Source organism: Ahaetulla prasina, chromosome 4 (assembly GCF_028640845.1).
Source record: "Ahaetulla prasina isolate Xishuangbanna chromosome 4, ASM2864084v1, whole genome shotgun sequence".
Taxonomy (NCBI): Eukaryota; Metazoa; Chordata; class Lepidosauria; order Squamata; family Colubridae; genus Ahaetulla; species Ahaetulla prasina.
In genome coordinates, this window is record NC_080542.1 from 142844846 (window position 1) to 142971746 (window position 126901).

The 126901-nt window shown below is 41.6% G+C and overlaps 2 protein-coding genes across 2 annotated transcripts in view; both read right to left on the reverse strand.

Moving 5' to 3' along the window:
* The window catches only part of LOC131197664 (sodium channel protein type 5 subunit alpha-like), a 391694-nt gene extending 381285 nt beyond the window's left edge, over positions 1–10409 (reverse strand). The window contains exon 1 of the mRNA XM_058182005.1: positions 10301–10409. The gene's annotated coding sequence lies outside the window, so the exon portion shown is untranslated. The remainder of the gene's footprint in view (positions 1–10300) is intronic.
* Positions 10410–26011: 15602 nt separating this feature from the next.
* LOC131197803 (sodium channel protein type 5 subunit alpha-like) lies at positions 26012–103893 on the reverse strand. Its single transcript, XM_058182310.1, has 26 exons — positions 103660–103893; positions 100327–100445; positions 99476–99586; positions 98320–98448; positions 89527–89618; positions 88500–88709; positions 87499–87583; positions 84606–84747; positions 80503–80700; positions 78999–79154; positions 76780–77181; positions 72260–72386; positions 70197–70435; positions 66964–67176; positions 66006–66359; positions 64858–65277; positions 58528–58651; positions 55113–55267; positions 51144–51317; positions 48086–48208; positions 41040–41321; positions 38907–38960; positions 33626–33763; positions 32892–32993; positions 29696–29966; positions 26012–27261 (listed from the first exon to the last, which is right to left on the reverse strand). Exons 1-26 carry the CDS (start codon positions 103891–103893, stop codon positions 26012–26014), a joined length of 5904 nt encoding a protein of 1967 aa, XP_058038293.1.
* Between the last annotated feature and the right edge of the window lie 23008 nt (positions 103894–126901).

Below are 126901 nucleotides of genomic sequence, written 5' to 3' on the forward strand. Positions count from 1 at the left end.
GCAAATAAATTTGAAAAAATAAAATAATAAACTAAAAAGTAAACTGAATAGAATAGAACAGAAATAAAACAATAAATAAATGAAATAAAATAAAATAAAATAAAAATAAAAATAGGGCTGCAAAAATCCAGAGCTCACTAGAGGGCAGCTGAGAGATACAGGAAACTCTTTGGCTGCCATCTAGTGGTCATCAAGTTTTTTTCAACCCAGATTAGACTATATTCCCAAACTATGTTTTTTATACTATTAAGAGATAAAGACCTAATGGACATAAAATGCCATCTGTGGTTTGGTTTCAGTTTAGTTGCTTTCTAACCCTAGACTGTCATCCCTGCTCGACCATTGAATTGGATTGATTGTAGCTGAGTCAATAAACCAAGGTTAAACTAAAGTTAAGTGAGTCCAGCCAATAAGCTTCTAGATAGGTTCCAACCTCTTCATCCCATTCTTCCTTGGTCCCTGTTTTCTGCAAAAGTCAGTCATTGCACTACATCACATACCTCTATAGTAATTTTATTAGTCTTTCAGGGTTTCCCCCTTAACCCTAAGGAACATGGTTTTTATCTTTGTGTGTGCATATGGATTACCCTTTTCTCCATCCTCCTGACAAGGACCATCCACGGAAGAAGAAAAAATATCAAGATGGAGTCCACATGTTTAAAATCCCACCCTCTTTTTACAACTATTCTGCATGCAACACATTTATATAATTAATTAAATAATAATTAGGTAAAGGTTCCCCTCGCACATATGTGCTAGTCATTGCCGACTCTAGGGGGTGGTGCTCATCTCCATTTCAAAGCCGAAGAGCCAGCGCTGTCAGAAGATGTCTCCATAATCATGTGGCCGGCATGACTCAACGCCAAAGGCGCACAGAACACTGTTACCTTCCCACCAAAGGTGGTCCCTATTTTTTCTACTTGCATTTTTACGTGCTTTCGAAACTGCTAGGTTGGCAGAAGCTGGGACAAGTAACAGGAGCTCACCCCGTTACATGGCAGCACTAGGGATTCGAACCGCTGAGCTGCCGACCTTTCGATCGACAAGCTCAACGTCCTAGCCCCTGAGCCACCATGTCCCTAAATAATAATTAAGTACATTTAAATACAACTAACAACTTTTTTATTGCCCTTTTGAACACCAAAGAAAAGGTGATCCACCTATTCTCCAAAGCACCTGAAGGCAGGACAAGAAGCAGTGGGTGGAAACTAATCAAGGAGAGAAGCAACTTAGAACTAAGGAGAAATTTCCTGACAGTGAGAACAATTAATTCAGTGAAACAACTTGCCTCCATAAGTTAATGGACAGCTATCTATCTGGAATTGTATAAGGTTTCCTACTTGAGAAAGGGATTGGACTAGAAGACCTCTGAAATCCCTTCCAACATTGTCATTCTGTTATTCTGAAAATCCTTGCTTCTATTCTTCTAATTCCAATTCCATGAGGTTTTTTTTCCCCCCAATTAAAACACAACAGAAAATCTTAAAAGCCGTTGATTCTGGACCATCCTTGGACAAGGAACGTATATTCTTATGCTCAGGATGATTTTTGAACTTCTTCTGAACTAGTAACATCAGTTCCTTTGAAGGAATCAACATATTCATCCAGTAACAGCAGGAAATTCAAAATTGCCTGATTTCTATTCTGTTTAAAAACTGTCACTCAACAAGATAAGTAAAGGAAAAGACAAGGGACTCTGAATAAGTTTGGTTTTAAAACATACCATCTAACCAGGGGTCTCCATCCTTGGCAACTTTAAGCCAAGCCACACATGGCCAAGTGGCAGAGTTGGGGCAAAATCATTTCAAAGTGACATTTCATTGGAAATGTTTCTGGTTCTTATCTTGCACCCTCTTCTCCACGCCCACCGTGCTCTGCAGGCTTCAGGGTCCATCATGAAAATTAAGATCTCTCACCTGTCAGTCTAATTCGAGCTGGCTTTCTCCAGAAAAAAAATTCTCCAGGGAATGCCAGTGAAAGAACAGAGTGGAAAACTATATTCAGTTCGGGATCTATCAATTTGTGTGAGCTGCAAGGCACATGGAGGAGAAGGAAAAGAAGTAATCCAGTTCTGATCCAGAGTCCTATTAAACCTGGAGGGCCTTCATATATGTCACGATGTGGGTTTAATTACAGTAGTTTTGGCCTAATGTGTTGTCTGAAACACAGCTGTTGCAATGTGTAATCTTCATTCATGATGGTTTCACAGAGCCTATCTCAACTTTGGAGCACTCCAAATGTTTTGACTTCAAGTCCCAGGATTCTTAGCAGTGGACATCCTGGTTAAGGAATTCTGGAAAATGAATTGTATACAGAATAACAAGGTGGGAAGGGATCTCTTCTAGTCTAATATCTCTGCTCCAGCAGGAGACCCCATACCATTCTAAATTAATGGCTATCCAGTTTCTTCTTGAAAATCTCCAGTGATGGAGCACACAACTTCTGGAGGTCAGTCTTACTATTAATTAATTGTTCCCACTGACAGGAAATTTCTCCTTAGTTCTAGGTTGCTTCTCTCCTTGATTAGTTTCCATCAATTACTTCTTGTCCTGCCCTCAGGTGCTTTGGAGAATAGTTTGACTCCCTCTTCTTTGTGGCAACCCCTGAGATATTGGAACTCTGCTATCATGTCTCCCCTAGTTCTTCTCTTTGTTAGACTAGACATATCTTTTTCCTGCAACTGTTCTTCATATATTTTAGCCTCCGGTGCCCTAAATCATCTTTGTTGCTCTTCTCTGCATTTTTCCTAGGATCGAAATTTTTGGAAGACACCTGTTCCAGAACGCAGATGTGAGTTCAGCCAATTATGGTTTCTAGCATATGCGTACAAGTTTACAGTATGTATTAATCCAGCCATTTCATCATAAGAAACCTAGGTTTATTCCCAGAAAATAAGTCTCAGTCATCCACTAGGTGGCCAGGAACAAATAGCCACCTAGTGGCTGATGAAGACATGAAGCTAACATGGTTTTGGCTGAGTCTCTTCCTATCAGCCTAGCCTACCTAACCAGATTGCTGTCTGAATTTGTTAGTATTTTAGTAGCATTTTTCCCCATGATCTATTGCAAAGAATAATACAAAATATAGAATTGCAATGCTGTGTTGTGAAACCCTAGAAAAGCTCAGTTCAAGACCACCAAATCTAGGCTGTAGATACTCAGTTAGCCACTAGAGAGCAGCATAGAGATACAGGAAATTCATATTTTGTCTGAAAAAAGCCCCACTTTTGGGTGGCGGGTGGGGGCTTTTGGAAAAGCAATAGAGTGGGAGCCAACTGTACCTCAGGGAGAATGACATTCCATAAATAAGGGGCCACCATTGAGAAGGTCCCTTTTTGTGACCCCATCAGATGTACATCCAGTGGTGAGATTCAAATAATTTAACAACCGGTTCTCTGCCCTAACGATTTCTTCCAACAACCAGTTCATCAAACTGCTCAGAAAGTTAACAACCGGTTCTCCCGAAGTGGTGCGAACTGGCTGAATCCCACCACTGTGTACATCCCTAATCTATAAGGTAACAAGCCCTTCCTTTCCATCATGGTTGTTTGAGTGGATGTAATAGGGGAGAGGCAGTCCTTCAAATAGCCTGGCCCCAAGCCATGGAGGGCTTTAAGGGTGATAACAGCACCTTGACTTTCACCCAGAAGAAGAAGAGACTTGGATACCTACAGCCAAGATCTGATGGGCCTGCCTCAATAGTCACAAGTTCTGGCTGCGACAATATGAAACCATATAGTAGCTGAAAATAATCCAACCATTCATTCATTTAGTGACCATTCGAAGTTATAATAGCACTGAAAAAAAGTGACTTATGACTCGGTTTTCAAGCTTACGACTGTTGTAGCATCCCCATGGTCCCATGATCAAAATTCAAAAATTTGGTCTCTGTGATGGTTGCAGTGTCCCAGGGTCATGTGAACACTTTCCCAGCCAGCTTTGGACAAGCAGAGTCAATGCGGGAAGCCAGGTTCACTTAATGACCTCATGATTCGCTTAACAGCTTGCAGTAATTTGCTTAACAACTGTGGCAAAAAAAAGGCTATTAAAAGGGACAATAACAACTGCTTTGCTTAGCAGTGGAAATTTGGGGGTTGATTGTGGTCATAAGCCTTATCAAACTGCCACGTAAGAATGTAGAGGTACTCATAACTTTCCACTTTCTTTTCATAAAACTTCTCCTGAAGAACCTTCCCCCAACACCGTTGCACAACCCCCTCTAAAAAAAGGGGTGGGACTTTTAACATGATGATCATGTTTCTATGATGATTTTTCTGCATAGACACTCCCACTACATAGTGCTTAATCACCAATAGCCTCATTTTTAGTCCTGAGCAGCTATTCTACAGTCTGTATTCTACCAGGTTCCCTCTTTGCTCACCCAGCTTTTTCACTGTGGTTCTGCCAGGGAGATTGGATGAGGCTGGTCTTGGGTTCAGTTGCAACCAGCAAGTTCTGACTGAGTCTGAATTTAGACTTGAACCCACTTCTCTCTGGTTGATAAAAATTTGCAATCTCTTCCATCTGGCTTTGAAATCTGGCTGCTCAAAAAGCCACCATTAGCAAGGCACCCGAATAACAACTCAAAGAACCTTCTGATAGAATAGCAGAACATATTCAGATTCCTCTACTTATTACTGCTATTTTTTTAAGGTTCTTTTCCACCCCTGAATTCTACTCCTAAATCAGTCCTTGAGGACTACAACCTTTTCCTACTCTTTGCTTGGAAATAAACAAATATATCTTCTCATTTTTTTTATAGCCATCATTTGTTAAAATATATACACATCTCTCCCCGCCCCGCCCCCCAATTAATACTATTTCAGGAAGTATTAGTTACGTGGGTTGAAAAATCCAAAATGTGCTTTATTGCAGACAAAAATTAGTTCGCACATGAAGCAAAAGATGCCAGAAAATCAGAAGTTTTGCAAACGTTGAAACAAATGTTCCCCTCATTTCCTTTTCTGCACAATTATTGCTCATACTGGAATCTCTTATATACTTTATTCATCAGCTAAGTGGATTTCTAACACACAAACACATCAAACATATACACATATCAACATTTTTGTTCATGTCAAAGTTTGCTTTAAAACCATAGAGCCAGACCTGGGGAGAGCCAGACTGTGTAGATATGAGAAAATTAAAAATACTAACAAGAATAATGAATACATGAAATATTCAGAGGCTTCCTCAATGTACATCACATTATGTTAAATTATAAAAACATACATAACCTGCGGCTGAAAACTGATTTCTGGGTAATGCAAACATTATGCTTAGCATGTGTACCGATTAGGAGACAGGATCCATTCACTTCTATATCCAAAACTGAACTTAAGCAATATAAAGTTTTCAGGCAAACTGAATGATTAAAGCTGTTAACCAAGAGCAAACCATTTTGTTGTAGAAATTGTCAAAAGAACAATAATTTGCATGAGAAGTAATTTGCATGAGGAAACCAGATAAGGGGTTAAAGTCTCCTATTTAAATATATGAATAAATTCACAAGAAAGCAAAAACAGTAGCACTCCGACTGAGTTCCTGGCTTTCAGTTTGCTCAAACCCAGCATCACATTATTCAGTTTACTGGCATTCTCCAGACTGGGAGAATCTGGAGGGATAGCAACTCCCATAATCCCCAGCCAGCATCATCTTTGCTGCCTTCTGCTCTGTTTGAAGATCCCAACCAAGGCTTAGGTTAGATCAGCAGCATAATGCTGTTGATCTAACCTAAGCAGCAGATTTTGGGTTGGGGCTGGGGTGGGGGTTGCCTCTTCAGTATTCCCATCATTTTAAAGCTGGTTTTCAGACGAAAGGGATATCTAAAGCATTTTGTTGAAGAACACAAAGTCTGTTGGCTTTGAGACACTTTCAGGGATCAACTTTGCGATGCTGGGAGAGTTTAACAAAACTTCTAGAGGCAAGCTCTTCCACTGGTTAATGGTTCTCACCGATAGGAAATTTCTCCTTAGTTCTAGGTTGGTTGTCTCCTGGACAGGTTTCCATTTGTTATTTCTTCTCCTGCCCTTGGGGCTTTGCAGAATAGGTTGACCCCCTCTTCTCTCTGACAGCCCCTCAAATATTGGAATACTGGTATCAAATCACCCCTACCCCTTCTCTTTATTAGACCAGACATAGCCAGTTCCTGCAATTGTTCATTATATATGTTTTAGCTGCCAGCCCCTTAATCATCTTTGTTGCTCTTCTCTGCACTTCTTCTAGGGTCTCAAAATTTTTATTTTTTGTATTGTGATTACAACTGGATTCAGTATTCCAAGTATGGTTTTACCAAGGCAGCAAAAGACCACACTTTAAATACTGCGTCTAGTTTGCATCCTCAAACATATGGAATGTGCAGATTCTAAGTAGTTTATCCAGTTATGCAATTTTCAAGAAATCATGAACAAATACAGTGGCTGTTAGACCATAGATATCAGTATTGCTGTATTGCTCAGAGTAGGTTTAACCAACCTACATCTCAGCCACATCTTCAATATCAACAGAAAACTTACATTTCTTATTTTAGGAGCACCCCAAAATACCATATAAATTAGTCCTTCTTCAACCCTTAAAATGCATTCTTTCCCCCAAGAAGTTAATTCACACATTCAGTAACCAAGTTAGGGAGAAACAGCTTTTATATATTGTATCACAGGAAATGAGAGGAAGATAGGGAATTTTCCATAGCCCTTACAGATATAAATACTGTATTGAAAATGTATAAGCAAATCCAGAAGGATAACCCATAGTTGGGGCTGGGTGCCAGCCACCATTAAACAATCATGAGTTCACTTAAATTTCTCCATCACTTAAATATTCTCAGCTTTGCAAAGTGCATAAAAAGCTATTAGCCTAGAAGGATTGTTACTAATCTGCCTGGTTATATATATTCCCCATTAGCCAGTGATGGTACCAAAAACAGGGAGTAGCAGATTTCTTTCTACAGGCAGACCTTAACACTAATTCTATGGAGATCTGGGTTCAGTTCCTACCTCAGTCTCGGAGTTTTCAGGGCAATCTTGAGTCAAACAGCAATTTTCCTTATCCCCTCAACAAGAAATAAAAATAGGCAAAGTTATTGGGTTTATACTATATTGAGCAGCTGGAAGAAAAAAAGGATCAGCTAAATCGAATAAACCATAATAAAGATGCTTTGTTCCTTTTTACTGCTGTTGGGACTCCTCTGAAACGGGGATGAAAAATAAGGAGAAAATTAGTTGCCAATAACTACTCATCCTCCATGCACATTTAATAAGTGTATACGGTTACTTTTTCTAGCGTGTATCCCATCTGTCCTCATTTTATCATCCCAACCATCCTGTGAAGTACATTAATCGTGCATAATTGGTCCAGTGAAGTTTATAGCCTGTATGGGAATTTAATCTCATGTTCCTGTCTGGCCGACTAATCATTACATTGCCCTGGGAAGGGGGGTAAATGCTGAAGGGAGAGTCATATTCTAACAATGCCTGCTCTGTCCCTTTTGCGTATGCATTTTGATAACAATCAGACACTCAAAAGTAATGGAGTTTGTATCGTGACAACTTGACACAGCTTTTGTCAATCTGATAAAAGCTATTGATCTTGAGGATGTCACTGATTAGTTTCCTTTCCAGCTTTGTGGCTCCGAACAGCACAATAAACATAAACATGTGCAAAGAAGTGCAATCTCATTTTTGATTCTTTCTTGGGTGGCCCCAAATGTTTTGCTCAAGATAAAAGGCATCATGTTTGCTAATCATTTGCTGAACATTAAAAAAAAATAACAACCGAGGAATGGGTAAAGTGAGAGAGGGATAGAAAATAGTTTCCTTATAAAAGTGCACATGTAAATTATCTCTTCGATGTCATGTGAGTTAATATTATTCCTCGCATTAACTCTGACCTGCCAGGTTGAACCAATTCAGGCTCTTCATGCTGAAATCTTTTCATGCGCAGCTCTAAAAATATCTCAACTCCTACCCAGGCCAGTATTTCAGTGAGTAATAAAAATTGGTCGTCTAAATAAACAGGATGGGATTCAAACAAGGTTAGAAAAGGAGGAAGAACAAGAAATGACAACCATCTTTTTTCCCCAGAATCGGGGTGCAAAAAGTACAGCCAAGATCCAGAGTGGATCAGCCAAAATAAATGGTGTATTAGGTGGGCATTTGGAGAGACATTGGGGAGGTCTGACTCTCAAAATGGAGGCTTTAAAACCTAGAAAAGATTACGAGGCTCATTTCCACTCTTGAGGCTCCTTCCCCAAACAGTCCTGGCTTAACCCAATTCGGGATATGGCCTGGAAAATGCCACATAGTCCTGGGACCTCTGATTCCCAGGCAGGCAGGATTTTCCTTTCCCCTTTTGCTTTGCAGAGGACCTCCAGAGACCAAGCTTTTTTCTCTCCCAGGAGAGAACCTGGAGGTGCTTTGCTTTGACTTCCCCGGGAATTAAGAAATAACTTCTTAGTTCTGCAACATCAACCCAGGAACACTTTTGTTGATTCCTGATTCCTCCACACCTGGATTGGCCTGTGAGCTATTTACATGTGGCGTTTCGTTTTTTGAAGTGATGCTTTCTGTCCTGCCTTTATAAGTAACTCAAAGGGGTGAACATACCTGGTACTCCTTCTTCTCCTGTTTTCCCCCAAAATAACCGTGTGAGGTGAGTTAGGTGAGAATGACTGGCACAAAGTCACGCAGTGGCTGTCCCACCTAAGGAAGGACTAGAACTCACCATCTCCTGGTGATTGGTCCAAAGTCCCCCAGCCGGCTTTTCTGTCTAAGGCAGCAACCAGCATTTTTCCCCACTACATCAAACTGGCTCTGGACTGTAGCTCCATCTCTATCCGGGCCCAAACACGGATCAGTTTTTACGTGTTGAGAAATATTAGCCTTCTCCTCCTTCCCCCCTTCTTGCCCATACTTTCACTGTCAGCCAGGCCAGTTTAGGACGGGGTCGGACACAGGGGGAGATAGATATCTCTCTCTCTCTGTGGCTTCCGAAGAGACAGAGCGGGAGAGCGTATTTCAGCACCAAGGTCAGCGCTCGGGGTTTTAAAAATAAAAGAATAGAAGTGCCAGCGACTCACTCTGCCCGCATCATTCTTGAAATATCGTTGAAACTGGACATGTGCCTGTTGAAGACATTTGTGGGTCTGTTTATTTTTAGTGTTGACAAATCCTCTTTGGATGCTGCAGTGTTTATACCGCTAGAAGCCCTGTCTTTCGGGAGTTACTCATCAATCTTGCAGGGGAATCAAACTGGATCCTTCAGCCTTTTTAAAAACTCGACTCGAGGAGAGAGGGGAAAAAATCAACGGGGGGGCGGGAGGATGGGTTAAAAAGAAAGATTGAAAAGCTTAGGCCAAAATGCCCTAGATTTCTTCCATTAGACACTTCTGCTCAAATCATTAGGGGGAAGGGAGATTCTAAACCTGTTGCTCAGGTTTAACGGAAGGTCAGTTGCCTGTCTTCTAGTTTCCTCAGTTTCCATCTTCGAGAAAATAAAAATAAAACCGGAACTCTAGTTTGCTTTCATCTCCACGGTTCAACGCACTCCGATAGGCTTCGGCGCGGAAGGGAAAGGCTCTTCTATCTACATTCACCCCAAAATGGTGATTTTGACCTTTTTTTTAATGGTAAATTATTTTGGAGGAGCGGTAACCTTAACCAGCCTTAATCTTAGGAAGACGCATTTGCTCCCCGTGGCGGAGCTCTAGATTGTGAGTCTTTGGAAAAGGAAGAATATATGAATTAAACGTCTTTTGTGGAGGCGGCCCAGAAGGCTCAATTCCCTAAGCCGACCAGGAAGAGGGCAGGTATCGTTTAATTTATTTATTTATTCAAAAGTCGTCGATTGAAACCAATTTAAAATTCTCCCCTCCCCTCTCTTCTCTCATAGCAGGCAGCTTCGTCTTTGGAATCCGATGGACCGACGGGCGAGCGGTTCAAACTTGGCCGGCTTGCCATCCCTAAATTTCCTATCGGGTTTGGAGACCTGGCGGAGAAGGATCGACAGCGTTCCCTTTTTCCGCAGGTTACTCACGCTTGAACGCTGGTCTTAAATCAGCCCTAGAGGTTTCATTCCCTCTGGGCAAGTCAGAAAAATTCAGTGGCGGCGTTTCCTCCGAAGAGAACCGGCCAGATTAGGAGGCATTAACTTGCCAGCCGCCGGAGCAAACTTTTGAATCAGCCGGGAGACGATCGGGGAACGCCGCGGCGAAGCCCGCTTCTCGGGTCTTCCCCGCTCTCCAGGAACAACCCACTGGCCCCTCCAGGAAGGTCTCCCTTCCTGCGAACAAACCCCGCACTTACCGCTTTTCTCCGACTCCAAGACAGGCGGACTTCCAGTAGGCTGGGCGAGTTTCGCCAAGCCGGGCCAATAGTTCCACAGCGCTCTAAGCAGTCTGTCCGCTCACTGCTGCGCCTCTGGCCCTCGGCATGCTGGACAGCGGGTTGCCCTCCCTGGTGGGATGTCGAGAGACCAACCGGCTGGCCGTCGGACTGTCTGGCTGCTGGCTCGCCGGCTGGGTCCAAAAAGGGAAGAGAGAGGCGGGGATCTCCTCACGCGCCGCCTCTTTCGCGCCGCGCTCTTTCTGCGCCCTGCCTGTCTGCCCGCCCGCCCGCCGCCCCCTTCGCAGGGCGCCCCGAGCGCTCCGGCGGCGCTGCAGCTGGGAGGCAGCGGCCCCTGGCGGCCTCTTGCCGCTGGCGACCGCCCGGCCTGTTTCTCTGCCCCCACCCCGCCCCAGCTCGCCCTGGCACGGAGGAGAGGAGCAACCAGCGCCTGAGTAAAACTTTGGCGGCGGTGGGGAGGTGGACGCGCGCGCCCTTCGGAGTTCTGAATCTCGCCTTAGCGGAGAAAGGGGGAACGCCACCCTTGGGCAAAGCTGGGCAGCGGGATCGAGGCCGAACCTTGAAGAGGCGCAGGCTTGATCGCCTACGTTTGGCTTGATCGCCTACGTTTAACAGAAGCCTTTCCCCCCTTCCGCGGCTTCTTTCCAGCGCAGGAATCCGGGCTACAGAGCAAGGATGGCTGCTGGTCATTTGATCTTAACGTTGCGTTCCAATCGGCCTTACTGTAATTTAAATGCACCGATTCTGTGGCTTGCTGAATAGGAAGGTCAGCCAGTCCTGACCTTCTGAGTGGCGGCCTTTCAGTTACAGGTAATCCTTCATTTACAGCCGTTGGCTTAGCAGCTGTTCCGAGTTACAATGGCCTTGAGAAAAGTGACTTAGGACCAACTTACAAAAGTCGCAGCATTCCCACGGTCACATGATCATGACAGCGGCAGCTTTCTGGGGCATGTCATTGCCATTTAAACCTTCCCAGCTGGCCTCCAACAAGCAAAATCAACGGCGAAACTAGATTCACTTAACAACTGCAGTGATTCACTTAGCAACCCTGCCCAAAAAACAAAAAAAAAAGGTTGTAAAGTCAGGCACAACTCACCTAGCTCAGGAACAGAAATTCTGGTCCCAATTGTGGCCATAAGTCAAGGGCTTCCTGTACTTGTTATTCTCAATTCCTTGCTTTTTTTTCTCCACAAAATTGTTGTCTAAATTCCTTGAACTTCCTGATTAAGCTTCTCTGCACCTAGTCCAGTTTTCTGAATTACTCCCAGGATAATTCTGAGCAAAGGAGCCCGCAGGTCTTATCCAAGCAGTTTCTTTGTTTTATTTCTTGCACGCACTCATGCTTTCTACATAGTAGCCAAAGTCATTCACATTGACAGGCATATTTTATCAGGGTCTGGTAAAGGCAGTCTCTGTCCTGGTTAATACTTGAACAGCAAAGAGAATCACCAAGAAATGCCACCTATAGTTTGGTCTAGGGTTGGGCTGTCAAACTCCCGGCCCATGGGCCGGATGCATCACATTCTGGCCACGCCCACGACCAGTTTAGCGAAAGGGGGGAAAGTCCCGATATATCACATGACTCTGCTGTGACAATGTGAGTTTGACACCCCTGGTCTAGTGGTTAAGACTAGAAATTAGGGCACTAGGCTAGAAAGCGGGAGACTGTGAGTTCTAGTCCTGTCTTAGGCACGGATGCTGGCTGGGTGACTTTCAGCCAGTCCCTCTCTCAGTCAACCCACTTCACAGGGTGGTGGTTGTTGCTAACAACCAGATGACTGCGAGGAATATAAATCCTTCAATTCTCTATCATTCATTCAGAACTGAAGAAGCTTCTTGGATGAGAAGTGAAACATCTTCACGGAAAGGGGACAACCATGATCTGTGGACATATGTGTTGGATACGTTCTCCACCTTGAGTTATTTGTAAAAATAATAAATGTGGGATAAATATAAGTAAATAAATAAAATATACCTCCTTTTTGCTTATTAATCACTGGGGTGGGCTACATTAGCCCCTCCCCTCAAGCAATTAACCCACCTCACAGGGTTATTGTTGTAGGGAAAACAGGAGGGGAGGGGAGTATCAGCTATGCTTGCCTCCTTCAGTTCCTTATAAAAAAAAATAAAGGCAAAAAGCTAGCAAAAAACAAATACAATAAGAACTTGCCTGATCTTGAAAAGATAAGCAGACAATCTTTAGACAGAGGAGCACTAGGAAATTCCAGGACTAAAACCTCCCAGAGGTAGGTAATGATAAACGATTTTGCTTAAAAAACTCTAAAGTTGATAAGGGCATCAGAAGTGAAGGTGGGCTAACAGAGGTAGGACTGGAGGGTCTGGATGAATATTCTGGCTCCCATGCTAGATTTTTTAAAAAGTGAATTACATAAACCCTTATTTATAATCCCTCATGGGGAAAAATCTATGTGGTTGCCAACAGTCGACAACTTGATGGCATGTAATCAATCCATCAATCAGATGCAATCCTGAGCTGAGTTCAGCTTGCACAAGATTGCAGCCAAACGGACTTTTTTTTTCTAAAACTACCAGCTCGCTTTTCCTAGGGAAACTAGACTTAGTTCAGGCAGAAGATAATTTTTTTCATGCTTCTACACCATATCCGTGGGCAGAAAATTTGAACATACGATTTATCTGGAGGGGAAAAACCACATCCTAGATAGATGATTAGACAGACAGAAAGACAGATAGATAGGAGTCCTTTGAAGCATTGTTGGCAATATTACGATGGGAAACATCCCAGGTGCCATTGCCATAAATTAATTTTCTTATTAGTTTGTTTCCTTATTTGTTCACAAAGTCCCACCTTTAATTCAAGGGCTCAGGATGGCATATAGGCTCTTTCCACCACACGACAACCCCAGCTTGATTTGACCAAGAAAGTGGCTCTAACCCAAAGTCATCCCAGGAGATTTTTATGGCTTAGGGTGGGTGGACTTGAACCCAATGCCATCCCAATGCTTTCACTATCACACTGTTCTCCTCCTTTTTCTTCTTCTTTCCTCCTCCTCCTCCTCCCTCTCCCTTTCCCTCTCTTTTTCCTCCTCCCTCTCTCTCTCCTCCTCCTCCTCCCTCTCCCTCTCCCTCTCCTCCTCCCTCTCCCTCTCCCTCTCCTCCTCCTCCTCCCTCTCCCTCTCCTCCTCCTCCTCCCTCTCCTCTCTCTCCTCCTCCTCTCCTCCTCTCCTCCTCCTCCTCCCTCTCCCTCTCCTCCTCCTCCTCCCTCTCCCTCTCCCTCTCCTCCTCCTCCCTCTCCCTCTCCCTCTCCCTCTCCTCCTCCTCCTCCCTCTCCCTCTCCTCCTCCAGCTGGTGCAAAAATGTGACTGCATGGGTAATAAATGGTGCTGGCTACACAGCACATGTAACACCGCTAATCCGTGAGCTGTACTGGCTACTGGTGCCTTTCCAGGTGCAATGCAAGGGACTGGTGTGGTCACCTTTAAAGCCTTACATGGTTGAACCGGATTACATGAAGTACTGTCTTTTTCCAAGGGTATCTACCCATCCAGTTTGATCCCGCAGATTGGCAGGGCTGAAGATTCTGTCAGCCAAGGAATGAGAGGATGGGCCCCTGCCGGATGGAATAATTACCCCCCTCGGAGATCAGAAGGTCCCCAACCCTGCTGGCCTTTCACAAGGCCTTAAAATCTTGACTGTGTGAACCCAACCCTGGGGCTCAGAATTTGCTAAAGACACACACACACCCTGTTCCTTGGCTTTACTATTAGTTGATTAAGTATTACGTCGTTTGTTTTTATTTATTTTGTGAATGGGTTGTTTTTTTTCTATTCTTGTAAAAAAAAAATTAATTGTTTTAATTGCTTTATAATTTTAGAATTGTAAGCTGCCTAGAATCACTTGGCTGAGTTGAGCAGCTGTAGAAATGGAATGGGAATGGAATGGAATAAATAAATAAATAAATAAAAGTTTTTCATCAAATGCAAACCCGCGAGGCAGAGAGAAGCGAACGGTGCAGAGTGCCGAGTTTACTTTCACAGGGTGCTGATCAGAAAGCTGCCCCTCCCCCTCCCCCCTCCCCGATGAAAGTTTTGTTTCGTAGCAATGGAGGAGGGGGGGGGAAGGCAGAAATAAATCATTGGATAATAATAAATCATTTGTGGCACTTCTGGAACAGTTCTCGCCTCCTTCTTTCTGTTGCTACTTCAAATGCACCTTGTGCTTAAAAATGTGGAACCAAAAAAGGGAAACGAAAGATTTAGGCAAGGAAGGTGACCTCCTTTCTGGTTCGCGCGACGTGGTTCGCTTTCTGTTGTTGCGATAAGACGGATGGGGAAACTATAGCCTTCTTTCATGGCATCTCCAGGGAGATATGATACGGTTATTTAAGCCTTATTCTGTTAATTAAAACCCAGGAACAATCCCTCCTCAAGGGACGGTAATGAGCCATTTGTATCGGAGGAGCTAATAAGGAAGATCACCCACATTTCGGGCTGGAAGAGAGCCATCTCACAGCTCCCACAGTTTGACTTGAAGCCAGGGTAACAATCGCAACACGGCGTTTCATTTGTACACCGCCCAGGGTCCCTCTGTGAGGCAGCTGGGCAGTTTCTAAACGCGATGAATAAATAAGGATTAAATAAACTAGAGGAACTGAGAATAAGGCTGTCTTATCTTTGAACAAGTGCAAGGAGGAATACAGATAGTCCTCGATTTACGACCATAAACAGAGCCAAAATTTTCATTGCTAAGCAAGACAGTCTTACAACCTTTCTTGCCCACTGCAACTGCTAACTTAATAGCTGCATTGATTCACCTAACAACGATGGCAAGAAAATGGGGCAAAACTCATTTAACAACTGTCTTCCTTAGCGATGGAGATTTTGGGCTCAATTGGGGGTCGTACGTTGAGGACTCCCTTCAGCTAGTTGAAAATTTGTCATTCAAATCATCTTCCCATCTGCAAGATCACATAGGAGCCATTTACTGCCAATGGCAACTTTAAGATGGGTGGACTTCAACTCCCAGAATTCCCCAGCCAGCCATACTGACTGGGGAAATTCTGGATGTTGAAATCCACCCGTTGTAAAGTTGCCGTGTTTGGACTTTACTGATTTCTTGGGTACAGCTCTGCATAGCGGATCATAGTTCTGGGATCCTAACAGCCTTCTTGAGTATTGGGGTTAAGCTCAAAGGACACAACCATCTCCCAGCCGTTCTAAGGATTGACATGGGTCATAAAACAGCCACCTACCCCCTCCAACTTTCAATAATTTTTTCTTGCTATTTGCAGACTTGCACAGACTAGAATAGCTTTTGCCCTCTAGCAGGTATTCTCCAGATGTGTTGGATGCAACTGCACATCTGGAAATTAGTGTTGGCTTGATTTCCCAAAGCGGCCGCCCAATTTATGAAGACTGGCGGAAAAAAATGATAGCTGTATTAGCTCCACAGCTAAGGCAACAGCGCCCTCTGCTGGCCTCATTGAATATTACGCCTTCTAGTAGTTAATAATCTTGAATGCCTGGTACATGTATTAACTAATCCAGGCAAGAGTCAACTCTATTGTAGCACATGACGCATCAAGGGTCAATCAAACATTGCAACCCACGTGGTTAATTTAATTATCTTTTGTGCTCCTAGTTATTATTTCTCTTAATCCTTTCTTTTCCCCTTTATCTCTACACTGAAATCTTTTTCTAAATTCTCTTTTTTAATCCCCGCTTAAATTCCTGCTTTAATATTATTCTTTTGTTCCATAATACAAATACAAATGGATGTAATCTATTTATCTTTTTCTTACAGGCCACCCCTCTTTCTGTTCACTTGGGACTGTGTACATCTTTTTGCTTTTTCAATCCAGCAAGATTTTCCCAACAACCCAGTGATGTAGGCTAATTCGAAATGAAGTTTTTGTGACCTATGAATGATTTGACAGCCTAATATTTTGATAACATAGCAGTGATGGCAATCCAGATTAGATAAGGAGGTATCCTTAGTGGATCTGGGACAAACCCAGGTTTGTGGATTTCAAGTGAATTGTAGAAAGTCAGCACACACACACACCCCACCAGAAGAATGAAATATTTTGGGAAATATTAAAAAGGCAGAATATTATATTTACCTAATGGAGAGACATGTTGTTTTTAAGACAGAAAGCAGACTCAGTCTTTCTTAACAGCTCCCAGCAGATATTTTTTGCCCATTAAGAAATATTGGACCAACCTATCCAGAAAACAGCCCCAATTTCCTTGCCCCCAGCAGAAACTAAGGAGGCCAGCTTTTAGAAATGCAGATTTGGTAATCCATTTAGAAAGACTGGATCAAGACAGAAACTCCAGATAAGCAACAAACGAAAGGTTGACAAAATTGGCTCAGAGTAACACCTAGGATTTGCATTTCCTCTTTTGCCTATAGAGCCAACTATGACCCATACATAACCTGTACACGACCCCACTGAAACTGACAACAACCAATAGAATACTTGTTCTTGCACAGGAACAGGATACTCAAGTGCAAAGCCTAACCCACCCTCCCCACTCAACTCCATTTGGTCAGCTGTCCAGAACCACAAACTCATGTGGCTCTGCTTCATCAATAAACCATCTTTCCAATCAGCCTCCATATTTCCATTGTCTTTGTCCCAGCTTGGAACTGAACCAGATGGATATTTCATCCCACAGAATGACAGCTACGAATGATATAGGGTCTCCTGCTTGAGCAGGGGGGTGGACAAGAAGACCTTTAAGGTGCCTTCCAACTCTGTTATTCTGGGCTCTATATGTTTTATCAATAAGCAGGACACAACCATTTTCCTACCACTGTTCCCAAACCCAGACAAACAGCAAACAGCTTGCAAAACTATCTAGTGTTCCTTACATTAGGCAGTAGCCGGGACTGTCCATTAAGGTCAAAAAAGTCAAGATGTTGGCCATGCTTGTAGGGCTTTGCTCACACGGCTTTTTTATTTCACTCAGGTTTATGGTTTTTTGAACCACTTGATGGGAGGTGTGGCTCACATCTGCAGTACTTCTCATACAAATGACTATAGGTCAAGGACTACCTGTGCATTCATTTCTGATGTTCTTATTGTGCCTTTTTGTTTGCTAAGCATACTTGCAATGTTTCTCAAAGCTTTACACATCTCTGTGACTTAATTTTCCGAATAAACCTAGCCCTCAAGGGAGTGTAAATGCAGCCAAGTGGTTTCACAGGTTAATTATTGCTAATTATTGTGTATTCGAGAGTTCTGTACATCTCAGTACCACTCCAATTAACAACACAGAGAGCTATTCGGAAGAGAGAGAAAATTTTCCCCTGTCTTCCTCCAGCATATTTTCTTTCACTGTTCATCACTTAAAGTTGTGTCACACTGACCACTTCTTTCCTTTGTGCATTTTTTTTTTTTTTTGCCGAAAGTTTCATTCTAGCCGTTGAAGATAAAACCAAACTGCTTTATATCATGAACTCTATTAAATGTTCTTCGGAAAACAATTTGGTCTCTGACTGTAATCTGTCTGGATGTAAACCAGATCATAACCCAGTGTATAGAAAATGGAAATGTGCTTGACAGGAATAAACTGATATTTTAGTGCCAGGTCCTGAGGATGGAATAGATCTTATTCCAAAACCATCATACTCCAAGATACTGCAGACCAAGGTCCTCCAAACTTGATAACTTTAAGACTTTTTGACATCAACTCCCATGAGTTCGTGCATGGCTGGCTGTGGAATTCTGTGAGTTCAAATCCACAAGTCTTAAAAGTTGCCAGATTTGGAAACCCCTTACTGTAGATCAAACCAAACTTAGAAGTGATGTGCTCTGGCTGCCTCAGTACCAATTATCTTTTGACCACCTAAATACAAGTAGTTCTTGATTTGTTCTGTTCTGCAACCCAACAAGAAAGACACAGACTTCAGAGGATAATTAGAACTGCAGAAAAAATAACTAATACCAACCTGCCTTCCATTGAGGACCTTTATACTGCACGAATCAAGAAGAGGGCCGTGAAAATATTTACAGATCCCTCATATCCAGGACACAAACTGTTTCAACTCCTACCCTCAAAACAACGCTATAGAGCACTGCACACCAGAACAACTAGACACAAGAACAGTTTTTTCCCGAAGGCCATCACTCTGCTAAACAAATAATTCTCTCAACACTGTCAAACTATTTACTAAATCTGCACTACTATTAATCTTCTCATCGTTCCCATCACCAATCTCTTTCCACTTATGACTGTATGACTGTAACTTTGTTGCTGGCAATCCTTATGATTAATATTGATATATTGACCATCATTTGTGTTGTAAATGTTGTACCTTGATGAAGGTATATTTTCTTTTATGTACACTGAGAGCATCTGCACCAAGACAAATTCCTTGTGTGTCCAATCACACCTGGCCAATAAAAAATTCTATTCTTCTATTCTACAACTCTTTAACAACCATTCAAAGTGACAACAGGGCTTTCCAAATTTGGGGACATTAAGACTTGTGGACTTCAACTCTGGCTGCAGAATTCTGGGAGTTGAAGTCTGCAAGTCTTAAAGTTCCCAAGTTTGGAGAGCCCTGACTTACAACTTTCCTCGCCCTTTTGGCCATCACAGGCTCTGCGTGATCACATGATCAGACTACTGTCGCTTGTCAACTGATGGCTGCAACATCCTGGAATTATGAGATCCCCATTTGCGGCCTTCCCAGCTAGCTTCCAACAAGCAAAGTCAGTGAGAGAAGCCAGATTCGCTTAAGGACCGCATGGTTCACTTAATATCTGACAATGATTCACTTAACCAACTCACTTATCCTCTTGGTTTTTTCACTTTTAACTTTTCCATTCAAATGTTCTAATTTTGGGGGTTTTTTTAAAAGGACTTTTTAATTTTCTACTACTTGTGAGCCACTCAGACTCCTAGGTTAATAAATTTAAAAAACTGCAGTGATTCACTTAATAACCATGGCAAGAAAAAGGCCCTAAAATTGAGTCAAACTGCCTTGCCTAGCCATGAAAATTCTAGCCCATTTGTGGTCGTAAGTCGAGGACTACCTGTGCTTTTAATTATTTTGCTTGGAGTTCTATTAGCAAGTTCGAGAGTTGGAAATACAGGAACTGCAAATGGGTAGGATGTTCTCACTCGGGAACATTAACAGGAGGTTAAAAAATGTCAAGAGGATGTCCTTGACCATCTGAGTAAAAACCCATCATCTCCCATGTGTTATAATAGAAACTGGAGACCTTGCTCAGATAGTTGCAGCTGCTGTCTTTTTTTTTTTCCTTTTTGAAACACAGCAGACATCTGAAGAGTCATTTGATTTTAGCTAGTAGTAGAATATAGAATACAGAATAACAAAGCCGGAAGAGACCTTGGAGGTCTTCTAGTCCAACCCACACCTCAGGTAGGGAACCCTGTACCGTTTCAGACAAATGGCTGTCCACTCTCTTCTTCAAAGCATCCAGTGTTGGTGCAACCACAACTTCTGGAGGCAAGCTGTTCCACGGACGAATCGCTCTCACTGTTAGGAAGTTTCTCCTTAATTCCAGGTTGCTTCTCTCCTTGATTAGTTTCCATCCATTGTTCCTTGCCTTGCTTTCTGATGCTTTGGAAAAAAGGCTGACCCTCTCTTCTTTGTGGCAGCCCCTCAAATATTGGAAGACTGCTATCATGCTACCCTGGTTCTTCTTTTCTTTAAACTAGCCAAACCCAGTTCCTGCAGCCGTTCTTCATATGTTTTAGCCTTTAGCGCGCGCGCACCCCAGTCATCTTCGTCACTCTTTTCTGCACTCTTTCCAGAGGCTCAACAAGATGTTATGACCTTTTGAGAAGAAGTTGAGATTTGGCTAGGCAATATGTTGTCCATCTTAGTAAGTTGAAATGCAGCATAACCTCTAATGCCGTTTTAAGACCGTACAAGAAGACCGAAGTTGCATCTGATTGGATTCGTTGCCTAGTAACAAAATTTTGAAGATTGATTCTATTGCATGGAGAGAAAATACCACTTCCCCGTACTCATTTTTGGATCTCTGTACTGCTCGCTCCAATTTCTTATCAGAGAAGTTTACTCTAAAAAGCCTTGAGTTCTGCTTCAGAGCAATCTCATTTGCTTCAAACTTTTTATAAATATTGATGACTGATTTTAAATTGTCGCAACAATGAAAAGAACATCACTTTGTCTTTTCTATCAGATGACCTTCCTTGGTTGACGTGAGAAGGTTTGTCAAAAGTCCAACATGACAAAAGTTTCATCAGAGTTACCTAAGTAACTCTACTGTTGCTCTGGAGGAATCCCAGGGACTAATTTGCTTCTAATTAATTATTAATTGATTGATTAATTAAATATTAATAATTATGGTGGGCTGTCAAAGAATGTGGTCCAGAAACATTAGCAGGATATCATTAGGTTGAACCATAAATTAAAGAAATATTTGCATGAATTGCCAATAGCACTGATTTGCACATACATGGAAGGTTTTTGTGTAGTCGAAGAAAATAATTGTTTGGTTTTTCCCCCTCTACTCTGACTTCTGATTCATAGCGCAGGTGGTCCTCACAACTATTGGTTTAGCAACTATTTGAAGTTCCTATTTCTCTGAAAAAAATCACAAGACCAGTCCAGTGGTGGGTTTTAAAAATTTTTACTATCGGTTCTGTGGGCATGACTTAGTGGGTGTGGCGTGGCTTAGTGGGCATGGCAGGGGAAGGTTACTGCAAAATCCCCATTTCCTCCTAATCAGCTGAGACTTGGGAGGCAGAGAATAGATGGGGGCAGGGCGAGTCAGCATTTTTACTCTGAACTACTCAAAATTTCCACTATCAGTTCTCCAGAACTGGTCAGAAACGGCTGAAACCCACCTCTGGACCAGTCCTTTATGACCCTTGCAGCATTCCCACAGTCACGTGATCAAAATTCAGGCACCTGGCAACTGGCATGTATTTACAACAGTTGCAGCATCCCAGATGATCATCATTTACAACCTTCACAGCTGACAGCTGATAAGGAAACCTAATGGGGAAAGCCAGGTTCACTTACCAACTGAAGTGACTCGCTTAATAATCATGGCAAGAAAGGTCGTATATACAAAATACCTTATCCCACCAGACTTGAAATCCTAGGCTTAGAAAACTTGGAACTCTGTCGCCTTCGACAAGACCTAAGTTTAACTCACAGAATCATCTATTGTAATGTCCTTCCTGTTAAAGACTACTTCAGCTTTAATTGCAACAATACAAGAGCAACTAATAGATTTAAACTTAATGTCAACCGCTTTAATCTAGATTGCAGAAAATATGACTTCTGTAACAGAATCATCAGTGCTTGGAATACTTTACCTGACTCTGTGGTCTCTTCCCATAATCCCAAAAGCTTTAACCAAAAACTTTCTAAGAGGACCATAAGGGGCATGCATAAGCGCACAAACGTGCCTACCGTTCCTGTCCTATTGTTTTTTTCTTCTTCTTCCTATATATATGCTTATACCTCCTAATATTTACTCATATATATGTTTATATACTATATAATCTTTTTTGTATGATGTTGTGACAAAATAAATAAATAAATAAATAAAGTAAACTTGGTGAGACTCACTTGCTTAGCAATGGAAACTCGGGCCCCAACTGTGGTTTTTTTAGTTGAAGACTACCTGTAAAACTCCAAACGCTGGGTTATGAGCCAGCTATGTGTGGCAGCTGCTGAAAAAGCTAACATAGTCCTAGGTTGCATGAACAGAGGGATAGAATCAAGATCACGTGAAGCCTTGGTAAGATCAGACTTTGAACACTGCATTCAATTTTGGTTGTCAAGATATAAAAAAGATGTTGAGACTGTAGAAAGCGTGCAGAGAAGAGCAGCAAAAATGATAAAACATATGAAGAACAGTTGCTGGGATTGGGTATGTCTAATATTTAATGAAAAGAAGGACTAGGGGAGACATGATGGTAGCCTTCCAATATCTCAGGGGCTGCCCCAAAGAAGAGGGAGTCAAGCTGTTCTCCAAAGCACCTGAAGGCAAGACAAGAAGCAATGGGTGGAAACTAATCAAGGAGAGAAGCAACCTAGAACTAAGGAGAAATGTCTTGACAGCGAGGACAATTAATCAGTGGAACAACTTGCCTCCAGAAGTTGTGCATGCTTCAACACTGATTTTTTAAAGAAGAGATCAGACAAGCATTTGTCTGAAATGGTACACAGTTTCCTGCTTGAGCAGAGGGTTGGGCTACAAGATCTTCAAGGTCCCTTCCAGCTCTGTTATTCTGTGCCTACATATAAATCCATTAAACCGCACTATATAAAAAAGAAGAAAAGTCACTTTAGGAGTCATTTGCCAAGCATAGCATCTACTGAGAGTAAATCCATAACGGCAATCTTGCATTTTTAGACTTCTGCTGGTAATCATGCTCGAATTCTTGGAAAATGTATTTTAATGGTATATCAGATCTTTCTGCTGCATTGTGAATAATTATTTTCTTTGAAAACAAGTGCCAGACTAAACAAGGACCTTCCACATATGTGTAAATGCTTCATATTGCACTTGGTAATTCATGCAGACATTTCTTTAGCAAGGATTAGATATTCTATAGAACTACCATCTGCTGACGAAGGCCCTCGCTTTGTTTTCAATCACAGGTAATCCTTGACTTACAACCATTCATTTAGTGACCACCCAAAGTTACAACAGCGTTGAAAAAAATGACTCCACGACCATGTTTCACACTTACCAATGCTACCTCCCCATGGTCAAGTGAGTATAATTCAGACTCTTGGCAACTGACTCATATTTATGATGGACGCAGTGTCCCAGACTAGCAAAGTCCATAAAGAAGCCAGATTCATTTAACAATTACATTACTAACTTAACAACTGCAGCGATTCATTTAGCAACTGCAGCAAGGAAGGTTGTAAACTGGGGCAAAATTTACTTAACAACTGTCTCAGCACTGAAATGTTATGCTCAATTGCGGTTGTAAATTGAGGAGTACCTGTAAAACTTCCAGAATTTCTAATCAAGATAATCTCCTTTCTTAAAGGCATCTGTTCTATGGATACTTGCATGTAATGCAAATCTAGGATAGAAAAAAAAAGCTACTAGTCTCAAGCCTTTTATTTTTAAACAATAAGATGTTTGAGAAAGCAGAAAGTCTGCATCTTGGGAAAATAGCAAAGAAATTATACTGAACATTATTTGACCTGTTGTTGTGGGCAGAACAACAAATGAGAGGCACGCACACAGACACACACACACCCATAAACATTTCAAGGAATATGCTACAACACTAACAAGCACCGTCTCATACAGCATGCAATTATTCTGAAAAATCCTTCATGTTTCTCTTGATATTTACCTAGATAATTCAACTTTTTTGTGTGTGTGTGTGGCAGATGGGTGCATAAGACCTACATTGTTAATGAGGGAGACCCACCTGCTGATCAGTGAAACAGAAACCGGTTCTTAAGGCACAGAAAAACCAAAAGGGATATTAGAAAGAAGGCAGATGCCTAGGACGTCTGGTGCACAATTTCTGAACTGCTGCTGAACAGAAAAGCCAGCCAGGCTCCAGAGAGGAGAGATCAAAAAACTTTCCCTTCTATCAATCTATGAGTTATTCAACATATTTTTTTTTCTTTATCTCTCCATTTCCCAACTGTTCATGAATCGTATAAAATAACATAACTATGGAGTCTTTGGTGCTCCCACAGCTTGACTCTGCTTATACCCTTATCTGTTTCCTGATAATGCTACCTAGCTGGGTAATGAAATGTCTACAAACAGAACTGAGCTCAGAGAACACCAAGGATACCGAGCTACGGAAATTATTTTCTATTAAAAATAAACAATATGCATTGTCCTGGGGTCATGTGATCACCATTGGCAACCTTCCCAGGTGGCTTTCAACCCACAAAGTCAGTGTGGGAAGCCAGACTGCACGATTCATTTAAAAACCATGGCAAAATGACAATGGTGAAATGTAAAATTTGTTACTACTGGTTCTGTGGGCATGGCTTGGGGGGGTAATGTGACTGGGTGGGCGTGGCAAACTTTTTTTTTTTTACTTTTAAAAGCATTTTGTCTACAACCTCGGCCAAAGTCATTGTAAAAAAATGCTTTTAAAAACCTCTGACGATCCCAGCTGAGCCGTGCGATCATCAGAGGCTTTTTTTTTTACTTTTAAAAGCATTTTTTGGCCAAAGAAAAGATGCTTTTAAAAGTAAAAAAACTGATGATTGTGCGACTCAGCTGGGCATGGGGGGCGAGGGGGGCAGGGATTTTTGCTACCAATTCTCCGAACCACCCTCCACCATCGCTTACAGATTGGGCGATCCGGTCCAAACCGGGAACATTTCAACCCCTGCAAAACAGTCATAAAATCAGGTGTGACTCACTTAACAGCTGCCTTGTTTAGCAACATAAATTCTGGCCACAACTATTGTCATTCAATTGAAAACTATCAATACAAGATAAAATCTGCTTCATTATCAAAGATAGTTAAAATAATATTAAAATACTGAATTAAAAAATAAAAGCTATTGACTGCGACAAATACTTCTGGAGAATTAGTTTTGGCTACACAGGTTTGATTGTTGGTATGTTTATTGTTTCATAGCAATGGCAGTAACATGGTTACAATACTTGATATACATGCCATGATAATTTAAGCTACGTTTGCCATATTAGATTGTATATTAGTGCATTTCCAGTAGAAGTATCCCATCAGTAAAATCATGCAATCTATACTGGTCGTAAAAGGAGAACACTAAAATTAAAATGTGCCTGGGGAAGTTAATTATCATTGATTGATATTTGCTGTTCTGTAAAGAGCAGTTAACATTTTATTACCCATATAACATAAAATGAAAATGATCAGAGCAGCAATAATAGTAACAGCATTTTATGTATCATTTTAAATCAACAATTAGGTTGCAGCATTGCATAACCTGTAAATGACTGTCTGTAAATGAATGGCAAGTCAGTCTGTCCATTGCTGACTCCATTCAAAATTATTTCATTTCAGTTCAAAATACAACTTTTTTAGATTCATTATGAGACAAAAGTCTTCTAGGGCATCAATCTGGCCGACCCTAATTTTCTTCCTGGAAATTTCTCTTTCATAAGTGTCCTTTCCCCAAATGTATTTATTTATTTGCACAATTTATTAGCTCTCCATCTTACTACACAGTTTACCACAAATAAATGCAAGAGAAGGATCTGAGAATTGAGAAGCTTTCTTCTCAACTTCTTAATGTAGAGAAATCTGGATTTTATTTCACTGAAGACAAAAAGTATGGGAAATAACATTCAAACTGTATCCAAACTGTGGTTATGAGAGTCTTAGCTTCTGCCTTCCTGCATCAAAATTGTTCCTTGGTTAGGAGTTCCAGAGAATCATAACTATGAGTCAGAAGCTGATCAGAAATTGAAACATTTGAGAAAGTTCTACGATTGCCAGCTTGATCCATGCTGAACAAAGGAAGCTGGATTTTAGCTCAATGGTAGCCAGGAAATTATAACCAACAGATGCCCAATAGATCAATTAGAAACATGGTTTGTAACATCTTGCTGTCAAACTGCCAGAAACCTAATGTAGTCAAAAATATTAAATGTTAGATAAACAACTCTTAGATAACTAAGATAAGTAAGAGTTCTTCTCAGCATGTGTTGCAACTTATTTTTATTTTAATACTATGCTCTGAAGTCCTTGATTAAACATTAGATTTCTTGTCTTTGTTGGGAAAGAGTTGACCATCTCTAAGCTTGTCACTCTTAGAAGATTCTGCCTTTTTCTGGTCACGAACCCCCTTGTGGTCTTCAACATCACCATCCTGGTCTCCTGCAACACTGTGGTAGGAGGGAGGGATAGACTCCAAGGACGGTGTCTGCGTCTCTTCCAGATTTCGGATATAAGTTTCATTCATCAAAAGGGCAATGAGACCTTCCTTTTCTGGAGCATCTTCTTCCAGGATGTCGCCATCGCAGTTTTTGTGACGGTGTAAGAACGAGGCCTGCTTCATGGAACGTTGAAGCAAATGACTCCGAAAGGCTTTCTGAATGATCATAGCCGAAGTGTCCTCATACTTACGTCGGAGGGTAGTGGTGATTGGTTCGTGCGAAGCCCTGGATGGGTTAGCAGCCATGAACTTCTCCTCCATCTGCTGCTTCAGTATGTCCATCTCTCCAGAGTCTCCCAGAACCCTTTTGGTGAAAGCAAAGAGAATGTCCAAGCAGTGGATTCTGTCTTGGCTGACCATGGGAAGATCCATTGCGATCAACTCAAGTTTGTTTGGCTTAGGGATGCGCAAGGGATCCACTAAAGCGTGTGCAAAGTCAGACAGCTCAGAATATGAAATAAATTGGGTTGCCTTGGGGTCAAACTTCTCCCATACCTCATAAAATATTTCAAAGTCATCGTCCCCTAAAGGCTCGGTGCTTTCTTCAGTGGCCACGTTGAAGTTCTCCAAAATGATAGCGATATACATGTTCACAACAATGAGAAAAGATATAATGATATAAGTCACAAAGAAGATGATTCCCATTGCAGGGTTTCCACAATCTCCTTTAGAAGACGAAGGAACGTTGAGCTTTGGATTACAAAATGGGGGCCCAGTGTTCAAAATGGGGCTGAGGAGCCCATCCCAGCCAGCAGAAGTTGTGATCTGGAAGAGGCAGAGCATGCTGTTCCCAAAGGTCTCGAAGTTAAACATGTCGTCAATCCCAGCTTCCCTGACAACGTATGCGAAGTTGGCCATGCCAAAAATGGCATAAATGAACATCACCAGGAAAAGCAGGAGGCCAATGTTGAACAGAGCAGGGAGAGACATCATCAAGGCGAAAAGGAGAGTCCGGATTCCTCGGGCGGATCGAATGAGCCGAAGGATTCGTCCAATCCGTACTAAACGGATCACCCGGAAAAGTGTGGGAGAGAAAGAGACGACAATCCCAGAAAGCACATTACCTGAAAGGAAGACAAAAGAAATCAGATTCTTCCTCGATGGGTATAGACATAGCAATAGAAACAGCACTTACACTTATATACCACTTCACAGTGTTTTACAGCCCTCTCTAAGCAGTTTACAGAGTCAGCCCATTGCCCCCAACAATCTGGCTCCTCATTTTACCCACCTCGGAAGGATGGAAGGCTGAGTCAACCTTTGAGCCTGGTGAGATGTGAACCATCAAACTGCAGCAGCTGGCAGTCAGCAGAAGTAGCCTGAGCATTGCACTATAACCACTGCGCCACCATGGCTCATAGGCTAACACTAAAAAAAGAGGGAGGGAGGGAGGGAGGAGAGAGGGAAGGAAGGAACAAGCTCTTTGTGTTTCCATGGAAATGTTGGTAGAGCATCAATAATACCTGGATATTTTAGAAGTGCAACTTTTAAAACCAAAGCAATTTTCCTTAAAAGACATGCAATGTCTAATGAATCTGTACTGTTAAATTTGCACACTTTTAAAGTCCCTTGGTAAGATAATCATCCCTAGGCATCTCAAAGAATTTGCACACTTTTAAGCCGCCTCTGGTGGCTCAACGGACTAAAGCAGTCTGTTATTAACAGCAGCTGCTTGCAATTACTGCAGGTTCAAGTCCCACCAGGCCCAAGGTTGACTCAGCCTTCCATCCTTTATAAGGCAGGTAAAATGAGGACCCAGATTGTTGGGGGCAATTAAGTTGACTTTGTATATAATATACAAATGGATGAAGACTATTGCTTAACACAGTGTAAGCCGCCCTGAGTCTTCGGAGAAGGGTGGGATATAAATTCAAATTTAAAAAAAAACAACACACAAGCCCTGTGAGGTTACACAATGCAAGTGGTCTGAATGATATGTTCCCCCAGTGAAGGAGGATCATGATTCTCTACCTTCTTGGCTGCTCTCTTCCTTCCAGTGCCTTGGCCAAAATTTCTTGGCACCACTGGATCCCTGATCTGCTCCAAGCAATGTCTCCTTCAATCTTTCAATTCTCCCAAGCCTTCGGCCAGACTAGCTAAAGCTCCTGTCTTTAGAGGCTGCATTCGCTGATTGACCATTTTGTTCTGTATGTTTTACTTGTCCAATATTTAGCTTCTCTTTTTCTCTGCTTATTCATAATGTATTTTATTATCTTTATATTGCTGTGAGCCACCTATAGTCATTCCATGGTCCACCATGTAAACCTTATAAATTAAGTCAAGCTTGATTCCAGTCACTTCATGCACAAATCCATGTAGGTTCTTTGAAACAATAGAAATAGTTTGCTACTACTTTACTCCAAAATCTATCTCTCTATCTATCATCTCTCTCCCTCCCTCTCTCTCTCTCTCTCCTTCCAGTGTAACCTACAACATTGAGAGGCTTCTTGTGCAAATACCAACAGAACCAAACCAGCAGCTGATCCCATAGAAGGTAAACCGGGATCTACCACTAGCCTCGTCTGATTCCTTTGAACAAGTTTTGGGGACATCTTCAGAGAGATCTTTGCTGGGTTTGGACCATAGCACCAAGTGCTATTGCCTCCTGTCCCTTTGGAGAGAAGTAGACATCAAAGTGCCTCTGTAGGTATGGTGATCAGTCAGGCATAACAAAGAGCTGATGAGGGAGATGTTTCTTTTGTCAAGGTTCCAGAAAAACCTCTTCTGCATAAAAAAAACCTCAGAAGCCATTGTCTTTCAGAGTTCTTTACTAGCATGAGGAAACTGGCACACGATGAGTGAAATTCCAAAACTGAACTTCCGGATTCTTTTCCCAGTTATACAAACCCCAAGAGTCCCACCTCCCTAACCCTAACCCTAACCTTCCGCCGCGAGCTCAAGACGCATCTATTTATTTGCGCAGGACTGGACTAGATCTTTTAAAAAAATTTAAAATTTTAAATGTCTAAATTTTAGATTTGGTTTTAAATTGGGTTTTATTGTTTATATGTCTATTTTAAATTTTGGCCTATATAATAAGTTTTTTAGATGAATGTTTTACTTTGTATATTTATGTGTTTTTATATGGCTGTACACCGCCCTGAGTCCCTAGGGAGATAGGGCGGTATAAAAGTATGAATAAATAAATAAATAAATAAAATAAACCCCTTTGCTGGTCACATGGTCCCACGTTCTCCCAGTTCATTCGAATATCTCCTCGCCACTCCTCCTGCAGATGTGAACACCATCCGACCTTGACCACTTGAAGAATGTTACCATACCCCTCAACCCCCCTTCTTCCCCTCAGGGGAAAAATGTGGCAGCGTCTGGAACCCTAAAGTCTAGTATGGTTTCCAGGCCTGACATCTTTAACCCTTGACAACATTTATTTCAGTAGGCAAAATTTAACAGGGGACTTCAACTGATTTTGGTGCTTAATTCTAGCTGGCATGCCAAAACAAAACACACACACACAAAAACCCAGTAAGATGAACCTACCTACAATTGACATGATCACAACCACCAGATCAAAAATATTCCATCCATTGATAAAATAGTAATGTCTCAGGGCCACCAGCTTCATGACACACTCAGCTGTGAACAGAGTGATGAAGAGAACGTTGATCTTGTTCAGGACGTACAGCTTCTCCTCGGACTGATCATCCGCTTCCACCATCATTGTAACCATATTAAGACAGATGAGGCTCATGATGGCAATATCGAACACTTGGTGAGTCACAATATCAAAAAGGAATCCTTGGTACTTGTTCTAGAGGCAACAAGAAGAAGAAGAAGAAGATGAAGAAGAAGAAGCAAGCTTGTTCAGGATTTAATAGAAGATTAGTTATCGACAGAAGAGATTTATAGCTCAGGATTGAACTGTGAACCCTGTGGTGCTCTCTGAGTTTGGTTGTTTCTTGCGGTTGCTTCATGACCCAACTAGGTAATATCATCAGTGGTAGAAGGGAGAGGGGTTTGCTGAGAGGAGGAGGAGGAGGAGGAGATGAGGGGAGAAGGAAGGGAAAAGGGAGAAGAGGAGGAGGAGGAGAGAAGGAGAAGAGGAAGAGGAGGAGATGAGAAGGGGAGAAGGAAAGGAGAAGGGAGAAGAGGAGGAGGAGGAGAGAAGAAGAGGAGGAGGAGGAGATGAGCAGGGGAGAAGGAAAGGAGAAGATAAATGAGGAGGAGAAGAGGTGGAGGAGGTGATGACGAGGGAGAAAGAAAGGAGAAGAGGAGGAGGAGAGGAGAAGAGGAGGAGGAGAGAGGAGGAGAGAAGAGGAGGAGGAAAGGAGGAGGGAAGGAGGAGGAGGAGGAGGAGAGAAGAAGAGGAGGAGGAGGAGATGAGCAGGGAGAAGGAGGAGGAGGAAGAGGAGGAGGAGGAAGAAGAGGAGAGAGAGGAGGAGGAGGAGGAAGAGGAGGAGGAGGAGAGGAGGAGGAAAGGAGGAGGGGAGAAGGAAGGGAGGAGGGAGAAGAGGAGGAGGGAAGGAGGACAATGACGACTGTGGGGTCTTTCATGCTCCCTGAGCTCAGTTACCTTGCAGATGTTTAAGGATGTTACCTAGTTGGGTAATGTAATGTTTTTAAGCAAACAACCAAGCTCAGACAGCACCAAGGACATACTGTATATTTGGGGGGGGGGGTGTAGGGAAGTGCATTGTCATTTAACAAACCCAAATCATACAAAGCACCTTTCTACCTTTCATTAGAAATGTCTGTTATTTTTTTAGATTTGCATAATAAAAAATAGTTGCGACTACTTTAATGACTCTGCTCGTTAAAATTAATGCGACTTTTAAAGTAGCTGAAACTTATTTTTTGGCTCATGCTGAAACTGCTTCCATGACAGCAGAGGCCCTCTGTGGTCTCCACAAAACCCAAAAACACCTTTTCCAAATTCTTTCCAAAGCAAGCCCAGCCGCACTCATTGTTTTCCAAAACTGATCCCAATAATTTATGTTATACTCAAATGCAGGTATATAAACTCTTGGTGCCTCAGGGTTATTTTCTTATCTGTGCAACAAAGAACTGTTATCTATTATACTTAGAACTTCGACTTAGTCCTCAACTTATGGCCACAACTGAGCCTGAAATTTCTATTGTTAAGGGAGACAGTTGTGATGTGAATTTTATCCTGTTTTACAACCTTTCTTGCCGCCGTTGTTAAGTCAATCACTGCAGTTCTTAAATTAATAACGTGGTTGTTAGGTGAATCTGGCTTTTCCATTAACTTTGCTTGTCAAAAGGTCACAAAAGAGGATCATATGACCTCAAAACACTGCAACCATCTTTTTTTTTTAATTTGCATTTATATCCCGCCCTTCTCCGAAGACTCAGGGCGGCTTACACTATGTCAAGCAATAGTCTTCATCCATTTGTATATCATATACAAAGTCAACTTTATTGCCCCCAACAATCTGGGTCCTCATTTTACCTACCTTGTAAAGGATGGAAGGCTGAGTCAACCTTGGGCCTGGTGGGACTAGAACCTGCAGTAATTGCAGGCAGCTGCTGTTAATAACAGACTGTCTTAGTCTGTTGAGCCACCAGAGGCCCTCTCTCTATATAAATGAGCCAGTTGCCCCGCATCTGAATTTTGAACATCTGATCATGCGGATGCTGCAAAGGTCGTAAGTTTGAAATACGGCCATACAGTAAGTCACTTTTTTCACTGCCATTGTAACTTCAGACAGTCACTAAATGAGCTGTTGTAAGTTGAGGACTACCGGTATAAGAGGGGAAGTTATGGTGCAAAAGGGAAAAAAAAACCCGCTCTTCTTTAGGGCAGAAGATCATCTCTCTAATCCTGAAAAAAGGACTCCTGGATTGCTTGTTGCTGATAAATTTGATTATCCTGTCTGTAATGAAATTTCTGCCACTTCTAATGGATAATTTTAACCCTAAGATTCATTGCCTACCTCCCCATCTGGATTACTGCAATGAGCTCAACATGGGGCTTCCCTTGGAAGGCTACCCAGAGATTTCAATTTTCACAGCAGGGGCACCTAGGTTTGCCCATGTAACTATGTTGTGTGAGTTGCACTGATCTGAAGTTTCAAGGATTAGAATTTTATGGTTTATTTATTTATTTTATTTATAATCGAATTTGTATACCGCTCTTCTCCTGAAGGACTCAGAGCGGTTAACAGCCAGTTTAAAAAACACTATATGATACAAGTTAAAAACACTATAAAATAAATATAATTTATGGCCAAAATACTAAAAACTAACGATAACAATAAAACTAAAAACCCCATTAAAACTACACTTTTAGGCTAGCCTGATTTAATTCCTGATTAAAGAATTGGCTTCAAATTTTGTAAAAATGTAAAGCAAAAGGCTGAGGTTTTATTATCTTTGTGATCTACTACATCCCCCTCCTCCCCCCAAAAAAGTCAGGAATCATTTTCTCTCTCTCTCCTTGCCTCTTTCTCTTTCCTTTTCTTATTTTCCTTAATTTTTTTTCCCTATATTTTTATCTTACAATGAAACTTAATAAAAAACTATTTAAAAATGGATCTACACCAGTCCACTAAACGTGACTATTAAACATAATAGAATAGAATAACAGAATAATAGAGTTGGAAGGGACTTTAGCTCAAGCAGGAGACCCAATAACAGTTTAGATTGGTTTGAAGTTGGTAGCCCCATTCATTTTTGCAAGGTTATTCTACGGTAAACCTTTGGAGAGTATTCTTACCGTTGGCCTTGGTATAGGCTTTTGAGGTTTCTTTGAGCCCAGTTTTTTCATGGCATTATAGTACTTTTTTTGTTCTTCTGTCATAAAGATGTCTTGTCCACCGAAGTACAAGGAGAAAGCACAACAAATATACTACTGACAGTGCATTTCGCATTGTTTCAAAGCCAATAGTCTATTTTTGAAACATCACTCGTGTTTCTTTTTTTTTTCTGAAGTCATGCTGAATTATTACAAACAAATCAAAAACTCTTTGCTGATCCTATTGAAATCCTTAAGTTGTCCTAAAGCTAAGTTGTTCCCTGCTCCAGATTTGATGTTTTGAGAACTAAGAATTAAAAACATGAAAATGTTTTCATCCCAATGGTGTTTGCCTCCTAATATACATTCCAATTTTACTGCCTTACAATAGAACTGAAATTTTCCCATTACACACACACACACACACCGCAAAAAAACAGAGAATAAAATGGAGAAGATTTTCTTCTTTGACATTCACAGAAAACTGAGCATTTTACAAAATTTATTCCAAAACTGGAAAGGAAGAATCTGCAAGTACACTACGTAAAAAAAAACTGAGTTCCTTTCTGCTAACAGGAGAAAAAAATGAATATAAATTGACTTCCTGATACCTTCCACCTACAGAAGGTCAATCAGGGGTGGCACCCTACTAACTCTTGAGATTCTCTTTTTCATTCAGCGAGCACAAAGCAAGCACAAGAAACGTGGATACTTATCTTTTTCTTTTGTTGATTAAAATTGTCAATAATGACCCCCACAAAAAGATTCAGAGTGAAAAAAGAGCCAAAGATGATGAAAATCACGAAGTAGATGTACATATATTTGCTGTGCTCCCATTTTGGTTGAAGCTCAACCTGCAAAAAAAAATAAAGAACAGAGATGTGGCTTTTAGACTGGGGAGAAAAACAGCTTTATAGCTAGTCAAGAGCTGTGTTTGCTAGATAAGATCTCTTGGAGCTATCCAATATATGAATCAACACAGATATTAATATTTTTCCACAGGTTGCAATTACATAAAGATAAGTGCTGTCTCTTATTATTTCGGAACAATTATTGTGAGACATGCGGAAGCGAAAAGCAAACACTTCAACAGTTCCTATTATCTAATCTCTACAGATACGACTGGTTGTTTAACATTGTTCAGAGTTATGATGGACCCCCAAAAGATACTTATCATCCAGATTCAAGGTTCCAAAATCTGGGGGGCCCATTCCTGCTGTCGTGTAATTGCGTTTTGGGTGGTTGGCAACTGGCAACTGGCCCACAGGACTTTGTAGGTCTTCTAGACCAACACCATCCCACCATCCAAGTAGGAGACCCTACACCATTTCTGAGAGCTGGCAGTCCAATCTCTTCTTGAAAGCTTCCAGTGATGAAGCTCCCACAACTTCTGAAGGCAGCTTCTCTTCCATTGGTTGATTGTTCTCACTGTCAGAAAATTCCTCCTTATTTCTAGGTTGAATCTCTCCTTGGTCAGTTTCCATCCATTATTCCTTGTCTGGCCTTCAGGGGCCTTGGAAAATAGCTTGACCTCTTCCTCTCTGTGGCAGCCCCTCAAATATTCTGCAGTCATATGACCACAATTTACTATGTTTTTTTGTGGGAAACTGATGCTTACTTCCAATTTCTGGTAAAAATCTTCCCATTGAGAACAATAGGTTCATTTAATGACCATGATATTTAATGACCACAAATTTGCTTTAAAGTGTCATTAAATTGGGTCAGTCACATAATGATCTATTTAATAACTGGCCCAACTTATGATTGCAGCTCCAAATTCAATTTTAGGGGCATAAACAGAGAACTACCTGTGCCCCCTTACCATTGCTCCATGAAACCAGTCTGGTTAGAACTCTTATTTCTGCAGAATATAAGAATAAGTTATATTAAATCCAAGATGCTTCACTTCAAAAATAGACACGTGCTTTATATTTTCCATTAGGGTAGACAACAACAACGGCTTCTTTCAATAGCATCATTTTCAACTCACAAATTTTATTCAAAATTCAAGCTCCCGAAATTATGGTGAGACAGTAATTCGGTCTCAGTTTGAAGAGGAAGAATCTGCAAGTGGGTAATTACTGTGTAATTATTCAATTACTGCAAGGAAGGCTAGCAATGTCAAACTAATTTTAAAAAATTAGCAAGCCCTACATAATAACTTGAATTTCTACTTTGGCTTATCTGAAGCCTTCAGCTTTTCCATTAAGCTTCTCTCAATTGGCTCTTTTATTACAACAACCTGAACATTGTATATGCATCTGTATAATATGAGCTAGTCTGGGAAGTTGGAAGAGTTGGGAAAACAACCCAAAATAAAGCAATAGCAAATCATTTCCATACTTCACCAAATAAAAGACACGGATATGTCTAGGTGTCCACGAATGGGGATCAACTCATAGTTGATTTAAAGTAACTCATAGTTACTTTACTGAGTTTTTTTTTTATTTCTTTTTGTCACAACAGTATTCACAAACAATTGTCATAGGTAGAACAACATATTTTGAAGAAAATATATACATATATGTAAAAAATATACATCAACTATATCAAATTGATATGATAAAGGGAACAATAGGACAGGAACGGTAGGCACTTTTGTGCTCTTATGCACGCCCCTTAAAATAAATAAATTATTAATAAATTATTAATAAAATTAATTAATAAATTAATAAATTAATAAATTAATAAAAATTAATAAAAATTAATAAAACTTAAGTTCTAGTTCTTCCTTAGGCATGAAAATGCCTGCAGGACTTTGAGCCATTCAGCAGGAGACTGGGAGTTCTAGTTCCAACTTAGAGGTGAAATCCAGTTGTGTGACTTTGGACCAATCACCAGGAGAGGGAGAGTTCTAATCCTGCCTTAGGCATGAAAAACCAGCTGGGTGACTTTGGACAGCTGAGTGACTTTGAGCCAATTCCCCGCTCTCAGCCCAACCAACCTCATAGGATTGTTGTTGTGAGAAAAATAGAAGGAGGAAGGTATTTTGGACACGTTTGCATCCTATTATTTGTAAAAATAATAAAGATGGGATAGAAATAAACAAATAAAAGAACAGTTTGGTTTTAGGAACACTGTTTATCCTGGATTCCCAACACTCTCCACTTGGTTAATAAGACAGAAATTGAAGAAAGAGATGTACTGGGAACCAGTTCCCCGTTTTGGGGGGAAAGCCCAGCAGACTCTCTTGCTTTCTCCAGTTGTCCTTCCAATTGCATTTCTGGTTTTGGAGCATCTATATTTGTGTTTCTTACAAATTCTGTGCCTCAGGCACAGAACTCAACAACAGGAAGTATTTAGCTGCCCAAACACAATATAATGCAATCCCATTTTATACCAGTTTATGACAATCCCAGCTGAATCTCAAGTAGGTTTTGGATAGGAGGGATAGCTTGTTTTGCTTATGTCCTGGAGGGCTTGCATTTTGCCTCCTATGATATTCCCAGATCCCCATATCTCCCCCCTAACCCACCCACCCAAGAAATAAGCTGCATAGGCCAGGCATTTTAGAGTAAAAGTCAAAACGGTGAAGACAGGCAGTGCAAGATGAGAGTGGCAGCTGAATAAGGCACCCACTAAGAGCTGAGGGACAGAGGTTTGATGGCTCAGTGGTTAAAGACTCTGAGCTTGATAGCTGGAAAGTTGACAGCCCAGGTTCAAGACTTGAGCACCGCACAACAGAATAAGTTCCTGTTACTCACCCCAGCTCCTGCCCACCTAGCAGTTCAAAAGCATGCAAATGCTTTTGGTGGGAAGGCAGCAATGTCCTATGCACTTGGCACATTGTCGTGATGGCCACATGACTACAGAAGCAATTTCGGACAGCACGGACTCCCTCAGCTAGGAAATGGAGATGAGTACTGTCCCCTAGAGCCGGACACAACTAGACAGAGGAAGCTGAGGAAGTCCAACCTTTGACAACTACACTGCCAGTAACTGTAATGGGATGTGAAAATGACTTTGAGAGACCAGGCTAAGAGAAGCTACCTAGGTAATGGTCAGATAAGAGAGAGCACTGTTGTCTCCAATTTGGGTCTGAGCCTGGTGCCGAAGCCAGCGATGGACACCAGACACAAGGTGCAGGTTTTCTGATTGCTTTTGATTGGAGTACTCCAAGGAAAAGGGCTGCTGGCCAAAATGCCAAGAACCAAGAACAAAGGATTAAGAAAGCTTTATACATTTTCACTAAAAGAGAAGGCGGGACAAGGCGAGATATTAAGAAATACCATCTAATAAACATTTGAGTAATAATTCTACAATTTGTTCTGTTGGTCTCTAGCTGTCCCTATTCCTAAGCCTCGGCTAATGAATACCCCAGGAATTATCTAATACACATTTTATGGGCTGCAGACCATCTATATTCCTAATTTTTAGCTGAGGCCTGCAAGTTGTCTAACTCTTGTTACTTTTATCAGCTTTCTAACTACCCAGAATTGTTACAAGATTTACACATGCATATTTCCTATAGATAAGCAATCTTTGTTCTTGCCAGACAGACTCCTCAATTACAGGCTTCTTGATTTACTTTCAAGTATTTATCATGGCCTGGCTTTATTTTAGCATACAGCCCATCAGCATAGCTCACAGCTGCCTAGTGGATGGAGCAAGAAGCTCAGGAGGGACCCTCCCTGAGTTATTGGACTGTTAATATGGCTTTACATAATCTGGAATGATCTTATACGGCCATGTTTCCTGCTTGGTCTACCTGGCAGTTGTGAGTTGTCTACATAGCAATATTTGTATTGGGATGAAGTTAAGGGAAAACAGACTAATTGGATTCCCATAAGAATGTACCACAAACTCCCACCCCCTATTTTAGTCTGCATATTAGTCACATGTTTTGGCAGTGTGAAAAGAGTTTCTTCAAGTGTAAATTGCACAAGTTTAGAATGGTTTATCTAAACTACATACATATTTTCTTTCACAGTAAGTTATGCATATATAGTGTGAATATAGTTTTAGAAAGCATCTGGATGTCACCATCCTCCGCAGAGGCAAGGAACGGCCTCATATTTCATCTGACATTAATTGTGGCTGTGAACAGGTTCTTTTTATTTATTTAATTGACTTTTTAAATATTTCATCTTTATTATTTTTATAAATAAGCCGACAAAGATACTCCTTTCTCCTCTTATTTGGGCTAAGAAGGATGACTGTGTTGTGTCTTGTCCGCTTTCACCGCAGCCGGGGCCTTCTTATCTGCTTCCGAACGCTGAGGAATGTCCTAGTATGCCTCCCGGCCCCAGCCCTGGCTCCATGCCCAGACAGGCTAAGAAGGAAGAAGTACCTCCAGCCCCCAGCTCTGGCTCCATGCCCAGGCAAATGGAGCAACTAGACCCCTCCCCCTCCTCCACAGCATGTGAGCCTGAGGGAGGTCAATTGCCAACAGCTGCCGACTGGAGTAACCCTCACGTCAGAAGACTTGATAGACGGAGGCAACAGAAGGAAGGGAGGGGCAGGCCTGGATAAGTGCTGAGTCATGGAGCCACACCCCATGGCCTATATAAAGGATCTGCTTTCTGGCATCTCTGAGTCAGGCAAAGTCTAACATATCTTGCTGAAGTTACTTTCTGGTCTCCTGCCTGTCTTGAGAACTTTGCTAGGACTTTGGCAGAGCTGCAGAGGCACACCTGATTCGGATTTCCCTGACCCGGTCATCAGCGGAGGAGTGGGACATGACAGACTGGCTCACAGTCATCCAGTGGCTTTCATGCCTAAGGTGGGACTAGAACTCAGTACCTCCTGATAACTGGCCCAAATAGCCAGGTTCCGTAGCCGGGGGAAGGATTGGAACTCACCGTCTCCTGGTGAGTGACCCAAAGTCATCCAGCCAACTTTCATGCCTAGGGCAAGAGTAGAAATCACCTTCTCATGGTTTCTAGCCTGGTGCTTTAACCATTACTACCTCTTGAAAGAGGCCTTTATATTACATTCCAACAGGACGTTGGTTAGAATTAAAACAAGAAGTAGAAAATAAATTTGTATAAGACTCACTCCCGTTGAATCAACTGCTGCATACATTATGTCCATCCAACCTTTAAAAGTTGCCTAAAAGGAAAGAAAAACCATGATGAAATAATTGCTGCAATATAAAGAAGCTGTTGGACAATGAAGGCTTTCAATTAGTCTCCATTCAGAACATTTTGGAGATAATCACATATGTGGCTTCTTTTTTTCTAATTTTTTTAACCAATACATTTTTGTTTTTTTTTATTCCAAACATTAAAATACAAGCTCTGGGGGATGGGGGGGATATAAAAACAAAGTGAGACTAGAAAACACACACGCATAATGTGAATAATAAGAAAATAAATGCACAAAAAAACATATGCATGAATATTTACATACATATTAGAGTATGTTAGAGTACATACAAGGAAAAGAAAAGCGGTAACTTTCAGCACTTTATTTATTTATTTATCGCAAAATACGAACTGCCCTGCAGCAGCCAAGCCTGGTATAGAACAAGCCGGCCACTGACAGCACTTTAAATTTCCCGCTGCGGAAACACCCAATCAGCGGCGGGCATGCAAATATTCCTATGTACCTCCATAGGTAACAATACACATTTTAACATTTTGATTAAAAGAATAAAAATGTATTGGTTAAAAAATAAACACATGTGGCTTCTGAATTAGAAAAATATAAGAATGTCCACAAGTTTTATTTATTTATTTATTTATTTATTTATTTATTTATTTATTTATTTATTTATTTTGTCACAACAGTATATATAAGCATAAGCATGAAAGTAACCATATAATATATAAGCATATATATATAAGCATAAGCATGCAATAACTGTATTAATTGGATATAATGAGAGAAAACAATAGGACAGGAACGGTAGGCACGTTTTTGCTCTTATGCACGCCCCTTATGGTCCTCTTAGGAATGGGGTGAGGTCAATAGTAGACAGTTTTTGATTAAAGCTTTGGGGATTTTGAGAAGCGACCACAGAGTCAGGTAGTGTGTTCCAAGCATTAACAACTCTGTTACAGAAGTCATATTTTCTGCAATCAAGATTGAAGCGGTTAACATTAAGTTTAAATCTATTGGTTGCTCTAGTATTGTTGTGATTGAAGCTGAAGTAGTCTTTAATAGGAAGGACATTGCAATAGATGATTCTATGAGTTAAACACTATGTTAAAGTTATGTTTGTCTTCCAGAGCAGGGGTCTCCAACCTTGGCAACTTTAAGCCTGGCGGACAAAGTCAGATTGCCAAGGTCGGAGACCCCTGCTCTAGAGATTTGTATCCATAGACTTCTCTTGAGAAGCTTACCAGTTTATTGTTGCTTTCTAGGATTTTTTTTAATTTCCCAGGCAAATCTACATTTTTGAGATTCCCAAGTAGAGTCTCAACTAAGTACTGACCCAGACTAAGCCTACTTAGCTTCTGAGACCAGCCAAAAAGTCCAGAAGATGCTGACTTTTTAGCTTAGACCTGGGATGTCCAAGCTTGGCAACTTTAAGACTTGTGGACTTCAACTCCCAGAATTTTGATCACATGATCCTAGGGATTCTGTGACAGTCATTAAGTGCAAGGACCAATTATATATACTTTTATTATAATATTAAGCTTGAAGGCTATTTTCCTGCAGGATCCAAGTTTGATGCATTCACCAGAGAGAAAATTAGTATATGAAGGAAAATCAATCTTGGGACTGTTGATTGGCCACTCATCTACTTCCAAATCTTGCATGAACAATGAAAAACAGAGTGCAAATAAGCATGTAACTGAATTATGGGTGAGACAGGAGGATAAATCTGCAAGAGGTAGGACGGGGTAGCTGCATGCATGTGTATCAGTGGTGGGTTTCAAAATTTTGTAATACCAGTTCTGTGGGCTTGACTTGGTGGGCATGGCAGGGGAAAGATACTGTAAAATCTACATTCCCTCCCCAATTCAGGGGAAGGTTACTGCAAAATCTCCATTTCTTCCCAATCATCTGGACTCGGGAGGCAGAGAATAGATGGGGGGACGGGGCCAGTCAGAATTTTTACTACCGGTTCTCCGAACTACTCAAAATTTCCGCTACCGATTCTCCAGATCTGGTCAGAACCTGCTGAAACCCACCTCTGGTATGTATGAAAGAGAGAAAGATCACACAAATTCTCAAACCTACCACTTGAAGAAGAGCCAAATAACCTAGGCCAACATTATCAAAATTCACTTTGACGGTGGTCCAATACAGTTGTCCCGTGCTGTTTTTATTCTTGCAATCTGACTTCCGAAAAATAACGCTTTCGTTGATAACGCTATTTGTTTCAGTACGGTTAATGCATTTTCCAAATTTTCCGGCAAACAGGCTGACTCCGACAATGCTGAAGATGAGCCAAAAAATCAGGCAGACAAGCAGCACGTTCATAATGGAAGGAATGGCTCCAAGCAAAGCATTGACCACCACCTGCAATGCAGAAGGGAGGGAGGGGAGGGAGAAGAGGGGAGGAAGGATGGAGAGGGGAGGGGGAGGGAGAGAGGGAGGGAGAGAGGCAGGAAGGGAAGGGAGGGAGGAGGGATGGGAGGGAGAGCAGGAGGAGGGGAGGGGAGAGGAGGGAAGGGGAAGGAAAAGAGGGAGGAGGAGGAGGAAGAAGGAAATGGAGGAGGAGGAGGGAAGGGAAGAGGGAGGGAGGGATGATGGGAGGGAGGGAGGGAGTAGGGAGGGAGTAGGGAGAGAGGCAGGCAGGGAGGAGAGAGGAAGGAGGAGGAGGAATGGGAGGAGAGCAGGAGGAGGGAGAGGAGGGAAGGGAGGAAGGAAAAGAGGAGGAGGAAGAAAGAAGTGGAGGGAGGAGGAGGAAGGGAAGAGAGGAGGGATGATGGGAGGGAGTGGGAGGGAGTAGGGAGGAGAGAGGCAGGAGGAGGAGGAGAGGAGAGGAGGAAGTGGAGGGGTAGGAATAGAGGAGGAGGAGGCAGGAAGGATGGGAGGGAGGAGGAGGGAGAGAGGAGGAGGAGGAGAAGGGATGGTGGGAGGGAGGGGTGGGGTGGGGAGGAGGAGGGAGAGAGAGAGGCAGGAAGGGAGGGAGGGAAGGGAAGAAGGAGGGGAAGAGACAGGAGGGAGGAGGAGGGGAGGAGGGAAGGGGAGTGGGGAGGGAGGGAGGGAGGGAAGGAAGGAAGGAAGAAAGGAAATTGGAACTTTTATATGAATGCATCTTTTAATTGCAGTAACTGTAAATCTAAATCCTCTATTACCAAGATTTTTAAAAAAGAAATATTATTCAAATTCAGATTTAAAAAATCCTATTCACCATTCTTTTAAAGATGTAGGTATCACCTTTGTCAGGGAATTGTGCAGCAGGTGTCCAAATGAAGTCAGAGATGCTGCAATGAATTTCTAATTTTATATAAATGTATATTTTACATCAATATATGCAGCGAACAAGATAGTCAGGCAAAAAGGAGCATCATGAGGTAAATCGCAGATCCCACAGAAGAAAACAGGTGGGGGAGGAAGGGAACCCCACCCCCTCTACACCAGGGGTGAAATGTAATATTTGTTACTACCGGTTCTGTGGCGTGGCTTGAGGGGGGGGGTAATGTGACTGGGTGGGAGTGGCCAACTTTTAAAAAAAAAAACTTTTAAAAGCATTTTTTCTAAAACCTCTTTGGCCGAAGAGCTTGTAGAAAAAATGCTTTGAAAGAGTTCTGACAATCCCAGTTGAGCCGCATGCAATCATCAGAGGCTTTTTTTTTTTAATTTAAAAGCATTTTTTTTTTACCGAAGAAAAAATGCTTTTAAAAGTAAAAAAAAACACCTCTGATGATCGCGCAGCTCAGCTGGGCATGCGGGGGGAAGGTGGGGCCAGATATTTTTGCTACCAGTTCTCCGAACCACCCACCGGCGTCGCTACCGGATTCAGTGATCCGGTCCAGACCGGGAGCATTTCTCCCCTGCTCTACACCCACAGCAACCAATCACAGCGCAGATTGCCTCACGCAGGAGCCAGCCCTCTCCCATCAATCAATTATAACTGTGTTTTCTGGCTCATTGTACGACTCCATTGCTCCAGCTACTAAATTTAAATCTCTTAAGAACTTTCCCACTGAAACATCCCAAAACTGTTTTCACTTTCACCAGCTGTCACATAGTGAACTGTTTGAAGTAATGACAGATCTCCCCCCAATGAATAGAATAGAATAGAATAGAATAGAACATGTGGGATGGGATGGGATGGGATGGGATGGGATGGGATAGAATAGAATAGAATAGAATAGAATAGAATAGAATAGAATAGAATAGAAATAACAAAAGAAATAAAGAATAGAATAGAATAGAATAGAAATAACAAAAGAAATAAAGAATAGAATAGAATAGAATAGAATAGAATAGAATAGAAATAACAAAAGAAATAAAGAATAGAATAGAAATAACAAAAGAAATAAAGAATAGAATAGAATAGAAATAACAAAAGAAATAAAGAATAGAATAGAAATAACAAAAGAAATAAAGAATAGAATAGAATAGAATAGAATAGAATAGAATAGAATAGAAATAACAAAAGAAATAAAGAATAGAATAGAATAGAAATAACAAAAGAAATAAAAAATAGAATAGAATAGAATAGAATAGAATAGAATAGAATAGAATAGAATAGAATAGAATAGAATAGAATAGAATAGAATAGAATAATTGAGTTGGAAGGGACCTTGGAGGGCTTCTAGTCCAACCCCTTGCTTAGGCAAGAAACCCTATACCAATGATGGCTAACCTTTTCAAGTGCCCAAAGTGTCCGTGTGCCCATGCAAATACGCACCTGCTCGCCCAAACCCCCCAAAAGCAACTTGCACACGAGCCCCCGCATGCGCTCTGCCCCCCCCCAATGCATGCACAATGAAGCCCTGACAACCAGCTGGGAGGCATGCAGGTATGCGTGGCAGAGCTGAATTGGGGCGACAGCTCGTGTGCCCACAAAGTGGGTGCTGCATGTCACATAGATTCACCATCATGGCCCTACACCATTTCAGACAAATGGCTTGTCCAACTTTTTCTTAAAAACTTCCAGTGTTGGAGCATTCACAACTTCTGGAGGCAAGTCGTTCCACTGGTTAATCGTTCTCACTGTCAGGAAATTTCTCCTTAGTTCTAAGTTGCTTCTTTCCTTGATTAATTTCCACCCATTGCTTCTTGTCCTGCCTTCAGGTGCTTTGGAGAATAGTTGGACTCCCTCTTCTTTGTGGCAACCCCTGAGATATTGGAACACTGCTATCATGTCTCCCCTTATTCTTCTTTTCATTAAACTAGACATACCCAGTTCCTGCAACCGTTCTTCTTATGTTTTAGCCTCCAGTCACCTAATCATCTTTGTTGCTCTTCTCTGCACTCTTTCTAGAGTCTCAACATCCTTTTTACATCGTGGCGACCAAAACTGGATGCAATATTCAAAGTGTGGCCTTACTGAGGCTTTGTAACTAACACTTCACATGATCTTGATTCTATCTCAAAGGCATTTATAAGGTATAAATTTATTTCCGAGTTCTGATGGCTGTGATTCCCCTTCTCACGGTCACATGACCGCATGTCAGGCACTCAGCAACCGGTCCACATTTGCAGTCATTTGCAGCATCCCGTGGTCATGTGACTTTTTTGGGGGAGGGGTGTCAAAAACTGGCATTTACTTCTGGTTTTCAGCAAAAACGCCTCACAGCAAACAATGCAAATGCACTTTGGCATTTACATAATGATTGCTGCCAAAAAAAAAAAAAAAAAGGTCATAAAATCAGATCAGTCACATGGATGACTGTGTTTACCACTGTCGCAACTTACGACCGTAATGGGCAGGCTCCATTACCGGTCATAAGTCAAGGACTATCTGTATTGCAGTGTTTCTCAACCAAGGCAATTTTATGCTGTGTGAACCTCAGCTCCTAGAATCCCCCACCGGCATTCTGGGAAATCCACCCACTGATTTAGCATTGTTCTAAATTAGAGGTCTCCAACCTTGGTCCCTTTAAGACTTGTGGACTTCAACTCCCAGAGTCCCTCAGCCAGCAAAGCTGGCTGAGGAACTCTGGGAGTTGAAGTCCACAAGTCTTAAAGGGACCAAGGTTGGAGACCCCTGTTCTAAATTACTATTTTACCTCTGTACATGCCTCAGAGGTCTGAATTCTGCTCCCTAATGACAAAACTAAAGCTGTAAAAACTTGGTTCGGTTTTCTTACAGGATGCTCCTAAGCTCTTAGAAATCACCCGTCAGCACTAGATTTGACAGCCTGTGTTTAAAATAAAAGTCAAACCGGATACACAGGAGATCCATGGGGATATCAGTTCCCAGGACTTGTGTTTGTGTGTTACAGCAGTAAAAGGAGGGTAGGTTTCACCTCTCCTGTCTGGGAGTAGCAGAGTTGGCCATTGTGAGAAACATAATAGATGTAGTCCTTGACTTACAACCATAACTGAGCCCAAAATTTATCTTACTAAGTGAGACAGTTAATGATTTTTGCCTCATTTTATGAGTTTTCTTGCCACAGCTGTTAAATGAACCACTGCAGTTATTAAGTTAGTAGCTCGGTTGTTAAGTGAATCGGGCTTCCCCATTGACTTTGCTCGTCGGAAGGTCACAAAAGGGGATCATGTGACTCCAGAGAGACTGCAATTGTCGTAAATATAAGTCAAGTGTCTGAATTTTGCCAACTGTCTGAATTTTGATCATGTGACCATAGGGATGTCGCAACAGTCATAAATGCGAAAAATAGTCATAAGTCGCTTTTTTTAATGCCGCTGTAACTTCAAACAGTCACTAAATGAACTGTTATAATTTGATGACTACCTGTACAGGTCTATGATGGGCTTGTCCTGGTCTAGTACAGGTAGTCCTTGAGTAAATATAATTCTTCTCTTGATAGGACCGAACTAGTATTTTTCAATGCTGGAAACTTTTAAGATGTGTGAACTTCAACTCCCAGAATTCTCCAGCCAGCATCAATGAAGTCCCTATATCTTATTGTTGCTATTTTGAAAAAAAAAAAAAACTGGACTAAACCATGAATGGGGGGTAGATCTCCCATAAAGGATTGCCTCAAATTGAAAGAGAGGTTCATATACACTTCAGATAACTTACTTCAGCAGCATCACTCATTTCAGTGCTTTGGTAGAAAGGGTACATTAACTTTTCTGTACTCAAATATTATAGAGAGAGGATCATATCTGAAGTAGTCTCATTGCCTGGACCACTTTAAAATAATTACTTTAAGGATTGCAGCCTTTAGTTTCCATGTGCGACATCATTTACTCTGGCAGAGTTCATGATCTCTGTTAGCACTTTTGATTCTCTACTCTGTTCGGGCTAAATTGCTTCAGCTCAGTTATTATATACATGAACATAATCTCGTATCCATCAAACCAGGGTGACCTCTGAGGCCGAGGGCTCCCAATTTAAGTATAAAATAGATTTAAGATATCATGATGAGCTTTAAAATTTCTCTGTGGTTTGTTTATTTAAATTATTCACTGAACAAACACTGATGAAATAAGATATTACCTTTTATACAGATGGTATCATTTACTAGAGAGCTATTTAATGTAAGGGAAAAATATACAGGTGGTCCTCATTTAATGACTGCTTGTTCACTGACTATTCAATGTTATGATGGTGCTGAATGAGGGGATTTATGTCCCTATGGTCACGTGGTCATGACTGAGGTGACCAGTGCACAATTACAATGGTCACAGGTCACATGATCATCATTTCCAATCTTTACTGCCTGCTTCCAACAAGTCAAATCCTGTCAATGGGGAAGCCTGCAGGATGTTGCAAGCTAGGGTCACATGACATTGTACTTAATAAATGTGTGGGTTTCTTCTTGTCAATGGGAAAGCCAGCAGGAAGTTGTGAGCTAGAATCACAACGATAATAAGTCAGCACGATAAGATACCTTTTCCATTTTGCTTAGCAACACAACTGCCAATCAAACTGTGGTCAGTAAGAGAGAATTCCTCTCCTCTCCTAAATAAGAGAGCCTGTGGCTTATTCCACTGCATTTTATCAACACTAGGAAAAAATAACTCGTGGCAATGTAATATGATTTCAATGTTTTTCTAAATTCAGTTATGGATTTAGTATACATATTCAACATCCCTATTTGTAAGTAAACTGTAATTAAACTATGGTTACAAGATTATGAGCAGGATTAGTGTCTAATTCAACAAAGTATATCTAGAATGGAAAATTCACCTGTACTGTAACTAGCATTATCATCTTTGTTAAAGTCAGGGCGATTTATTAGGGGTGTTCCACAAAGACTACTATATATTGGGATATATCAGAGGCATATCCTCATAGCAATTTGGAACTGAACTATTAAACACGTAAGTAATCAAAAACAGCTCCTTGGAATATGTCAAAAGCAACCGCAAACTAGAAGAGAAAGGAAAATCACTCTTAAGATTCTGTTGCTGATCTCGGTGGAGGTGATCTTATGCCGTTTTAATCTATGGTATTAATCAGTCTCGTGTTCACTGTCTTCTGACATGATAAATATTCAAAATATTCAGAGTAATTGGAAGAAAATGGGTTGAATATTGCAGATTTCTTTCCTGCGTGCTCCATTGCGCCATACTGACAAGGTAGACCAGACTAAGAAACCAATATCATGTACTTTTATTGTAACCTTACAAGTTTGAACAAGCAAAACTCTTTTCTGTAGAGATTCTCATTCATCCAGGTCATGGTTTCCCAAAGATGCTTTTTCAAAAGGCAACTGGACCTTTTGTTTTGGACTTTTGTTTTTCTTTGAAGACGTTTCACTTCTCATTCAAGAAGCTTCCTCAATTCTTCAGAACTGGAGAAGCTTCTTTAATGAGAAATGAAACATCAGAACAGAACAGAACAATAGAGTTGGAAGGGACCTTATACTATTCCAGACATTCTTTGGGCTTTATGGGAAAAATAACAGAGCAGAATAACTAAGTTGGAAGGGACCTTGGAGGTCTTCTAGTCCAACCCCCTGCTCAAGCAGGAAACCCTATAAGATTTCGGGACAAAGTGGCTGTCCAATCTCTCCTTTAAAAGGATATGATCAAAGCTCTATCTATTCATTTTTTTTAATGTGTGCTGCATTTATAAGATTAATTACCCTTTAGGGAAATCTCTGCTCTGATCCTCTGATCATCTCACATTTGTAGCAATAATTCAGAAGCTGCTTAAAAAAAAAAAAAGCAGTGGTTTTCGTTCTTACCCGCATCCCTTCAAATCGAGACAGGGCTCTTAGCGGTCGCAAAGCTCGCAATGTACGGAGAGATTTCATGGGCCCCATTTCCGATTTTCCAAGCAAAGGTGCTATAAGAGTTATCAGGGAGATCTAAAAGAGAAAGTAGGACGATGAATTGAAAAGCGTTATTGCGTGCTTTCAATTTGCCATGCATTTTGCCTCCTTCGGTGCTAAGTATACACCAACCGATACTTTTCTGCATAAAAAGTTCTGCATGGGCCTTTGTGGCTCAGACTCTGGGGCTCAGACTGGTAAGACAGTCTGTTATTAACAGCAGCCGCTTGCAATTACTGCAGGTTCAAGCCCCACCAGGCCCAAGGTTGACTCAGCCTTCCATCCTTTATAAGGTAGATAAAATGAGGACCCAGATTGTTGGGGGCAATAAGTTGACTTTGTATATAATATACAAATGGATGAAGACTATTGCTTGACATAGTGTAAGCCGCCCTGAGTCTTCGGAGAAGGGCGGGATATAAATGCAAAAAAAAAAAAAAAAACTATTAAAAGGGGGCATCTTGAAAGGGTACGGTACGATTTGAATTTTTCAAAATATGGAGAATGGACCAATGAGATATTATCTGATATTTCTCCAATCTTGCATTAGTAATTCAGCATGCATATCCAGATTTGTGAGTATTCTGCTGTACAGATAGAGGAGTTTTACCCAATTTTATGAACTTTTTAGCCATGATTCTTAAGCAAACCACTGCAGTTGTTGTGCGGTCATTAAGCGAATCCAGCTTCCCCAATTAACTTTGCTTGTCGGAAGCTGGCTGGAAAAGTCACAAATGGTATTCACCCGATCCCCAAGACATTGCAACCATGGTAAATACATACTGGTTGCTAAGCACCCAAATGTTGATCGTGTGACTGTGGGGACGCTACAACAGCTCTAAGTGTAAAGACCGGTTGTAACTTTGTTCAATGCTGTTGTAATTTGAAACAGTCACTAAACAAATGATTGTAAGCCGAAGAGCATTTGTATTCTATTACACAGTTGATCAGCTTTTTCATTCAACTAGCTAGATCAGGGGCCTCCAACCTTTCAGACCTCAGGGACCACTAAATTCATAATTTTAAATCCCGCGGACCACTAATATGATCTCCTAATGACTGGGTGGGTGGGTGTGGCTAGGTGGATATGTGACTTGGTGGGCGTGGCCAACTTGATGTCATTCACATTGAGGGGCCCTTTGCTGGCCTCTACTCACCCCTCCCCTCCCCTCCACTCCTCGCCTCCCTGCCTGGGCTCCTTAGGGCCCCAACAGGAAGCAGTTGTTGGAGCTAAGCAGCCACCACCAGAAAGAGTTGGCAAAATATCTCAGTTCAAATTGGATCTGACCGAGAAGGAGACTCCACAGAAGCACCTCACTGAGGACTATGAGCATAGGTTTTCCAAGCAGAGGGAAGACCTGCAGGAATGCAAGGCCAGGTACCGGTGCCTGGAGGCTCAGCGGGCTGAGATGGTCATCCAGTTCCAGGCCATGATGCAGTCCCACTGGAACAAGGCCCTCCGGCTCTTCGCCACCAGCGGCACTTCCCTCCAGCCTTCGCCCAAAGCCCCCACCAGGAGGCTGAAGCAGACCCCAAGTCGGAATTTCTGCCCCCCTCCAACCCACACCTTGACCTTGAAGGGGGAGACTCTCTGAAGCAACACAAACATTCATTGCACGTATCCCGCCCAGGGGGTGTAGTTGGAGGACCCCTGATTTAGTGCAATATAAAAAATGCAAATAATTTTTCTGTGGACCACCAAAAAATTTTCGCGGACCACCAGTTGGTGGCGACTGGCGTACATGACAAAATAGCTAAAAGATGTCCTAATCTCAAGATTGGTTTGCTTTGGGTGGTTTCAGTGGAAAATTCAGCCAAGGATGCATATTAATTAACAGGTGATCGGAATTGACAGTTCTGTTACCCTTCTCCTGGTGGGAATTTCAATCCTCTTGGGCCACGTGGCCAAGAAAAGAACTAGATATTTAGAGTCTCTCTGAAGGTCAGGAGGGTTGGGGCCAATTGTTTGTCATGCAAGATCCTTCTAGAAGTGCTACGGTGGAAGAGACGAGCCTCCTGGGTCCCACCAGATGGCACTCCTCCTCCTTTCTTCATCTCAGGCATCATTTTGTACAGTACATCATTATACATCTCAATCACCCTCAGCCAGTTGCCTTTCTTCAAATATAAGCAATCCCAAACTTGTAAAAATGTTCCTTCTCTTCGCTCTTCCTCCTCCCCACTCTTCCTCTTCTTCCTCCTCCCCCTCCTCCTCCTCCTTCTTCCAAACTATACAGAGAATTCCACACAAGGCTACATCATAGATGTGATTCAGAATAGAATAGAATAGAATAGAATAGAATAGAATAGAATAGAATAGAATAGAATAGAATAGAATAGAATAGAATAGAATAGAATTTATTGGCCAAGTGTGATTGGACACACAAGGAATTTGTCTTGGTGCAGATGCTCTCAGTGTACATAAAAGAAAAAGAAAAAAGAAAAGAAAAAAATACATCAAAGCTACAACATTTACAACACAAATGATGGTCATAGGTTGCAATTTAACCCTTAATGATAGCAACAAAAAGTTACAGTCATACAGTCATAAGTAGAAAGAGATGGGTGATGGGAACGATGAGAAGATTAATATTAGTGCAGATTTAGTAAATAGTTTGACAGTGTTGAGGGAATTATTTGTTTAGCAGAGTGATGGCCTTCAGGGAAAAAACTGTTCTTGTGTCTAGTTGTTCTGGTGTGCAATGCTCTATAGCGTCTGTAATTCAGGCCATTACAATGTGGGTGGTTTTATTTCTAATCCCTTTTCATCCATCTCATGGAATTGCCTTTTTCCAGATCAATGCTCTGAGTGCCTTAAGCATGAATACAAATTATGCTATGCTTTAGCATGAATATGTGGGCCATCTAAGCTGAAATCTTCAGTGTCCATTGTCCCAAGATTTTGGCGATCAACTCATCATCCTCACTTGAAAAGCAAGGAGATCCGTCCCATTTCAGCTGCAATACTTACGTCTACAATCAGGAAATCGAGCCAGCACCAAGCATTGGTGAAGTATTTGTGGAATCCATAAGCCACCCATTTCAGCAACATCTCTAAGACAAATATGTAGGTAAAGACTTTGTCAGCATACTCCAGCATGATTTTAATATTCCTCCTTTCGCTCAAGTAAATGTCTTCGAATGCCTGGGATAAGAGTGCACATATGAGTATTATATTTGCATAATGTTATTAAAATGTATTATTAAATTTACTATTTTTCTTATACATCTCTCTCTCCCTCCCTCTTCCTTTCTCTCTCCCTCTCCCTCCGTCTCCTCCCCCCCACCTCTCTCTTCCTTCCCCCACCCTCACACACACACATGAATGCTGCTAGAACATTAGACATAATGCAAGGAAGGTATAGCAAATATAAATAGAAAATCCATGAAAAATCAGGGTGAAACGATAGGGTCTGTGAAATTTCTAACGTTTTTTTAAATAAACCCTCTTTATGTTTTCCTCTGATCACAGCAATTCTGTCAGTCTCCAGCATGCTACTTTAATTGTTTTATTACTTAGTTAATTGTTTTACTGCTTAGTTAATTGTTATATTGTTTTCTTTAGTGTTAAATATTGGGAATGGAGTAATGTGCCTTTAAAGCTGCTTCGGCTGCCATAAGGGGGTGGGGAGGAGTTTTATCTTGAAACGAAACCCATTGATTCAAATTCCAAGAGTGGGCTTATGCCAACAGACTCTGCATACTAGACAAGTGAAAACTATCGGAAGAAGAACATCAGGTAATATCTGAGGAGAAATGGATTGGACCTGGCTGTTTGAGCTTTGGAGGGAGGAGGGATGAATGAGGGATATGTAAGTGTAAGACACTCCTACTATTCAGAACTTGCTTTACTTTAGTTGCAATCAGTTCATTCTCAGTAAAAGATACCTTTCTCTACAAATGGATGGGGAGAAACAGGCTCAAACTTAATCCCTCCAAGACGGAGTGGCTGTGGATGCCGGCATCCCGATTCAGTCAACTGCAGCCGCGGTTGACTGTTGGAGGCGAGTTATTGGCCCCAAAGGATAGGGTGCGCAACTTAGGTGTCCTCCTGGATGATCGGCTGTCGTTTGAAGATCATTTGACGGCTGTCTCCAGGAGGGCCTTCCACCAAGTCCGCCTGGTTCGGCGGTTGCGCCCCTTCCTTGATCGGGATGCCTTGTGCACAGTCACTCATGCGCCCGTTACCTCTCGCTTGGATTATTGTAATGCTCTCTACATGGGGCTCCCCCTGAAGTGCACTCGGAGGCTTCAGTTAGTCCAGAATGCAGCTGCGCGGGTGATAGAGGGAGCTACGCGTAGCTCCCATGTAACACCGCTCCTGCGCAGACTGCACTGGCTACCTGTGGCCTTTCGAGTGCATTTTAAGGTGTTGGTTACGACCTTTAAAGCGCTCCATGGCTTAGGGCCTGGGTACCTACGGGACCGTCTGCTGTTACCACATGCCTCCCACCAACCCATACGCTCTCACAGAGAGGGACTTCTCAGGGTGCCGTCCGCCAAACAATGTCGGCTGGCGGCCCCCAGGGGAAGGGCCTTCTCTGTGGGGGCTCCCACACTCTGGAACGAGCTTCCCCCAGGTTTATGCCAAATACCTGACCTTCGGACTTTTCGCCACGAACTGAAGACACACCTTTTTATCCGCGCGGGGCTGGCTTAAATTGAATTTTAAATGTCAAATTTTATTAATTTTAAATGGGGTTTTTTAGTGTATGGTAAATTTTTAAATTGTCAGGCAAATTTAAATAAGTTTTTTAAATTGCATTTTAATTGTATTTTGTATTTTTTGTTTTATTCTGCCTGTACACCGCCCTGAGTCCTTCGGGAGAAGGGCGGTATAAAAATCAAATAAATAATAAATAATAATAATAATAATAAATAATGGAGTTGGGGTTTTTCTTTCTTGAGTTTTGAAAGGAGGCACGCCTGACAAATTCTTTCTCTTTGTTGTTGCTTTAAAAAGGTAAAGGTTCCCCTCGCACATACGTGCTAGTCATTGCCGACTCTAGGGGGCGGTGCTCATCTCCGTTTCAAAGCTGAAGAGCCAGCGCTGTCCGAAGACGTCTCCGTGGTCATGTGGCCGGCATGACTCAATGGCAAAGGCGCACTGAACGCTGTTACCTTCCCACCAAAGGTGGTCCCTATTTTTTCTACTTGCATTTTTACGTGCTTTCGAAACTGCTAGGTTGGCAGAAGCTGGGACAAGTAATGGGAGCTCACCCCGTTACACGGTAGCACTAGGGATTCGAACCGCTGAGCTGCCGACCTTTCGATCGACAAACTCAACCTCCTAGCCCCTGAGCCACCGCGTCCCTTCTGTTGTTGCTTTAGCTACTATTTTAACCCACTTTCCTTTTCCATTCTATGTCTCAATGTTCTCAGGCAATTAAGGATCTTGTAATACATGTGATGATATCACAAAACCAATCAAATTTGACTGGCAACTTGGTTAATCTAGAATTATAGATCCCTGTAAGATCCTCTAAGTCTAAATTTCTCCCCAATACAGGCAGTCCTCAACTGATGGCCACATTTGGGATGAAATTTCATTGTCCAAGTGATCTGGTTGTTAAGGAAATCATGCAACTGCTAAGTTTATGGTTCAATCATTAAGTGAATCAGGAACTCCCCCCCCTCCCCCTTATCAGCTGGGAAAATCACAAACTGCAATCACATTGACCCTGGATGCTACAACTGTTTTAAATATAAGCCAATTGCCAAGCGCCCACATTGCCATTGTTTGAGCATGGGAATGCTGCAATGGTTGTAACTTTGAGGAAGGGTCATAAGTCCCTTTTTCCAGCACCCCTGAACTGTTGTTAAATGAATGGTCATAAGTCAAGGACTATCTGTGCTCTTTTCAAATTATTTCTATGAGTCCAGAAAGATTCTACTCTGCTGGCAAAGATGGGACAATCTGCCATCTTTGTCACATTGTAGACATGGTTTTCAGAACCATGAAGAATGATCCAAGAAGACAGATTCAGTTTTCAGTTGCAGCTATCATCCATTCCCCCCCCAAATCCTGAACACTGATGAAATGGGTGGGGGAGTCCATTTTGATATGATTCAAATTAGTGAAAGCACAAAAATCTCAAAACTAATCAGATTTAAAAACAGACTAGGAAGGAACCAGGTATATAAATGGTTTCCCATGAAAAGTTGATTAGACATTCAACCAGATCCCCAAAACAATGGACTTTATTTTGAAAGAATTATAAAATGGGTAGGGTGAGATCCAGACCATTATGTTGTGCCTAAAAAGTAGATCAGTGTTGGATCAGATTTATAACAAAGCTAACTGCTCTACTTTTGTTTACAGGTAGTCCTCAACTTATGACTACAAGTGAGCCCGAAATTTATGCTGCTAAATGAAATCATTAAGTGAGTTTAGTCCCATTTTATGACCTTTCTTGGCACAGTTGTTAAGTGAATCCCTGCAATTGTACAGTGAGTAACACGGTTGTTAAGTGAATCTGGCTTCCCCACTGATTTTGTCAGAAGGTCCCAAAAGGGGATCACATGACTTTAGGACACTGCAACTGTCATAAATACATCAGTTGCCAAGCATCTGAATTATGATCACATGTTCATGGGGATGTTGCAATGGTTGTATAAGTGTGAAAAACAATCATAAGTTACTTTTTCCAGTGCTGTTATAACTTTGAGCAGTCACTAAACAAACTGTTATAAGTTGAGGACTACCTGTATTTGTCTACATCAGTGTTTCTCAATTTCAACATCTTTAAGATGTGTGGACTTCAACTCCCACAATTTCCCAGCTAGTATGCTGGCTGGGGATTTGTGGAAGTTGAAGCCCTTGCATCTTAAAGCTGTCAAGTTTGAGCAACCATGTTCCACATTGTTCCTTATTGGAAATGACAGTGTACTTTCCTTTCTTCTCCTTCAGTTAATGTTAAAGAAAAAAGAGTTAACATACCAACGCTCCACTGCTTAACAAAATCATGAACACAATGAAGCTTTCAAACCAGTTGTGTTCTACAATTTGGTAACATGTCTTCCTTAAATTCCACCATGTTCTCCCTGGAAACTTTGTAGTATTCACGGAACACCAAGGATAACGATGGACACATCCTGAAAGAGTCACAATGCAAAGTCACAATGCAAAATTACTGCGCAAAGGCAATTCTTCTGAAAAGGGTTAATAATATTTTTTTTAGCTCCACATCCTGTCTTTCAAGATGCTTGGTGAATCTCTCTGAGAAACCACGACTAATCTAATTGGCCATACTGTCTGGGGTGATGAAAAACCATCATTTCTGGATGAAGAAGTATTCAAAAGCAATCGTAGCTTGAACTGATGTGGGGGGGGACTTATAAAATTCATAGCGTTACAGGTGGTCCTCAACTTACAACTAGAATTGACCCAACATTTCCATTGCTAAGGAAGGCAATTATTGAGTTTTGCCCTGTTTTATGACATTTTTGCCACATTTATTAAATGAATCATTGACTACCATTGACTTTGCTTATCGGAAGCCAGCTGGGAAAGCTGAAAAAGGGGTTTGCATGACACCGGGACATGGCAACCATCATAAATACATGCCCGTTACCAAGCACCAGAATTTTCATCACATGACCATGGGAATTCTGCAACTGTAAATGTTAAAAACAGTCATGTGACTTTTTTCACTGCCGTTGTAAATTTAAAAGATCACTGTATGAACGGTTGTAAGTCGAGGCCCATTATAATAATACCTTGCAATAGTTTAAAATCAAATATTTATCTTTAGAAAAGTTTATTAGATTATATTAGATTTTTTTTAAAGGTGGAAAAAAATTGGATGAACTTGGTGATATACCTGCCAAGGTGCTTTTTCAAGAGGCAACTTGGACTTACTTTGTTTTTCCTTGAAGGCATTTTACTTCTCATCCAAGAAACTTCGTCAGTTCTGACTGTCTGGGCTGTCTTGGATGTTTCTTGGATGAGACGCAAAATGTCTTCAAGGAAAAACAAAGGAAGCCCATTTGCCTTTTGAGAAAGCACCTTTGGGACAATCAAGACCTGGTTGACTGAGAATCTCCGTAGAATCTACCATCCTAGGGTTAGATGTAAGAAGAACCATGTAAATTAAGTCAAAGACAAAATACTGTGTTTCCCCGAAAATAAGACTGGGTCTTGTACTAATTTTTGCTCCAAAAGATGCATTAAGGCTTATTTTCTGGTTAGATCTTATTTTGGGGGGAAATACAGTACTAAATGCACCCATCTGGCTGACAATCTTAACTGGGACTCATATTACAAGCATCCTGAAAAATCATGCTAGGGCTTATTTTCTAGTTGGGTCTTATTTTGGGGGAAACAGGGTAGTGTTAAGATGTGTTAAAGGCTTGCTGGGAAGAAGCCAGTCAGTTACTATAAATTCTCAAGTTTCAAAGTCAGAACTTCTCTCATCCCATCTAAGATGCATGGATCTTTGGAGTGGTAGAAGATAAATCAGCTGTGCAGTCCTTGAAGGAATTGGATATAATTTTCAGATAACCACACTTTAAAAGAAATTCAAAGTGGGCCATATGCCACCAGACTTGAAATCCTGGGTTTAGAAAATTTAGAACTCCGCCGCCTTCGACATGACCTGAGCTTAACTCATAGAATCATCTGTTACAACATCCTTCCTGTTGAAGACTACTTCAGCTTCAGTCACAACAATACAAGAGCAAACAATAGATTTAAACTTAATGTTAACCGCTCCAATCTTGATTGCAGAAAATATGACTTCAGCAACAGAGTTGTTAATGCCTGGAATGCACTACCAGACTCTGTGGTCTCCTCCCAAAATCCCCAAAGCTTTAACCAAAAACTATCTACTATTGACCTCACCCCATTCCTAAGAGGTCTGTAAGGGGCGTGCATAAGAGCACCAATGTGCCTACCGTTCCTGTCCTATTGTTTCCTTTCATTATATCCAATTTCATATAGTTATTACATAGTTATGGTTATATATATGCTTATATATCGTATAGATATTTCATGCTTATGCTTATATATTATGTTGTGACAAATAAAATCAATAAATAAAAATAAAATAAACCTTGGCAACTTTAAGACTTGTGGACTTCAACTCCCAGAGTTCCTCAGCCAGCAAAGCTGGCTGAGGAACTCTGGGAGTTGAAATCCACAAGTCTTAAAGTTGCCAAGGTTGGAGACCCTTGCTCTGATATGTCTGTGAATCTGTATGTCAAAACCTGCATGATGGTGGGCGTGGCATCATGAATAAAACCTTGCCCCTTAAAATGTAGATGATCCTTGAGTTACGACCATAATGGAGCCTGCCCATCACCATCACAAGTCATGATAGTCACAACATGGGTTGTCATGTAACCAGACTTACTTTTACAATTTTTTTGCAGAGATCATTAACACCACAATCCTAAAGTGACCGCCACAGTAGTTAACTGAATGTTGCAGTCATTAAGGGAACCAATTACTTCCTATCAGACATTTTTTTTGCCAAAAACGAAAGTAAATGCCAATTTTTGGGGCATTGCAAATAGGTGTAAATCTGGGCCAGTTGTCGAGTGCCTGAAGTGTGGTCATGTTATTGGCAGGATGGCAGCCATCAGAACTTCAGAACTGGGTCAAAAGCACCGCTGGGAGGTTTGTTTTAAGTTCAAATGGTTGATAAGCGTCCAGTCGTAAGTTGAGAACTACCTGTACTTATAAACATACATGAGAGGTGGGGATTCAATTACAAACGTCACGCTCACCATCTTGTAGATTTTGACAATACAGACCCACAGATACATCCCTGGTGACATCTGTTCTGTACCCCCTTCGCCTCCGTCCGAGTGATGGCTTAATTAGCTGGCACTATCAGCTCTGGCAGCAGAATAGCCAGCTTATGCCAAGTGTCTCTGTTATCTCCCTCGATGCTGATGAGTCACTCAGGAACAAACTTCAGCTCTTAGTTACTCAGTTGATTTATCTGCTATGAAGAGACACAGCAGCTCTGACTGCCTTTATATCCTGTGGGGTGTGGCTCCATGACTCAGCACTTCCTAGGCCTGCCCCACCCCTGCTTCTGTTGTTCCCTCCTCTCCTGCCTACGAAACCTAGGGTCCAACCAAGCCTGATTGCCATCAGCTGGGTCTGACGGAGTGGCCTGGGTGGGGGGAAGAGTCAGGGGACGGAGGCCTCATTATCTCTTCCACCTGGCCGGTTTCTGGCTCCTGGAGCTGAGCCAGGGAAGCCAGTGCTCCCGAGGTAAGTCCTGATGGCCCTTCCCCCTCACTTTCCAAGTCACTTTCTGGCAGGAGGCCCGGCTCAGGGTGCGCAGACACAACAACATCCTTACAATTATTAAATGATATAAATCTGCCAAGGGGTTCCTTACTTTCTGGGAAACAATTATCGGGCTGCTTGAAATCATCATCAAGCTCAGAGTTGTTCTTCAGGAACTCATCTGGGTCCGTCAGATCCACAGTGCTGCCTTCTGAACAACTGGTTGAGTCGGCATTCTACAAAATCAAAAAGATAGAGCAGATGTTTCCATTGGGTCAGATGTCCCTCTGCATTTCTGGATTAAATGCTTAGAGAAGGCACTAGCATTTTTTAAACATGGAACGGTAGAGTCGGGGTTCTGCGATCATCTGGACTCAAATGGCAAAAGTAATTTGAAGAATGTAACTGTTGTGGTCCGCCAGCAGCCTGCAGAGCTGGCAACTGAGTCCGACAGTGATGAGGCTGAGGGGAGGCCAGGGCCATCGGGGAGTGAGGTGCGGACTCCAGAGCCTCCAGAGCCTGATAGTAGTGAGGCAGAGGAACAGGAGGAGCCTGTTCCTAATACACGCATAAGAAGAGCTGCCAGAAGGCAAGAGCAGCTCAAGCAGAGAGGACGACTCAGAAGTAGGGCCAAGAAATGATTGGCCCCTCCCATAAGGCTTAAAACAGACCAGCAACGACGTTTGGGCTTTGCCGGAAAACAACGTTGGTAGCTTCGTCTTCTGCTTCATCTATGTCTTGGCAATTATTTTTGTGACTTCTGAATATTTGCCAAGAAAGGCCTTTGGCAGTTTGCCTAATTGGACCAAGGTTTGCCGTAGGATTGAGGAATTTGTGTTGGGAGGAATTTGTTTTAATTTAGTTGAACTACGCTGGGAATGAAGTAATTCTCAGCTGTTCGAATAAAGTTTGTTTTTCCACGAACTGAGTTTCTTGCATTTGTTACCTTCTAACAAACAAAGTCAATGGGGAAGCCAGATTCACTTAACAACTGTGTTGCTAACCTGAGAACTGCATAATTCAATTAGCAACTGTAGCAAGAAGAGTCATAAAACGGGGCAAAATTCACTTAACCGCTGTCTCACTTAGAAACAGAAATTCTGGGCTCAATTCTGGTCATAAGTTGAGGACTATCTGAAAATTCCTCTTGAAATTGAATTCAGCCACTGAAACAGACTCCTTTAACTATGGGGGTCCTGACTGGTTACTGTACAGACAGAACTCAACTTACGATCATAACTGGGAAAAGAATTTCTGTTGCTAAGCAAAGAAGTTGTTCAGTGATTTGTGCCTAATTTTATTATCTTTTTTGCCATGGTCGTTATGCAAATCACTGTAGTTAAGTGACTCATGCGGTTGTTAAGCAAATCTGTGTTGCTCCCATTGACCTGGCTTGTCAGAAGTAGCCTGGGAAGGTTGCAAATGGTGATCACGTGACCCCAGGATGCTGCAAATAATCGCGGATATCAGTTGCCAAATCTGAATTTTGATCATATTTCTATGGGGATGTTGCAATGGTCATAAGTTCGAGGAGTAGTTGTAAATTTGAGGAGTGGTCATACATCCCATTTTTTAACACCATTGTAACTTCAAGTGGTTGCTAAACAAATGGTTGTAAGTCGAGGACTGCCTGTGTTCCTTTCCAACTAATTCATTTCAAAATCATTTGGTTCTCTACTGTTGTGGTTATTATCATTATCCCCATTTATTAGCTTTATTTAGACCCCAGCATGTCAGCAGAAGCTCAAGGTTCAACCCTTCCTATATCGAGCTAGTCCTCGATTTATGACCACAACTGAGCCCAAAATTTCTGTTGCTGAACCAGACAGTTCTCAAATGAATTTTACCCCATTTGACGAACTTTCTTGCCACAATTGTTAAGTGAATCACTGCAACTGTAAATAACATGGTTGTTAAATGAATCTGGCTTGCCCATCGACTTTGCCTGTCAGAAGGTTGCAAAAGGTGACTACATAACTCTAGAACAGGGGTCTCCAACCTTGTTAAGTCCACCAGGCTTAAAGTTGCCAAGGTTGGAGACCCCTGCTCCAGAACACTGCAACCGTCATAAATATGATCCAGTTGCCAAGCATCTGAATTTTTGATCATGGGGGGTGCTTCAATGGGTGTAAGTATGGAAAATGTTCGTAAGTCGGTTTTTTCAGTGATGCTGTAACTACAAACGGTCACTAAACGAAATGTTGTAAATTGAGGACGTACAGGGAGATAAAATGGGCTGAAAACGATTGAGCAGCTGAGTCCCCCATATAATTCCCATGTGGGACGATGAGAGATCAGAGGCACATGTGAATTAAATTGAATCAAGCCTATATACAGGAATCTTCCCAAAGAACAGTCAGCGCCCGCTAGGGGTTAAGTGAAATTCCAGGGAGGTTGGAATTAGTCCACTTGTGGCTATGTAGAGATTCTAGGCTGATTCCTCTTTTGACTCCACCCCTCCAGATTCTGTCACTCCTTCACCTACATTTGAACTTTATCGATATATCACTTTGGCAACATTTTTCTTGGCTGTAGTTTGGAGAGTGGCATATTTACCTCTTTTTCCTTGGACAGCGAGGATCCATTTCTTTCTTCAGGGATAGAAATTTCTGACGTCTGGCTCCAGACTTCACAGCTTTTGGCCTTTTCTCCCCTCAAGCGCAGCTGGTTTTCCTGCTGAAAAATCACAATAGTTGGGATTCAAAATGACTTTATTAAGCCTTGGTTGCTTTGGCTACCAAAATGGCCGCCACAATCACATGATCTATGGCACACCTCTCGTTTGCAGGTGCCAGCCCTACAGATCCCCTGGTCAGAGTTTAAAAAACAGGATTCTGACCAAATGTATTTGTCTTCTTTTCCATATACAGGTAGTCCTCGACTTACAACCTTTTGTTTAGTGACCGTTAGAAGTTACAATGGCATTGAAAAAGTGACTTAGGAGCACTTTTCACACTTACGACCATTGCAGCATCCTCATGGTCACATGATCAAAATTCAGATGCTGGCCATGGTTCATATCTATGACAGTTGCATTGTCCTGGATCACGTGATCGCCTTTTTGTGACCTTCTGACAAGCAATGTCAGATTCACTTAACAACTGTGTTACTAAGTTAACAGTGTTTCACCTAACCACTGTGTCAAGAAAGGTCATAAATGGGGCAAAACTCACTTAACTGTCTTGCTTAGCAAGACAGTTGCTTAACTATCTTAACTTAACTATCTTAACTGTCTTGCTTAGTCTGGAACCTGCACTGCATATCGGACATTAATACAATTGAGCATGCCAGAAATATTTCACAAGAAGAGTTCTCCACTCCTCTGATCGCAACAAAATACCTTATGCCCCCAGACATGAAATTCTGCGCTTAGAAAATTTAGAACTATGCCGCCTTCGGTATGACCTGAGCATCGCTCATAAAATTATCTGCTACAATGTCCTACCTGTCAATGACTACTTCAGCTTCAACCACAACAATACACGAGCACGCAATAGATACAAACTTAAAGTGAACCGCACCAAACTCGATTGCAGAAAATATGACTTCAGTAACAGAGTTGTTAATGCCTGGAATGCACTACCTGACTCTGTGGTCTCAAACCAAAACCCCCAAAAACCCCAAAACTTTAGAATAGAATAGAATAGAATTATTATTATTTTAATTTCTATACTGCCCTTCTCCCAAAGGACTCAGGGCAGTTTACAGCCAATGTAAAACAACAAGTACAAAATTAAAACAAATTTAAACACAATTGATGGTCAATATATCAATATAAATCATAAGGATTGCCAGCAACAAGTTATAGTCATACAGTCATAAGTGGAAAGAGATTGGTGATGGGAACTATGAAACGATTAATAGTAGTGCAGATTCAGTAAATAACCTAAGACTGTCTACTGTAAGGGGCATGCACTATTATTATTATTATTATTATTATTATTATTATTATTATTATTATTATTATTATTATTATTATTATTATTATTATTATTATTATTTTAATTTCTATACTGCCCTTCTCCCAAAGGACTCAGGGCAGTTTACAGCCAATGTAAAACAACAAGTACAAAAATTAAAAACAAATTTAAAAGACAAAAATTCAAATTTGGCTAGAACTATAAAATCCAATAAAAAAACCCATTTAAAACCATTAGGCCAGTCCTGCGCGATGGAACAGAAGCGTTCCATAATGCATAAGAGCATCAGCATGCCTACCATCCCTGTCCTAATGTTCCCTTTAATTGTATTCATTTTATGTATTCAATTCATGCTTATACTTGTATATATTATCTAATACGTATTCAGTGAATGAATGAATGAATAAAAATTTCGGGTCTAGTTATGATCACAAGTCAAGGACTATCTATACCATTTTCCCATAAATATCCTCACACCTAAAACTTTTGTCTAGGGATGTTGAAGAGAAAGGGAACCAAAAACAATCCCATAAAAAGACTTTGATCCCATAGTTGTGGCTGCATTTTTATTCTTCCAGACACTCCTGCAAATATGTTGCAGCTGCTTATCCAAGAAAGGAGTTTTATTTATTTAATGTATATGCCATCCATCTCACTATTATAGCCACCCTGAGAGGCCTACAAAATGATTAAAGAATGATACAATATGTTATACGCATCTTCCTAGAATTTATTTACCAGCACCTCTGCCGACAGACCTGAGTAGGTATTCTAACATAGAAAGAGAAGGTGCAGGGAAATAGTTATACATTTTAACTCTTTTGTCAGATGCCAGATTTGCAATTTCTGACAATAATTTTGTCTTCAGGTAAGCAGCAAAGCCAGATCTTGATGAATCAATCCTGACCCTCTAGTGTTTTTCAACCTTTGCAACATTAAAATGTTTGGACTTCAACTACCAGAAAGCCCTACAAAACATGCTGGCTGGGAAATTCTGTGAGTTGAAGTCCATACACCTCAGAGCTGCCAAGGTTGAGAAATACTGCTCTAAGGGAAATAACTAATAAAAATAACTTTGTTTTATTTTTTATTTATTTATTTTGTCACACAGTATATAAGAATAAGCATGAAATAACTATACAATATATAAGCATATATATAAGTATGAGTATGTAATGACTATATTAATTGGATATAACGAAAGGAATGGTAGGCACGTTGGTGCTCTTATGCATGCCCCTTACAGACCTCTTAGGAATGGGGTGAGGTCAATAGTAGACAGTTTTTGGTTGAAGCTTTGGGGATTTTGGGAAGAGACCACAGAGTCAGGTAGTGTATTCTAAGCATTAACAATTCTATTACTGAAGTCATATTTTTTGCACTCAAGATTGGAGCGGATAACATTAAGCTTAAATCTATTGTGTGCTCATGTATTGTTGGAATTGAAGCTGAAGTAATCTTTGACAGGAAGGACATTGTAATAGATGATTCTATGAGTTAAACTCAGGTCATGTCGAAGATGGCGTAATTCTAAATTTTGTAAACCCAGGATTTCAAGTCTGGTGGCATAAGGTATTTTGTTGTATTCAGAGGAGTGGAGAACTCTTCTTGTAAAATATTTCTGTACACGTTCAATTGTATTGATGTCTGAAATGTGGTATGGATTCCAGACAGTCGAGCTGTATTCAAGAATTGGTCTAGCAAATGTTTTATAAGCTATGGTTAGTAGTGTAGTGTTTTTGGAAAAGAAGCTACGCAAGATTAGGTTTACAACTCTTAGAGCCTTTTTTGAGATGTAGTTGCAGTGGGCTTTGGCACTTAGATATTTGATATGAAAACTCCAAGGTCTTTAACAGGGTGGGGGTCATCTGTAAGGTAATGTCCATCAAGCTTGTACTTAGTTGATTCTTGGAATCAAGCTCAGTTCTGATGATTTCCTGGACCCATCACAGCTATCCTTACATGATGAGCCATTGTCTTCTTCAGAGATAATAATAATAACAACAGAGTTGGGAGGGACCTTGGAGGCCTTCTAGTCCAACCCCCTGCCCAGGCAGGAAACCCTACATCATCTCAGACAGATGGTTATCCAACATTTTCTTAAAAATTTCCAGTGTTGGAGCATTTACAACTTCTGCAGGCAAGTCGTTCCACTTATTAATTGTTCTAACTGTCAGGAAATTTCTCCTTAGTTCTAAATTGCTTCTTTCCTTGATTAGTTTCCACCCATTGCTTCTTGTTCTACCCTCAGGTGCTTTGGAGAACAGCCCGACTCCCTCTTCTTTGTGGCAGCCCCTGAGATATTGGAATACTACTATCGTGTCTCCCTTAGTCCTTCTTTTCATTAAACTAGACATCTCCAGTTCCTGCAATCATTCTTCATATGTTTTAGCCTCCAGTCCCCTAATCATCTTTGTTGTTTCAATTAGTTTCAATTTCTCCACCTAGGAATCTCCTGCAGATCTCCTACTGACTCGTCTGACCTTGCGATCTGCTGAGATGACCCAAATCTAGCTTCTAACCTGCTTCGTGCACTCTGTCTCCATGACTGAGGCCAGATCTTCTGAGGCATCGCTATCAGTTTCCACATGAGCAATCGGAACACAGATAAACACACTGGGATTGGAGATGAAGTCATCTTGGTTGCTCTTTAGGCTCATTCGGGGGCTGCTGTGACCCTCTTTGGAATTATGGCTATCGCTTCTCAGTTCTACCTCACTTTTCTCCAAGTCACATTTTACTTTCTTGGTGGCTGCTTTCCTCTTCCACCCCAGCGCTCGGAAGAAAATCCCCAACGTGGCCTGTTTTGCAACATGAAGCCCTCTGTGGATCCTAGCAAAGGCAATCTTCAAGTTGTTGGTCTCCCTGTCTTCTTCTGGCAGCTGATTGAGATTATCGGTACTGAAGGAATTCAGCAGAAGGGCGATGAACAAATTGAGAACCTCAGAGGAAGGAGAAAGCAAAAAGTTAATAGATGCAACTTATTATTAGATGAATAGATAGATAGATAGATAGATAGATAGATAGATAGATAGATAGATAGATAGATAGATAGATAGATAGATAGATAGATAGATAGATAGATAGATATGGGTGGGTGGGTGAGTGGGTGGATGGAAGGATGGATGGATGATAGATGAGATAGGATGGAAATAGATACCCTGTTTTCCCCAAAATAAGACATCCCTCAATAATAAGCCCAATCGGGCTTTTGGGTGCATGGCAACAAGACCAAGTGCTTATTTCAGGGTTCAAAAAAATGTAAGACAGAGTCTTATTTTCAGGAAAACATGGTAGATAGATAGATAGACAGACAGACAGACAGACAGAAAGACAGACAGACAGACAGACAGACAGATAGATAGATATGGATGGAGGGATAGATAGATAGATAGATAGATAGATAGATAGATAGATAGATAGATAGATAGATAGATAGATAGATAGGTAGGTAGGTAGGTAGGTAGGTAGGTAGGTAGGTAGGTAGGTAGGTAGGTAGGTAGGTAGGTAGGTAGGTAGATAGATAGATAGATAGATAGATAGATAGATAGATAGATAGATAGATAGATAGATAGATAGATAGATAGATAGTGTTGATAGATACAGACAGATGATAAATAGGATAGACAGACAGACAGTAACGAGAAGAAGGAAGCTCAGGGAGACTCACCACTAAATTCCCGATCACCATCACCATCACAAAGACCAGCAGGCACAGGGACCTCTCAGCCACCACCATGCAGTGCCACATGGTCTCAATCCATTCCCCACACAGGATTCGGAAGATAATGAGGAACGAATGAAAAAAATCCTCCATGTGCCAGCGCAGCTTGCAAGTGGGATCTAACTTCTTGCAGGAGATTTTATAACTGTTCCCAAACAGTTGCATTCCAAATACAGCAAAAATAAAGACGATAATGGCCAGGACCAAGGTGAGATTGCCAAGAGCATCCACTGAATTTAAGATGATTTTTATGAGGGTATTTAAGGTGGGCCAAGACTTTGCCAGCTTGAAGACTCTCATCTGTTGAAGACGAAAAGATCAAATCAGTTTCAAATCAGTTTTAACAATAACAGAATAATTTGTCAGATTCTGGGTTCAAAGGGAAGCGAGACGTCAAAAAAGCTGAGATAGCCATGACTCCTTTTCGTTAAACGTTCATCCCATCCCTTAGTGATCTGTAAATTGAAAATATTGTCCATTTACTGGTGGTAGTCCTCAACTTACAACAGTTCATTTAGTGCCCATTTCTAAATAACAACAGCACTGAAAAAGTTAGGTATGACTGTTTTTCACAGTTATGACCTTTGCAACATCCCCATGGTCATGTGATCAAAATTGAGGTACTTGGCAACTGACTCATATTTATGACAGTTCCAGTGTCACCTGGTCACGTTTTACGACCTTCTGACAAGCAAAGTCAACAGGGAAGCTTGAATCAGTTAGCAACCGGGCTACTAACTTATCAACAGGAGTGATTCACTTAAACAACTGAGGCAAGAAAGATTGTCAAATGGAGAAAAACTCCTTTAACAAATGTCTCACTTAGCAACATAAATTTTGGGCTCAGTTGTGGTTGTAAGTCGAGGACTACCTATAGCTCCGAAGCCACAGAACAGACAGTTACCAGCCTCAAGGTTCTCAGGACAGAAAAACTGCCCTTTTTCCCGCCCTTCTTTCCTTTCCTGTTCTCTTTCGTCTCGGTAGACGTGCTCAGCTCAATTACGCTGATCAAGACAATCACGCTGTCAAAGACGTTTGAGCGCTGCTGAAAATAATGGTAAGGGTCCATGGCGATGATTTTCAGGATCATTTCTGCTGTGAAAATCGCGGTGAAAATCTGTCAGATTTAGAGAAAGAAAAAAAAAGAAGAAGAAGAAGAATCAGTCCTGAAGAAAATGAGGGCTGCTTCGTGTTTTTAATAACAACAACAACAACAACAACAACAACAACAACAACAGAGTTGGAAGGGACCTTGGAGGCCTTCTAGTCCAACCCCCTGCCCAGGCAGGAAAACCCTACACCATCTCAGACAAATGGCTATCCTACATTTTCTTAAAAATTTCCAGGGTTGGGGCATTCACAACTTCTGCAGGCAAGCCGTTCCACTGATTAATTGTTCTAACTGTTGTTCTAATTGTTCTAACAAAATTGTTTTTGTAGATTTTATTCTGTCTTCATTACTTTATAAGTAATTCAAGATGGTGAACACGCCTAAAACTCCTTCTTCCTCTTCTTTTTCCCACAGAAACAACCCTGCGAGGTGGCTGGGCTGAGGGACAGTGTCTGGCTTACCCAAGTTGCTTTCATGCCTAAGGCAGGACTAGAACTCTCTGTCTCCTGGTGATTGGCCCAAAGTCATCCAGTCGGCTTTCATTCCTAAAGCAGGACTAGAACTCACAGTCTCCTGGGCCTTTACCAGTAGAAAAAACTAACGCTCTCTGTCTTCCATATATTCAGTGCAGCCTTCGTTTGTCACAGTCATGTGATCAGAGGTGATATTCAGCCAGTTTGGACCAGTTCACCCGAATCGGTAGCTGAAATTGCCCACCTGGCCACCCGCCCTGGGTCTATACCAGGGGTGAAATCCAGCACATTCTGACAGGTTCTGGAGAACTGGTAGCAGAAATTTTGAGTAGTTCGGAGAACCGGAAAATACCACCTCTGGCTGGCCCCAGAATGGGGTGGGAATGGGGATTTTGAAATTTCCTTCCCCCAGGAGTGGGGAGGGAATGGGGATTTTGCATCCTTCCCCTGCCACGCCCACCAAGCCACGCCCACAGAACCGGTAGTAAAAAAAAATTGGATTTCATCTCTGGTCTATACTATCCTATTTATTATTATTATTTATTATTATTATTATTATTATTTATTCAATTTTTATATCCCCCTTCTCCCGAAGGACTCAGGGCGGTGTACAGCCAAGGTAAAACAAACAGTGCAATATACAATTTAAAATACGAATTAAAAAACTTATTACATAATTGGCCTAAAACTTTGGAACATATAAAACTAAAACCCATTAAAAATTAATAATAAAAATTTAAAACCAATAAAATTTAAGCCAGCCCCGCGCGAATAAATAAATGTGTTTTCAATTTGCGGCGGAAGGTCCGAAGGTCAGGTATTTGGCGTAAGCCCGGGGGAAGTTCGTTCCAGAGGGTAGGAGCCCCCACAGAGAAGGATCTTCCCCTGGGGGCCGCCAGCCGACATTGTTTGGCGGACGGCACCCTGAGAAGTCCCTCTCTGTGTGAGCGTACGGGTCGGGTCGGTGGAAGGCATGAGGTAACAGCAGGCAGTCCCGTAAGTACCCAGGCCCTAAGCCTTAGTTAGTTTAGCCTTAGTTTTGAAGACGGTCACTATGAGTGAAAGGTACGTGCGCGAGCAAAGCACGTGCACGGAAAGTTGGGCGCATGTGCCGATGGCAGACACACACGCTAACCGAGCGTGTGCACGCACAGTGAACCGGTAATAACATACCGTATTTTTTGAAGTATAAGATGTACCTTTTTCCCCCAAAAAAAGAAAGTGAAAATCTGGGTGCATCTTATACATCGAATGTAGCCCTGCCCAGCTTCTCAAAAGGAGGTTTCAAAGGCTGAAAAAAGTATCAGAAACGAAGCTTCGGAAAAGAAGCCCCCAAACAGAGCTTCAGAGGCCTTTTTTTTTTTTTTGAAGCTCTGTTTCAGAGGCTTTCAGAGGCAAAAAAAAAAAAGCAAAAAAAGCAAATTTTAAATTTTAACTGGGGTTTTATTATTATATGGTTTATAATTTTAAATTTTAAACTTTTAAATGTTGGCCATTTTTTCTAATATGCTCGGTTTTAAATTGTCGTTTTAATTGTACATTTTTGTGTTTTTTATCTTTTGGCTGTACACCGCCCTGAGTCCTTTGGGAGAAGGGCGGTATAAAAATTTAATAAATAAATAAAATAATAATAAAGCACAGAGCTCACAACCAAGGAACCTGTGGCTAAAATTCATCTCTGGGAACAGCTGATTGAGGGTATTGCAGGAGGCCAATCCACCTGCCAATCAGCTTTTTTCTTAATTCCCTCCCCAAAAACTAAGGTGCGTCTTATATTCCGGGACATCTTATACTCCGAAAAATACGGCAATCTGAAACCCACCACTGGATGTGATCCATGATTGTTGTTTTATTATTATCAATTCAAACAAAGAGAAGAGTCAATAGGAAGATTAAAAGTAAAGATGGCAGCTTTGACCACACAATCAAAGACTTGCCACCTTTTTATCAATACAGATAGTCCTCGACTTACAACAGTTCATTCAGTGACTATTCAAAGCTACAATGGCACTGAAAAAAATGACTGACCGTTTTTCATACTTACAATTTTTGTAGGCATCCTCATGATCATGTGATCAAAATCCAGATGCTTGGCTGTGTCCCAAGATCATGTGATCACCTTTTGTGACCTTCTGATAAGCAAAGTCAACGGGGCAGCCAGATTTACTTAACAACCGTGTTACTAACTGCAGTGATTCACTTAACAACTTTGGCAAGAAAGGTCACAAAATGGGGCAAAACTCACTTAACAACACTTGTGGTCATAAGTCAAGGACTACCTGTATAGCAACATGTTTAATGTTTTTAAACAAGACCTCCCGTCTTGCAACTACAATATTGGTCAGCCGACAGTAAATTAAAATTCTCAGAAATAATTAGCAAAGAAGTTGCAAATTATCGGTATCCTGTGTGCCAAAGATCCAAAGATATCCTTTTGCGTGTTCCAAAAAAAGAAAAAGAAATCCATAGAGATTTCCTAACACTCCAGCCAAAGGGATTGACCATATTTTTAGCATCTTATGGATGTAAAATAGGGGCAGGAATTTTGCTTACCATGTTACCACTCGAAAGAGCTTGCTCAAACTGGGGGGTCATTTTGTAGTGGTCCAAGGCCATGAAAAGAGTGTTCATTACAATGCAAAGTGTAATGATGAGATCAGTGAAGGGGTCCATTACAATCATACCCACTTTCTTCTTTATTTTCTGCCACAGAGGGCAACAATTCCAGATAAAATACTTGCGGGCTAACTTGTTTAAGAAGCGAGGCCATTTTCGATCTGATTCTTCAAGCTCTAAACAAGGAGAAGAGGAGGAGGAGGAGGAGGAGGAGGAGGAGGGAAGGAGGGGGAGGAGAAGAAGAAGAGGAGGAGGAGGAGAAGGAGGAGGAGGGGAGGAGGAGGAGAAGAAGAAGAGGAGGAGGAGGAGAAGAGGAGGAGGAGGAGGAGGAGGAGGAGGAGGAGGGGAGGAGAAGAGGAGGAGGAGGAGAAGAAGGAGGAGGAGGAGGAGGAGGGGGAGGACGGGGAGGAGGAGGAGAAGAAGAAGAGGAGGAGGAGGAGGAGGAGGAGGAGGAGGAGGAGGAGAAGGAGGGGAGGAGGGGGAGGAGAAGAAGAGGAGGAGGAGGAGGAGGAGAAGAAGGAGGAGAAGGAGAAGGAGAAGTAGTTGTTATTGACCTACTCATTTAACTTTTTCGTATGGCCCAATCTTTTAACTTTAGTTGAGATTGTACAAAATGCATTCCTTTTTTTTTTACTTCTCTGCAACTCATTCCCTGAAAAGATCCAATGATGTCTGATGAAATTCTGACATTAGATAAAACATGTTTTACTTCAATAATCGTAGGAATTTGAATGGTTAGGAATCAAGCTGTTTTATTTTTCAGCAGCTATTCGTTATGTCTTTTAAGAAACACTATTGATTGCAAATCCCATATAATAGAAAGTTGGGATGCAAGCATTTGTAAAAAATAATAATGAAATAACGGGTCATGAATAAATACAGCCACCCAGAATCACTTCACAGGGGAGATGGGTGGCATTAAAAATATAATAAATAAAACAAATAAATAAAAATAACAGATTTTCCTAATCTACAATTCTTACTGGAAAGGGATTGCTACAGTAATAATCTATTTTACTTACTTACTATGAGCCGTGGTGGCGCAGTGGCTAGAGTGCAGTACTGCAGGCTACTTCTGCTGCCTGCCGGCTGCCTGCAATTTGGCAGTTCAAGTCTCACCAGGCTCAAGGTTGACTCAGCCTTCCATCTTTCCGAGGTGGGTAAAATGAGGACCCAGATTGTTTGCGGGCAATAGGCTGATTCACTAAACCGCTTAGAAAGAGCTGCAAAGCACTGTGAAGCGGTATATACCGTATATACTCGAATATAAGCCGATCCGAGTATAAGCCGAGGTCCCCAATTTTACCCCAAAAACTGGGGTAAACTGGGGACTCGAGTATAAGCCGAGGGTGGGAAATGAGGCACCTACCGGTTGGGGAAACCCTCCCTCCCTCAGCTGAGAAGGCTGGCGGCTCCCCCGCCCCGCCCTCTCTCTGCACCGGCAGGGCTTCCCCGCGCCGTCCGGTAAAATGTGAAAAAAAGAAAAAAAAAAAACCTCGAGTATAAGCCGTATAGACCCGAGTATAAGCCGAGGGGACGTTTTTCAGCACAAAAAACGTGCTGAAAAACTCGGCTTATACTCGAGTATATACGGTAAGTCTAAGCGCTACTGCTAAGTAGCTATTGCTATTTATGCAGGCACGCTTTGACAGCCATTCATTTAGTGACAGTTCAAAAATGCAACAGCTATGAAAAAAAGTGACTTAGGACTGATCCTTGCATTTACGACCATTATAACACATTCATGGTCTCATGTTCAGAATTTGGGTGCTTGGCAACTGGCATTTATTTATGACGGTTGCATTGTCCCAGGATCATGTGATCGCCGTTTATCATCTTCCCAGCCAACTTCTGACCAGCTAAGTCCATGGCGGAAACTGGATTCACTTAAAGACCGCATGATTCACTTAACAATGATGGCAAAAAGGTCGCGTATTGGGCAGGGCTCACTTAACCGTCTCCTTCTTATCAACAAAAGTTCTGCAAAGGAAAGTTTGTACCTTCAAGGACGCTGGTGATAATGCTGACCGCACTCGCTGCCCTTTGTCTCTGAAGCGGCTGGTTGTAATAATCAACTGACAGTCGATGAACTTGGACCATCTTGTTAGCTTCATCATACAAAGACATCTGCATAACAATACATGCAATTGATTTAGTTATAAATATTCCTACTCTTTGGACACAAATAGGACAATTTATACAGCAAAGTCAAAGAACTCTTAAAACTGAAATGTGAGTCCTATACAGGTAGTCTTCAACTTACAACCGGTCGCTTAGCAACTGTTTGAAGTTTACAATGAACTTCCCAAAGTTACTTACAACCTGGTTCCAGATTTCCAACAGTGGCATGTTTGCATGCATGCACAAACACACACACAAACACACACACACACACACACACACACACCACAGTCACATCACCGTATTTCTGGCGCATAGCAAATGGCTCAATTTTTCATCAGTTTCTGGCTAAAAAAGAAGCTTATAGAATATTTTGACTCGTTTAGCGTTGTGTTCCTTTTTGAATTGATAAGGAATTATTGTTAGTTCTTTTGTTCTGAAGAAGTGGATGGTAAATACAAAAAGCAACTTTAATTTAACCCTGGTTCTGTATTTTTTTTACTCTGTTGCATGGCACCCAAAATCTGTAGAGCGGGAGGTGCCATAAGAACTGTGATAATAGATAAGAAAATAAGGGTGTTAGCAGTGGTGGGATTCAAGTAATTTAACAACCGGTTCTCTGCCCTAATGATTTCTTCCAACAACCAGTTCACCAAACTGCTCAGAAAGTTAACAACCGGTTCTCCCGAAGTGGTGCGAACTGGCTGAATCCCACCACTGGGTGTTAGGACATTGCAGTATTATATTATTATACAGTACTATGCAGTATTATATTACACAATATTATATTTAGCATTACTTTTTTTTCCTTTCAGACCATATTTCAAAATTCTTACTACTATCTTTTTTTAAAGGATAGTATTCTGTCAGGGAATTGCGCAGCAGCTGTCCAAATGGAGCCAGAGACACTGAAACGAACTTGTAGTTTAATATAACTATTTACAGTAAATAAGATAGTTAGGCAAACAGAATCAGAATAACAGAATAAATGAGAGTTGGAAGGCGACCTTGGAGGTCCTCTAGTCCAACCCCCTGCTCAGGCAGGAAACCCTATATCCAGTGGTGGGATTCAGCCAGTTCGCACCACTTCGGGAGAACCGGTTGTTAACTTTCTGAGCAGTCTGGTGAACTGGTTGTTGGAAGAAATCATTAGGGCAGAGAACTGGTTGTTAAATTAGTTGAAACCCACCACTGCCTATATCATTTCACGCCAATGGCTGTCCAGTCTCTTCTTAAAAACCTCTGGTGTTGGAGCACCTACAACTTCTGGTGGCAGGCTGTTCCACTGGTTAAATCAACACAGCAGGAGCATCATGAGGTAAACCACAGAACACACTAAAGAAAAAAGGCGGGGAAAAAGAGAAACTCCCCCTCAAGTGGTGAGTTGCTCCCAGTTCAATCCGGTTCTATAGAACCGGTAGTAAAATCGGCGGGAGGCTCCGCCCACCCACCCGGACATCATAAATGACGATCTGTTCATGCGCAGAAGCGCGCGCGGCCCCATTGAGAACCGATAGTAAATGTAAGTAGAACCCACCCCTGTCCCCCTCCATACTCACAGGAACCAATCACAGCACAGATTGCCTCACGCAGGAGCCAGCCCTCTCCCATCAATCAACTCTAACTGTGTGTTCTGACTCATTGTACGACCCCAGCAACTAAATTTAAGTATTTTAACATATTCCGACAAAAGTAGCCAAAAATCCAAAGAAATCCCATCACCCTTTTTCAGACTAACCAATCTTATTAAAAGACAGATGCTTTTGTGAGCTACTGCTCATCTGAGGCACAGAGCAGCTTTGACTGAAGTAGGATTTAAATTGTAAATGTGTACATTGCAAACTGCCAATGTGATTTTTTAAATATACAATTCAAGTAGTCCTCGACATCCTCACCTGGAAAAAGGAAGTTATGAACCTGGTTGCAAAATTCATCCCCCCATATTCCGCCTCACCCAACCCCCAGTCATAGGAACAGACTTTGAGTACTCAGCCACATGGCCGGATTTACAATGATTTGCAGCATCCTGTGCCATAGCAAACGAAGGGTTCACTTAATGACCAGGGAGTTCAATTTACAGCCACAGTATTCATTGTATGATCACAGCATTTGCTTAACAACTGCTGCAAAAACACAATTGAACGTGTCCATAAATATTTTACTAGAAGAGTTCTCCGCTCCTCTGAAAACAACAAAATACCTTATATCAGCAGACTTGAAATCCTGGGTTTAGAAAACTTAGAACTCCGCCGACTCCGACAAGACCCAAGTTTAACTCATAGAATCATCTATTACAATGTCCTTCCTGGAGACTACTTCAGCTTCAATTGCAACAATACACGAGCACACAATAGATTTAAGCTTAATGTTAACCGCTTCAATCTTGATTGCAGAAAATTATTAACACTTTATTATTAAAATTATTAACACTTGCAACACACTACCTGACTCTGTGGTCTCTTCTCAAAATCCCAAAAGCTTTAATCGAAAACTGTCTACTATTGGCCTCACCCCATTCCTAAGAGGACTATAAGGGGTGTGCATAAGAGCACAAAAGTGCCTACCATTCCTGTCCTATTGTTTCTTTTCATTATATCAAATTAATATAGTTATTATATACTTTTGCTCATATATACGCTTATATGATATGTAGTTATTTTATGTTGATGCTTGTATATATTGTTGTGACAAAATAAAAAATAAAAAAGGTAATAAAACCAGGTTGATCACATGACTGGCCTTGTTTATGACTATAATGTCCAAGCTTCATTACAGTCATATGTCAAGGACTACCTATAGTACAATTGTTAATTGATAGGTGTTTGTAAATTGTGTCATATTTAATCTACACCTCCACAACCAGCTTTCTTTTTTTCCTTCCACCCCTCCAATTCTCCCCAACTTAAATCCTATATTATTCAAATTACTCTATGCATATAATGAAAACAGTCCTCTGACATTAAGGCTAAAATAATTATATGAAACACCATTGAAATTAACAATAGTTACACCATTTCAATGAGGTTCACACAATGACTAGCCTTTTTCAAATGTATCTTATGAATTGCAAAAACCTAAAGAGGTAGCCTATAAATAAATTCATTAAATAAAAATTATTCATTATAGTCATAGAAGAGCACCCAAAGACTCCAATTAATTCAGAATGCGGCCGCGCGGGTGATAGAGGGAGCGACTCGTTGCTCCCATATAACACCTCTCCTGCGCAGGCTGCACTGGCTTCCGGTGGTCTTTCGGGTGCAATTCAAGGTGTTAGTTACCACCTTCAAAGCGCTCCATGGCATAGGACCGGGTTACTTACGAGACCGCCTGCTGCTACCGGCGACCTCCCATCGACCAGTGCGCTCCCATAGGGAGGTTCTCCTCAGGATGCCGTCAGCCAGTCAATGTCGGCTGGTGGCACCCAGGGGGAGGGTCTTCTCTGTGGGGGCACCAACTCTCTGGAACAAGTTACCACCAGGTATCTGTCAACTCCCTGATCTTCGGACCTTTTGACGCGAGCTGAAAACATTTCTGTTTCACCGTGCAGGACTGGCCTAGTGGGGTTTTAATAAGGGGTTTTATTGGTTTTAAGTTCTTCAACCAACTCTAAATTTTCCTTTTAAACTGGTCCTAAAAATTGTACTAACTGTCTTTACTTTGGCTGTAAACTGCCCTGAGTCCTTTGGGAGAAGGGCGGTATAGAAATTAAAACAATAAATAAATAAATAAATAAATAAATAAATAAATAAATAAATAAATAAATAAATAAATAAATAAATAAATAAATAAATAAATAAATAAATAAATAAATAAATAAATAAATAAATAAATAAATAAATAGAGAAAATCCACCTATCAATGTGGTTATTAGGAGTTAAAAATAACACAATGTTACTCACTTACCCACTTACTCAGTCAATCAAATGATTACAATATACATGTAATCCTTGATTTACAACCATTCATTAGTGACCATTCAAAGTTACAACAGAAAGTTTGCAAACTTCTGACCAGCAAAGTCAATCGGAAAGTCAGATTCACTTAGCAGCCACGTTACTAACTTAACAGCTGTGGTGATTCACTTAACAACTGTGGCAAGTAAGGCTGTAAAATGGGGCAAAACTCACTTAACAACTGTCTTGGTTAACAACAGAATTTTGGACTCGATTATCATAAGTTGTGGACTTACTTGTATGGTATGAAGTACAGTTGTTATACTCACCTCAATATTACTCTGTGGTGTCCGGAAAGACAGTTGACCTGTGTTCCCTATTTGGGGTCCTTCAAAAGACATCTCTATCAAATATACAACAATGTGTACAACTCTGCATCATGAACAGCCTATGAAGCGTAATCTCATGCATGAAAGAGCAAATAATTGCTAATATTTTCAACTCACTTGATGGCTCATTCTGGGGTTTTCCATGACAGGAGGAAGCAGCATGCCTTCTCCTGAAAGAGGTTCCATGTTCACAGACCTCATTCCACCAGGTCCCACCGAGGAGACCATCCCGTTGCAATCATCTCCGGCGTTCCATCTATTGGACTGCATGTAGGAGTTAGGAGTAGCTGGATGTGATCCATAGCTGGCTTGACTTTGGGTGCTTGGGCGCCTTACTATGCGCGTAGGCAAAACACAACCACGTTGTAGCTCCAAATCCCCAGCACTATTGGATTCGTCTTCCCCAAATTCAGTCTTGGATCCGGTCTCTTTGCCTGATAGGTGAAAACTGAAGACACTGCCATGACTTGGCCTCCGTTTTGCTGGGTTTGAAGAAGGCCCATAACCATAGCTGAGGATCTGCAGGGAACAAGGATGGGAGAAACAAAATGCAACTCAATATTGGCATACGTTGGTTTCCATCAGCTACGGAATTTCTTCAGATAAATAAATTACTGGAAAAGGAGAATATTTATAGCTCAGGCTTGAACTGTGGGATCCTTGATGCTCTCTGAATTTGGTTGTTTTCTTGCAGACAGTCCATTAGCATCTATGACAATGATGGGGAACTTTTTTGACACCAAGTGCTGAAAAGGAGCACGCTTGCTTGTCTGGGCCACAACCTGGAAAAGGAGCTGCCCAGGGCGCAGGCACACACTCAAAAATGAACTTCTGGTTCCTGGCACATGCATGCGCTCCAGCAAACTACCCTTCTGGGGTTTTGGCGTGCATACACGCGTGATGATCAGTTGGACGGCACACATGCCCACGCAAGATAATGGAACACCTCTTCCACTTTCCGGCACTGCCACACACAAAACCAGCTGATTGTCGCACATGCATGCACGCCAGAAACTCAAAAGAGGAAAGGACGATGCTGCGCGTGCCAGGCAACATATCTCCACGTGCCACTTTGATCATGCATGCCATAGGTTCACCATCATGGACCTATGAAGTTACTTAGTTTGGGTAATGAAATGCCTGCAAGAAAACAACCAAGCTCAGAGAGGACCAAGGACTCCTCAAATAAAATGATGGACTGTGAATCTGTGAATCTATTGCCCAATGCAAAAATATGAATATCTTAGGCTCCCCTTCAACAAAGAATATTATTTATGATTTATTTCTGCAACTTACTTTGGGGACACATCTATAGAGATTCTCAATCGTTCAGGTCAGGTCAACTTGTCCCAAAGTTGCTTTTTCAAAAGTGAAGCGACTTTCTTGGTTTTTTCCTTTAAAAACATTTCACTTCTCATCCAGATGAGCCTTCTGATCTTCAGTTGAACTGAAAAAGCTTCTTAGGTGAGAAGCAAAATGTTTTCAAGAAAAAAAACTGAGAAAATTCAGTTGTTTTTTAAAAAGCACTTTTGGGAGAACCATGGTCTGGATTATTAAGAATCTACATAGACGTTTTCAAAGAAAAAAACCAAGGAAACCCAGTTGCCATTTGGAAAAACACTTTTAGGATTACTTTTTTTTTTTTTACAAAAAAGAAATATCAGATTGCAGTGTGGACTGCTTTCCTATGTGACAGAAAAAGATCTTGAAAGTCACTTTTTGAAGGTAAAAAACTTCCATGCAAAAAACTTCCAGTTTTTAGTCAGCAACTGGTGATTACGAATTGCATATTGGAGTCAAGTTTTCTCAGTTGGTACATTTTTCCCCCAAACAGTTTAAGCTTCCAGTTTTGCAAGAGCCTTTTTTCAAAAGTTAAAAGATAGGAAGGTATTAAGAGCAGTCCTCAAATTCCAACTACAATTGAGATGAAAATGTATGTAGCTAAGTGAAACAGAGAGTTTTGCCCTATTTTACAACCTTCCTTGCCACAGTTGTTTAGTGAATCACTGCGGTTGTTAAGTTAGCAACATGGTTATTAAGTGAATCCGGCTTCCCCATTGACTTTGCTTAAAATCTGTTAAGGTCACAAAAAGGCGATCATATGATACACCCCTCCCCCCCACATGACACTGCAACCATCATAAATATGAACCAGTTGCCACACATCTCAGTTTTGATCATGTGACCATGGGGATGCTGCAATGGTCATAAACATGAATAATACGTCATAAGTCACTTTTTTCAGTGCCGTTTTAAATTTGAGCAGTCACTAAATGAACCGTTGTAAGTCGAGGACTGCCTCTACTATATATAAGCAAAACCTAACACTAATGTACTGTTTTCCGATGATTGTCATTTGAAGCTGGCCCCGAGTCTTCCATTCCTAAGGACAACTTCTTCCTTCGGTTGCTTCGTTCTTTGTCTTCCTTAGATGCTGGAGACACTTCAAAGGAGCTAAGAGACATATTGTCATTTTCTCTGGCGTTTAATTCCTAGATTGTAGAAAGAGTGAAAGGGAACTGTACAATTCTATTTTCACATACAGGTGTTTTGTTTTGTTTTTTAAATATCATTATTTAAAAGGACAGCTTCCCAGATGCTAGTTTACCTTGTCTGTCTAAAAGACACCCACAGTAATCACGGCCTTTTCTCAATTGTAATATTTTTAATATTCTCTTTTTTAAAAAAAAATCTCTGCCGTATCGTCGCAAACCCAAACCGGATAACCTTCAAAAGCATAACAGAACAGTAGTTCTCCATGGCCTTCCCTAGCATTGACTCCAAATATATTTTTTTATTTGACATTTCGATCCTATCTTTCATGCAGGAAGTTTAACAGTAACAGAGCTGGAAGGGTCCTTGGAGGTCATCTAGTCCAACCCGCTGCCCATCCTACACTAGGGATTCGAACTGCCGAACTGCCAACCTTTCTGATCGACAAGCTCAGCGTCTTAGCCACCGAACCACCTAGCCAAGCTCAAGGCCACATACATTATGTTCCCACCTTGCTAATCTGAGCCACTTCTTTCTTCCTTGGTCTCACTTCCTCATAAGGTCTAGTTAGGTAGGCTCTAGGCTTTGCTATTTCTATCAGAATTTCCTATAAATAAATCTCCTTTCTGTTGTAGTCACCAGGCTTGCTTTAAGTCAGGGGTCTCCAACCTTGGTCCCTTTAAGACTTGTGGACTTCAACTCCCAGAGTCCCTCAGCCAGCTTTGCTGGGACTCTGGGAGTTGAAGTCCACAAGTCTTAAAGGGACCAAGGTTGGAGACCCCTGACTTAAGTAATCAAGCCAGATGGTCTGATAAAAGTGTAATCATAGGAATCATGGCCGCTCAGTGGTCAGAAGGCAGTATTACAGGCTAACTCTGCATTCCCACAGTCTGGAGTTCGATCCTGATCTGCTCAAGGTTGACTCTGCCTTCCATTATTCCGAAGTCGGTAAAATGAGGACTCAAATTTTGGGGGGGTCAATACGCCGATTCTGTAAACCGCTTAGAGAGGGCTGGAAAGCACTTGGAAGCAGTTTACAAATCTAAGTGCTATTGCTATGGTTGCTATACAAGCCCAGGGGAGCCTGCAAGGAGGGTGGAGGGTAAGATCATTTTTTTTAAAAAAGTCAATATGGCAGCCATGAACATACAATTGAAGCCTCCCCACCCCCTATTTTCTGCACATCATAAAATATGTAAAAACGGGAGGGGCTTCCATTACACGTTTGTAACCAACATCTTAACTTTTAGGACTTCCTCTGCACAGGTTTATCCTGTCTGTCACAAGCGGAGGTTGGCACAATGTTCTTTTAGTCGTTTTAATGAAAGCAGCCAGAGTTATAGACACCTCTTGTTCTTTTTTTAGCATTTCCATGGCTTCCCGGAATTTTCTCTCTTTGGCCTCTGTTTCAGCAATGGTGGCTTTGCTCTGCTCTTCGTAAGCCATGGTGACCACAGCTAAGATTAGATTGACCAGATAAAACGACCCCAGAAAAATGACCAGCACGAAAAATAGCATGTAAATCTTCCCGGATGCTCTTAGTGTCTGAAATTAGAAGAATAGGTTAACCAATTGTGAGAGGTTTTATACTTCATACTGTTTCCATCTTCCCTTAAAACATTAACAGAATCTACAATGGTTTGAGAATCAGAATCTCCACTAGATAACTGATAGTCAAGCTGAAGGAAGTAAAAATAGCAATTTTACCCAAACTTCCTCAAACACCCAAATAAGTTACCTAGACCTAATCCACATATCAAAGGATAAGATCTGCAAACACAATAGAATGAATTAAATTAGATCTCCCAAAGGAACTGCATGTTTACAAGAATAAACATCATAAACATACACACACACACACACACAAGACTCTAAAGCCAAACTGTTTGATTTTGGAAATAAATATTTCTTCTTTCCTCATAGCTGTCTGGATCTTATTTTTATTATTCTTGTGCAACCCCAGCTTGAGTTGGAACCCTAAATTATTCTTTTGATGCAATCTTTGATTGGCATTTACAGAAATACCTAATTACAGAGTTAGAAGGAACCTTAGAGGTCTTCTAGTCCAACCCCCTGCTCAAGCATTGCAGGCAAATGGCCACCAAATATTTTCTTAAAAAGCTCCGGTGATGGCGCACCCACAATTTTTGGAGGCAAGCCGTTCCATTGATTAGTTGTTCTCACTGACAGGAAATTTCTCCTTAATTCTAGGCTGGATTTCTCTTTCCAGCTCTTACTTCTTGTCCTGCCCTCAGGTTTTTCAATTTCAACCGTTCCCTCCCAGTTATTCCTATTCTACAGCTGTGTGGTATCCATCAGTGGAAACTCACACTCTGCTAAGGGGTGTAATCATTTTGATAAATGGGCAATCAAGATTTACAGTGGATTGAGAAATCAGCAATCTGGGAATCTTTTTTAATATTGGTGATTAAATGTTATAATTAATATCTTGAAGTAACAATGGCTAGAGACGTTAATAAAGTTTTAGCTCCTTTATTAAATCAGAACAGGAGGCCTGAAAGATTAGCTCCACAGGTTCTGCTGTGCTGTCCCACCATAGGGGTTGTGGGATCACTGAGCACCAAGGAATACAGTCCTTGAAGATTATATTCTCTATCGGATCCTTATCCAAGGTGCAAAGGTCATCCTATGTACTCAGCTAAGGCAAGCAAGCAGTTATATTTGTACATCTCCTTCTGAAGGAGATAGGTAGGTCTTAAATGTTGATAAATAAATATTGGGTAGCAGAGATATTAGAAGATGCTGAACCATGATGGTGAAGCTATGGCACGCGTGCCCAAAATAGCATGCGGAGCCATGTCGCCTGGCATGCACGACGTCGCCTATTTCTCTTCTGGGTTTCTGACGCACATGCGCGTGCAACGATCAGCTGGCCTTCATGTGTGTGGCAGTGCCAGAAACTGGAAGGGAAGGGCTGGTCTTCCGTTTTCCTACATGATCATGTATGCCGGCTAGCTGATCGTCATGCATGCATGCACGCCAAAAACCCAGAAGAGGAACGGGTGACGCCATGCGTGCAGATGACATGGCTCCGCATGCCACTTTGGGCATGTGTGCCCTAGGTTTGCCATCATGGTCTTAGAGCCTGTCAGATTCACAGGGTTGCTGTTACAGTGAGAAAAAACATGGAGGAAGGAATACTATATTCACTGTCTTGAGATAGATAGACGAACGAATGAAAAATGAACGAATGAGCGAACAAACAAATGAACAAACCAGTTTGGTCTTGTGTTTAATGCACTAGGTTAGAAATCAGAGAGGGTTAGTTCTAGTCCCGCCTTAGGCACAAAAGCCAACTGGGTGACTGTTGCAATATTAAGCCATATGGATTCCTTTGAGAGATTGCTTACGTGCAGATTAGCATGAGAAAACCTCGGCTAATTGAATCACATACAAAGGAAATAGGCAGAAACTTGTTTAAATCACATCAAGGCTGCAGGATGTTTACTTCTAACGATGGTGTAAAATGCATCAACAGTTTTGTGATTACATCCCTCTTCCTTCCCCTGATAAGATCCCTCTCACAAAGTTTCTTAAAAGTTTCTCCTACACACAATTATGTGAGATCAATTAGCATGCAGGGTCAGGATGTCACAGGATGTATTGCTATGTTTTCTACATGATTGCTATACAAGATTTTGTATGCAAGTCATTATCTTTGATGTATGTGCCTTCTGATGTCATTGTCTTTGATGCAAATGCCTTCCTGTAAGAATCTCAATAAAAGAGAGACCCAAATTCTGTTCTGGGCACTCTCATCCCGAGGAAAACCATGTGTTTGACTCTTGCTTCATGAGAGACCGCCACAGGTGACTTTGGGCCAATAACCAGGAGATAGTGAATTCTAGTTCCACTTTAGGCATGAAAGTTGGCTAGGTAACTTTCAACCAATCACCAGGAGACGGTGACTTCTAATCCTGCCTTAGGCACGAAAGTCAGCTGGGTGACTTTGGTCCAATCACTCTGTCTCAACCCAACCCATCTCACAAGGTTGTTGTTGTTATTGGGAAAATAGAAGGAAGAAGGAGATATGTTCGCTTCCTGGAGTTGTTTCTTAAAAAAAAATAAAGCTGGTATATAAATAAAATGACTATTTGTTACAGCTTTGTACTCCTGTCTGGTGAGGACCACCCAGCAGATGACAAATAGCTGGGCCTATTCATTAGTGCCCTGTCCCTTAAGTGGAAAGGTAAGTCCACCCATCTCTTTCATGACACCCCAAATCTGTAGGTAGATTCTAACAGTAGGACTGACCCAAGCTGTCGTATATCTTGACCAACTTGAGGTGCTCGAAATCAGGGGTACCAAAACTGTGCAATGAAGATCAGATTATATGTAGAATCTTTGCTCAACATTTATTATATATTTATTTTATTTTAATTTTATTTATTTGTCACAACAGTATATATAAGTATAAGCGTGAAATAACCATACGAATTGGATACAATCAAAGGGAACATTAGGACAGGAGCGGTAGGCACGCTGGTGCTCTTATGCACGCCCCTTACAGACCCTCTAAAACTCCAAAATAAGAGGAACTGGGCAAACGTACAAGTTGTGGATACCAGACATTCTTTCCATTAAATTTTTCAGGGTATTTCCCACAATTTCACATTGCCTATATGGCTAGCCACTTCTCAAGCTGCAGGGATCCCCCTAATCTTTGGGAGATTCCCAACCATGGATCCATTGACCCCATGTGGTTTAATCTGTTTATTTTTCTCGGGATGAGATCAGACGAGGGAAAAGAGAGTTTTCAGCTTGTGGAATGAACCTACCAGCACTTCAGGCTGCGGGAGGTCATCATAATTATAAATACTCCCCTGTGCTAAAAATATTCATGCTGCTTTCCGTTACTTTAGGATGTTTGGGGGACCAGAGACAGGGCGTAAACATTTTATTAGATCAGTAAATAAACTCTGCAATCAGTTCAAAAAAGAACAAAAACCAGCAGCCAAGCAGGGAACTAAGCAATAGGTTTCATTTGACATAATAGTTTTGTGAAGGAGAAAGCTTTGTTTGAATAAATGCCTATGGAGATTCTCAATCATCCAGGTCATGGTTGTTCCAAAGGTGCTTTTCCAAAAAGCAACTAGACTTTCCTGGGGGGAAGGGTTTCCCTTGACAACAGGCCTTTCAGCAGTCCCAAAAAAGTTTTTCATCCCTTTGCCCTTTGATTCAGGTGACTCTGAGGATACAGGTAAACCCTCAAGTGGCCTTAACAACTCTCAGAATGCTAACAACCAGATGACTGCAAAGAAAATGAATCCTATTTTCTATCAGAATTAAAGAAGCCTCCTGAACGAGAAGTGAAACCTTTTCAAGAGGGAAAAAAAAGAAAGAAATCCCTTTTGGAAAATCACATTTGCAACTTTGCATGGGTAGAAGCAAATTTAGCAAGCCACAGAGAAGTAGAGCTACACGCACACCTGTTGGTAGAGGCGTTCCCAGTAGTCTTGAGTCATGAGGCGGAACAAGGAGAGGAAAGCCCAGCCGAAAGTATCAAAGCTGGTGAAGCCAAAATCAGGATTATCTCCGACTTTCAGGCACACGTATTTTGGTGGGCAGGACCTGAAAAAGACGGTGTTTTCATTTAAACTAGAGTGCGGGTAGTCCTTGCTTCATGACTGTAATTGGGACCAGCCACTCTAGTCAGCGGTGTCAAACTCAAGGCTTGAGGGCTGCATCCGGCCCATGGGGTGCTTAAATCTGGCCCGCGGGGGCCAGCCTGGAAATATCAAAGGACTGCCTGCAGTGCCTCTGCCGGCCAAAACAAGGCACGGGGGGTGGGGGGAGAACATGTGGCCTCCACATGGCCTGTTTTCGGCCTGCACAGTCTTCTGCAGCACTTTGCCAGCCAAAAACCAGGCTGTGCAGAGGCTTTGCAGGGCCTCCGCGCTGCCCGCTTTTGGCGGGCAGAGTGCTGCTGGAGGCTGAGGAGGCTGAAAACGGGCTGCGTGGGGGCCTTGCACGGCCACCGCGCAGCCCGTTTTGGTTGGCAAAGTGCTGCAGGAGGCCGTCCCTATGCCGTTTTGTGTCCATCCCATCTCCTCCCCTGCCCACCCTCACCAGCCCACAGAAAACTACAATACTGATGCAGCCCTTGAAGGAATCCAAGTTTGACCTCCCCCTGCTCTAAGTGATGTGGCAATTAAGAGATTACTCTGCTTGTTGCAATGGCAGTTCTGACAACCCCAATTGCTGTTGTTGAGTGAATCCCATATGGTCATTAGGTGAGGATCTACAGCATGGGTGTCAAACTGGCGGCCCCCAGGCCAAATGCATCATGCGTAGGCCACGCCTACCCGAGCTCTGCGAAGGGAGAAAAGGTCACAAAAGGTCACATAACAGCAACGTGACGCCGCGAGCTTGATACCCGTGATCTACAGGGATCCAAACTATTTCTGGAAAATGCTTCCAGTTCAATCCACCCACCCACCCCGCATCAAAGTTAGGTCCTGGACTAAATGTGAAGTCACATCAGCTAAGAAAAATAAAAAAACCCTGCTAGCTGAACTCCCTAAGTGAAAATAATGTATTTTGCTATAAATGTTTTTTATGTTCTAGTTTATGCATTTATAGCCCATGAGATACTGTGAAACTCTTCATCTGCTCAACTTTTGATTCACTAGATTTGATTTTGTATTTAAGTAAGTAAGTATGTTTTGGCTTTGTGGCCTATGGGGGAAGATTTTTTTTAAAAAAAATTTATATCCTGCTCTTCTCCGAAAACTCAGGGCAGCTTATATTGTGTTAAGCAATAGTCTCATCCATTTGTATATTATATACAAAGTCAACTCTTATTGCCCCCAACAATCTGGGTCCTCATTTTACCTACCTTATAAAGGATGGAAGGCTGAGTCAACCTTGGGCCTGGTGGGACTTGAACTTGCAGTAATTGCAAGCAGCTATGTTAATAACAGACTGCATTAGTCTGTTGAGCCACCAGAGGCCCTTAAGATGCTAGTCCTCATGTTTCTCTTACAACTCTTTGAATTAGAGACTTCTATGTAACGTGGCTTTCAGCACCATACTCAAGGAGGGAAGACATTGATGGGCTTTATAAATAAAATAAAACCAGGCCATGATACACACTTGAAAGTAAATCAAGAAGCCTGTAATTGTGGAATCTGTCTGGCAAGAACAAAGAATGCTTATCTATAGGAAATAGGCATGTCTAAATCTTGTAACAATTCTGGGTAGTTAGAAAGCTGATAAAAGTAACAAGAGTTAGACAACTTGCAGGCCTCAGCTAAAAATTAGGAATATAGATGGTCTGCAGCCCATAAAATGTGTATTAGATAATTCCTGGGGTATTCATTAGCCAAGGCTTAGGAATAGGGACAGCTAGAGACCAACAGAACAAATTGTAGAATTATTACTCAAATGTTTATTAGATGGTATTTCTTATTATCTCGCCTTGTCCCGCCTTCTCTTTTAGTGAAAAACTTTCTTAATCCTTTGTTCTTGGTTCTTGGCATTTTGGCCAGCAGCCCTTTTCCTTGGAGTACTCCAATCAAAAGCAATCAGAAAACCTGCACCTTGTGTCTGGTGTCCATCGTTGGCTTCAGCACCAGGCTCAGACCCGAATTGGGGACAACAGTACGGTAGGTTTTTTGGAAAATTAAAGCTTACATCCTGTAGGCTTTTAAGGTTTATTTTTTCCTGGCTCTCCTGACTACTGTAATCAGCAGTTTTATTTGTCCTTTCTTGGTATTTTATTTTTTTTCATTGTTAACTGCTCTCTCGTAATGATTCAACAGCAGAATCGAAATTTAATGAGTACAGGTAGTCCTCGGCTTACAACCCTTCATTTAGTGACCGTTCAAAGTTACAACGGCACTGGAAAAACAGCAACTTATGGCCTTTTTTCACACTTAGGATTGTTGAAGCAGCCCGACAGCCACATGATCAAAACTCAAATACTTGGCAATTGGTATTTATGATGGTTGCCGTGTCCTGGAATCATGTGAATCCCCCTTTGCGACCTTCTGACAAGCAAAGTCAATGGGGAAGCCAGGTTCACTTAACAACCGGGTTGCTAACTTAACAATGGCAGTGATTTATTTAACAAAGGTGGCAAGAAAGGTCATAAAATGGGGCATCACTCACTTAACTGCTGTCTTGCTTAGCAATGGAAATTTTGCGCTCAACTGTGGTCATAAGTCGAGGACTACCTGTGGTTGCAGCAGGAGCAATGGGGGTAAAAAAAAAAAAATCCAGATTCTTATTCTGTTGAAATGCAGATTCTGTCGGCAATTCTGAGCTTTCAAATCAAGGGGGAAATTTTCAAATAGGCAAATAATAGCTAGACCCACTTACCCTCCATCGGAGCCATTGCGACACAGCAAAAAGTCTTCAGTGCCATTTTTCAGCTGGTAATTTTCTGCAGAATCAGAAAGACCAGCTCTATAAATAATGGAACAGCTCCTCAGGCACATGGTTTTTGATTGTCAAAATATTAGGATGTCCTGCAAACAATTCAGCCCTTTTTCCCCAAACTTTCTTCCACTCCATCTCTCCAGATTCTTCTGAAACATCTTTCTCTTAATATTCAGTCAAAACTACATCTTTGATTGATCCTCTGCCTTTCCAGATATGTTATGTTTTTAAATCCAAAATGTCTATATGCATTTATGCAGTAAAGTAGTTTTCAGCAGCATATCCTGAATGAAACCCTTTTTCTCTTAAGAACAAGTACATTGTTTTAAATAAAAAAAGATCAAGATAGCCCCTCAGCCAATCTCCCTTTACCCTGAAATTTTCTAAGTCACAAATACAGGATTGAATTCTTACTGCCTCGTTCTGGGATATATTTTTTCCACACTTTCCATACATAGCTCAAAGAGGAGGCACAAATATGCAATGAATTAATCATCATGGCAGGAGCTAAGGCCATGATGGCGAACCTATGACATGTGTGCCACAGGTGGCACATAGAGCCATATCTGTGGGCCCTAGTTCAGTTCATGTGCACGCCGGCCAGCTGATTTTCGGGCCTTCTGGGCCACCGGAAGTTGGGAAATGGGCTGTTTCCAGCCTCCGGAGGGCCTCCAGGGGGTGGGGACGGCCGTTTTCACCCTCCCCAGGCTCCAAGAAAGTCTCTGGAGCCTGGGGAAGGTGAAAAACAGGCCTATCAGGCCATCACATGCCAAAAACCGGGGGAAGTGCGGGGGGGGGGTCACGCACGCATGCGCGGGGAGATGGGGCACATTGAATTATGGGTGTGAGCATGCGCACTCACAACCGCCCCGCACTCCCCCCACTTTTGGCACGCGACGGCAAAAAGGTTAGCCATCACTGAGCTAAAGTATCTATCCTACCTTCAGAGTTGGTGAAAATCGCATAGGAAATGTTACTTATGCTCTGATTGATAAATTCTGTATAGTTCCTGACACATTTCTGTTTCAAGTGTCCCTTGAAGAGTTGGAGCCCAATGAGGGCAAAGACGCTCAAACAGAAAACGGTCAAGATCATCACGTCTGTGAGTTTCTTCACCGACTGGATCAAAGCTCCGACAATGACCTTCAGACCTGCAGGGAAGTACAAGAATGAAAGAAATGTCAAGATGATCAGAACTGGAGAATATCAGTGTTAGTGATGTTACCTAGTGAAACAAGAAAACAACCAAGCTCAGAGCAACAAGGATCCCTCAGACCTGGACATCTTTAATCTCAGTATTAAAAAGATGTTGAGACTCTAGAAAGAATGCACTGAAGAGAAACAAAGATGATAAGGGGCCTGGAGGCTAAAACATATGAAGAACGGTTGCAGGAACTGGGTCAGTGGTGGTTAGCTACCGGCTCACCCCAGATCGGGCGAACCGGTAGCGGTAACGGTGGGACCCTCCGCCCATCTGCCCCGATGCTTCTGTGCATGCGCAGAAGCATCACCCGCAAGCGCCCAGGAGTGAACCAGTATAGATAGGTTTTGAAACCCGCCCCTGAACTGGGTATGTCTAGTTTAATGAAAAGAAGGACTAGGCATGACATGATAGCAATCTTCCAATATCTCAGGGGCTGCCGCAAAGAAGAGGGGGTCAACCTCTTCTCCAAAGCAGCTGAAGGCAGGACAAGAAGCAATGGATGGAAACCAATCAAGGAGAGAACCCACCTAGAATTAAGAAGAAATTTCCTGACCATGAGAGCAATTAATTATCTTCAGACATTGTGAGTGCTCCAACACTGGAGGTTTTTATGAAGAGATTGCCTAACCATTTTTCTGAAATGGTATAGTGTATAATGCTTGAGCGGGAGGGGGGGTTGGACTAGAAGACCTCCAAGGTCCCTCCCAACTCTATCATTGTGTTATTCTTATCACCATGAGAAATTATTCCAAAAAATTTCATACCTGGGACAATGGAAATTGTTTTCAAAGCTCTTAACACTCGGAACATCCGAAGAACAGAGACATTTCCCAATTCAATAAACTCTCCTATATATCTGTAAAATCAACATATGGCAAATGTCAGTATTAGGGCCCATTCTAGAGGGGAATGAATCTAGCTTTGTTTAAACTCCCATTAAACATCACCAATCAGAGGGAAGAAACTTCTATCAGGAATTGAGCAGATCCAACCTCAGCCTAGTCTTAGCAACAAAATTATTATTATTATGGTCTGTCACACATAGAAGTGGTGCGGTGGCCTAGAGGTGGATCTCTCACCCCACAATCAGGAGGCTGTGAGTTCAGTCCTCGGTAGAGGCAGATATTTTTCTCTCTCTAGGCACAATGAGAATATATCTGCTGGACAAAAACTCTGCATTGGTGACAGGAAAGGCATCCGGCCATTAAAACACTCTGCTAGCTCCATTCAGTTACCCAGACTCCACCCCGCAAGGCGTTATGTGGTTGTTATATGAAGATGATGGTCTGTCACACATAATGCCAGATGCTCAGACTGGATTTGGCAACCTGTTGAGTTCTTCCCAAAGATCTGGGATAACCAGATGCTGCCATTTAATAATATTAAAGGTATCGTTGTAGGATGTAAGCTGTTCCGTGTAAAGCTGCCTATTGCAATTATTATTAAATGCACTTGCTGCCTATCTCGCCATGAGGTTACTTTAGGTGGCAAAAATGGTTATTGAAGCATTCTGGACTGGTATTTTTGCAAAATAAATAATTGCAAAATAAATGCAAAACCAAAATATGCAAATTAATGCAAAAAATTTAGACACCAGTGGGAAGTCTGACATCTGGGGGATTAACTGCTCACGGAGAACTTCAAGCATCTTTCTCAGACGTACCCACAGGAGAAGGTTCAAGAACATCAAAATGACAGTCACAACCAGTGGTAGGATTCAAATAATTTAACTCCCCGACTTCCGGACCTTCAAACGTGAACTTAAGACCTTATTATTCCATCGTGCGGGACTGGCCTAAGTGAAATTTTAAATCGAAATTTTAAATGGGTTTTATGTTGGTCTATGACTGTTTTAGTTGATTTGGCCTATTAAATATTATTATTATTATTATTATTTATTTGATTTTTATACCGCCCTTCTCCCAAAGGACTCAGGGCGGTGTACAGGCAAAAGTAAAAAACAGACAATACAATATACAATTTAAAATGCAAGTTAAAAAACTTATTATAATTAGCCTAAAAACTTTAAAATATATAAAAAACTAAAACCCCATTTAAAATTAGTAATAAGAAATTTAAAATCGATAAAACTTAAGCCAGCCCCGCGCGAGTGAAAAGATGTGTCTTCAGTTCACGGCGAAAGGTCCAAAGGTCAGGTATTTGGCGTAAACCCGGGGGAAGCTCGTTCCAGAGTGTGGGAGCCCCCACAGAGAAGGACCTTCCCCTGGGGGCCGCCAGCCGACATTGCTTGGCGGACGGCACCCTGAGAAGTCCCTCTCTGTGAGAGCGTACGGGTCGGTGGGAGGCATGTGGTAACAGCAGGCGGTCCCGTAAGTACCCAGGCCCTAAGCCATGGAGCGCTTTAAAGGTCGTAACCAAAACCTTAAAGTGCACTCGAAAGGCCACAGGTAGCCAGTGCAGTCTGCGCAGGAGCGATGTTACGTGGGAGCTACGCGTAGCTCCCTCTATCACCCGCGCAGCTGCATTCTGGACTAACTGAAGCCTCCGAGTGCACTTCAAGGGGAGCCCCATGTAGAGAGCATTACAATAATCCAAGCGAGAGGTAACGAGCGCATGAGTGACTGTGCACAAGGCATCCCGGCTGCAGCTGACTGAATCGGGATGCCGGCATCCACAGCCACTCCGTCTTGGAGGGATTAAGCTTGAGCCTGTTTCTCCCCATCCAGACCCGTACGGCTTCCAAACACCGGGACAGCACTTCGACAACTTCATTGGGGTGGCCCGGGGTGGAAAAGTACAGCTGGGTGTCATCAGCGTACTGCTGGTATCTCACCCCGAAGCCACTGATGATCTCACCCAACAGCTTCATATAGATGTTGAACAGAAGGGGCGAGAGGATCGACCCCTGCAGCACCCCACAAGTGAGGCACCTCGTGGTCGACCTCTGCCCCCCTGTCAACACCGTCTGCGACCGGTCGGAGAGATAGGAGGAGAACCACCGATACACGGTGCCTCCCACTCCCAATCCCCCCAACCGGCGCAGCAAGATACCATGGTCGATGGTATCAAAAACCGCTGAGAGGTCTAATAGGACCAGGGCAGAGGAATAACCCCTGTCCCTGGCCCTCCAGAGATCATCCACCAATGCGACCAAAGCTGTCTCCGTGCTGTATCCAGGTCGGAAGCCGGACTGGAACGGGTCTAGATAGACGGCTTCATCCAGGTATTGGGGTAGCTGTCGTGCCACAGCACTCTCTACAACCTTCGCAACAAAGCGATGGTTGGAGACTGGACGGTAATTACCCAAAATAGCTGGATCCAAAGAGGGCTTCTTGAGGAGGGGTCTCACCACCGCCTCCTTCAAGGCGGCAGGGAAAACCCCTTCCAACAAAGAAGCGTTAATAATCCTCTGGAGCCAGCCTCGTGTCACCTCCTGAGTGGCCAATACCAGCCAGGAAGGACACGGGTCCAGTAAACATGTAGTGGCGTGAAGCCTCCCCAACAACCTGTCCACGTCCTCGGGAGCCACAGAGTCAAACTCATCCCAAACAGACTCAACAAGGCGTGCCTCCTCTCCCTCACTTGGATCATCCCAATTCGGTCCAGACCATCCCGGAGCTGAGCGATTTTATCGTATAGATAACCACTAAACTCCTCGGCACGTCCCTGCAAAGGGTCATCCCGCACCTCCTGATGAAGGAGGGAGCGGGTCACCCGAAACAGGGCGGTCGGGCGGTTATCTGCCGACGCAATGAGGGTGGAGGTGTAGGAATGCCTCGCCTTCCTCATTGCCACTAGGTAGGTCCTAGAATAGGACCTAACTAGTGTCCGATCAGCTTCGGAACGACTGGACCTCCAGGTGCTCTCTAGGCGTCTTCTCCGGCGTTTCATCTCCCTCAGCCCCTCGGAGAACCAAGGGGCCGGACGAGATCTGCGCCGGGTCAGAGGCCGTTTTAATTCTGTTTTTAAATTTGTTGTTTGTATTCTGTGTTTTCTGTGTTTTTAATATGGCTGTAAACCGCCCTGAGTCCTTCGGGAGAAGGGCGGTATAGAAATTAAATTATAAATAAAATAAATAAAATAAACAACCAGTTCTCTGTCCTAATGACCAGTGGGTGGGCGTAGCCATGGTGGGTGTGGCCATGGTGGGCGTGGCCATGGTGACCAGCAGCACTCGGCTTCCTGCACCTTCCTGGGAGCAAAAATAGGCCACAGGGGAGGGAGGCGCACTGCACCCCCCTGCACTCCATTTTGGGTCTAGTAGGCCTCCCTGAAGCCTCCTAGGAGTTAAAACAGGCCACGGGGGGCACACTGCCTCCAGTTGCCCCAGTTTGGCCCTAGGAGGCCTTCCGGTAGCTTCCTGGGAGTGAAAACGGACAACAACTGGGCACACCATGCCATGCCACCCCCCACCCCGCACCCAATTTTGGGCCTAGTAATCCTCCCTGCATTTACCTGGGAGCCAAAAAGGGAGTGGAGAGGGGAGGGGTGGGGCCAGCCAGCAATTTAACTACCGGTTCACTTGAACCAGCCCGAACCGGCTGAATCCCACCACTGGTCCCACCCATGCAAACAAAACCCTGCCCCTTTTTCTATGTATCATGATGCATATTAAAAAGGGGGGGAAGGCTTTGATCACCTGATTGTAATCACTCTCGTAATGATTATGTAATGGCAGTTTAGTGGGTTTATTAATATTTCCCAGCAATTCCCTTCACTAAAAACCCAGAACTGTCCCAATTAAGTCCAGCCAAAAGCAGGTGAATGCTAATCCACAGGGCAATGGCCCAGGAATCCACAAGACACTTGAAAGCTTCCCAAACAAGATAAATTCACCGGGCAAAATTAAATCCACCACACAAGAGGCAAGAAAAGTCTAGAGTTCACAAGCCTTTGACTCAAAGTCAAGGCACAGTGTCAATCCAAAACAAGGCAGGAATCCCAACGATTGAGAAAAAAGTAGCTAGGAAATGAACACATCGTCTCCATCTGACTGCTGTGCTAAATAGCCAGCTTCTGGTGCAGCCCATCAAAAGGCTGCCTCCTCACAAGTATTCGGGATGACCTTCGCTGCTTCTGCCTTTTCTCTGCCCTACTTGGTGGTGCAGGAGTCAGAAAGCAATGGAAAAATGCAAATTGTTTTGCAACCGGTTCTGTGGGCGTGGCTTGGTGGGGGTGTCATGTGACTGGGTGGGCCAGTTTGGGTGAATAGGTAGTAAAAAAAATGCTTTAAAAAGTTTTTAAAAAAAGATTCCAACAATCACAGCTGTGCCGTGCAATCATCAGAACCTATTTGCCCAAACCAGTAGTAAAAAAAATGCTTTAAAAAAATATAAAAAAGGTTCCGACAATTGTGCAGCAGAGCTGATTGTCAATCAGCTGTGCCGCGTGATTGTCACAAACTTTTCTACTTTTTTAAAGCATTTTTTTTACTACCTATTCGCCCGAACTGGTAGTAAAAAAATGCTTTAAAAAGGTTTTTTTTAAAAAAGGTTCTGATGATCACACGGCACAGCTGTGATCATTGGAACCTTTTTTTCACTTTTTAAAGCATTTTTTTAACTACCGGTTCGCCCGAACCGGTAGTTTTTATCACTACCGATTTGTCCGAACTGGAGCAAACTAGTAGCATTTCACCCCTGTTAGAAAGCAGTACTGCAGCCTTCCATCCTTCTGGGATCAGTAAAATGAGGACCCAGATTGTTGGGGACAATAGGCTGACTCTGTAAACTGCTTAGACAGGGCTATAAAGCACTATGAAGTGGTATATAAGTCTAAGTGTTAAACGCTAGTGCTATGTGTTCTCAGATCAGATGCAGAAGGCAGTACCTCTTTCTCGTCACTAACCAGCTACAACAGTCTGCTTTCCCCATCTGAAGCCTCAGGGCTCTTCTGTTGCAGATGTCAGAGTTCCAGAAAAAACCCCTCCTGCAGAAAAGACTCCGAAGCAAACATCTTCCAAAGTTCTTTTACTAGCATAGGTAAACTTGCACAACTGGTGAAACTCCGAATCTGGGGATCCGGGTTTTTCCTCAGCAAGACAAACTCCAAAATCCCCACCCTCTTGATCCCTCTGCCGATCACGTGCTCCAATCGCCAACCGTCCCATCTCGAGACCTCACTCCGGCCACTCCTTCGCCAGATGCAGGCTCGGCCTGACCTTGACCGGCAGGAAGAATGTTGTTATGTCTAATAGCCCCTTCTATCAAATTCCCCGCTCCTACTTTCCCACCCATGGAAAAGTGGCAGCACGGAAGCCTCCAGCCTATTATGGCTTCCAAAGCTGACAGTGGTTCAGACAAAATCCTCTCAGCCAGCCGTTTGATCAATTTCCCCTCCAGAACTGCCCGGGACTGGTTCATCCTCCTCCAAATTGAAATCTTGAGAGGTATCTGGGGAAGCTTCCACAGGAGTCATCACACACACACACACACACACACACACACACACACACACACACACACACACACACACACGTGGTCTCCCTACTTCTGAATCTTGGCAGCATTCCTCCCTGTATTTCAAACAGGATTATTCTCTGTACAATAAGACATAGGAACGGCCTCATGAGGCCTGTAATTGCCTCTCTGATTTCCTTTCAGGGGGATTTATGGGCTTAAAAAAGTGACGCTTCTTGTCAGAAAATTCAAAATATTGATCCGTTTTTCTCCCTTGACATGAAAATTCAGGCTTGGGAACATTTCCATAGTGCGTGCGTGGGGAGGGGGGTGTCTTAGTAGCCAGGCTAACAGGCTCTTGAAAACTTGGGAAATTGCCAATTTTGGTCACTTAAAGATGGGTGGACTTCAACTCCCAGAATTTTTATTTTATTTTATTTTAGTTTGTCACAATAGTATACACAAGCATCAACATAAATCAGCAAAATATTATATAAGCATATATATGAGCAAAAGTATGTAGTAATTGTATTAATTTTATATAATGAAAGGAAACATTAGGACAGGAACGGTAGGCACTTTTGTGCTCTTATGCATGCCCCTTATAGTCCTCTTAGGAATGGGGTGAGGTCAATAGTAGACAGTTTTCGGTTAAAACTTTTGGGATTTTGGGAAGAGACCACAGAGTTAGGCAGTATGTTCCAAGCATTAATAACTCTGTTACAAAAATCATATTTTCTGCAATCAAGAGTGAAGCGGTTAACATTAAGTTTGAATCTATTGTTTGCTCTTGTATGATTGCGATTGAAGCTGAAGTAGTCTTTATTTATTTATTTGTTTGTTTATTTGTTTGTTTATTTATTTATTTTCCAGCCAGAAGTAGATAATACATGGAACCATATTTGCAGATTGGTCAGCTTGGGTTCCAAAGAAACTATAGATAGTCCTCAACTTACAACTACGTATTTGTTTAGTGACTCTTTGAAGTTACAACAAAACTGAAAAAGGTCACTTGATTGTTGCAGCATCCTCATAGTCAGGTGATCCAAATTTGGGCACTTGGCAACTGGCCTGTATACTTATGATGGTTGCAGTGTCCCGGGGTCACGTGATCATCAGCGGACTTCCCACAAGCAAAGTCAATGAAAGAGGCCGGATTTACTTAATGACTGTTTGATTCACTTACGTATTGCAGTGATTTGCTTAATAACTATGGGAGGAAAAGACCATAAAACTGGGGGCAATTCACTTGACAACTGTGTTGCTCAGCAGTTGAAATTATGGTGCCAACTGTGATCATAAATCAAGGATGACCTGTATTTCTTCATTCCCCTTCCTAACTGATAAACCGCCTCATGCATTATGAAAAATTCTACCTAACTCTGCAAAATGAGTATGTATGTATATGTATACATTTGTGTACTGTAGGTGTAGGTGTGCATGTGTGTGTGTGTATACACACACACACACATTATATACACACAGACACACAGAGACACATCTATTTATCTATTTAACTATTAACTTCAATTTTTACAATATTGTTTGCAATGTCAGTAGAAAGATTGATACTACAAGTCATTCACCTCTTGTTTGTTTTTTTTTCTTCAGCCAAGAAGATTTATATGTTTGATGAAGGTTCAGAGCACAAAAATTCATTAATTTTTCAGGTCAGTCTCTTGGAATCTGCTTTTCAACAACCGTGCTAGGACTACCGGTATAAGCTCCATCCCCCCCTACTAACATTCATGCAAAGCACTTAATAACACTTTGTTATTATAACTGCACCGAGCAATATTTCCTCTGATCAGCTGACAACTTGGGGACAAAGTGATAGATTTAACTCAATACTTCTTTACACAGTATTAAAAGCACTATATGCAGCATTCATGGATATTGAAAGTTGCTAATTTGGCCGAGATGGCTAAAATCTCAGGCTTTTTGAAAGACACTACACAAGAAAAATATCTAACTGAATGGAAAAAAATGGATTGAATATATGCAAAGTAGATATCAGATTAAGAGATATCAGATTGCTTTTGAATGATTAGGATGTATTTATCTTTGATTTGTATGGGGGAAGTTAGGATTTGAGAAGAAGGGGAGGATTATAATTTGTGTTAGGGAAAATTTAGTGAATGATTGTTTTTTTCTGAACTATATCTTGTGTTTGTTCTGGAAAGTCGGGAGGGGGAGGAAAGAGGGTGATTTTGGAGGGAGGGGGAGGGGATGGAGGGGGGAGGGGGGGAAAGGGGGGTAAAAAAAATTTGTAAAAACTTTTTCAATAAAAAAAAGCACTATATGCAGCATTAAGAGTTTTCCTGGCTAATTGTTTGACCAACCATATTGTTAATTTTATGGTTATAATATTTTTTCAGTAACATTGTTATTATACCGATAGTGGTACCTCATTACTCATCATTAATTGGTTCCGGGAGACGTAATGAGTATTAAAAAACAGCGAGTACCAAATGAATTTTTCCCAACAAGTCACCAACAAGTTGTAGCTTGTGCATTGAGTACCAAACAAACCATGAGTACTAGGACAAAATGCATGGAGTACCAAATTCTGTGCGTCTCAAAGTTGTTGAATACCAAGATCATCAGTACTTTATTTTATACTTTTTTCTCTATTTTATTCTGCCATTTTTGCATCTTTATAATATAGGAAGGGAATATAAGCTGCTCAGATATCTGTCAGGCCTGGAAACCATACTAGACTTTAGGGTTCCAGACGCTGCCACATTTTTCCCCTGAGGGGAAGAAGGGGGGTCGAGGGGTATGGTAACATTTTTCAAGCGGTCAAGGTTGGATGGTGTTCACATCTGCAGGAGGAGTGGCAAGAAGATATTCGAATGAACTGGGAGAACATGGGACCATGTGACCATCAAAGGGGTCAGGGGGGTGGGACTCTTGGGGTTTGTATATCTGGGAAAAGAATCCGGAAATTCAGTTTTGGAATTTCACTCATCGTGTGCCAGTTTCCTCATGCTAGTAAAGAACACTGAAAAACAATGGCTTCTGAGTTTTTTTATGCAGAAGAGGTTTTTCTGGTTTATCTGGGCTGGAAGAATAAGGAAGGGCCATGGAACAAACGAACAATAAATAAATAAATACTGTCAATTCTTGAGGAAAAAACTAAGGAGGCCCACTTGCTCCTTAATTATAGGTTGGTCAAAGGAAAAAGGTAGCACTTACGCCATCACGATGACGCTGAAATCCAGCCAGTTCCATGGGTCCCGGAGGAAAGTGAACTCATTCAAGCAGAACCCTCTTGCCAGAATCTTGATCAGACATTCAAAAGTATAAATTCCAGTGAAAGTATACCTGAGTAGTGGAAAAACAGGTCAACACCTGTTTATTAGGACCATCATGTTGCCACGGACTAAGTGAAACCAACTCTGATTTTACTCAATTCATGCCTTGCCTCTGACCCTGTTTCCCCCTCCCTCCAAGGTGTGTCATCAGTCACATTCCCCAACGAAGCAATTTCACAGGTCATAGAAGTCACTCCCTCCAGCCATTACTGGTTTCTGTGGAGATGGCCTTGACTTTGGCTGTCTAGGATGTGTTTTGTTTTGACTGAGATGCAAATTCCTCTATGCAGCTGTGAGGCTCGATTCCCCATCCCCCTGTTATGGCAACTCGGGAGCAGGTCAGGAAAGCTTCGCGAGTTGACAGCTGATTTGCCAAATGCCCATGGCTATAGGGGGTAGGATGCCTTTTGGAACTTTGGAACTAGGTCATAAATACCTTTGTGGGGGGGTCAGCTGTAACTTTGAATGGTCACTAAGTGATCATTGGACGTAAATCAAGGACCACCTGTAATGTCTTTGGTTTATTATTTTGAAATCACAACACAATTTCTGAGAAATGCAGGTGTTGGTTTGCCAATATTGCTTGGTGTGCCTGTAGATTTGGAAGGTGTAATTTTACTGTAGGCAAATAAATACTTAGGCAAACTGAATATTTTGATAAGATAAATAAGATGCTGGGCTTGTCAGCTGGAAAGCTGACAGCCTGGGTTCAAAGACCCAAGCAATACGCAATGGGGTGAGCTCCCAGCTCCTACCAACTTTAACAGTTAGAAAACATGCAAATGTGAGTAGATAAATAGGTACCACTTTAGTGTGAAGGTACCAACGTTCCATGATGTCATGCTGGCCATGTGATCTTGGAAATGTCTTCAGACAGCGCTGGATTAATGGCCTTGAAACGGAGATGAGCAGCGCCCGCTAGAGTCTGCAACAACTAGTGGAATCAAATCTGCAGGGACTCCTTTACCTCTTTCACCATTTTTTAATGCAATAATGGATTAGAATGAAAGTGCAATAATATTGCTAAAACTACTTACTCAACGTATTTGCTTGAAGAGTTCTCTTTGCTGTTTGTCTGTGATGAATCCGAAAGAGCCATGAACACGCAGTTAGTTAAAATAGTGAGCATGATAAACCAAGTAAACAATGTGAATTATAGGAGTTTAGGAAAATGATGTTTTGAGAACATGACACTAGTCCTCACTGTCCATAGCCTACAAATATTATCCACATAAAATTGTTGCTCTTGGGGATGATCCTGATTCCTGGCTTATTTAAATGAGATGCAAATAAATGACTCTGAACTAGCTCGAGGAGAAATTATTTAATTTCTGAACATTAAGTATTTTCTTGCAATTCTCCTGGGGAATATGGGGACTTTCTTTGGGGTGGGCTCCTGTGGGTTCAGTAGGATTCAGGCCAGATCCTCTAGCCAAGGATCACCAGGGTTCAGCAAACCCCCAAATGGCACCCCTGGCTGGCCCAACCCACCCTGCCCCACCCCTCCCAGGAGTCTCCACGCGGCCCGTTCATCACACGGTGGGTCTGGGAAAGCAAAAAATGGGCCTACTGGAGATTCCGGAAGTCCGGAAATGGGCCTGTTTCCAGCCTCCAGAGGGCCTCCGGACTCCGGGGGAAGCTGTTTTTGCCCTCCAGGAAGCTCAAGAAAAGCCTCCGGAGCCTGGGGAGGGTGAAAAATGCCTACCCTCCACCATGGTGCCGACTGAGCCACACCCACTATGGCCACACCCACCCAGCAACAGGGGAGCAAACCCGTTGCTAAAGGATCTGAAGCCCAGCCAGCTCTGGACTTTCTCATCAAAAAAAAAAAAAAAGCCAGAATGAAAACAGAGGTGGGATGGGGAGGAAGCAATTACGTAAAGGATATGAGTGAATTAAAACTTTAATTGTCATCCGCCTGATTCGGTGGAAAGGACTGAAGATGTATAAAGCGCGTGTGGCAGTAAATCTAAAGATCGTTTTTCCTTTGTTCAAGACCATAAATGTCTGCGGAAGAAAAAGGAAGACATTAATTGGAAAGAGCCTCATGAAACCTGGTTGCTTCCCAAGAAGAGGCAGTCCTTGATTTACGACCGCAATTGAGCCCAAAATTTCTGCTGTTAAGTGAGACATTGGTTAAGTGAGTTTTGCCCCCATTTTATGAACTTTCTTGCCACAGTTGTTAAGTGAAACTCTGTAGTTGATAAGTTAGTAACCTGATTGTTAAATAAATCTGGCTTCTCCATTCACTTCGCTTGGCAGAAGGTCACAAAAGTTGGTTTATTTGACCTTGGGACACAGCAGCGGTCTTAAATACGAACCAGTTGCCAAGCCTCTGAATTTGCTTCAACAGTTGTAAGAGTGAAAAACAGTCATAAGTCACTTTTTTCAGTGCCGTTGTAACTTTGAATGGTCACTGAATGAACTTTTGTAAATTGAGGATTACCTGCAAGTCATTTTATAAAGTCTGTGCTCTTTGGCAGAGAAAATAGCACCACTTACAGGTAGTCCTTGATTATGACCACAGTGGGGACCAGAATTTCCTTTGCGAAATGATGCAATCATTAAGTCAGCTGTGCCTGATTTTATGACTTCTTTTGCTGCCGTTGTTAAGCAAATCACCACATTAAGCAAATCCAGATTCTCCCATTGCCAGTCAGAAGCAAGATGAAAACTGATCATGTGACTCTAGGATTCTGTGACCATTCTAAATACATGCAGGTTTCCAAGCCCCCAAATTTTGATCACTTGACCATGGAGATGTTGCAACAGTCAATAATCAGATTGGAGACTTGTTGTCCCAAAGGCGCTTTTCCAACAGTCAACTGGGCTTTCTTGATTTATTTTTTCTTGAAGACATTTTGCTTCTCATCCAAGAAGCTTCTTCAGTTCTTCAGCTTCTTGGATGAGAAGCAAATTTTTTTTTTTATTATTATTTTATTTACAAACAAACATTTAGTACATCAGTCATTTTTTCCATGTGACATCTCGGTGTTTTCTCCTTGACTTCATCTTTCATTGTTTCTTCTATCATCATTTTCATTTAATCTGTTACAATTTTTTTCACAAGTACAATATTCTAATTATATCATTCTCTTACATAACTATTAGTTTGCTTATCTATATCTTTTTTCTAACCAATGGTAAAATTGATCCCATATCTTATAAAATATTCTGAATCCTCTCTTTCTTTAATCATCAAAGTTAATCTATTCATTTCTGCACAGTCTAATTTTTTTTTAATAACTTTCCCTTCCAGAGATATTTTCTCTGCTTTCCAATTTTGAGCAAAAACAATCCTTGCCACTGTTATTATATGTATAATCAAGTAAATGTTTTCTTTACTAAATTTTCTCTGGGAGGATACCCAATAGGGACAGCTCCGGTTTTAAATCAATATGTTGTTGTGTCATTTCTTCTAACCATGTTTTTATTTTGATCCAATAGTTTTTAGCTTCTGGGCATGTCCACCACATATGATAATAAAACAAACCTTTTCAAGGGGGAAAAACAAGAAAGTCTAGTTGCCTTTTGGAGAAGCGCCTTTGGGACAACCACAACCTGGATGATTGAGAATCTCTAGAGATGATTGATTTTAAGTCACTTCCTTCAGAAGCATCGTAACTTCAACCAGTCGTGAAACAAATGGCCATAAGTTAAGGACTAACCCGTATTCCCAAAGGGAAAGTTAGGCACATGGGTGTGAAGTTTTTGGTTTGCAGATTTTTTTTGTTTTGTTTACATTTATATCCCGCCCTTCTCCGAAGACTCAGGGCGGCTTACAGTGTGTAAGGCAATAGTCTCATTTTATTTGTATATTTACAAAGTCAACTTATTGCCCCCCCAACAATCTGGGTCCTCATTTTACCTACCTTATAAAGGATGGAAGGCTGAGTCAACCTTGGACCTGGTGGGACTAGAACCTGCAGTAATTGCAGGCAGCTGTGTTTTAATAACAAGCTTCTTACAGCCTGAGCCACACCGCGGCCCTTCAATTGCAAAGGTTACGACCAAGAAATTAAAATGTAGAAGGGATGTGTGTGACCACGTTCAGTGAACATAGAATGCAAACATGCCTCATAAGAAGGGGATGGAATATCCAGAATTCAGGGGTCTTGGAAGAGTTGTGCAATCAGATGGTTAGAAATCTAGACCAATACAACTGGAGCAGTTCTAGTATGTAGACTTGAACTTTTAAATTGAATCCTCAAACTTTGCCGAAACCCCAACAGCCCATCAATGTCTGGCAGAAGCAAAGTGATGAACAAAGCTCAGACTTAGTTCCTCTTGCTCTCTCTGTGAGAACTGGCATTAAAACGGTGCCCCCCTCCCCTTTCTAATTTCAGATGACTCCTGGAGGGACCCAACCCAAAATCTGAGAATCCCTGACTTAAGTAACAAAGCATGTTTTTGAATTCATTCCTAGTGACTCTGTAGATGTAAATTTATGAATGGTATAGAAGGGATTCCAATGAAGGAGAATATTTGTAGCTCAGGGTTGAAATGAAGGTGCTCTCTGAGCTTGGCTTTCTTACAGATGTCTCATGACCCAACTAGGTAACATCATCAGTCCTAGACGGGAGTGGTGCTTGCAAAAAGGAGGGGGAGGGGAACTTGGTGCACTCTGTGTCTGATTGTTTCTTGCAGATGTTTCATTACCCAAAGCACCAATGATTTCACCTAGTTTGGTTAATGAAATGACTGCAAGAAAACAACCAAACTTAAGGACTCCATAGTTGTTCCTCCTCCTCCTCCTCCTCCTCCTCCTCCTCCTCCTCCTTCTCCTCCTCCTCCTCCTTCTCCTCCTCCTTTCCGGAAACACCAGTCCCTTCTAGTATTGATGATGTTGCTTAGCTTGGTAATGGAACGTCTGCAGGAAAATGACCAAGCTCAGAGAGCACCAAAAACTCCTCATAGAAAAGGGTAGCAACGTTCCTGATGCCCCAGTTCAGTCTGAGCCTTCCTAGTGGTCTCCCATCCAAGATCTCTTGAAAATTGACCCTGATTAACTTTTTGAGATCAATAAAGTTTGGATAGATGCTGACTTGATAAGAATTTCATTAATAAATTCTTTATTTACATATAAATAAATTTATACATTTTAACACCTATAAGGCATTAAAAAAAAACTAATCTCATTTTGTCTAAAAGCTCATCACAATATATGTCTGTTTTGCTTATCACACCAATGATACCATTGACTCACAATAAGCTACTATACCTTGTGATCATGATAGTAGGGGTCAAGATCTTCCAAGGGTTCTGCAATAAGTTCCACAGGAGGGTTTCCGTAAAGGGCAGGGACTTTCTGGCAAGCCTGAAGATCAAGCTGGGGCCGCAACTTCTCAGCGGGTGGCAAGTCTTTCTTGGCCGTGATACGTTTCTTGATGGCGGCCAAAGATTGAGGTGTGAATCGGCGAAAGTTTTCTGCACCCAGCAATCCCCCAGTAGCCATCTTTGCATCGTTCTTGTTATGGGACGGAATGATAACCTGAAAATATGGGCAGATTAGCCACTCAGACGCCACGTGCTTTTTGACTGACATAATGAGGAAGAAGAGTAAGAAAGTACATAAGGAAACCAATCCACACCATAAATACATAGTGAAATAGGACTACAAGACAGATAATCCTTGACCTAAAACCACAATTCAGCCCAAACTTTCCAGGGCTAAGCAAGACAGCTACTAAGTCAGCCATGCCCCCATTTTATGGCCTTTTTGCCATGGTTGTTAAGTGAATCTCTACAGTTGTTAAGTGAATCATGTGATACCTAAACGAATCTGGCTTGCCCCATTGACTTTGGTTGTATGAACTCCCTAGGAAGGTTGCAAGTGACAATTCCAGAGATGCCGCAAACATCATAAAAGAAACTAGTTGCCAAGCACCTGAAATCTGAGGACTGTAGAAATACAGTACTTTTAACAGTCATAAGTGTGAGAACTGGTCATAAGTCACTTTTTAAATTGCTGTTGTAACTTTGAACGGTCATTAAATGAATGGTTTCTGATTTCTGATTACCTGGAGCGGGAAGTTCTGGAGTAAAGATGCCATTTTTTGAAAGACAGATAGTCCTCGACTTACGACCACAATTGAGCCTAAAATTTCTGTTGAGACAGTTGTCCCATTTTATGACCTTTCTTGCAACAGTTGTTAAGTGAGTAACGCAGTTGCAAAGTGAATCTGGCTTCCCCATTGACTTTATTTGTCAGAAGGTCACAAAAGGGGATCCCATGACCCCGGGACACTGCATCCATCATAAATATGAGCCAGTTGCCGGAATTTTGACCACATGACCATGGAGAAAGCGATGCTACAACAATCATAAGGGTGAAAAACAATGTCATTCCAGTGACATTTCATTGGTGTCCACTTCCTCAGAAGTTTCTCGTGACATATCCAACTCTCATTTGAACCTTCCAGTCTACATAGCATTGCTTGGTATAAAGTCTCACTCTGTTATCTCAAAATGTCAGTGTTCTGTCTCCTTCCCCACTTCAGACTCACGAGCTGGCCTTCAGCCAGTGGATTCACAGCTCTTATCAGTCCTGACAGAGAAATCGCAGCTGCCTGCCAAAATTCAAACAAATGACTCATGTAGCATGACTTTCAGCTCTTTTTGAAACGGTTCAGTGGAGTGAGAGCAGTCCCAAAGCTCCTTATATATCCTGTGGGGTGGGGCTCCTGCCCCACCCTTCCCTTTGATGACACCGCCTCTCTAATCTTCTGAAGTACGGGTCAAGCCAAGCTTGATTATTATTATCAGCTGGGTGTAAAGGCATAGCCTGGGGAAGGGAGGAATCAGGGGATGACGGCCTCATTATGTCCTCCGACTGGTCTGGTTCTGGCTCCTGGAGCCTAGCCAAAGGAATCGGTGCTCCCGAGGTAAGCCTTGCCGGCCCTTCCTCCTCACTCTCGGAGTCACTTTCAGGCATGGGGCCAGGTTCGGGGGCTGGAGTCACAACAGTCAGTGTCAGCATTCCAGAAACCCCCCCCCCTGCAGAAAAGACTTCGAAGCAAACATCTTTCAAAGTTCTTTTACTAGCATAGGTAAACTGGCACAACTGGATAAACTCCGTATCTGAGGATCAGGGCTTTTCCTCAGTAAGACAAATTCCAAAAATCACTTCCCCCCTTTGACCCCTCTGCCGATCACATGCTCCAACCTCACTCCGACCACTCCTTCTGCAGTCTTGGCCTGACCTTGACCGGCAGGAAGAATGTTGTTATGTCTAATGGACCCTTCTATCAAATTCCCCATTCCTACTTTCCCATCCATGGGAAAGTGGCAGCGCGGAAGCCTCCGGCCTAGTATGGCTTCCAAAGCTGACAGACAGCTGGATAGTCATCAACCTCTTCAACATAGTACTGAAAACATTCTGGGTCTAAGTCAGTCCATTGCATGTACTTCCTTTTTGGTGGGATGTAGGCAGTCACACAGACCCACAATTTTAGCTTGTATAGAATAACATATGTTATTTAGGGGACGCTTGGCAGCATATTGGGCCGTGGGTGGCTCAGGCTGTAAGACATTAAACACAGCTGCTTGCAATTACTGCAGGCTCGAGTCCCACCAGGCCCAAGGGTGACTCAGCCTTCCATCCTTTATAAGGTAGGTAAAATGAGGACCCAGATTGTTGGGGGGGCAATAAATTGATTTTGTATATAAATATACAAATAGAATGAGACTATTGCCTTACACACTATAAGCCGCCCTGAGTCTTCGGAGAAGGGCGGGATATAAATGTAAATAAATAAATAAATAATCAATAAATAAATATCTGACATGTATGCAAAATGCAACAGTGTTATTCTTACTCACAGCAGGACTGATAATTTAGCCTCTAAAAAGGTAAAGGTAGAGGTTCCCCTCGCACATACGTGCTAGTCATTCCCGACTCTAAGGGGCGGTGCTCATCTCCGTTTCAAAGCCGAAGAACCAGCGCTGCCCAAAGACATCTCCGTGGTCATGTGGCCAGCATGACTTAACGCCAAAGGCGCACAGAACACTGTTCCCTTCCCACCAAAGGTGGTCCCTATTTTTTCTACTTGCATTTTTACGTGCTTTCGAAACTGCTAGGTTGGCAGAAGCTGGGACAAGTAACGGGAGCTCACCCCGTTACACAGCAACACTAGGGATTCGAACCGCTGAGCTGCCGATCGACAAACTCAACATCCTAGCCCCTGAGCCACCGCATCCCGGCAACTTAGCCTCTACATAGCCTTTTACTAAAAAAGAAATGGGTTGCAACTATTTATTTTCTCAACTGCAGAATTTGTTTCCTTTGGATTGTATTTCTACTCTTTTTTTTTTTCCAAATGAAGAATACAACTGCCTTGAATGTATTCTCTTCCAAATGCAACCCATAAACCTCGTTCAAGATTTACTGCTGTTTTTATTGCTCAGGATTAATGGAAAGCTGGGACCAGGGTAATTTGAAAAGCTAGGTTTGAATTATGTATGGCTTGATATCACTCTTAGATCAGGCAACGAGGGAATACTGTAATTGCTCCAGTCTTCCCTTTGCCAAACTGCAGACACCCATCAGTTAGTAGCTGCGATGATCTGACCAAATTATGCCTAATAATCCAGCCGTCTGGACAAATGCTCTGGATTCCCTGTTGGTGTCCATGCACTGAAAGAGAAGAAATATCTGAAGGGTTTTAGCATGACATTGTTGGTCCTCAACTTAAAACTACAACTGGGACCAGAATTTCCAGTTGCCAAGCACGATCATGGGTATGTTGTAATGATTGTAAATGCAGGGTCCAGTTCAGGGATGAAATCTAAAAATTTTCCCTACCGGTTCTGTGGCCGTGGCTTAATTGGTGGGCGTGGCTTGGTGGTCAGGTGACTGGGTGGGCATGGCCAATAACAATAAATAATAAAAATAATAAACAAAGTATATAAAACAATAAGAGGTACCAAAAACCAACTTTCATACTTTACACACACACACAACACAACACAACTGACTCACACACAATGTAAAAGCAGCTGCACTTCACCCAAAATGGCCCCTGCAACAAGTAGGAACCTCACACAGCCACAAAAAGCCCAAAAACCAACTTTCACACTTTACACACATACTGCACAACACAACACAACACAGCTGTCAGCTTTGTGAGATTTTGTGTGTTTGTGTAGTTAGAGTGAAACACTACAGGAACACACCAAATCTCAGAAAGCTGCACAAATGTTGACCTCACCACATTCCTAGTTGACCTCACCCCATTCCTAAGAGGACTCCAAGGGGCGCGCATAAGAGCACAAACGTGCCTACCGTTCCTGTCCTATTGTTTCTTCCCCTATATATATATATATGCTTATACTACCTTGTTTCTCCTCATATGTATGTTTATATTTTATATAATCTTTTGTGTTATGCTTGTGTATATTGTTATGACAAAATTAAATAAATAAAATAAAATAAATAAATAAATATTTTATTTTATTATTTTATTTTATTTATATTTTTAGATAAAAGCAGCTAAATTTAAAACTTCCTTAACTTTAAAATTTCCTTAACTTTAAATTGCTATGTCTAAAAAAAAAAAAACCTCCTTTAAAAAACACCAATTAACTATTATTTTTAAAGCTCCCCCCCACATTACTTACCCAATGGGAAGGGAAAATGCAGGCAGATCCAGTTGCTAGCTGATGCAATCGATTGCAGCAGCCGGAGCAAGGCCAGAATAGCGAGCGAGACTGAAAGAAGCAGGAAGCTGCCAAGTAGGCAAGTGGGGACCGGGCGATTGGGTGGGCATGGGTGGGGGGAGACAGGGATTTTTTGCTACTGGTTCTTCGCACTACCCACCCTCCATCGCTACCGGATTATGCGATCCGGTCTGAACCGGGAGCATTTCACTCCTGATCCAGTTGTAACTCACTTTTTTATCAGTGCCATTGCAACTTCGAACGATGGCCAAATAAATGGTTATAAGTCGAGGACTACCTGGAAAATCGTAATGTGACCTATTTGATACGCTGAGATTACTGACAGGGATTTTCCTACTTTACAAAACATAGAAAAATATCTACTGGAATTGACTGAAACCCTGTTTTCCACAGAAGTAAATAAACGTGCAAGGAGACACAAGATGTAGAAGGATGCTGTTCAGGGCGTCTCCCATCTCCACCCCTGTTCCCAATACAGGTAATCCTCGACTTATGACCACAATTGAGCCCAAAATTTCTGTTGCTAAGTGAAACATTTGTGAAGTGAGTTTTGCCCCACTTTACAATTTTTCTTGACATAGTTGTTAAGTAAATCACTGCAGTTGATAAGTTAGTAATCCGGTCGTTAAGTGAATCTGGGCTTCCTTGCTTGTCAGAAGGTCGCAAAAGGAGATCACGTGACTCCAGGACACTGCAACCGTCATAAATGTGAATCAGTCACCACTTTTTTTCAATGTCATCGTAACGTCGAACAGTCACTTAATGAACTGTTATAAGTTCATTATGTATCTGAAAGATCCCCCACCTCCTTTAAAGATATTTTTAGAAAAGCCATTAAAATGTGGTTATCCATCAAACTTTGAAGACTGGAAAGTTGTGATCCTTGATCCCTCTTGCACCGAAAAGTTTCTTTTTGGTTAGTTGGTTTGATGTCTTTATTAATGGTCCCAGTGCCATATAGATGTTGATTTTGCAGGGAAGAACCAGAATAGGCAGGATTATAGGACAACGTGAGCAAAGAGACTGAGAACTCTGAGATGTTTTCAGAAACTTTTATGTAACTACAGGTAGTCCTCGACTTACAACAGTTCATTTAGTGTCCGTTCAAAGTTACAACAGCACTGGAAAAAGTGAAAATAATTGCTACCAACCTGCCTTCCATTGAGGACCTGTATACTGCACGAATCAAGAAGAGGGCCATGAAAATATTTACAGACCCCTCGCATCCTGGACATAAACTGTTTCAACTCCTACCCTCAAAATGACGCTATAGAGCACTGCACACCAGAACAACTAGACACAAGAACAGTTTTTTCCCGAAGGCCATCACTTTGCTAAACAAATATTTCCATCAACACTGTCAGACTATTTACTGAATCTGCACTATTATTAATCGTCTCATAGTTCCCATCACCAATCTCTTTCCACTTATGACTGTATGACTGTAACTTTGTTGCTGGCAATCCTTATGATTTATATTGATATATTGACCATCAATTGTGTTGTAAATGTTGTACCTTGATGAACGTATCTTTTCTTTTATGTACACTGAGAGCATATGCACCAAGACAAATTCCTTGTGTGTCCAATCACACTTGGCCAATAAAAAATTCTATTCTATTCTATTCTATTCTATTCTATTCTATTCTATTCTATTTTATGACTGCAGCATTCCCATGGTTGTGTGATTCAAGCACATTTGGATGCTTGAAAACTGACTCACATTTATGACGGTTGCCGTGTCCCGGAGTCCTGTGACCCACCCACCCCATTTGCAACCTTCTGATAAGCAAAGTCAGTGGGGAAGCCAGATTCGCTTAATAACCAGGTTACTAATTTAAGAACTGCAGTAATTCACTTAAGAAGTTGGCAAGAAAAGTTGTAAAATGGTGCAAAACTCACTTAACAAATTTCTTACTTAGCAACATACATTTTTTTTTATTTATAAAAAATTTATTGGTTTTAAAAACAAACAAAAACAATGGACATTGCTCTACTTCTCTGGTTTCTAACATTTACATTCAAGTTACTATATCATATATTCCTCAGTCTATATACAAATTTACATATCTCCTAATTCCTTATATATTTATACTGTATTACTACTACCCCTACAACAATATACATATTTAATAAATCTATTATACCCTCACAAGTACAATATACGTTGATATATACATTTCCAGACATTCATTATCTCTTGTTTTTGGCATAGCAACATACATTTTGGGCTCAATAGTGGTCATACATTGAGGGCTACCTGTACAGATAATTCTCAACGTAGCCATTTGTTTAGTAACCAATCCTCACATTTATGACTGCCCCAGTATTGCTATGGTCACATAATTAAAGTATGAGTGCTTGGCAACCTGCAATAAAAAAATAGGGTTTGCAACATTCTGGATCCATGTGATTGTCATTTGTTACCTTCCCAGATGACTTCTGACCAATAAAGACAATGGGGGAAGCCAGATTAGCTCAGCAACCACATGATTTCATTTAGCAACTGTCATGATTCACTTAACAACCATAGCAAAAAAGGTTGTAAAATCAGGTGCAACTCACTTAGCAAACCCCTTGCTTAGCAACAGAAATATGGGTCCCGACTATGGTCATAAGTTGAAGATTACCTATAAAACATTACATGAAAATAAAGACCCACATATTTTATATTCCTACCAAAGTTCTTGGTATAAAGACAGAAAAGAGAGCATTTCAACTATATCACTAAACACCAATTTTTAGGTAGATTGTTCAGCTTAATGTGAAAACAAGACAGCTAGAGTTATAAGTGAAATCATATGAAATAGATACAGGTCAAAAACAAACTGATTTTTTAATCCTTACTTACAGCCCTAAAACCAAGTAACTGTAAAAACTGTAATCTGCTAAAGCAGCAGATGCAGTATTGAAGAGATTGTCTTACTAAAAACAACCACAAAAAGATCCTCAAAAGTTTACATGTTTTTTTCTGAAAAGTTAAAAGTGATGCGGTATGAAACTTCAAACTTAGGGCTGATACAACACCTTGATATGTTCACATTTGAAATATTTCATCCAGTTTTGGTCACCACGATATAAAAAAAAATGTTGATACTCTAGAAAGAGTTCAGAGAACAGCAACAAAATTGATTAGGGGGCTGAAGGTGAAAATGTAACAAGAAGAGTTGCAGGAATTGGGTATGTCTAGTTTAAGGAAGGACTAGGGGTGACATGAAAGCAGTCTTCCAGTATTTGAGGGGCTGCTACAAAGAAGAGGGGGTCAACCTCTTCTCCAAAGCACCTGAAGGCAGGATAAGAAGCAACGGATAGGAACTAATCAAGGAGAGAAACAACCTAGAACTAAGGAGAAATTTCCTAAGAGTGAGAACAATTAACCAGTGGAACAGCTTGCCTCCAGAAATTGTGGATGCTTCATCACTGGAAGCTTTTAAGAAGAGATTGGAAAACCATTTGTCTGGAATGGTATAGGATTTCTGCCTGAGCTGAAGCTGGACTAAAAGACTTCTGTTACACTATTAATTTCAACCAGAATCCTACAACAGATTTAAATTGTTAGGAGATGAACTCTTGCAGAGAGACAGAAAACAGATATAGGTTTGTCACTTAAGCATAATGATATCACCCTGTTATCTCCAAGGCCTCCACCAATGAAACCTAATGCTAAATTACAAGGAACTCAACTGAACCACCCAGTTGCTGCCTTCATCTTCATCTAAGAGATATTTCCTCTGTAAACCAGTAATAAAATAAGCATCTCTCATCCTATAAAGTCACCATTAAAGATAAACACTTCACACATTCTCAGCACTTTTTGCTGGCCAATGCTTGCTGAAACACTTACTGTCTCCATTCACGGCTACACAGGATAGTCAATGTTGACAAACAAGCTTAATAAATAAACTTTCAGCACCATGGAGAGCACCCATAAATTTGACTACTTCAATAAAAACGTGCCAAAATATGGATTGTGGGGTCTTTTCCCCACCATCACCAACAATAATGAGTGTTCTTTTTGTACATCAACAACATGCATATTATTCAAAATAATTTCATGGGTTGGAGACTGGACACTTTCTAGTTCATGAAATATAGAATAGAATTTACTGGCCAAGTGTGATTGGACATACAAGGAATTTGTTTTGGTGCATATGCTCTCAATGTACATAAAAGAAAAAGAAGAAGAAAAAATACCTTCATCAAATATACAACATTTACAGCACAAATGATGCTCACAGGTTGCAATTTAACCTTTAGTGATAGCAACAAAAAGTTACAGTCATACAGTCATAAGTGGAAAGAGATTGGTGATGGGAACGTGAGAAGATTAATAGTAGTGCAGATTTAGTAAATAGTTTGACAGTGTTGAGGGAATTATTTGTTTAGCAGAGTGATGGCCTTCGGGGAAAAACTGTTCTTGTGTCTAGTTGTTTTGGTGTGCAATGCTCTATAGCGTCGTTTTGAGGGTAGGAGTTGACACAGTTGATGTCCAGGATGTGAGGAGTCTGTAATATTTTCACAGCCCTCTTTTTGACTCGTGCAGTATACAGGTCCTCAATGGAAGGCAGGTTGGTAGCAATTATTTTTTCTGCATTTCTGATTATCCTCTGAAGTCTGTGTCTTTCTTGTTGGGTTGCAGAACCAAACCAGAGAGTTATAAAGGTGCAAATGACAGACTCAGTAATTCCCACCATTGCCAACAAAAATGAGTGTTCTTTTTGAACATCAACAACATCCATATTATTCAAAATAATTTCATGGGTTGGAGACTGGACACTTTCTAGTTCATGAAATATATGGCAATAGGAAAGATATTACTCTCCTTTGGCTGATGAGCACCATATCTCAGAGTTTCTTTATTACAGGGTAGTGCTGGAAATGGGGAACTCCAGTCAGTGGGTACATTTTTTTCGCTTTAAATTCTCAAAAACCATCTGCCAGCTTTTGACAAGAGGTTACTTAGGGAGGTTCAATCCAATCAAGGGTCTGGATTTAGGCCAAATGATATTAATTAACAAGAAATTTACAATTGTCATGAAATTTGAAGTTCGGTGTTTCATTAATCAATTGAGTGAGCTCAACTGAGTTCATTGCAGCATATTAATTTTTGACCTTCAAGCTATAAATATTTTAGTGCCATTGAATGTCAGCAAATTCAATCATCATTTTTTTCTGCCTTTCTCTTATCTCCATATTATAGAAATCCCTTATTCTATTATAAATGCTTATTTATTTTTAAATTGTGGTTAATGTGTTTTTAGATCTTCATCAGATTTATATTTTTCATCAGCAATCTCCATCATATAAATCTCGGGTGGTGGGGGAAGGCTACAATCAAATCTTATACCCAAATTTCACTGCAAGTTTTATATTGTCCTGTGTTAATATAAAGACATAAGCTAAAATGAATAAAATAAGTTTCCGAGAGGAAAAGTAATGACAGTATAAAACCATTTCCCGTTAACTTTTTGGAGTGTGTGCTCCAACAAGTAGTTTGATTACCAGGACATTTTGATTACATTCTCTTTAAATATATGCTAAGAAATCGAAACACCTTTAGGATTATCTTTTCAGACTGTTAAACTTGGCTGACTTAAACCTTGTTTATTTTTCCCACAAAACTGTGCATTAGAAAATGTGTTTAAATGTAAACACATCACCAAGAGCTTAGCTATGACTTTGAAAAATTACAAATAACTTTAAATGACCAGTAAAATGTATCATCAAAAAAAAGTAGCAAAATCTACATTCAGAAAGTCAAATAACATTCAAGGAAAGAAAAAAAAATGCCGGAAACTTAATTTCCCATGTAGATTGTTAACCTGTGGTCTTTTTGTAACTGTAATTAAAAAATTGTTTAGTTAACTAATAATATTAGTATTAGTATCAAGGCTAAATGGGAGGGAATCATGATTACTTGTAATTAGGGAAGCTGATCAATTCAGAATGACCATATGTACAATGTCATTCTATAAATCTCTGTGATGTCATTTTGGGACAAATATATATTTTTATTTTTTGGAACAATTAACATTTCTCCTTATTCTTGCTAGGAAGAATGTGGATGTAATCACCCAATGAAATTGGACTCAACAATATTTTCACATTATTAACAGCCAAAAAGTGCAAATGAATGGTGATAATGTGAGATTATTCCAGATTGTTTGGACCAACTAATTTATTCACTTGTCAGTCAAAGACAATCCTCTCAGTGTTGGTGGGTCTTGCTTGTTATTCTTCATCTCTGTTCATTTAAAATCACTAGAAATCAAAGGCATCACAAACAAAGTATTTTTCACAGCTGCCCCAATACATCATTTATATCACCAATACATCATTTTCTTTATTTTTATTTTTTTGGAGCAAGCCCTTTCCAACTCTCCTTCTTCTTCTTTCAGTGAATGAACCCAAGACATTAGTTTAACTTCTGAAAAATCCACCTTGAAGCTATTAAAGTCACCACAGTTAAATCTCAGCCTTCTGCCTTGGGAGAAATAAAAAGAGCAGGAGAAGTTATAAACCACAAATGAGACTTACTTGCTCTTCCAGGATTTCTAAAAAGAAGTTTCTAGGTTGACTTCGTTACATCCAAAAAGAGAGTCAACTCCTCCAAGTGGCTCTCCCAACGAAGAGAAGGAGCATGGGAGAAAATAACCCTATTTGTTCTTTTAATATAATCATTTCCCTATTCTCTGTGCAACGTTTCCTTTGCTGAGCACAGCGAGAGTGTTAGTTTAGAACCGGGGTGTGTACGAGAAAGGGCAGGGCAACTTGGGAGAGAGAAAAGGATCTGTCCCTCTGTTTGTGTGTGTGTGTGTGCCTATAATCTCAAAGTAAAATGCCTAATGTGGTTTTGCATAACCCCTTGGGGGAAGCTGTAATGTGAGCAAACAACTTTGGAAAACTTCCCCCCTCTGTCCACTCCAGCTGTGCCTTCCAGATGCCATTCTCATCATCCCCAGCCAACAGGAACGGCAGTGAAAGAGGGCACAGAATTCTCTTGTGCAGAGAGCAAGTTTCACATTGTGTTCTTCTCCTTTTAGAGGCACACTTTGGGGAGAAGAAAAGATTGCACTTTGGAAGTCACCGGATATTGTCATGGCTGTGACTTCGGGTAAGCCGAAGTGATTCAGGAGGATGCTTAAATGCTCCCGCTGCTTCACCATTCCAAATAAACTTTTTTTTGCAGTTGTTGCCTGTTTTATTAACCACTTCTTAAAGTGTAAATATCGGCAACTCCCACTTGCTTGTGCCTAAAATTCTCTTAGACCACCAAATTTATTTATTTGTTTGCTTACTAATTTGTTTGAACAAGAAACTCACGGTGGCCAGCATGAATATTCCTTCCTCCCCCACCCCCACCCAATTTTCTCTACAGCAACAACCCTGTGGAGTGAATTAGGCTGAGAGAGAAGGACTAGCCCAAAGTTACACCCCCCCTCCCCAACTTTCATGCCTAAGGTAGGACTAGAACTCATGGCCTCTTGCTATATGGTCCAAAGTCACCCAGCCAGCTTTTGTGCCTAAAATGGGATTAGAATTTACATCTCCTGGTGACTGGCAAAGTCACCCAGTCGGCTTTTAATGACTGAGGCAGGAGTAGAACTCACAGCCTCTGGTTTCTAGTCAAGTACCTTAACCACTAGACTAAACTGGCCCTCCCTTATTAATGAATATATTCTAAATTCATACAAAACTCAGGAAATAGGGAAAACAGGCTGTGCTAGGCTGTGGTTTGCTACTGAAATTGGCAGGGGAGAAAGTTATGCCAACCAAAATTTGCTCTAATGTTGTTTACTATTATAAATAATTTTTAGAAGTTGTGCTGACCAATAGCTGAGAAACCCAGAAGGGTGGACAAGGCCCCTTTAAGGCTGGGATGCAAGACCTGAAAACACTCTGGCCCATAAATATGGGAAATTGGGTTACATTGAGGAAAGTGGCCGGTCCAGGCATGTGTCAACCCTGGTTGATAGATAGAGCACATTATGCTATAGTGTAGATAGCCAATGAGTTACAACCACAATAGGGATTAGAATTCCATTGCTAAGCAAGGAAGTTGTTAATCAAATTGCACATGATTTTACAACCTATTTTGCCAAGGCTGTTAAGGAAATCCCTGCAATTGTTAAGGGAATCATGTAGTCATGATTTAAGCAAACTCAGCTTCTCCCATTGACTTTGTGGGAACCGACTGGGAAGGTGGCAAATGGCAACCACACAGCTCCAGGATGCTGTCATAAGTTCATGCCAGTTGCCAAGTGCCTGAATTCCGGTCACATGACCAGAGGTGGGTTTCAGAAATTCTGACCAGTTCTGGAGAACCGGTAGTGGAAATTTTGAGTAGTTCAGAGAACCAGTAGTAAAAATTCTGACTAGCCCCACCCCCATCTATTCTCTGCCTCCCAAGTCCCAGCTGATTGGGAGGAAATGGGGATTTTACAGTATCCTTCCCCTGCCATGCCCACTAAGCCATGCCACACCTACCAAGCCACACCCACAGAACCGGTAGTAAACATTTTTGAAACCCACCACTGCATATGACCATGGAAACATTGCGACAATCGTAAGTGCAAGGACTGGTTGTAAGTCACTTTTTTCAGTATCCTTTTCCACTGCCTTTGTAACTTCAAGTGGCCACTAAACAAATTGTTTCATTGTTAAATTGAGGTCTACCTGTCTGTCTGTCTGAGTTGAGCATGCTCTGTGAAGTGGGATCAAAGCAGGGGCGAAATCCAGCAGGTTCTGACAGGTTCTGGAGAAGTAGCAGAAATTTTGAGCAGTTCAGAGAACCAGCAAATACCACCTCTGGCTGGCCCCAGAGTGGGGTGGAATGGAGATTTTGCAATATCCTTCCCCTGCCACGCCCACCAAGCCACACCCACCAAGCCACACCATGCCCACCATGCCACGCCCACAGAACCGGTAGTCAAAAAAGTTGGATTTCACTACTGGTTGTTATGGATTCAGTCTGAAGGAGGAGCAAGGCACTCAAAGAAACAAGATTTATTGCAATGATTGTTGTGTTTTCTGCTTCTATTCTCCAAAGCACTGGAAGGCAACTAATCAAGGAGGGGACCAACTTAGAACCAAGGAGAAAATTCCCAAACAGGACAATTAACCAGTGGAAGGACGTGCCTTCAGAAGTTATGGGTGCTTCATCACTGGGGGTTTTTAAGAAGAGATTGGGCAACCATTTGTCTGAAATGCTATAGAGCAGGGGTATCAAACGCACTTCGTCATGGCGGCCTCACGTGACGTATCGGGACTTGTTTTCCCCTTCGCTAAACCGGGCATGGGCGTGGCCAATATGTGTTGCATACGGCCTGTGGGCCAGGAGTTTCATAGCCCTGCTATGGAGTTTCTTGCTTGATCAAGGGGTTGGACTAGAAGACCTCTAAGGTTCCTTCCAACTCTGTTATTCTGCTTCACAAAGGAAAATCGTTGAAATGACAAAGTGGAGGACGTGACAGCAGCATTCAATATCAGAATGGCTATTCAATACGATAAATTAGTTCTCTTCTATGGCTCCAAAAGGCAGGAATGGGAACCAATAAATTAACGCTATAAGGAAGGATATCCAGGCGGAACATCAGGGGAAAAACCCTGATGGTAGAAGCTTTGAGCCAGTGGAACAGACTGTCAAATGTTTTCCTTTGCTGGAAAACTTCAAACAGAACCTGAGTGTCATCAAACAGAAATGCTGTAATGCAGTGTTTTTAAAACTTGGCAACTTTATGTGCAGACTTGTATGATTGCTAATTACTCGCTAATAAAATACAGGTAATCTTCTATTTATGATCATTGCAGAATCTCCATAGTTCACCCCATTGATCTCAAAATTTCTGTTGCTAAGCAAGATCGTTCTTAAATGAGTTTGTCCCAATTTTACAACCTTTCTTGCCATGATTGTTAAGTGAAGCAGGGCAGTTGTTAAGTTAGCAATATGACTGTTGGGTGAATATAGCTTCCCCTTTGATTTTATTTTGTCAGAAGGTCACAAAAGGGGATCACATAACACCAGGACTCTGTAACCGTCATAAATTAGAGTCAGTTGCCAAATGCCTGAATTTTGATCATGTGACCATGAAGATGCTGCAATAGTTGTAAGTATGAAAAATGGCCATAACTCAACTGTTTTCAATGTAACTTCAAATGATCACTAAATGAATGGTTGTAAGTCGAGTAGGTTGTAAAAAAATGCTTTTAAAAGTAAAAAAAAAGTTCGCTCGCAACAGCTGATCACCCCCCCCCCCTTGCATGCACTGTTCTACTTACCCATGCCTCCTTTTGGCATGCATTGTGTACCTCGCATTTGTTGCATGGTGTACATTGCTCATGCGCAAATGCAGCACACATGTACAGCCAGCGAAGCGGTAGTAAACCGGTTCAGATTTCACCATTGATTGACACCTCTCTTCTCTGTGACAGCCCTTTAAATATTTAAGGAATTCAAGGAAGACTCACCACTCCTGTCTCTCCGTCTACCCAAAATAAAACTGACACCATTAGAGTTACTGTATTACATGGAGTTTTCTTTCAGTACAAATAGGAGAACTCTGATTCATGTTGCTTTCTGGGAAAGATGTTTGTTTCCTTCTTCAATCCAGAAAGAACATTATCGGTGAGCTGCAGTAAAACCTCAGGTCCAAGTGATTCACTTTGCATGAGAAGCAAATGTGCAAATGATGTATATCACAACAGAAATGTGATCTCCTTTATAAAAAGGGCCTCTGGTGGCTCAGGCTGCTAATGCAGTCTGTTATTAACAGCAGCAGCCTGCAATTACTGCAGGTTCTAGTCCCACCAGGCCCAAGGTTGACTCAGCCTTCCATCCTTTATAAGGTAGGTAAAATGAGGACCCAGATTGTTGGGGGCAATAAAAGTTGACTTTGTATATAAATATACAAATAGAATGAAGACTATTGTTAACATAGTGTAAGCCGCCCTGAGTCTTCGGAGAAGGGCGGGATATAAATGCAAATAATTAAAAAAAAGGCACAGCAGAGAGGCCCATTAAAACTGGTTTTCCCTATACTTTGATATTTAAATTACATTTCAGTTTGGTTTATATTCCATTCTGTCCAGTCATCCAATTAAAAAAATTGTTTTAGGACAATTATTTGGCAGCCAACAAATTGCAGGATCCTGAGATCATCAGATCAGTATTTGAATAGAATAGAATAGAATAGAATAGAATAGAATAGAATAGAATAGAATAGAATAGAATAGAATAGAATTTTTATTGGCCAAGTGTGATTGGACACACAAGAAATTTGTCTTGGTGCATATGCTCTCAGTGTACATAAAAGAAAAGATACCTTCATCAAGGTACAACATTTACAACACAAATGATGGTCAATATATCAATATAAATCATAAGGACTGCCAGCAGCAAAGTTACAATCATACAGTCATAAGTGGAAAGAGATTGGTGATGGGAACGATGAGAAGATTAATAGTAGTGCAGATTCAGTAAATAGTTTGACAGTGTTGAGGGAATTTTGTTGAGGCTATTTGCAACCTTCCCAGCCAGGAACTGACAAGCAAAGATCCTAGGGAAATTGGATTTGCTTAATGACCCTGTGATTCACTTAGCAAATGCAGTGATTCATTTAACAACTGTGGCAAAAAGGATGTAAAATCGCAAAGTTCACAACTCACTTAGCAATCGCCTTTTTAGGCATAGGAAATTCTAATAAAGGAGAATATTTGTAGCTTAGGTTTGAAATGAGGGGTCCTTGGTGCTCGTTGTCTTGCAGACATTTCATGACCCTAACTAGGTAACATCATCCGTGGTAGTAAGGAGTGCTCTTTGCTGTCAGTTTATAATCTGGTGTCTTGCTTGCCTTAGAGATTCTTCGGTTGGGTTGTTTGCTGATGGCTCTCGGGCAGTTTCTTGGTTGGGGAATTGCTTGCCTGGTTGTTGGTCTGAAGTTGATCTTGGAGATAATCTATGCCAGTGATGGTGAACGTTTTGGGCACCCAATGTTGAAAAGGTCACGCATGCACGCCCTCGTCAGAGCCACTCTCCAGAAAAGCTGAACTTCCGGGTAATAGCACGCATGCATATCTGACGATCAGCTGGCTGGAGCACATGCACCCACCAGTTTTCGGCACTGCTGCACGCGTGAAGGACAGCTGATCATCGCCCATGCATGCACGCCAGAAACCCGGGAGACAAACAGGCAAGGCCACACGTGCCAGGCAACACGCATGCCATAGGTTCGCCATCATGGATCTCTTTTGGGCTTGTTGATTATCTCTTTGCATAGTTCATACTATACATAAATGACCTTTTTGATCATATTATAAGTAACTGTGTTCTCTTCGCCGACGATGTTAAACTATTTAATACTACCAACAATGCTGCTGCCCTTCAAAAAGACCTTGACTTTGTGTTGGAATGGGCAAAAAATTGGCAACTCCAAATCTCAACCAACAAATTCTCTGTCTTACACATTGGCAAAAAGAATCAGAACACAAAATACAAGCTAAGTGGACATGACCTTGTAGATGACCCTCACTCTGTAAAGGATCTTGGAGTACTCATATCAAATGATCTAAGTGCCAAAGCCCACTGTAACAACATCACCAAAAAGAGTTGTAAATCTAACCTTGCATAGCTTCTTCTCTGGTAATATTACACTACTAACCAGAGCATACAAAACATTTGCTAGACCAATTCTCGAATACAGCTTGTCTGTCTGGAACCCACACTGTATATCGGACATTAATACAATTGAGAGAGTCCAGAGATATTTCATGAGAAGAGTCCTCCACTCCTCTGCTCGCAACAAAATACCTTATGCCACCAGACTTGAAATTCTGGGTTTAAAAAATTTAGAACTACACCACCTTCGATATGACCTGAGCATAGCTCATAAAATCATCTACTACAATGTCTTACCTGTCAATGACTACTTCAGCTTCAATCACAACAATACACAAGCACGCAATAGATACAAACTTAAAGTGAACTGCTCCAAACTCGATTGCAGAAAATATGATTTCAGTAACAGCATTGTTAGTGCCTGGAATGTACTACCAGACTCTGTGGTCTCAAACCAAAACCCCCAAAACTTTAACCTAAGACTGTCTACTGTTGACCTCACCCCATTCCTAAGAGGTCTGTAAGGGGCGTGCATAAGAGCACCAGCATGCCTACCGTCCCTGTCCTAATGTTCCCTTTAGTTGTATTCACTTTATGTATTCAACTCATGCTTATACTTATATATATTATCTAATATGTACTCGAAAAAATAAATAAACAAATAAAAATAGTTTATAGATGTTGTTAATATCTATGTATCTGTTGATGGCTGATTTGTGAGAGTGTCAGGCTTCTAGAAATTCCCAAGCATTTTTGTATTTGGCCGAGTCTAGAACTGTCATATTTTCTCAATTGAGTCTATGATTAAATCTGTCTATGTTTTGTGAAATTAAAGAATTTTCGTCATGTCTTCCGACTGCCAGTGTTCATGGATGCTTTCTGCCAGCCTTCTGCCTGTTTGTCTAATAGTGGCTGTTGCAGTCCTTACATTGTATGTTGTAGGTGACTCCTGTTTTTTTCTTCTGGGGTTGGTGAGAAATTCTAATCCCAGTTGTGGTCATAAGTCAGGGATATATGGGGAGAAGGTTGGATGGATGGATGGACAGACACATATAATAACTTCTGCAAGGGAACCCATTATGCAGTGCAAATGTGTATCTGAATGAAACATTACCCCCATTGCTTTTCAAGATTTTTCTATATTAGAAAATATTATTCTATATTATTGACGAAACAGTCAAAGCAAACCTCTTCAACATTTTCTTTGGCTCAGTTTTTGTTAACTCCGATAACACATATCCAACATTCCACAAATTAACCAGCAATGACTATGATGATTTAACTCATATAGATTTCACAGAAGACAACGTTGGTAAAGCTCTTCACAACTTAAAACCATCGCTTTCTATTGGACCAGATGGACTATGTGCATATTTCTTAAAAAAACTTTCCATTAATATAGCTGAACCCCTAAGCATTATCTTTGATAAAGCTTTCACTACCAGTTCTCTTCCCAAACTTTGGTCACTAGCCACAGTCATCCCCATCTTCAAAAAAGGAGACCCCAGCTTAGTCGAAAACTACAGACCGATCTCCCTTTGCTGCGTCACCTGCAAAGTCATGGAATCTATCATCAACCAATCCATTACCTCACACTTAGAAACTAACAACCTACTCTCCAACAAACAATTTGGTTTCAGGAAAAAGTTATCATGTAACTTACAACTTCTCCACTGCAAAAACATATGGACTTCAAATCTAGATCAAGGCAAATCAATAGATGCAATCTACATAGACTTCTGCAAAGCTTTTGACTCAGTAGTATACGATAAACTTCTCCTTAAACTAACATCCTATGGCATCCCTCCACAAATGGATATCTGCTTTTCTGTCTAACAGACAACAAGTGGTCAAAATTGGCAATGCTTTATCAAATCCTGTTCCTGTCAAGAGTGGCGTTCCTCAAGGCAGCGTCCTTGGACCAACACTCTTTATTCTATACATTAATGATCTTTGTGACCATATCTCAAGTAATTGTGTTCTCTTTGCTGACGATGTCAAACTATTTAACACCACAGACAACACTTCTATCATTCAAAACGACCTTGACCATCTAACCGCTTGGTCTAAAAATTGGCAGCTCCAAATTTCAACCAGCAAATGCTCAGTCTTACATATAGGAAAAAAGAACCCTAAAACTAAGTACACACTAGATGGACATTACCTTACAGACGACCCCCATCCCGTTAAAGACCTTGGAGTTTTCATGTCAAATGATCTAAGTGCCAAAGCCCACTGCAACTACATAGCAAAAAAAGCTCTAAGAGTTGTAAACCTAATTTTGCGTAGCTTCTTTTCCAAAAACACCACACTACTAACCAGAGCATATAAAACATTTGCTAGACCAATTCTAGAATACAGCTCACCTGTTTGGAACCCTCACCACATCTCTGACTTCAATACAATTGAACGTGTCCAGAAATATTTTACAAGAAGAGTTCTCCATTCCTCTGAAAACAACAAAATACCTTATCCCACCAGACTTGAAATCCTAGGCTTAGAAAACTTGGAACTCCGTCGCCGACAAGACCTAAGTTTAACTCACAGAATCATCTATTGTAATGTCCTTCCTGTCAAAGACTACTTCAGCTTTAATTGCAATAATACAAGGGCAACCAATAGATTTAAACTTAATGTAAACCGCTTTAATCTAGATTGCAGAAAATATGACTTCTGCAACAGAATCATCAGTGCTTGGAATACTTTACCTGACTCTGTGGTCTCTTCCCATAATCCTAAAAGCTTTAACCAAAAACTTTCTACTATTGACCTCACCCCATTCCTAAGAGGACCATAAGGGGCGTGCATAAGCGCACAAACGTGCCTACCGTTCCTGTCCTATTGTTTTTCTTTTCTTCTTCCTATATATGTTTATATGTGTATATACTATATAATCTTTTTGTATGATGTTGTGACAAATAAATACATAAATAAATAAATAAATTAGCATTCTAGCACTTTAATCTTTGAACTGGGGCAAACTGGCATTTCTTTACATCTGTCTCTCCACTCCCACTCCCCCCGCCCCCGGGAAACCCCACTCCATTTCTGTAACATGATCAGGAAGTTTTCCATAGAGCCGAATGCAAGAAAATGACACTAAAAGGCCGAGCATTACCCTTAATGCTGGATATGGCACAGATAGCAGCTTTAAGCAAAATGGACAGCGTAAATGATAATGGACCCATGGCAGGGGAATGAATTCATAAAGATGAGAAACCTAAGTATACAGTTATTACTTGCAAGGGACAGGACTCATTAAAGCTAATGTATTTACAGTGAGACAAGCAGGGAGATCTACAAAAGTCTTTAGAGCAATTTTGACAAGCTAAGATTTGATTTCCATGCAAAACTATTGCTCAAAAAACAACCAAACCCAATAAGCATACAATGACTTTAGCAATTCAATTTAGTGACAAAGTCCATCAAAGCCAACATGATTTTTCAAGCAGTTGCCATACAGCTGTTTCTGTGGACAATTGAAGATGGACACAAAGGAAAAAGTCTTTCCATTGATAAATTAGGAGAAGAATTGAACACCCCGCATAACTAGCATTACCGTCTGGTTCAAGTTGGAGATCCATGAGTCTGACCCTTAATAAAAGGACCAGGAGATCTAAACCACAGATGTTTTCTGCAATACAGGCATAATTCAGTAGTAGATATCATGGGGTCATGGGTTCAGTTCCTAGCATCTGTAGTGACTCAGGATGGGCTCTACCTGACTCAATAGGGGTGCCTTTTTTTAAAAAATTTGCATTTATATCCCGCCCTTCTCCGAAGACTCAGGGCGGCTTACACTATGTCAAGCAATAGTCTTCATCCATTTGTATATTATATACAAAGTCAATTTGTTGCCCCCAACAATCTGGGTCCTCATTTTACCTACCTTATAAGGGATGGAAGGCTGAGTCAACCCTGGGCCTGGTGGGGCTTGAACCTGCAGTAATTGCAAGCAGCTGCTGTTAATAACAGACTGTCTTACCAGTCTGAGCCACCAGAGGCCCTCTGAGAAGGGTCTAGTTGTCCTACTGTATCACTGCTTAAGTATGAGCCAGCAATGTGCTTCAACTGCCCAAAATAGCCAACACAATCCCACGCTGCATCAACAGAGGGATAGGATCAGTGGTGAAATCTAATTTTTTTTTACTACCGGTTCTGTGGTTGTGGCTTGGTGGGCATGGCTTGGTGGGTGTGGCAGGGGAAGGATATTGCAAAATCCCCATTCCCACCCCACTCCAGGGGAAGGATACTGCAAAATTCCTATTCCCTCCCCACTCTTGGGGGAAGGATATTGCAAAATCTCCATTCCCACCCCACTCTGGGACCAGCCAGAGGTTGTATTTGCCAGTTTTCCGAATTACTCAAAATATCCACTACCGGTTCTCCAGAACCTGTCAGAACCTGCTGGATTTCACTCCCAGATAATATCAAAATCATGGGAACTGATAGTACTGCTTTATGCAGATAGTTGTCGACTTACAACCACAACTGAGCCCAAAATTTATGTTGTTAATTGAAACATTTATTAAGTGAGTTTGACTCATTTGTCACTTTTCTTGCCACAGTTGTTAAGTGAATTTGGATTTCCTAGAAATTTCCTGACAGTTGGAACAATTAACCAGTAGAACAACTTGCCTCCAGAAGTTGTGAGTGCTCCAACACTGGAAGTTTTTAAGAAGAGATTGGACAACCATTTCTCTGAAATAATATAGGGTTTCCTGCCTGAGCAGGGGGTTGGACTAGAAGACCTCCAAGGTCCCCCCCAACTCTGTTATTCTATTTATTCCTATGGACTTTGCTTATCAGAAGGTCACAAAAGCAGATCACATGACACACACACACACACACACACCCGGTTGAGCTGGTTGCCAAGCATCTGAATTTTGATTATGTGACTGTGAGGATGCTACACAGGTCAGGTGAAAAATGGTCATAAGTCACTTTTTTCAGTGCCGTTTTAAATTTGAACAGGCACTAAATGAACTGTTATAAGTTGGGGACTATCTGTAGTGCACTATTGAGGTCCCATCTGAAACACACTGTATTCAGTTCTGTATTCAGTACACCATGATGTAAAAAAGATGTTGATACCCTAGAAAGAGAAGTGCAACAAAGATGATCATAGAGTCAGCAGGATAAATCATACCGCTAAGAGAACAAGGTTTGTTTAATCCTTCTCTTCATTTGACTAAGGCTCCCCTCACACATATGTGCTAGTCATTCCCGACTCTAGGGGGCGGTGCTCATCTCCGTTTCAAAGCCGAAGAGCCAGCGGTGTCCGAAGATGTCTCCGTGGTCATGTGGCTGGCATGACTCAACGCCAAAGGTGCACGGAACACTGTTACCTTCCCACCAAAGGTGGTCCCTATTTTTTCTACTTACATTTTTATGCGCTTTCGAAACTGCTAGTTTGGCAGAAGCTGGGACAAGTAATGGGAGCTCACCCCGTTACACGGCGGCACTAGGGATTCGAACCGCTGAGCTGCCGACCTTTTGATCGACAAGCTCAATGTCCTAGCCCCTGAGCCACCACATCCCCTTTCGTTTGACTAACGGTATCTAAATGTGATACTTCTGGTACTTGAAGGGCTGTCACAGGAAAGATGGGGTTGACCTATTCTAAACAGAACCTGAGGCCAGACAGAAAACAATGGGTAGAAGATCTTCAGTGGGAGATCCAACCTGGAAATAAAGAGAAATTTCCTGAGAACAATTCATCAGTGGATCAGCTTGCCTCCCAGAACTGCAGGTGCTCCATTACAGGAAGTTTTTAAGAAAAGATTGGACAACCATTTGACTTGGATGGCATTGTAGGAAGTTAGCACCCACCCCCCTCCTAGAAGAATGAAATATCTTAGGAAATATTAAAAAGGGCAGAATAATATATTTCCCTGGATGAGAAATGGAGAAACATGTTTTAAGGACAAAGCAGCTCCCTGCAGCTTCCTGCCTCCCCACCACCTTTGTCAATGGGTCAGAGGTAGAAACTCATTCTCCCCACCTTTGTCAATGGACCATCATCTGCAACACAATAGGGCCCATCTAGCAACAGAAACTCACCACATGGCACCTGGGAAGATTACATCAGCCAGCAATGCTAGCTAAGACCCCCACCCCTTGGGAGTCTGACAACGAATCAGGATACTCTTCCTGTGCCCCAGAAATTTCA

Bases quoted from the DNA above. Each gene is read 5' to 3' on its own strand.
- LOC131197803 (XM_058182310.1), bottom strand. From the start codon at position 103,893: ATGGCTACTGGGGGATTGCTGGGTGCAGAAAACTTTCGCCGATTCACA. The intron at 77,182-78,998 runs GTACATTAGTGT...TGTTCCCTGCAG, and splicing joins ATGACAATCATCGGAAAACA to ATCCTCAGCTATGGTTATGG. The intron at 48,209-51,143 runs GTAAGTATTGCA...TTTCTCTTTTAG, and splicing joins TCGATTTCCTGATTGTAGAC to ATCTCCCTGATAACTCTTAT.